Source organism: Chiloscyllium plagiosum, unplaced genomic scaffold, assembly GCF_037043375.1.
Source record: "Chiloscyllium plagiosum isolate Xiang-an unplaced genomic scaffold, Cpla_swu_hap1 HiC_scaffold_42, whole genome shotgun sequence".
Taxonomy (NCBI): Eukaryota; Metazoa; Chordata; class Chondrichthyes; order Orectolobiformes; family Hemiscylliidae; genus Chiloscyllium; species Chiloscyllium plagiosum.
The window spans coordinates 17,080,445-17,224,623 of NW_028270180.1; the positions used below are offsets into that span (position 1 = coordinate 17,080,445).

The window sequence follows — 144,179 nt, forward strand, 5'->3', positions numbered from 1 at the left end:
CACCACAAGATCATCAGCCAAAAAAGCTTCATATCCTCCACAGCCTTATAGGACTAAACCTGCTCAATACACTTGGCTTTAAACCTGAAGACTCTACTGTAACCCACATTAATAGGACAGAAGGCAAAAGTTTGCACAGTGACACCTTTGGCTACTTTAGATTGGTCATGGCTCTTGCATCCAAATGTCAATGGAGCCAGGTTTGCAATGTGGTAGCTTGTCATTGGTAATCTGCAAAGTGTCAGAGAAAGAATGATTAAGGTGCCCAACTGTTGAAGCAAATCCCACTCATTACTGTGAATGACATCTCTACATTCCAACGCCAAGATGGTAAGCAAAGTCATCAGCCTGCCATGTATTCACAACCTGATCCGAGAACCGAGTCTCTTCACAAAGCTCAGTGTGATGGAGAAATCTGCAGATACCACTCGCAGAGTCTACAGCTAGATTATACTTTGTCACTCATGAAGGTGCTTAAGTACCACAGAGGTCCAAGTTCACTTTCCATCGCATCCCAGAAGCCTATTATGTCAGTGCTGTTAGATACTAACTGCATCAAGCAGATGGACCATACTGCCCAAAAAGGACAAACCAGAACATGATCAGCAGTAAACAAAGAAAAATGCAGATGTTGGAAATCTGAAACAAGAACAAATTGCTGGAGAAACTCCAGTCTGGAAGTAAATTTCTGGAGAAAACTCTCCACACGTTCTGCTAAACTCAGTTTCTCCAGCATTTTTCTGTTGTTCTTGGATAAACAGCAAAAGTTAGTTGTACTCATTAGAGATCAACCTTCACCAATAACTCACTAATTATGCAGGAATTAGAGATGTGCTAAAGCTACTGAATAAAAATGGACAACTGCACAACAAAAGGGGTGTTTGGCATATTAGCTGCAGTGCTGATGTATTTTGACCCACATGTGGAAACGCCCATCACCGTATATGTTCAGGAAATACAACTGGATTGAAAGCAAAATACCCAATCGCTTGGATGTCACACTAAGTCTTCTGAACTGGAAGACTTGTTCCCCATGAGGAGACACCAGATTACATCAGCACTTAGCTGCAGAAGCACATGTACCTGCATCATTGCAAGTGGTGCTGAACTTTGTGCATTGAACACCTATGCTTCTGACTTCGTAACTGAAGGAAGGTCATTGATGATCAGGCAATGCCATGCAACAGTGGACCGTTCTCCTCAGTGTAAAGGGAGGATTTCATTTCTTCAATGACTTTGTGGTGGTCAGCCCAACTGACCAATAGATCCATCCAAACAGGATCAATTTTGAACAAAATCTGCCAAATGGAGACTGGCCATGAGGAACATCGGCAACAGCAGGAATGCATTAACCACCATCTGCAAATCACATGGCTCAATATATCCTCCACTCTACTATTACTGTCAGACCAGGAGATCAACCCTGGCTCAAAAGAATGCAGCAGACCATACTAGGAGCAGCATCCAGCATGCTCAGAACAAGGCATCAGTCTGGTGAGGTACACAGGAATACATGAATGAATAGGCAAAGGCCTAAATAGATCTAATTGGATGCTGCAATGGGATGACACTTGTATAAATAAAGGGGCACCTTTCTCACAGTGGATGGCACGCGTCAGAGGAAGTGGCAGAGGCTGGCACAATACAACATTTAAAAGGCATTGGATGGGTACACATAAATAGGAAGGGTCAACAGGGATATGGGCCAAATGCTGGCAAATGGGACTAGATTAGGTTCGGGTATCTGGTCAGCATGGACGAGTTGGACTGAAAGGTCTGTTTCTGTTCTCTACCTCTATGACTCGAACACTAAATAACAGATTAAATGCTCAACTTTATTAGTAAGAATTAGCTACCTACTAATAATGGATGGAGGCAAAATCTAAGTGCAAGTCCACACTCTTCCACCACCACCCAGGTGTAAAAGTATAGCCTCGCCACACTTTGAAAGACTACAATATAATATTTGCAAACATGGGTAGTTTCATGTGTAGTTTTCATTTGTCCCAACACAGATTATTGTAAAAATGCTTATTGTCTTTGCATTTATTGGTCTCATCTGGTAGTATTATGCTCCATCTAAAAAGTCAGCAATTTAATTCCCCGAAGTTGTTAACAGGAAATGTACATTTAGCTTCTTGCAATATCGAAATGACAACTTAGCCCAGAAACCAAGAATATAGTGTTTAGACAAATTTAAACAGTTCATATCAACTTCGAAATAATGTCCCAACAGTTGTATTAAATATTGCATTAGAAAGCATCAGCTTTCATCACTGACAGTTGAATTACCGCGCATTTAACAGGTTTTAAAAAGGACAATGCATGGTACACTGAGCATTTCAAATCCTTCACATCAACCCGAAGCCCATCGTCCTGCCCAGGATCGGTCATTACATATCAGCAAGAAAGGTGTTTGTGCAGAATGCACAACTGAAGGGGAGTGTGGATGGGTAGCAGAATTATAAGGTCTGGACACATGTGTACACACACAGTCAATCACCTCACAGCAAGTCAGAGCAAGACAGGAATGAATAGGAACCTTTGAAAATAAAAAGCAATGAGGAAAATTAACGCTAAACATTACAGGTCCAGGTTCTTGCTTTGGAGTATAAATTTATAGCATTTACAAAACCCAAAAGATACAAGAGCATAGTTCTTGCACCATCTTAGACTTGGAATTATAATGAGCAATGAACCCAGTGAATCAATTGCATTCATTCACTTCCTCTGGAGAGAGGAAATGTTACACAGCTGAGTGGATTATCAGAGGATCCCATACAAGTTTAAAATATTGCACACAATGTTTGCAACTGACTCATCCACAGGCATCAATGGACATGGTCCATTCTACCACACCAAAAAGTTACAGTAGCGTCACCAGTCAGTTTCCGTATTTAAAGTAGTTGATGATCACACCACATGAACAGCATGAGGATCGCAAAAATCAGGCTCTAAAAATTGTACAAGAAATCTGCAGCTTCACGGAACCTTGGAGAATCATACACAACTGCAAAAGCAAGCTATTGAACATTCTGTCTTTTATAATCCAGTTTCACATTCTAGAAGGATCAGCAACTTACATCTCAAATCTTGCAGTCCTTGTACAAGCAAAAACAACCACACTCTTAATACTTTAAGTACTTAACACCAAGCAAAGTAAGCAAAAAAAAAAATACAATTGCACCTTTTCTTAAACTACCATATGGGCTTATAATCAGCATTTCCAAAACACAACTGAACTAACATTAAGTTATAATACAGATTACAATTTTAATTGCACAAAAATCCTTGATGCATAAATATTCTTCATTACACCAGTACAAAAATACTTGTACTCAATATCGTTCAAAATACTTTTAACAGGAACAGCTGATATTTGGCAAGACTGGTTTTCTCCAGAAGAGACAAGTTAACAAGCCAAGGGCACTAAACAAAACCAAAAAAAAAAGGCTGTGGCAACTTCAAAAGTAAACTGGTGGACATCCTGAAACGGTCAGCTGGAAAATCCCTCCAAATGGCAAAAGGCTCTGGATGATGATAGCTTCCCCTCAAAACAGCACCTCCAGCTGGGAACTGTTATGTTTACTTTGCCGAACCATCCTCACAAAAAAGGCAACCCAGGTCTATAAGAGGGGGAAAGAAAAAAGGGGGAACGGGGCAAAACAAAACGATCAAATACAAAGACCCGATGCGTGCATTCACAAAATAAGATGTACAAAAAGAAAATACATTAGATGTGGTGTGCCATTGCCAATGTACTTCACAGTTCCAATGTCAACCTTTAACCTTGCAGCTTCAGAGCAGGGGTGCCATTTTCTTGTTGGTCCTTGCATCAGATGGATCTGACTGCCAGGTTATAGGTCCTCCCATGTGGGGGGGAGAAACAAAAGTGTTCACCAGTAAAGTTCTTAAATCCACAGTCCTTAGTGATCACGCCACCCCCTCCAAGTCGAGTGGAAATGAGCCAATTATCCAAAATACCCTTCAGTAAACTCCAACCTGAAAACAAAAATCCAGCCTGTTCTTGCGCATCACTCCATGGAGAAATCGGAATTGTTGGAGAAGGGCAGTCTGGAAAGAGGAAGACAAACCCATTTTAAAATCACTAGGCAACATGCTCAGCTCTGCAAAACATTTCCAAGCTAAATATTTGCCACACAGTTGTTGCGCATGTTTCTGGGGTCTACGACATGCCCCACAAGAATCAAAGAGTTGCAAATATATAGTCCCTGCCATCTCAGTCTTGGAAACCAGGGGGAGAAGCAAATTGTTGTCAGAGGTCATCACAGGTTTTTGCAATCCAAAGTCTCAGGCTGATGGACTTGAACTTGGGTGTCTAGAACAAGTCCAACCATGGCTGATGGTGGAATTTACACCAGTAAAACAAAAACAAACAATCTGGAGTCAAAAGCTAGCCTAAAATGGTGTAAAGACCCATCTGGTTTACTTATGTTCTTTAGCAAATTAAAAGCTGGTTTGGCCTATATGTAACTCCAGATCCACAGCAGTGTGTTGACTCCCCCCTATAGGCAATTAAGGGTGGACAGTAGATTAGATTAGATTACATTACAGTATGGAAACAGGCCCTTCGGCCCAACAAGTCCACACCAACCCGCCACCCACCCATACCCCTACATTTACCCCTTACCTAACACTACGGGCAATTTTAGCATGGCCAATTCACCTGACCTGCACATCTTGGACTGTGGGAGGAAACTGGAACACCCGGAGGAAACCCATGCAGACACAGGGTATCTGGTTGGCATGGATGAGTTGGGCAGAAGACTCATTCCATGCTGTATGAGTCACAATTAGAGTGGTGCTGGAAAAGCACACCTCATTCCTGATGAAGGGCTTTTGCCCAAAATGTTGATTTTCCTGCTCCTCAGATACTGCCTGACCTGCTGTGCTTTTCCAGCACCACTCTAATCTAGACTAATCTCCAGCATCCGCAGTACCCACTTCCACCTCCATGCTGTAGGACTCTAAATAGCAGCAAGAAATAAAATCCTGTTAAGCTACTGGCAAAGAGGAGGAGAAAGTGGGGACTGCAGATCAGAATCGAGATCAAAGCACAGTAGAGGTCAGGGAGCATCGGAGAAACAGGGGAAATCAGTGTTTCTGGCATAGTCCCTTCACCAGGAAACAGGAATGTCGATTCTCCTGCTCCTCGGATGCTGTCCAACCTGCTCTGCTTTTCCATCACCGCACAGCCAACTCTAAATTACCAGCAAGCTAAGTTACTGGCAACAGTATGATGAACTGAGGCACCACACTTTAGGAATTTTTTTTTTTAAAAAAAGTGGTGCAGTGGAGATTTATTGGGATAGCTCAAGAAATAAAAAACTTGGGATGCCTGGAACTAAAATCTGCCATTCCTCTACTGTTATCACTCTGAAACACCCTTCTGAACACCACAATGTATCTAAACAACAGACTGCTGGGGTTCAAAGGTAGCTGCTCATCTCTACTTTCCCCAGGGCAAGGATGAACAGCCAATCAATACTGGGCCTAGCCAGCAACACCCACATCCTGTGGATAGATAAATATTTATGTTGAGAGATCGGAGAAGCTGGGGCATGTCCTCCTCAGAGGAGTGAGATTTTCATCAGATATGCCAAAGCAATTTGCTAGAGTAGATAAGAAATTTCATGCTAGGAAGGTCAGTAACCATGGATTTAAAGTAACTGGCAGAACAACAGAAGTGAAATCTGAATTTTTTTTTTAAAAAGTGAAAAATAATGTTGGTGGTTACAATTCATTGCCTGTCAGGGTGCTTGAAGCAGATACAGTCAACTTTAAACTAAAATGGGGGGGGGGGGGGGGGGGACTGGATAGAGAAATACAGGACAATTAGGAAAGGGACTAAATTGAGCAGATTTTTCCAGAGTGTATAGGGATATTACTGGGCAAAATGGCCTGTGTATGAAATCACTATTAGCGCGGGGGGGGGGGGGGGGGGGGGGGGGTGAAGGAGGAGAGAATGTCTAGACTGCCTACTATTAGTACAGCATGAAATTTATTCCAGAGTACATAACATTACACAAAACATGACTTGGACAAATTTCAGGAGGACTTGGTTGAGAATTATTTCCGGAACCTTTTTGTACACAACTTCATTTTGCAATGTTGGAGGAACATTCTAGTTCCCAAATCATTGAGGCCAAATTTCTTCGTGATTTTTTTTTTTTTACAAAAACTATTGTTCCTGGGAGGTAGGTGTGACTGACAAGGTTAGCATTTATGCCCTTCCACTTATAGGGCTTGCTAGGTCATTCCAGGAGGGTCAGTAAGAGCCAAAGTAACACAAGCAACACTGAAGTGAAGGGGGGTGCCAGGGGGGTCAAGACAAAGGATATTGCTTAGGCCACTATTGGAATACTGCATTCAAGTCTGGTCTCCCTGCTTTAGGAAACATGTTGCAAAACTTTAAAAGATGCAGACAAGATTTACAATGATGTTGCTGGGGTTAGAGGGTTTGTGCTAGGGGGAAAAAAAGAGGCTGAATAGGCTGGGGCTGTTTTCCCTGGAGCAGAGGCTGAGGGGTGACCTTGCTCGTAACATCATGAGGGGCATGGATAGGGTAAATAGCCAAGCTCTTCCCCCCCCCCCCCTCCCAAGGATAGGGGAATCCAAAACCAGAGGTCATGGGTTGAAGATGAGAGGGGAAAGATTTAAAAAGGGACCCAAGGGGCAACTTTTTTTTACCCCACAGTGTGGTGCGTATGGAATGAGCTGCAAGAGGAAGTAGTGGAGGCTGGTACAATTACAACATGTAAAAGGCATTTGGATGGGTATATGATTGGTGGGGGGGGGGGGGGGGGGGGGGGGGGTTTAAAAGGGATATGGGCCAAGTGCTGGCAAAATCGACTAGATTAATATAGGATATCCAGTTGATATGGACGAGGTGGACAGAAGGATCTGTTTCTGTGCTGTATAACTATCACTCAATAAATGGACTTGATAAATTCAACTACAAATTAATGACCAAGAATGCAATGTGGAGTTTGAACTAGGATTGTCAATACCGAATAGGAAATTAAGACATTTCTACACAAACTTAAGTAAATTTTAATAATGAACAGAAAGAGAAAGACAAATAAGAGGGAAAGGCAAAATCAGCCCGAGCAGTGCTGATTACCATCCAAAAGGTACTTACTAAATACTTAACAAAACTGACGAGATTTCCATCCTTGTGGAGATGCTTCAGATGGAGGATACCAGCGCATCTGAGGTGAAGGACAAAAAAAATTCATTGTAATTACAAAGTCAAATTTGGAGTAGATGACAACTCCAGGAGGAAAGTTCTCCTTTCAACGCACAAATTAAAAGGCATTCTGTATTTCTGATCACAGCAATTCACGGCCATCTGAAGTCACCATTTTAACTTAAGGTTGAATCAAAGCATTGCTCAGATTTGGAATAGCAAGTCAGCTGTGGGTACCATAGGGTTATTCAAAGTCTACTGTATGCTGGTGCTAAAGTCAGCAAGACAGACACTTTATCTGCAGAACGTCAAGAGCCATCCTGGTGTGGAAAAAAAAACACAAGTTCGCTGGTTTGGCAACCAAGGCTCAGTTTAGTTTGCTTTTTTGACATCGTGGAAAACTTTAAATAACAAAACCACCAAGCCTCCAGCGGTAATGTTAAATAAATGGAGAGAAAGTTTGGGGGAAGATTGTTGTGGTTCTGTTCGCAGAGCTGGGAATTTGTGTTGCAGACGTTTCGTCCCCTGTCTAGGTGACATCCTCAGTGCTTGGGAGCCTCCTGTGAAGCTTCTGTGAGGTTTCCTCTGGCATTTATAGTGGCCTGTCCCTGCCGCTTCTGGTTGTCAGTTCCAGCTGTCCGCTGCAGTGGCCGGTATATTGGGTCCAGGTCGATGTGCTTATTGATTGAATTTGTGGATGAGTGCCATGCCTCTAGGAATTCCCTGGCTGTTCTCTGGCTTGTCCGATAATAGTAGTGTTGTCCTATAATAGAGAACACTGGCTGCTAACATCGCACACCTTAAAAGCTATTGCTAGATCCAGGTAACTGCTGCTGATTCAGATCTTGGAGGCATTGGTAAATCACTGGTTAACTTTAAAAAAGTCCCACAATACATAAAACTACAAGCATGTAGCTTTCTTCGGAAATAAGCTGATCAATGCATACTAGATCAGAGTGCCTATATAGCTTCCGCTGAAACTGTTGACATTTTATCCATCCCTATTACATTTGATCCACATTCAAAATTAACCAGCAATCTCTAGATTAGCACATAAATCATTGAACAGAATAGTTTAGATGTTGCAGCCAACTTGGCACTAGTTTTTTTTTTAAAAAAAAATGCTAAAGGGGAGGCCGGAGTGGGACTAATGCCTCAATGTGAGGGTGATCCCACAATTGCTCTTCTTGAATTCAAGTCAACTCTAAACTATAAAGCCACCCGCCTATACTGTAGGGCCAAGATCTGGTTTGCTACAGTCTCTACAATAAATTATGGGGTTTTTAAGCTTTAAAAAAACCCCAAGGGACAACAAATTCCTGTCCCTGGGACAAGTTGAAAGCAGCATGGGCTCTCAGTACACCAAAGTTGGATAAATATTTGAAACAAGTTGTACTCCAGCTGCCCACAAGTATGCAAGAGTGAGAGAAAACAGTCACGTTTAATGTAATCCAAACTCCACAGTTATGCATATTATACCACAAAGCCTTCACATTAACAACAAACAGGATGCTCGACACTTAAGACAACCTCAAAAGTTAGAGGGGGAAATTCCAAAAGAACCATGCTTTGGAATTTTGCTTTAGACGCCCAAAGTAACAAGCTGGAGTTCGTGCTGCAGGAGCTTTCTAGTTTGAACTTAGTCAAGAACATTCACTCAGCAGCAGGTTAGGTCTCCTGCTCCATACCAGCCCTCTAACCATGTGACCTGACCATGTGATCATGATGCAAACTCCTGATGCGAATCTCGTTACTCTACACCCAATACTGTACACCAGGTTCTGTATTGGGCCACATTGGGTCAAGTCAGTAACAGTGATAGATTCAGCATTAATTGCTATGGAGTAGCAGGGCTCAAACCATCAGTGATCAATCTAATGCTGCAGTGCTCAAGAACCCTACTGCTTCAAGTTCTGGGGAGAATATGGGATAATTTCTCACAAATTCCCAAATTTAAAAAACTTTCCAGAAGTACACAGAGGCCTCTGCTCAATTCATGAATAATAATGAATGACCATTTTGTCTTTAAAAGTTAAAAATTGATTGTTTTAACATGAAATTTGATCAATCTTTCAAAAAATCTGACTTTAAAATGAACATATAGACCACAATATTTCTAATGGAAATTGGACTTAATTTTTATAACCTTTCCTGGTTTGAGGCATACCAACTGGCAGCCCCGCGAATGGAATTTCCACTGCTTTTGCCCAATTTATGCCCTTGCCATAGGGAAACCACCCACAGGGCAGCATGGTGGCTCAGTGGTTAGCACTGCTGCCTCGGCATCAGGGTCCCAGGTTCAATTCCAGCCTCCAGCGACTGTCTGTGGAGTTTGCACATTCTCTGTCTGCTTGGGTTTCCTCTGGGTGCTCTGGTATCCTGCACCAGTTCAGACACGTACAGGTGAGGTGAATTGGCCATGCTAAACTGCCCATAATGTTAGGTGCATTAGTTAGGGGTAAATACAGGTTAGGAGAATGGGTGTGGGTGGGTTACTCTTTGGAGAGCTGGTGTGGACTTGTTGGGCCAAAAAGGGCCTGTTTCCATACTGTAGGAAATCTAACAACCTTGGCCATCAGAATTGAGACAGGTTAGCCCAGAGATCTGCCTGAAGTCAGTGGTGCTTGTTATATCCAGTATGCTGTCACGTTACAGTATATTAGACAATCAAGGGCAGCAGACAGAAAACAAAGTGGATTTGAAGCTGAAAATCAGCCAGAATTACATGGAAAGGCAGAGTGGGATCAAGGGGCCTTATAAATTACGGCAGCTTTTTTCCACCTGATGTTTCATGAAACAACAGGGAAGGTAATTGACTAAAATCTTTCCCCTCAACTTGGTGGAGCACCAAGGTGTTGAAATGCCGCAGGGAGGCAAAACTGGACAACATTGACTTTGGCAAACCACTGACATGAAAAGTATTGACGTTCATACGGTTAAAATATTCCAAGCTGATGGAAAAGTTGCCTTAAGGTAAACTAGCTTCAAACAAACATCCATGTTTTTCATTTTGATGTGGTAAATCAGAACTCAATGTATTAGGTCAGAAGATAGAGGAGACACCACAATACTCTCGGTAATCCCGAAAATCAACTTGTTCAGAGATGTCATTATACATCTGAAGAGCATGTGGGATGTGAATATTGATCTCCTGGCTCAGAGCTAGGGGCACTACCACTGCACTGCAGCCCAGGATGTGGATACAGTTAACCAGATGTCATGCCCACCTGTGCAGCAGGCAGGCAGTGAACACTGACCACCTAGCTCAAAGAGAAGGACACTACCATTTCGCCACAACAGCCCTCCATCCACTGTGTGATAGTGAGCTGCACTTAATGAGGATGTGAAAAACGATCAAATTCCCAGACCAGAAGAGCTCTGATGGCTATTGGAAATACAGGAATGTCACCAATTTGTCCAGACTCCAACCAAAATCCTGAATGTAAAAGGATATGGTGGGGCTGGGGTGGGAGAAATGTTTTGATGAATGGAAAATTCAAAATAAATCGAATGTGGAAATCACTTCTCCAAAATTTATTGCACCCATTTCAGGCTATTAGTTGCAAAAGGTGTTATTCTACAGTGACCTTAAATAATCACATGGGAGGCTTAATTGCTTTCCAAAATGACCAATGAGTTTAGCCTTACAAATGAAAGAGACAGCTGCGTTTGGAATGAAAAGTGGAAAAATTGGGGTGGGGTGGGGGAGAAAGAGGAGGAGAGAAGAGGGCGCAGCTTTGATTCAAAGCAATCAAATTTCAATATGTGCGACAGGCATCATCTGCATTTTGGCCATAAAATAGCAGGGATGTTAAACAAATTTTTAACATGTGTCAAGCTTTGATGACTGAACCTTTACTGGATATTCTTATATTGATTGCAGTGCTGTCACCCAGGCACTCACTCCACAATGATGGCTGCTCCCAAATTAACACGGTGGGAAGCTAGTGAAGTGATTGCTGGGCCCCTTGCTGAGATATTTGTATCACTGATAGTCACACTTGAGGTGCCGGAAGACTGGAGGTTGGCAAACATGGTGCCATTGTTTAAGAAAGGCAGTAAAGACAAGCCAGGGAACTATAGACCGGTGAGCCTGATGTCAGTGGTGGGCAAGTTGTTGGAGGGAGTCCTGAGGGACAGGATGTACATTTATTTGGAAAGGCAAGGACTGATTAGGGATAGTCAGCACAGCTTAGTGAGACATTATTTCCCATGCACAAACTTGATTGAGTTTTTTTTTTAAAAGTAACAAAGGAGCGATGAGGGCAGAGCAATGGATGTGATCTAGATGGACTTCAGTAAGGCATTCAACAAGGTTCCCCATGGGAGACTGATTAGCAAGGTTAGATCTCATGGAACACGGAGAAATAGCCATTTGGATACAGAACTGGCTCAAAGGTAGAAGACAGGGTGGTGGTGGAGGGTCATTTTTCAGACTGGAGGCCTGTGACCAGCAGAGTGCCACAAGGATCAGTGCGGGACCCTCTACTTTGTCATTTATATAAACGATTTGGATGTGAACACATGAGGTATGGATAGTAAGTTTGCTGATGACACCAAAATTGGAGGTATAGTGGACAGCAAAGGAGGTTACCTCAGATTACAACGGGATCTTGATCAGATGGGCCAATAGGCTGAGTGGCGGCAGACAAAGTTTAATTCAGATAAATGGGAGGTGCTGCATTTTGGGAAAGCAAATCTTAGCAGGACTCGTACACTTAAATGGTAAGGTCCAAGGGAGTGTTGCTGAACAAAGACCTTGGAGTGCATGTTCATAGCTCCTTGAAAGTGGAGTCGCAGGTAGATAAGATAGTGAATGAGTTTGGTATGCTTTCCTTTATTGGTCAGAGTACTGAGTACAGGAGTTGGGAGGTCATGTTGCAGCTGTATAGGACATGGGTTAGGCCACTGTTGGAATATTGCATGCAATTCTGGTCTCATTCCTATTGGAATGGTGTTGTTAAACTTGAAAAAATTCAGAAAAGATTTACAAGGATGTTGCCAGGGTTGGAGAATGAGCTATAGGGAGAGGTTGAACAGGCTAGGGCTGTTTTCCCTGGAGTGTCAGAGGCTGAGGGGTGACCTTAGAGATTTATAAAATCACGAGGGGAATGGATAGGCTAAATAGAGGAAGTCTTCTCCCTAGGGTAGGGAAGTCCAGAACTAGAGGTTTAAGGCGAGAAGGAAAAGATATAAAAGGGACTTACAGGGCAACTTTTTCACTTGGAGGGTGGTGAGTGTATGGAATGAGCTGCCAAAGGAAGTGGTGGAGGCTCGTACAATTATGGCATTCAAAAGGCATCTGGATGGGTATATGAATTGGAAGGCTTGAAGGATATGGGTCAAGCACTGGCAAATGGGGCTCGATGAGGTTTCAACATGTGGTCTGCATGGACGAGTTGGATCAAAGGGTCTGTTTCCGTGCTGTACATCTCTATGAGCAAACATTAAACATCTCCAGAGGGGAGATGCAAACTCGATTTAAGAATCTAGGTGTCTGAAACTAGAGGGCATAGTTTAAGACTGAGGGAAAGATTTGAAAGGGACCGGAGGGGCAACATTTTTATACAGAGTGGTGCATGTATGGAACAAGCTGCCTGAGAAATAGGAGGCTGATACAGTTACATCATTCAGAAGACATTTAGATATGTACATGGATAGGAAAGTTTTGAGATATGGCCAAACACAGGAACATGGGAGTAGTTCACTTTAGGAAACGTGGTCAGCATGGAAATGTTGGGCTGAAGGGCCTGTGTCCGTGCTACAGGACTCCATAACACTGCCTGAAAATGTGGAGGAAAGAATTAATAACTTTCTGAATGGCTCTGGATCTATTTTAAAAAAAGACACTATTCATAAAAGGCCAGGGGAACAGCCAGAGAATGGGTCTAATGAGTAGCTTACACAGCAGAGAGTTGATGGGCCAAACTCTCTCATTTCAGTGCTTCATGACTTAAATTTGGGATGGTTGCATATTTGAAAAACTGAACTAATGAAGGCAGTCACATTCCAAATTGAGAAGTATTGTGGCTTCTGACATCTGAAAACAGTCAAAGAATAAAACTATTTAGCCAAATCATTTTGACAAGTTGTTTCAAATGACAAGAACTGTATGTTCTGAGGCAGTTTTCCTTGGAAGCAAGTAAAGAGAATGAAAACATGGATGGACGGAGACAAAGTGCTGTACTGGAATCTGACTGCAGTTTTGGAAGGGAATTGTTGTCAGGGAGGAACCACTGATTTCACCCAAAAACCAGAGGAAACATTGCCCCTGGAGGAATTTCAGGAAGTCTGCTACTAGACACGTGTAGATGGAGGCAAAAGACAATTGAGATACTAATTGAACAACTTGGCAAACCTTGCAAATAGATTCCATTGTAAACAATGGGGGTTCAATAGTTTTGAACGGGGAAGAGGATAGATCAGAGTACTTTCTAAATGGTGGAAACAAATTCAGATCCAAAGCAGCTCCATCTGCATACATTAAATAATAATGGACAGGTGCAGAGAAAGGGGGAAAAGAAGCTAATGCAATGTTGGTACTCATGTCTAGAGGTCTAGAATTCTAGATATGGGAGTCATTCTTCCTCCGGGCAAAGTCCTCACAGGCCATATTTTGACTAGAGGGTTTAGTTCTGGTTATGGAACAGACCCTGGAGATAGCCTAGACCCTAATGTTTACCTTATTTAAAAGGCAAGTGTAAAGATGCTGTGTTCCATTAGTGATTCAATTAGACTAACTACTAGGCTTTAACCAAAACACTACTTAACCCACAGTTAAAAAATATTGGCACAACTTTAACTCCATTAAAATACCTAATTATTTAACTACTATTCATCAGCTGCTCCAATATAGCAGTCCATAAACACCCTTGGCAAATTCAGCAAAAATAAAAAAATGATTTTCCTCACTTGCTACCTTTTCCACCCCAGGAGAAAGGAAAAGCCAAAAGCATGGATCTCCCAGAGGAGAAAGAACCCCAACTTCAACTGAAAGCCAAACTACCCCCTCCCCCCCCAGAGGTCAGAGAGACTGACTCCACCCACTCATGCTTTTTTGTCAAAATTTTAAAGCACTCAAAAGCTATTTATTGTGCTTTCACTGGCACAGGCATCTCAGCACCAGGTCGAGATCAGTTTTCAAGCAGGACAGAACCAATCCCTCTTCAAAAGGCACCCCTCATTCCACCTTGGACACCCCCACATCTGAGAGAGAATGCCCTGGAGTTGGATAAAGTGCTGCATAGACTTAGCAGGACCAGAGGTGGTTCTCAGGTAAAACAGGGAGGTTTACTTAAACTAGTCTTTGCAGGAAGTTATGGAGTGAGTTGATAACGATATTTAAAAAAAAAAGGGAATTAATGCAATGACAAGAAGCAAAATACTTCAGACAATTTTACAGTCTACAACTAGGAGACAACCTTAATATAACCAGCACGACTTTCAGGAATGAATTTTGGAGATACACCATACCATGACTATTACAGAATCTGAGTCAGACCACGGAAACAGGTCCTTTGACCCAACTCTCCCATGCCAAACAGATTTCTTAAACTGAATTAATCCCATTTGCCTGCATTTGGCCCATATCCTTTTAAACTTTTCCTATCCATCAGCCTGTCCAAACATCTTCTAAATATTGCAATTGTACCCACCTCTACTACTTTCTCTGGCAGCTTGTTCCGTACATATACCTCCCTCTGCACACAAGGTACTCCTTAGGTTCTTTTTCAATCTTTCCCCTCTCACCTTAAACCTATACCCTCTAGTTTTGGGCTCTATCCTGGGGGCAGGAAAAAGGACATTGGCTATTCACCTTATCTATGACCCTCATGATTTTATCAAACTCTAAATGTCACTCCTCAACCTCATTCTCCAGGGGATAAAAAAGTCCCAGCTTATACAGCTTACAACTCAAACCTTCCTGTTCCAGTTACACCCTCAAATCGTTTTTGCACCCTCTCCAGTTTAACATCCTTCCAATAGCAGGGTTCCAAATTGGTTTTACCAATGTCTTTTACAACTGTACCATGTTGTCCCAAATCCTGTAACCTTTTAAAATTAGATTCCCTACAGTATGGAACAGACCCTTCGGCCCAACAAGTCCACACCCACTCTCCGAAGAGTAACCCACTCAGATTCATTCCCCTACCTTATATTTACCGCTGACTAATGCGCCTAACATTATGGGCAATTTAGCATGGCCAATTCACCTGACCTGCACATCTTTGGATTGTGGAAGGAAACCCACACAGACACTGGGAGAATGTGCAAACTCCACACAGACAGTCGCCCGAGGCAGGAATCAAACCCAGGTCCCTGGCGGTGAGGGAGCAGTGCTAACCATTGAGCCACCGTGCCACCCCAACTTAATGCTCTGACCAATGAAGGCAAGTGTGCCAAATGCCTTCCTGCCTACCTGTGATACCACTTTCAAGGAACTATACACTCTCATCCAGAGGGGTCTCTCTTCTGAGAACACTCCCCATGGCCCTATCATTACTTGCAAGTCCTGCCCTGTCTTGTTTTACCAAGATGCAACACTTCACATTTATCTGCATTAAACTCCATTTGCCATTCCTCAGCCCACTGCAAAGTTAATCAAGATCCCGTTATACTGTTGGATAGCAGTAGTTTATCCACTATACCACCAATTTTGGTGCCATCTGCAAACGTATACACCATGCCTCCTACAAATGAGGAGGCAAATTCTCATTCAAATGAGTTCAACAGTGGACCCAGCTTTGTGGCGCACTGCTGGTCACAGGCCTCTAGTCTGAAAAACAACTCTCCACCACATTCTAAACTGAAGGGATGGGTGATGTACGATTAGCATTTGAGTCGATGGGTCAGGCTGTCGTGGTACAAGCTTAAACAGACTAAATGGCCTGTTCATCTCCAGGTAAACCAGTCTACTGCATTTCTACATGCATGATATTTCAATGCAACAGAAAATGAAATGGAAGGGAAAGGTTGGTGCTGAAAAGATTAAAGATTAAAGATTATAATTAACTAGATAGCTTGAACAAGGATACAATCGCTCGACAGGAACACAAGGCACAGTGGAAACGATCAACAGTAGATCATACTGGCAACAGTATAGAAATCAGATATTCCATTTCCTTGTCCCTTTCATATTTGATTTGTGAATCAAAATGAACAACAAGAGAAATTCATTGTGGCATCACATCTGGTTTTGTACCTTGACTCTTTCAACTAGTTTCCACTGGCCACAGAAACTGCCTCATTCCTGTTCCAAAGGGGGAGGTTCTTTAGCAGTTTCAGTCATGGGAGGCCCATCGAAGATAGATGTTCTAGATTCAGGATCCCCCTAGAGCACAACATAAAAGAAAGCTAACACACTGGGTAGGGGGACTGCTGCACTGAGGGGTGCCATCTCACCAATGTGGCATTAAACACATTCACCACCTGCCCCCGAGTATAAAGGATCCCATGGCACCATTTTTATTAGTGAGGGACAGGATGTTATCCAGTCATTGCCGTATCCTCTAGTAAAAGTCTGAGATCAGTTCACTGATGGCTGCAGCATTCACTATTATTTACTCCAATAGTAAAGACCTCCTTCCCATGTATGGCAAGGACAAGACAACATTCAGGCTTGGGCTGATGGTCAGCACCAGCCACTTATCTCAGAAAATTATTGTTCCCACAGGCAGAGTCCTCACTAGGCCATATTCTGAATAAAGATCTAACCGCCTCCCTTTAACATTCACCACCCCCTATCAAAATCCTGGGAGTTACCACTGATCAGAAACTGAATTAGACCAGCCATATAAATACTGCGGTGACAAGCGTGGGTCAGAAGCTGGGAAGTCTGAGGAGTGTAACTGGGTCATCAAAACTTGTGCAACACCTACAAGGCTCATGTCAGGTGTGTGATAGATTACACCTTACTTATCTGGAAAGTGGCAACGCCAACAGTTCTAAAGAGGCTCAACACCATCCAGGACAAGGAGAAGGTACAGAAGCCTGAACACGCACCAGCCAGTTTTGAAACGGTTTCTACCCTACTGTGGTTAGAACAGATTAGATTACATTACAGCGTGAAAATAGGCCCTTCGGCCCAACAAGTCCACACCGACCCACCGAAGCGCAACCCACCCATACCCTTACATTTACCCCTTACCTAACACTACGGGCAATTTAGCATGGCCAATTCATCTAACCTGCACATCTTTAGACTATGGGAGGAAACCCACGCAGACACAGGCAGAATGTGCAAACTCCACACAGTCAGTCGCCTGAGGCAGGAATTGAACCCGGGTCTCTGGCGCTGTGAGGCAGCAGTGCTAACCACTGTGCCACCCAATACTGAATGAATGCACAAACTCAACATTTGCCTGTACATGTATTTTTGATTTTGTTGTTTCCCTATTATTTACTATCTGTGCTATTTAACTCTGAACTGCCTGTATTGCTTGTAAGACAAAGCTTTTCACTGTGCCTCGGTACACATGACAATAAATTCAATTGACACCACAAGCACCACTTTTAGCTTTCACTTCCTTCACCACTACAGGGGCAGCAATGTGAAACACTTACAACAGGATGCACTGCAGCAACTTTCTTCAACAGCACCTTCAAAATCCACTGCATCTACCAGACAAGCAGGAGAAATAGACACAGTGGGAAAACAGTACCAGCTGACTGTCGCCCATTCAACAATCCTAAAGTTCTTGCCAACAGCACTGAGTCTAACTACACCACATCGGCTGCAGGAGACACAAAACAGCTGACCACCAGCAATTACAGATGCTGGTTTTGCCAGTGACCCTCAGCCAAAGGGCCAAAAGCATTTCTGCTCGAGAGCGCTTGCTACAAAACCAATGGGGCTGCTGCTTTCTACATTACAGGTGACCACGTCAGCAATGGCTGTGCAGTACATTGGACACTGCAGTAGTCACCAAAAGCACCACACAAATCCTTTCTAGGCTTTACACAGTGACATGACATCTCTGGCATGACGTCCATGTTTGAGCTGTTAGAACAAAATTCCAATTAGGGATATGCTCAGGCAACCCCAAAAAAAAAACAAAACCAGGAAGTGCTGGTCTTTAGCAGAGGCATTAGAATTAATTTATGGAAGTTTACAGCTGGAGGGGTTCACAATAAATTGTCTGAAGTAGGTAGAATCGAACAGCTGAGGGGGTAATGCTGCTCGAGACTGCATATACTTTAGAAAGGATCTACTGACCCGCAAGGCAAAGTGCAATACAAGTTCACAAAAATAAAACTGGGATGCCAAACAAAGAAACTACACAAAACTAGCAGAGCATGCCCTGGAATTTAGGAGGGCGATTTTGTTTTGAAGTTTAGGATAACAAAGAAGAGTTGAAATGCTCTCTCTCCAGGACTAGGATTTCAGTAGGGAAATTGGTTAAGTGGAAATGCTTTCACTTCAGGAGCGGATGAGAAATAGCCCCGGGGCATTTCAGGATTGAAATTATGGAACAGTTTTACACAGACGGGAGAAATTGAGAATGGTGGTAAGGACCCATTGCCATTTAGACAATGCAGTTTAAACATCTCATGGCAATAACACCAGTTATCATCTGCAGCTGTAGATGTGCATTTACCGAGGTACATAGAACAATACAGCACAGTACAGGCCCTTCGGCCCTCAATGCTGCGCTGACCTGTGAACCAATCTAAGCCCATCCCCCTACACTGCCCCATCATTATCCATGTGCTTATCCAAGGATTGTTTAAATCTCCCTAGTGTGGCGGAGTTAACTATATTGGCAGACACGGCATTCCACATCCTTACCACTGAGTAAAGAACCTGCCTCTGACATCCGTCTCTAATCTATTACCCCTCAATTTGTAGTTATGCCCCCTCGTACAAGCTGACATCATCCTGGAAAAAAGACTCACTGTCCACCCTACCTAATCATTTTGTATGTCTCTATTAAATCCTCTCAGCCTTCTCTCCAAGGAGAGCAGACCCAAGTTGCTCAGCTGTTCCGAAAACCTATGCTCCATACCAGGCAACACCCTGGTAAATCTCCTTTTCCAATGCTTCCACATCCTTCTTGTAACGGGGCGACCAGAATTGTACACAATATTCCAACTGTGGCCGCACTAATATTTTGTATAGTTGCAGCATGACATCACTGATCCGGAACTCAATCCCTCTACCAATGAACCTAACACACCGTATGCCTTCTTAACAGCACTATCAACCTGGTGGCAACTTTCAGGGATCTGTGTGCACAGACACCCTCTGCACATCCACTCTACCAAGAATTTTTCCATTGACCCAGTATTCTGCCTTCCTGTTATTCGTCCCAAAGTGAATCACCTCACATTTATCTGCATGGAGCTCGTTTGCCACCTTTCAGCCCAATTCTGCAGTTTATCCAAGTCTCCCTCCAACATTCTTCCACACTGTCCCCACCACTCCACCGACTTTAGTATCATCTGCAAACTTACTAACCCATCCACCTGTGCCTGCGTCCAAGTAGTTTATAAAAATGACAAACAATAGTGGTCCCAAAACTCCTTGTGGCACACCACTAGTAAGGTGACTCCAGGCTGAATATTTTCCATCAATCACCACTCGTTGCCTTCTGACAGAAAGCCAGTTCCTAATCCAAACTACCAAATCACCTTCAATCCCATGCCTCTGCCTTTTCTCCAATAACCTACCTTGTGGAACCTTAAAGGCTTTACTGAAGTCCTTGTACACCACATTAACTGCCCTACCCTCATCCACAGGTTTCTTCAAACCAAGCAGCTCATTGCTTAGTTGGCAGGGATAAAGGAACAATTAGCAAGCAGGATGTGGAGATGGGAATAGTGGGCCATTTTCAGGTTGGCAACCCATAGTCAACCACAAGGACATTTCCTACACCCTCAACTTACCGCTATACTTGAAGGAAGGGGCAGGATATATGGTTGCCACGTTAGCCGATGACAGAGGCGGAGGTGGATGAAAACAATTTAGATCCTGTTGCAGAGTCCTTTAAGTGAGTGGGCAAAAAAATGAGGCAGTTACAGCTTAATGCAGGAAAGCATGAAATAATCCAATTTGGCAAAAATTAAGTAAAGGCAGAATGTTAAAGAGATTGCAAAATGCTGCAGAGGGATCTGGGTATCCTAACAAGTGAATCAAAGTCAGAATGCAAATGTAGAAAGTGCCTAAAACCACAAACTAAATTTTGGTATTTGTTAGGGAAAGTATGAAGATTGCAACAGACATTCAGGACCTTCAGTGAGACCACAGCTGGAGTACTGTGTACAACGCTGTCTCCTTAATTTCATTAGCAGCGCAGGGCTACCTTGATTATTTAAATAACACGGCCAAGGAGTATTACGTCAGGTAACTGAGGTGGCTCTGCATACAAAATGTTCATTCAACTAACCCCTGGGTTGAAGGGGTTAGGCTGTAGAAAGAGTCTAGACTACACATCATGCAACGAGTACAAGTAATGACCAAGGTGAAACCAACATTAGAAGGACTTGGCAGGGTGCATACAGAGAAGGCTACCCTGTGTGTTGGTTGGGCAGTGTTGGGCTACCCTGTGTGTTGAGATTCTCTACTCCTGAGGATTGTGGAGGATTCAGCGTTTATTATGTCTACAGTCTCAGGGAATTGAGGAACATGGGGATCAGATGGGAGTTGTGAAGCTGATGGCCAAGATCAGATCAACCATGATCATAGTCAATATCAAAGCAGATTTAACCAGAGTTGGAGACGGAATACAAGCACACAAACCGACCACTCAGCCCATTGAATAGTAGAGCAAACTCAACATGATCATGGTTGATCCTCCAACTCTGCACCCTGTCCCCACTTTCTCCTCAACAACACTATCTCCTTCCTGCAAACAAATGTTTTTGTTTCATCTGTGGTACAGAATTGCACCACACTCTGGTTTGGGGGTGGGGGAGGGATATTTTCAGTCCTAAAATGGCCTACCCCTTACCTTAGTTCTGAGTTCAGTCATTGGGAACAGCTTTTCTTGCATTTAGCCTATCTAGCCCTGTTAGAATTGTATAGATTTGAGTTTCCCTCCTCCATTCCACTGAACCTGTGAATATTGTCCAACTCAATCCAGTTTCTCTTCATACATCAGCCCTGCCATTCCAGGATCACCAGAATCATATGCACGGCTCCACATGTGGCTTTACCAAAGTCTTGTAATGAGATCCCAACTCCAGCACTCAATGCTCTGACCAAAAAAGGTAAATGTGCCAAATGCCTTCTTCACCACTCTACCCATGACATCACTTTCAAAGAACTGCATACCAGCACCCCTAGATCTCTACAATATTCGCCATGGCCCGAACATTACCTGTGCGAGTCCTGCCCTGGTTCGTCTTAGCAAAATGCAACACCTTACATTTATCTATATTGAAGTCCATCTGCCATACCTCGACCCAGTTTTGCTCTTAGATAACCTTAATTATCCACAAGACCACTTATTTTGTTGTCATCTGCCAACTTGCAAACCATGCCTCCTTTATTCTCATCCAAATTGTTCATATGACAGACAGTTAGCTTCCACTCCTTGTACCTCTGGCAGACCTGGCTATTGTCACATTTGCAATAAAGTTTCTCATTTGCTTCATGAAGAGCAACTCCTGAATTTGAAACTCTCAATTAACCCTTCTCTTCACTGCCTTTACTCATGAAAAGGAGACAGCTGCCAACTTCTCTTGGCTTATTCTAGGAAAGTTGCACTCAGCCCTCTGAAACCCTGATACTCTTCCTCAAAAAAGAAAACAGCCTCTAGAGGGGACCACTCATGTAAATATCTCCGCTTCTGCGATCTTGTGGGGTTTCTTTTAAACCAAAAAATAAAACCAGGGTTCCAGTCTGCATTTTTTCCCCTCTTAGGAAGGCTTCAACTTGGTCCAATACCTTCAAAGTTGTGTGTTGATAGAGGTTTCAGTTCTTTGGCCCTTGAAAATTTGGAACAATTTGGGGTAAAACATCTCCATATAAAGTCTAGATATGCAAAACATGGAAACAGACCCTTCGGTCCAACCCATCCACACCTGCCAGATATCCCAACCCAATCTAGTCTCACCTGCCAGCACCTGGCTCATATCCCTCCAAACCCTTCCTATTCATATACCCATCGAAATGCCTCTTAAATCTTGCAATTGTACCAGCCTCCACCACTTCCTCTGGTAGCTCATTCCATACACTTACCACCCTCTGCATGAAAACGTTGCCCCTTGGGTCTCTCATATCTTTCCCCTCACCCTAAACCTATGCCCTCTAGTTCTGGACTCCCTGACCCCAGGGAAAAGACTTTGCCTATTTATCCTATCCATGCCCCTCAATTTTGTAAACCTTTATAAGGTTACCCCTCAGCTTCTGACACTCCAGGGAAAACAGCCCCAGCCTGTTCAGCTTCTCCCTACAGCTCAAATCCTCCAACCCTGGCAACATCCTTGTAAATCTTTTCTGAACCCTTTCATGTTTCACAACATCTTTCCGATAGGAAGGAGACCAGAATTGTACACAATATTCCAAGTGGCCTAACCAATGTCCTGCACAGCCGCAACATGACCTCCTAACTCCTGTACTCAATACTCTGACCAATAAAGGAAAGCATACCAAACGCCTTCTTCACTAGCCTATCTACCTGCGACTCCACTTTCAAGGAGCTATGAACCTGCACTCCAAGGTCTCTTTGTTCAGCAACACTCCCAAGGACCTTACCATTAAGTGTATAAGTCCTGCTAAGATTTGCTTTCCCAAAATGCAGCACCTCGCATTTATTTGAATTAAACTCCATCTGCCACGATCCTGTTGTAATCTGAGGTAACCCTCTTCGCTGTCCACTACACCTCCAATTTTGGTGTCATCTGCAAACTTACTAACCTGTACCTCTTATGCCCGCATCCAAATAATTATGTAAATGTCAAAAAGTAGAGGACCCAGCACCAATCTTTGTAGCACTCCACTGGTCACAGGCCTCCAGTCTGAAAAACAACCCCATCACCACCACCCTCTGTCTTCTACCTTTGAGTCAGTTCTGTATCCAAATGGCTAGTTCTCAGTGTTCCATAAGATCTAACCTTGCGAATCAGTCTCCTATGGGGAACCTTGTCAAACGCCTTACTGAAGTCCATATAGTTCACATCTGCTGCTCTGCCCTCAATCTTTTGTTACTTCTTCAAAAAACTCAATCAAGTTTGAGAGACATGATTTCCCACGCACAAAGCCACGTTGACTATCCCGAATCAGTCCTTGCCTTTGCAAATATATATACATCCCTCAGGATTCCCTCCAACAACTTGCCCACCACCGACATCAGGCTCACTAGTCTATCGTTCCCTGGCTTGTCTTTACTGCCTTTCTTAAACAGTGGCACCATGTTTGCCAACCTCCAGAATTCCGATACCTCACCTGTGACTATCGATGATACAAATATCTCAGCAAGAGGCCCAGCAATCACTTCCCTAGCTTCCCACAGTTCTTTGGTACACCTGATCAGGTCCTGGGGATTTATCCACCGTTATCAGTTTCAAGACATCCAGCACTTACCCCTCAGTAATCAGGACATTTTGCAAGATGTCACCATCTATTTCCCTACAGTCTATATCTTCCATATCCTTTTCCACAGTAGATACTGATGCAAAATACTTATTTAGTATCTCCTCCATTTTCTGCAGCTCCACACAAAGGCTGCCTTGCTGATCTTTGAGGGGCCCTATTGTCTCCCTAGTTACCCTTTTGTCCTTAATGTATTTGTAAAAACCCTTTGGATTCTCCTTAATTCTATTTGCCAAAGCTATTTCATGTCCCTTTTTGCCCTCAAGTATACTCCTACTTTCTTTATACTCTAAGGATTCACTCGATCTATCCTGTCTATACCGGACATATGCTTCCTTCTTTTTCTTAACCAAACCCTCAATTTCTTTCGTCATCCAGCATTCTCTATACCTACCAGCCTTCCCTTTCACCCTGACAGGAATATACTTTTTCTGGATTCTCGCTCTCATTTCTGAAGGCTTCCCATTTTCCAGCCGTCCCTTTACCTGAGAACATCTGTCCCCAATCAGCTTTCAAAAGTTCTTGCCTAACACTGTCAAAATTGGCCTTTCTTCAATTTAGAACTTCAACTTATAGATGTGGTCTATCCTTTTCCGTCACTAATTTAAAACGAATAGAATTATGGTCGCTGGCCCCAAAGTGCTCCCCCACTGACACCTCAGTCACCTGCCCTGCCTTATTTCCCAAGAGGTCATGTTTTGCATCTTCTCTAGTAGGTACATCCACATACTGAATCAGAAAATTGTCTTGTAGCACTTAAATTCCTCTCCATTTAAAACCTTTAACACTATGGCAGTCCCAGTCGATGTTTGGAAAGTTAAAAATCCCCTACCATAACTACTCTATTATTCTTACAGATAGCTGAGATCTCCTTACAAGTTTCTCAATTTCCCTCTGACAATTAGGGGGTCTATAATACAATCCCAATAAGATGATCATCCCTTTCTTATTTCTCAGTTCCACCCAAATAACTTCCCTGGATGTATTTCCTGGAATATCCTCCCTCAGCACAGCTGTAATGCTATCCCTTATCAAAAAGGCCACTCCCTCTCCTCTCTTGCCTCCCTTTCTACCCTTCCTGTAGGATTTGTATCCTGGAACATTAAGCTGCCAGTCCTGCCCATCCCTGAGCCATGTTTCCGTAATTGCTATGATATCCCAGTCCCATGTTCCTGACCATACCCTGAATTCATCTGCCTTCCCTGTTAGGCCCCTTGCATTGAAATAAATGCAGTTTAGTTTTTCGTCCAACCTTGTCCCTGCCTGTTTGACTCCTTTCTGTTCTCAACTGTACCAGTCTCAGATTGATCTCTTTCCTCACTACTTTTGCCAATCGCAGTGAAACCTCCAAAAGCATTAGTTTATCAGCTTTCAGAGTCTCTTAATGAAGAGATCAAAAAACCAGATCAAAAAACTGCTGTCATTATTGCCTGAAGCCTTGAAACACTATCCTTTGGTCTGCTGCTTTTAATTACCATGACAACTGGTTTCAAATTTGTTTTGGAGTCTTACAGAAGTACACCTTACTTTTTTAAAAAGCTTAGGGATCACCTTGAAAGGACTTGGGTCTCTGGAAAGGGTCAAGATTTGAGATTATTTTTAGACAAAGGTCTGAAGAAAAAGGATACCACAAATTCATTTTCAGCAATGTCAGCGTGAGGAGGAGTTAGAGCGCTTTACAAATTTTACTCTAGCAAAACGCTTACACAAAATTTTCTATTTGAATTCGAGGTGTGCACTTTAATCCAGCAGGATTTTGGATCAGGCCATTCCTTCTGCTGGTGTAGGTAAATCTTTAAACAGATTTCATTTCATGAGCTTCTGCCATCTCTGGAAATTTGGCAGGTAGTGCAATATTTGGTTTCACGTATATTAAGAGCCTAACAAAATTTAATAGTTCAAGAGTCACTTTAACCCTGGAGGTCGTTCATGTGTCTAAACAAATTAGGGAATTGTATCTGCAAACATCAGCTCCAGAATTCACCAGGTGTTTATCCAACCACACTCCCAGCCAAGTAGGTCCTCAGCTAAAAAGACACCGTCTGGATCATTTCTATAGTGCTTCAAGCCAAACTGTGCCTTGAGCCACACAAGATTTATTCCAGACCATCAGGCATAGGGCAGTTAAATGAAAGTATATTGTAGTTATTTACTAACTGAGAGTCTGACTTCAAGGTGGAAAGTTGTTGGAAGTGATTCTGAAAGATGGATTTGTATGCCTTTCAGATTCCGTGTGGGGAAACAGGCCATTTGGCCCACAAGGCCCACACTGACCCTCAGAGCACCACACCACCCGGACCCATTCCCATCCATTATTACCCTACATTTCCCCTGATTAATGCGCCTAGCCTACACATCCCTGAACACTATGGGCAACTTAGCATGGCCAATTCACCTAACCTGCACATTTCTGGACTGTGGGAGGAAACCAGAGCATCCAGAAGAAACCCACGCAGACACAGGGAGAATGTCTGTGGTGGAGTTTCCAGTTGCCAGAGGCTGGAATTGAACCTGGGTTCCTGGTGCGGTGAGGAAAGGGATAATTAGAGAGTCAGCAGGATTTTGTGCAAGGGAAACAGTGTGTCTCAAATTGGAGTTATATTTTCAGGAAGCAAGCAAAATGATTGATGAGGGCAGAGTGGTCGACAGTTTACTTGGACTTGACTAAAGCTTTTGACAAGGTTCCACACGGTAGCTTAATTAGTAAAGTTAGATCACATGGGTTTCAGGATGAGCCAAACAATTGGATACAAAATTGGCTTAAAAACGAGGCAGCGATAGTAGAGGGTTGTTTTTCAGACTGGAGACCAGCGACCAACAGCATTCTGCAGGGATCAGTGCTGGGTCCCCGTTTGTCATGTACATAAATGATTGAGAGAAGATAGAAAACATGGTTAGTAAGTTTGCGGATGACACCAAGCTTGGTGGTATAGTAGACAGTGAAGGTTATTCAAGATTAAAAAGACCCGATCAATTGGGTCAATGGGCTGAGAAGTGGCAGATGGAGTTTAATTTGGCTAAACACAAGGTATTACATTTTGTTAAAACAAACAAGGGCAAGACTTGTACAATTAAAAGTAAAGCCTTTGATAGTGTTGTAAAACAGACCTAGGGGTTCAATTATTAATTCTTTAAAAGTTTGTATCACATATAGATCGGATGGTTAAGGTGTTTAGCACACTTGCCTTCATTGCTCAGGTCGGAGTAGAGGAGTTGGGATGTTACACTGAGGTTGCACAGGACTTTGGTGAGGCCTCTTCTGGAATACTGCATCCAGTTCCGGTCATCCTGTTGTAGGAAAGATATTAAAGCTGGATGGGATTTAGAAGAGGATTATCAGGATGTTGCCAGGAATGGAGGGTTTGGACCTTTTCACTTCAACGTAGGTTTAGGGGGTGTCCTCAGATTTGTATTCCTCACGATTTATATTAAAAAAAGGTGAATGATAGTTGTCTTTTCCCTAGTGTGAGGGATTTCAAGACTAGGGGGCATATTTTAAGGTAGAGAGATTTAAAAAAAAAGACATAAGAGCAATTTTTTTTTAAAAAAGGTGGTTTGTGTGTGGAATGAACTTCCAGAGGAAATGGTGGATGGGGGTATAATTACAGTTAAAAAGACATCTAGATACATTCATCAATAAAAAGTGTTGAGGGATATTGGCCAAGCACGGGCAGGTGAGACCAGTATAAATTCTGTGTCTTATGATTCTGCTCCACAACCACCTGATGAGGGAGCAGCACTTTGAAAGCTCGTGCTTCCAAATAAACCTGTTAGACTATAACTTGGTGTTGAGACTCTTAACTTTGTCCACCCCAGTTCAAATCGAGACTAGTTTAATTTGGGATAATGGACTGGTTGGACCGACGGGTCTGTTTCCATGCTGTATGACTATTATTAATCCATTAATACAGGAATGGATCACAGCACCAACTCAAAAATTCTCAAGGGAAAAAAAGAAAAATCAGCTTCAGATTTGTAGTTCAGGCGACACATTTTAATTTCTAAAGTTGGCAAAGTGCACTGCTCCAGCATAAGGAGGTAATTGGTTTTCAAAAGCATACCTTCTTGTTACCCATGGAGAAACACAAAGGCAATTCTTACTCCAATCCAACTCAAAGCACCCTTCTCAAAAATAAAATCTCCAAACAGCTCATCACAAACACAAACCATGGTGGTCTGACAATTCTGTAACCAGCAACTTCAAGCAGATTTCTCCAACTCCACAGAGATTCTCATCGTTAAAAAAAAAATCTCAACAGTGGAAGCTTTCAAATGACAGGGAACATTCCCAACAAGACCCTTCAATTGAACGGTTACTCAATCCAAAAGTATCTAGGAGTGCAAGCTGCTGAAGTCATTGAGATGAACTTCAGATAGTCACAGAAAATGAGCTATTTAACTCTGATCAGATGCAGATCCAAAACTAAATTAGCTTCAAAAAGACAGCACAGATTGAGGCAAAGAAAGAAACAGTTTAAAACAGAGAATGTCTTTTTAGGGGTGGGAAGGAGGAGGAAAAATGGCCCACTTCTTACTGCTACTGGAACTCTATCCCTCCTGGTTTTCTTTAGAGAACTCAAGTGTTCACCAGACTGATTCTCCGGATAGTAGAAAGACGGGGGGGGGGGGGGGGGGGGGGGGGGGGGGGGATGCAGCAGGGAGATCTGACAAAATCTGGACTGGAGAGGCTAGATGCGGATAGTATGTTGGGGAAGTCCAGAACTCAGGGGGGCACAGTCTAAGGATAAAGGGGTAAGGCAGTGATTTGAGGACGGAGATGAGGAAGAATATTTTCACTCAGGAAGCTCAACCTATGGAATTCTCTCCCACAGAAAGCTGCTGGGCCAGTTCATTACATAGGTTCAAGAGGGAGCTGGACATGGCCCTTGGGGCTAAAGGGATCCACGGGTATGGAGAGAAAGCAGGAGTGGGATATTGAGATTGCATGATCAGCCATGATATTGAATGATGGTCCAGGCTTAAAAAAGGAGCCTACTCTTGCACTGATTTTCTATGTTTCTGTACCCAATCTGTGTTGTGTTCTTAACTGCAGTAAAATAGACATGCTACCCAAGCATTTCAAAAGTTTGAAAAAACATTTTTTCAAAAAAAAAATTGAAAAAATACAGCAAGGAGACTTAACAGGCAAGGATTATGAAGTGCCTAGAAAGAAAGTGAGGGGTAAAGGGCAAATTTGAGCCTAGCACTTAGATAGCTGGAGGTAAAGCTGCCAATAGATTAAATTCAGGAACATGTAGATGGTTAGAATCAGGAGCTTAAAAATGTGTTGCTGGAAAAGCGCAGCAGGTCAGGCAGCAAAGGAACAGGAGAATCGACGTTGCTTATGCCCAAAACGTCGAATCTCCTGTTCCTTTGATGCTGCCTGACCTGCTGCGCTTTTCCAGCAACACATTGAGCTCTGACCTCCAGCATCTGCAGTCCTCACTTTCTCCTAGTTAGAATCGGGAGTACAATTCTGGAGTGTTGTAGGGCTGGAGGAAATAATATTGACGGAGGTTGGTTACTTTGGAGGGTTTTGGAAAAAAAAAAGTACAGAGGAATCCCAGTTTATCTGAACGTCAGATAACAGTTTAACCAAGCATCAGGCCTTTGCGATCAAATGCCACTGAGGATCCTCCATATTCAAACGGAGGTGTTGCTGAATTGGCAGTTAACGGAGACTCAACAGCAACAAGGTGAAGGCGACCTGGGTGAGCTATTACAAGGACACCAAAATTTAGAATGTGTTTGAAAGTAAGAGGTGGACTTAGCCAGTGCAGCTTCTGAAGAGCAGAATCCAGGTGTTGCAGACAAAACTTGCATTTCTCATAACAGCTGGATAAAAATCAGTGAAAGAACTAGCAGTTGAAACGGAGTTACCTCAAGCGACCCGGAGTTGAAAATGTTTTCCACAAATGAGCTGGGCTCAGGGTTAGTGAATGGGGCAGGTAAACATGGCCAGTATGAAGGTGGACTGCGAAAGCTCAAAAAAAAAAGCCAGGCAATGATTTGCAAGTTGCTCTACTATACATCCCAATTCGGATATGCAAGTTTCTGAGGCAAGGTTATATTCACAGAAGCATTAGTGCAGAAGGAGTCCACTCAAACCATTGTTCCAGCACCACTTCTAATACATACCATATATACTACAGTAATTGCTGAATGTTTTTGACTACTTTTTAAGGTTAAATTTATAGGGTCGACTATTGCATGGTTGCTATTTAAGGGGTCAAAACTCATGCTATCACAATTCATACCATACCAACTGATTTCTAAACAAATAGAGGGAAAAAATGAATTCTGGTAATTCTGAAAACGCAGAGTGGAACACAACAGCCAGCAGGTTGAACGGAGCAGAACCACCGACAGACTGGAAATCTGGAGTGGGATGTGACGGCCAGCACAATGACTCAAATGTTAATCAGTTACCTGTAAAGAACAAGGGTTGCCTTTTACATGAGATGTATGGAAAATTCCTGGTTATTTGGCCAAAAATAGGGGGCCGACTTTTCCATAAGATCAATTATTACTCGAGTAGTTCCAATCTTCGCCCCACTAGATGCCCTCCACCAATATCTCTGCACAACATGTCTATCCAAACTGGGAGTTTGAATATTCATTCTGTTCCTCTCTCCAGTCAAAAATAATTTTAAAATGTTCAAACTTCCAGAACCAAAGTATTTTGCTTGAATCAAGCATTCTCAAGTATTGCCATGAGCTACACAGACTCAATTCACTGTCATGTTGCCATAGTCTTTGTTTAAAAACTGAGGGATGCCTTGGTTAGCATTTATTGCCCAGAGGGCAGTTAAGAGTCAACCACATTGCTGAGAGTCTGTAGTCACACGTAGGCCAGACCAGATAAGTATGGCAGTTTCCTCCCTAAAAAGGGATATTAGTGAACCAGATTTTTTTTTTTATTTCCACTGACAATCCACAATGGATGCACAGGCACCTTAGACTCCATTCCAAATTTGGTTTCTATTGAATTTAGTTTCTACCATGGTAAGATTCAAACCCAGGCCCCCCAGAATATCACCACAACATAGGGCTGCTCTCTCTCATGGTAACCTCAGCCAGTGCAGGAAGTGAACCCATGCTATTGGCATCACACTGCTTCATAAACCAACTGTCTAGCCAACTGCAATATGCCAAGCATAATGCCAACTCCTAGCATTCTCTGCAGCTGTGCGCAGGTCTATTTTAGATGGACATTCAAGAGGAGCTTCAGTTGAGGCAAGTCAAAACAGCAATAAAACCTACTAATTTGTGAATATTTAGAAATAGATTTTTCTCTATTCTTGGATGTGTAAAAATATCAGCAGCCAGCATGCTCCCACCTCCATCCACCTATTCCTCCCCCCACCCCCCTCCCATTTATCCCTCCACCCCGAAGTTCCCAGCCTCATTCCTGAAGGAAACGTCGATTCTCCTGCTCCTCGGATACTGGCTGACCTGCTGTGCTTTTCCAGCACCACACTCTACACTAATCTGCAGTCCTCATTACCCTAGAGTGATTTTAGAATCCCAGGTAAATGAGGCTGAATTTGCATTCCAATTTTCCACAAGAGAAAAAGCACTTCCAAAGCAAAATACTGTTGGTCAACCACCAAGTAAACTGAATGTCAAGTGGCCATGAACAGCATCATCTCACCTCACATCTAGATTAGTCAATAAGGTGCACCTCTCAAAATCAGCACAAAAGACAAAGGGGGTAGCAGACATCTGAAGCAAGTTTGGGATAACCCAGCAAATGGTAAACCATAAAACAATTTTGCAACTTTAAATTTCATCAGCAACTTTAGTTCACAGTGCAGCCACGTTTAACACGTTTAGGCCAAACTGTGATCCATCTGACAACAGCAGCAGTTTGAGATTGAACAAAGAAACCCATCAAATCTGAAAGCATTACACTTGCTACGTGCAAAATAACCTTGCGTGGTCTGTAACAAAATTAGCTCAGGGCAGAGAGTGGACAAGAGCAATTCTAGCCCTCTTCAGGGTTCACTCTGCAACTGGCCCCTCCTTTAACAGGGAGAGTCCAAAGAGGCAGATTTGAGACTGTACCAGGAATGTTTTCTGCAGTTAGATCCAATGCTTCGGCCTTGCAGAGAGACCCTAGTCAACCAGGTCAGATGCACACACAATGCAACCTTGTAGTACTGAAAGCCAAGTGGATTTGAAATGTATCTTCTGGGCTCAAGGGCCAAAATTGAGGGAACAGATCAGATCAGTTTCCACATTGTTCCTAAAGCAGAGTCTCAAATTGAATAACATCATGAAGGATCGATCAGGAAGGGAATACTACACATGCTAGAGACAAAGCATCAAATATTGAAATTTACAGGATTAGTGGACTGGATCTTTTAGTTTATTTCCACTTCATTTCTTCTTCTAGGCCTCACTATTTGCCTTCTCTGCAGCTGTAATATTGTATTCCTCTCTTTGTCCCATTACCCTGATGCACTTTGTATGGTATGATCTGCCTGTACTGCACACAAAAAACTTCAGTGTCCCTTGGGACATGTGACAATCAAAAAGGCACTTCCACAACCAGGTGACAGGAACTGGAGTCTTTAAATTGCGAATAGTTTTTGAGCAAATTACTTTTGTTATGTGGGTGACACGGTGGCTCAGTGGTTAGCACTGCTACCTCAGCACCAGGGACCTGGGCTTGATTCCAGCCTCGGGCAACCATGTGGGGTTTGCACATTCTCCCAGTTTCTATGTGGGTTTCCTCCCACAGTCCAAAACCGTGCAGGTTAGGGTGGACTGGCCACGCTAAATTGCCCATAGTGTTCAGGGATGCGTAGGTTAGGTACATTAGTCATGGTAAAACTAAATGCCAATTTTCCTGCTCCTCTGATGCTGCCTGACCTGCTGTGCTTTTCCAGCACCACACTCTTGACTCTGATCTCTAGCATCTGCAGTCCTCACTTTCTCCTAGATGTAGAGAGTGATAGGTTCAGGGAGTGGGCCTGGTTGGGGCACTCAGGGTCAGTGTGGACTGGCTGGGCCGAAGGGCCTGTTTCCACATTGTGGGTATTCGATAACAAACAACTGACAGAAAGCTGGACTGCAGTCAGGCTCAAAATACACAAATCAATAAGAAACTGCTGTCTCTCCCCTCCACAGTCACCAACTGCATCAAATCAGAAGTACCAAATTGGAACTCAAGTTACACACCGCTTGGCTTTAAAGCCAAAAATCCAAGAAAAATGGTCATGGTTAAAATAGAATGTCAGATCATGAAGCAAATTATGGAAGTCGGAAAGTCTAGCTCAATTCTTCCCACTTGCTATAGCATCGTGGTCAGACATGAATAAAATCTAGTTGCAGCAGCAAATACTTCGTATGCTGCTGCCTTTTCAAAGGCAAAAGGAAAGAGGCTCAAACATGGAATGAAGGACCATCACAGAATCCTAGAACCCCTGCAATGTGGAAGCAGGCCAATTGACCCTAGTCTCCAAAGAGCAGCCTGGCCAAACTGAACCCCATACTGTATTCCTGAAACCCTACATTTCCCATGGCTAACTCAGCTAGTCTGCACATGCCTGGACAATTTAGCATGGCCAATTCACCTAGCCTGCAAACCTTTGGTCTGAGAAAGGAAACCAGAAAACCAGGAGGAAACCCACGCAGACACAGGGAGAACTTGCCAACGCCATACAGTCGGAGGGTGCAATCGGACCTCGGTCCACCAGAGACCAGTGTGGTGCTGGAAAAGCACAGCCGTTCAGGCAGCAGGAGAGTCCACGTTTCGAACATAAAGCTCTTCTTCATCAGGAACGAAGAGCTGAAGAAGAGCTGTGTGTTCTAAACAGAGATGGTCCTGTTCCTCTGCTGCCTGAACAGCTAAGCTTTCCCAGCTAGCATCATTCGTCTTTCAAATGGAGATCCATGTGCTCAGGGATTTGAACCTTTGCTGGGCTAGCCCTAGGCTTGTTTTCAGATTGTTGTGTGCAGACCAAAAATGAATGGCAGTGCAGTAGAATAATTCTTAGATGGCTGAAATTTAACATTCCAATAGGACAGGAAGTGTTTCCTGAAGAAGGGCTCATGCCTGAAACGTCGATTCTCCTGCTCCTTGGATGCTGCCTGACCTGCTGCGCTTTTCCAGCAGCACATTTTCAGCTCATTCCATAGGACATGCAGGTCCAGCAGACTTAAGAGCAGTTTTGGTGTCTAAAAGATTGCAGTCAATTCATTCCAATTTGACCAGTCGTCCAAACCATTGCGCTAAACTGCATCAACATTTCTACTTGAGGTATCTCTATCTTGGAGCTAATCAGAGAAGTTTTACAAAAGTACAGCTGTAAAATAAGAATGGTCTGTAACAAAACTGTATATATAGTTTTGCTTTTCCAAAGCAGGTGGGAAATTAGGGGTGCCACGGTGGCTCAGTGGTTAGCACTGCAGCCTTACAGCACCAGGGTCCCAGGTTCGATCCCAGTCTAGGGAGACTCTGTGGAGTTCGCAGTCTCCCAGTGTCTGCGTGGGTTTCCTCCGGGTGCTCTGGTTTCGTCCCATAGTCAAAGATGTGCAGGTCAGGTGAATTGGCCATGCTAAATTGCCCATACTGTTAGGTGCATTAGTCAGAGAGAAAGGAGTCTGTGTGGGGCACTCTTCGGAGGATTGGTGTGGACTCGTTGGGCCGAAGGGCCTGTTTCCACACTGTAGAGAATCTAATCTACAAAATGCAACTTGGAAATACTCTTTCCCTACTCTTATTCCTTAAGAGGAAAGGTATTGAGTTTTAATTGCAGTTCAACAAACCAGGACATTTCATCTGTTAGTTAACAAAACCTACCTCATCTTCCGTGCATCCAAACAGAGCAATTATTTCCCAGCATAAAAAGTAGAAAATGGGAATAATGTTTCTATTCTTATTGCTCAGAGATAGATGACTGCTATGTCTAGGTACAATATATACCTCTGTAGAAAGTTCAAATTGGTGAATTTTTGCCATAAATGAGCCATTTTTCATTAGGCTTTAATGAATAAAAAAAAAAAGGGTCTAAAATTAGCTCACCCCCTAGCCCATTTAAGAAACACCATCTTCAAGACAGCTCCCATTAAAGCAATGCACCACTGCACATAAAAGCAAACAATTAAATACAATGCATTAGTGTTTAAAGAAAATCTCGGTTTTACTTACTGAATTCGTCTAATAATCCATTCTTGCTTGAAGTTATCCTGCACAACCACAAGCCTTTGACCCCTGAAAACAAGGTGTGTCTAATTCATTCTAGACTAGTTACAGCACCATTTACTGTCCCCTAGATCCAAAATGAAAGTAGTGTGTGATCCATGCAAAATAATCTGTCTCAAGGCAGTAAGGATTGGCGATGCGGCAGTCGATTGGATTAGGGCCTGTGTATTAGTAAGAAAACCGTGGCTGCTCAGGTACAAAAACAAACAGAGGGGGAGGGGGAGGGAGAGAGAGAGAGAGGGGGGGGGAGAGGGAGAGAGAGAGAGGGAGAGGGAGGCAGAACAAAACAAAACTAAAAATCAGACTCCAAGGAAGAAATCAGGACCTGTGCAGAGAAGTGCTGGGAGTGCTCGGTTGCTGACACAGCTACCGTTAGTTACCTGAGCGTGAAGTGCGGCAGCTGCAGCTGCAGCAGCAGGGTAGGTGAACGCAGTATGTGGAATGGCAGGGGTCAGCTCTGTTGTGTACAGTGGATAGGGAGCCCAGGCCTCTGGAGATGCAGGGATCAGTGCTGTTCCTGCAAGGTCGTCTGAAACACAAGAACAGAGTCGCGGGTTTAGTCCAGTCGACCTCGGAAGGGAAGAAGGCCACAAACGTCAACAGTACATCGAGACTCCAGAGAGATGTAACACAGGGTTCAAGTCCAAACAGGTAACTTGACTTGGTCAGAGATTCACAGAGGGCGGCCCTTGAGTCAGTCAAAAACCACCACCTAACTCTTCTAAACCCATTTTGGGCCAGTGGTGGAGCCTTGACATTAATACTTTTTTTTTAAAAAAGTAGTTCATTCATGGGACAAGGGTGTCACTGGCTGGACCAGCATTTAGTGCCCATCCCCAACAGTCCTCTGGGCAATTAGGGATGGGCAATAAACACAGAAGAAATCTAAAGAATTCCTCAGTGTTGAGATTTTAGGCCTCTACCATCCTTACAGGCAGCGAGTTCCAGATTTCCACGACTCTCAACATTTGAAAAACATTTTGCTCTTGCATCCCCTCTTAATCTTTGCTTTTTACTTGATAACTTGTGGATTTATTCATTGACGTGTGGAAGTTTATAGCAAAACACTAAAGAAAGGTGACAAGAACACAACCTGTGCACACAAGTAAATGGAAACCAGGATTTAGGACATTTGTACACAAGTCTCTCCTCCCTAGAATATACCAAGATATAAACTGTGTTGCGACATGAGGAAAAAACCCCAATTGAAACCAGCAATAAATGTTTTAACCCGTGTTAAAATTTGAGGAAAAGAACTATCCCAAAAGGTCACTAAAGTAAAAAATTAATTTTTTTTAAAAACGTCTAATAATTAATCAACCACAATTTACAACTCCTTTCTGTAACCTCTCATTGTGCCTTCTATAATACTTGTCCAATAAAACCCCCAATTAAAGATTTACTAAAAAAATTCAAATTTCAAAACTGGCCAGCTGTCGAATCTTCTTTATACCTTCTTCTGTCAGCTTGTTGTCTTAGGGTTTCTGTTTCACAGGTCGTTGATAGATAAAGGTACCTTTGAGAGCTATTCTGCGGGCAGTCTGCAAGTGGTGGTGGCTTGGCAGTTCTCCTCCAACTGTTCAATTTGTTTAATATTTATACCCCAAAGCATCAGATCGTTCCACTGAATTTGGTATTTTGATCATATTAAAGCCAAACTTGATTGGAGTTTAGTATCTTGGGGCAGAATTTAAACTGATTGGCCAGATTTGAATGTGGTCTCATAGCAATCCAAGTACTGCTAGCTGCTCAACCAAATGATACACTGTAAATTCTCCAGCACTATGCTTGCAAAGTCATTCAACTCAAAAAGGTACAGGACACCTCCATAACTGTCTCAGCCTAAAGCCAACCAATAGAGTTTTGAGTTTCCACCAGATGGAACTCAGTGGCTTCCAGTATTTTGATGTCTGATGTTTTGTAACTAAACATGGAGAGACGATTATCTACAAGGGACAGCAAAAGCTTCAATACATCCAACAGCCATTTTTGTGTTGCTAGATGTTCAGGCTAATGCTCACAGGTGATTGGACCGTTGAAAAATGTAGGTTAATTCCAGTTTTCTTCAAAGTTCATCTTACCAATAACCATTCATAGAGATGTACAGCACGGAGACAAACCCTTCAGTCCAACTCATCCATGCTGACCAGATATCCTAAATTAGTCTAGTCCTTTTGCCAGTAATTAGCCCATATTCCTCTAAACCCTTCCTATTCATATACCCATCAGAGGTCTATGAAATACTGCAATTGTACCAGCCTCTACCACTTCCTCTGGCAGCTCATTCCATAACACACCACTGTGCGAAAAGTTGCAGCTTAGGTCCCCTTTTTAATCTTTCCCCCCTCACCCTCAACTCTTTAGCTTTGGACTCCCCCACCCCAGGGCAGAGACCTGTCTATTCACCCTATTCATGCCCCTCATTATTTTATAAATTTCTAAGGTCACCCCTCAATCTCAGACACTCCAGTGAAAAAACAGCCCCAGCCTATTCTGCCTCTCCCTTTTGCTCAAATCCTCCAAGCCTGGCAACATCCTATATCCTGAGGCCACTGTAGCCTCAAAACCAAAAGGCAGCCTGGACAGGAACTTTCTCCCTGTTCAACATTTGGTTCATAGTTAACCCCACGTTCAAAGCAAAAGCATTAGTGTCATTGCCAAGCTGATTAAAACAATAGATGAATTTGGAGTTCCGCAAGGATCGCCAGATTCAAAAATATTAACTTTCTCTCCACTGATGCTGCCAAACCTGCAGAGTTTTCACAGCAATCTTTTGTTTTCACAGATCATTCATTTTTCTGTTCATCTGTTAGAAAAACTGCTGGAAAATTTCTGAACATTTCCTATTCCAGATTGGAAACATTTAAAATTACCAGCTCATCTGTGTAACGTTACTCAGAACTGGCTTAACACAATGGGGATTTTGCAGATTAAAGAGACAGCAGGCAAATTTGTGCTCAATAACTAAGTCAGCATCAATTCAGAGTTTATGAAGCACAATCTTGGTGTCAGTTGCCTTCATTAACTACAACAGGTGGGAGACAGGAATATCAGGTTTGCAAATATTGAGTTTGTGCCAACAGTGCTAACTGGCTGTTAGCGTGCCAATTTAAAAAGTCGTTCCTTGGTTTGCAATTTCCTACATGCCCATAGCTCACCTAAAATGTCAGGAATTGTCGTCTAGTGTGTGCAACCAAAAATACAAGTGGTTTTTGTTCAGGAGTCAGGACCTGGACTGTTTGATGCATGTCAAGATCAGAGTCATAGAATCACAGATGATTCTTACAGTGCAGAAAGAGGCCGTTTGACTCCAAGTCTGCACTGACCCCTCAAAGAGCTCCCCAACCCAACACAGCCTGTGACCCAACCCTTGTAACCCTGTATTTTCTCATGGCTAGCCCACCTAACCTGCATATCCCTGGACACTATGGGCAATTTAGCATTGCTAATCCACCTAATCTGCATTTATTTGGATTATGGAAAAAAAACCAGAGCATCCAAAGGAAACCCATGCAGACACAGGGAGAATGTGTGTGGGGAGTTTGCAGAGTCACCAGAGGGTGATATTGAACCCAGGTCCCTGGCACCAAGAGGCTACGGTGCTAGCCACTGTGCTGCCAAAGTCTGGGGCTTGATGCAATTTTGATGAAGCCAAATTAGGGACTGGTTTCTAGGCAGAATAGCAATAGGCTCCCCATTGGTTGGGGGTGCCAGTCTCAGACGTGGCTTCTCCAGAAAAAGAGGTTCTCAGTCCTAAAGGCCCTTCAGAAGGGCAGCTGTGTCAATGGACAGCTATGGCTGGGACTACGATCGGTTTCCTGGCTTGATCAAGTACTACAGACCATCACCGGAAGGATGGCTAACACATCATCCTATAAGTGGGTATGTTGAGACTGAGAGATTGGTCATGGTCTAATGGAATGGCAGAATACACTGGGGGGACTGAACGGATTACTCATCCCTTCAGAGGGACTGCATTTGTTGCCACAAACTGCAGGAACGGCCTCATGGGTCACCGCCAACAATGTCACAGTCTTGCGTAATGGCTTCACCCTTAAAAAAAACTTCAATCACGCAGCCCAAAGTGAATCCATTGATTAAGCACCTCTGTAAGGCAGCCCTAGGTGTCTCACCCACTGAGTCACTGACAGTCCAATGCCTCTCTGTCAAGGGTCAGGCCATGAGGGATGTGGTCGGGGGGGGGGGGGGGGGGGGGGGGGCTGGGCAGCAAGGCGGAGAATCAGCAACTTGGCTGCACTACATTGAGATCTAGTACAATACGGGTGCAAAACAAATCACATTAACCGTACTGCCTTGATGTTCAAGTGCATCGGCAAAGATGCTTTGCCTCGGAAATCCAATACAAAGCAAAACTTGCTGCTTATAATCAGAATTAATAACCTATTGACGAATCCAAATCAAAAAAGGGTGACAAAGCTGGTCTTTGATTTCCTCCCAGCACTTCTAAAAATCAGACTGTTGGCTCAGTCAAGACTGCATTTGACTTCTCACGATTGGAGTGTAATCCAACAAACATTCTAAACAAATGCAAAATAGAATCCACATTTGAGGGACGATGGGGAGGAATGTGTTTTCCTATCAGGGATGCTGATTACCTCAAATCTAGGAAGTACAAGAGCAATCACACATTAGGCCTGGGGGGAGGAAAGAGAGCTCTTCCTGTTTGATAGATCAAGAGTCAGGTGACACTGCAGGTCATAAATGCTGACAATTATGGCCACCACAAAATGCAACTCCACTGGAACACTTCCCTCACAGAGGATCAGTTCCAGGGTGATTAGCCCCTGGTTCTTTGGCAGACAGCAGAAACATATAAAGTTATCCATATAAAGTGCAAAGTTGGATCTTTTTATTGATGGGTTAAAAACTCTTGAGTTTTAACATCAGTCTTGCTGCTTTAATCTAATGAGCAATTAGAGACTTACTCAAAAGAAAGCACAGAACTGCTGGAAGCACCCAAGATCACCAGTTAGCAATAATCCACATACCAAGAGGCCCTGGGATTGAAGTGCTGTTTGCATGGTTAAAAGCATCCTCTCCATGAGAAGTATTTTTCAGACAAAAATTCAAGCCTTTGGTCCTAATCACTTCAGAAAATCAAGTTGGTCGGGCACTTGGCACCGTGTACAATTCTCCCCCGTCATACTGTCAACATTGTTTGGGTTCAGCAACACTTTGGACAAGGTACGAGGGAATTGGTGACTAACGGCATGCTTTCTGGCAGAGGCTTGGGAAATAAATCATTATTGCATGTGATGATAGCAGTACAGTTTGCCATTCCTGTAATATGGATCATAAAACTAATGCTTCAACTATCCAAGAAACAATCTGTCAAGTAGAGATAGAGTTCACATGTTGCTAGTACTGAATGTTTGAAGTATAGTAGGTTTGCAGATGATACCAAAACTGAGAGGTGGAGAGGACAGCAAAGGAGGCTACCTCAAAATGCAACTGAATCTTGATCAGATGGGCCAATGGGCAGAGGAGTGGCAGATGGAGTTTAATTTAGATAAATGCATTTTAGGAAGGCAAAACAGGGTAGGACTTATACACTTCATGGTAAAGGTCCTGGGGAGTGCTGTCAAATAAAGACTTGGAGTGCAGGTTCATAATTCCTTGCAAGTAGAGTCACAGGCAGACAAGGTAGTGAAGACTGCATTTGGCAAACTTGCCTTTCTTGATCAGTGCATTGAGTATAGGAGCTGGGAGGTCATGTTGCAGCTGAACAGGACATTAGTTAGGCCACTGTTGGAATACTGCGTTCAATTCTGGCCTCCCTGCTATGGGAAAGATGTTGTGAAACTTGAAAAGGGGGCAGAAAAGATTTAAGGGTGCTGCCAGTGTTGGAGTGTTTGAACCATAGAGAGGGGCCAAATGGGCTGGGGCTATTTCCCTGGAATGTTGGAAGTTGAGGGGTGACCTTATAGAGGTTTATAAAATCATGAAGGGCACAGATAGGGTGAACAAGCAAGGTCTTTTTGCCCAGGGTAGGGGAGCCCAAAGCTAGAGGGGCAAGATTTAAAAAAGGACCTAAGGGACAACCTTTTCATGCAGAGGGTGGTGCTTGTATGGAATGGGCTGCCAGAGGAAGTGGTAGAGGCTGGTACAATTACAGCATTTAAAAGGCATCTGGATGGGTACATGAATAGGAAGGAATGAGGGGAGATATGCTGGCAAATAGGATTAGATCAGTTTAGGATATCTGGTTGGCAAAGAGGCGTTGGACCAATAGGTCTGTTTCCATACTGTACATTCAAGCGACATGGAATGAACAGGAATAATGCCTAAAAACGACATGTGCTGTAACAAAGAGGTTTCCATTCAAGGACTGGTTTGAGTTGGTCACTTGACCACTGGGAAATTTCAACACTTCAAGCTATTCTAGAGGATATAGAGTGTTCGAGCAAAGTGTGCCACCTTCAGACAGAATAGAGGTTTTGGCGAGGGTGAGGTGGGTGGGCCACGAGGGAATAGGGGTTGGAGGAGGGAGTTTTAAACTGATAGAGCACCCAGTCCACCACAACAGAAGCCCACCTCTCGGCCACATGTGGGGTGGTACTGACGGGCCTTGGAGAAATCCGTGATCAGCATCCCATCCTAGCGGCTGGAGGAAGCGTGGTGGAGGGACACAGCAGTGGGGACCTAAAAGGGTGGAAACAAAGATGAACGCTCCTTAAAATTTCCCCGCCATGACACAAATATCGATGCAACGCATTACTCCAATTAATGCCACACAAGTTGCTCTCTGTAATGCTGGAAGCAGTCCTCATGGTTTATGTCCTTGTTAAGATCAATGCAAGTATTTCAAACATAGCCTGAAGAGTCACCTTGAGGCAAGAATCAAAACAATGTACTTACAGGGGTCCCGTGCTATGAAGTGTGCTCCCAAGGCAGGGTGCATATTTGTGGGGTTAGGTGTCGCCATCAGTTTGCTTTTAGCCATCTTCGTGTTTGCCTTTGCAAATTCCAACCGGAGAGTTTGAGGATTTTCAGGATCAAACCGAATGCCCTACAGGAACGGGAACAAGCACAGCGTCTCAACTCATCAACTTCATTAAGCCTCCAAACCCAATAGCAACTTTGAACTTTTGGAGTTTGACAGTTCAAATCTATGATGTGGAGGTGCCGGTGTGGGACTGGGGTGGATCGAGTCAGAAGTCACAGGTTATAGTCAGGCAGGTTTATTTGAAATCTCAGGTTTCCAGAGCTGCGCATCTTCACCTGGTGAAGGAACTGTACTCAAAAAGCTTGAGAATTCAAATCCACATCAGGAGTTGTAAAATTAGACACGTGTGTCTGTCAAAGACAAAAGGGATTTTTTTCCCTCCAAGATCAAACATTACCATAGAACATTATTTTTTTTCAAAAAACATTGAATGTTACCCACAACATTTCAGACAGCACATTCTAAAAAAGGTATTAAAACAGGAGGTTAAATAGATTATGAGGAGGATTAGGAAGTTATGTACCACATTTGGTTCAGAGCTAAACCTCAAACCAGTGGGATATGCCAACAACTGAAGGCCAGTTTTATCAATATCAATAAAAGGGAGGTCCCACTCCATTTATACCAACAGCAGAGTTACATTAAGCAAAACCGATTTGCAACTGAGCACATTTTTAAAATGCTTCTGAAGGAAGACGTCAATCAAAAGCATCCAAAATGGACTATTCCTACAACTTAGGCGATATTCTCAAGTCAACATTCTGTAAAAAAAAAAAAAAAAGAAAATGGACAGAGCAAATTCAAATAAAACTTGTAATTCAAGCAAGCAAATTACCACCCTCTTGAAACAGAGTCTGGTCAAAGAATTGCCTTCTACCACCTAAAATACACTACAGGCTGCGATTGTAGATCCTAATAGGACAGGATGCTGGCTAAATTTCTTGCTTGTCCAGCCTTTCCTGGTGAAATGGTTTCGACATCGATGGTTGCAAGCAGTTTGTTCTTCATCCCCATCGTGCCTGGAGGCATTCAATCAGATGTGAAGATATCAAGATGACCACTTAGAAAGACCTATAATGCTGGTGGCATGAGATCAGAGATCACTTCTGATCTAAGTCAAAATATTGTAGCAATGTGTGCATGCAACCTTATAACATTATGGTGTGCAGAGACATACCAGGAAAACAAACTGATTTGAGAGGATGCCTAAAATGACAGCACACTGAAAAATGATTTGCTAGATGCATGTTGCACTAAACCCTTCACAGCTGACTGACTGCTTTGGGATTAGCGCAGAGAAAAGCAGCTCAAACAACCTACAACTCTGAAGTTTCAGGAAAGTTGGCCACAAGAACGATGCACATGATTCCTTTCATTAGCCTTTAGTTCCCATCCAGAGGTCAAAAATCAAAACAAACGTTGCATTCCAGTGAAGCACTCAAGTGAGGGGGAGGTTGGAATAGCAACCTGATATAGGTCAAGAGCCAAGCAAAGTAACAGGTTGATTCTTAGCAAATTGGCAATTGTATTCAGAAAGCCCTTGGCTGACATAATATCCAGATGTGCTCAGTAAACAAACAGGTACTCCTTCCAAAGGAAGTTAGAAAATGATTATATTGATGATTGTAACGCCACTTGAAAGCTGCGCACAGACTTAAAAAGTTTGAGTTGTGTTGTGTTAACAATTCCCACTTTGCATTGAATCCAATGGCAGAAGCTATATGTACATTGAACAGTAACAAATAGAACACTGGCAGTGCTCAGTGGTTAACACTGCTGCCAGGGACCTGGGTTCGATTCCAGCCTCAAGTGACTGCTTGTGCCTGCATGGGTTTCCTCTCACAATCTAAAGATGTACAGGTCAGGTATTGACCATGCTAAATTGCATGTAGTGTTCAGGGATGTGTAAGTTAGGTGCATTAGTCAGGGGTAAGTGTGGACAAGTAGGGGAATGGGTCTGACGGGATACTGAGGGTCAGTGTGGACTTGTTGGGTAAATGGCCTATTTCCACACTGTAGGGATTCAACGAACACTGCTTCTCATTTGAGTTTCCCACTTAGCCACACTGTTACATTGGTACTCCTTGTTCAGTTGTCAGTCTACATTTGCTTAGGGACTCTTGTGCAACACTTTGCACTATCAATACCCACTTCTGCAGCAACAAGGAGTCTTGAGAATACATTACAAGGTTCTGAAAACAACACCGGTAGACCCCAAGCACAACAGAGTTGTCTACCCATGTGGCAAATGAAAATAGTTGCTGGTCATGATCAAATGAGGGGTTCACCTACACTAAAGGCTGGACAAAAGATACATTCAAGAAAAATTCTGCATTGCCACAATTTAAAAAAATCAAGGAAAACAGATTTTTAAATAAAACACCCTAGGGCAAGGTAAGAAAATCTGTCAATATCTGTGGGGAAAGAAAATGGAGGGGCTAAGACTCTTCTCTGGAAAGGCCCAGGGAAAATTGAAACAGATGGAGGGCTCCCAAAGCAAAAGACAAAGTGAGTGCTAATGGTGGTAAAAGGACAGAGAGAGACTTAAAATAGGTGCAAATGCTAGGACATGGAAAAGGAGAAAATGTATCTGCTCTGCTGAGAGCAGGGTCAAAAAGACAAACAGGATAGCCAGGGTGAGAGTTCCAATGGAATATCAGAGGTAATGTCCTGAAGTTAAACTCCATATTGATTTCTGTAAAGTGCCAAGGCAAAAATGGCAAGCATCTCATACCAAGGATAGAGGCTAGATGCCAGTGATATGTTCAGACTCAGCCACAATTTAGCATGCAAGAACCTGAGCACTTTGTGCTTCATATTCTTTTTTAAAATGGGCCATAGGTTAACAGGTCGGAATCACTGACAATATCTAAAATGGTACTTCCTTCATTCAAAATCTGACCTCGTAGTTATGTAAAACACTTAACACAACAAAACATTCCAAGTTATGACAGGAGCAGAGAAGAATGGAACTGGACATGCCTATTATCAGTGTCTCTCCACAGGAACAAGATCAAAAGTCAATGTAAAGAGAATTGTGCTTTGTTCATTCCTGAGAGGGGAGGGGTAGGGTAGGGTAGGGTAGGGTAGGGAAGCAAGAAATCAGTTTGAAAGTCTAACTAAAGCAATGCCATCCCATTTCTAAAAAAGGGACTTGTACAATAATTGGCTTGGAGGAGCACCCAAAAGTAAGTAAGTATCTCTGGACCTGAAAGGAAACTGCGCAGATTTTTGAAGTGATAACAGAGGATTGAAGAAGTCAGAGCAGTGGAGGTGATCTATATGGACTTCAGTAAGGCATTTGACAAGGTTCCCCATGGGAGACTGGTTAGCAAGGTTAGGTCACATGGAATGGAGGGAGAACTAGCCACTTGGATACAGAACTGGCTTGAAAGTAGAAGATGGTGGTGGTGGAGTGTTGCTTTTCAGATTGGAGGCCTGTGACCAGCAGTATAGTCGACAAAGAAGATTACTTCAGAGTACAACAGGATCTTAATTAGATGGGCCAATGGACTGAGGAGTGGCAGATGGAGTTGAATTTAGGTAAATGGTGAGGTGCTGCATTTTGCAAAGGCAAATCAAGGCAGGACTGATGCACAATAGTAAGGTCCTAGGGGCGGTTGCTGAATAGAGACCTTGGAGTGCAGGCTCATAGCTCCTTGAAAGTGGACTAGCAGATAGATAGGATAGTGAAGGAGTTCGGGATGCTTGCCTTTATTGGTCAGTGCATTGAGTACAGGAGTTGGGAAGTCATGTTGCGGCTGTACAGGAAATTGGTTAGGCCACTTTTGGAATACTGTGTGCAATTCCGGTCTCCCTTCTATTGAAGAGATACCGTGAAACTTGAAAAGGGTTCAGAAAAGATTTACAAGGGTGTTGCCAGGGTCGGAGGGTCTGAGCTACAGGGAGAGGCTGAACAGGCTGGAATGTCGGAGGCAGAGGGATGGCCTTAGAGAGGTTTATAAAATCACGAGGGGCGTGGAAAGAGTTAACATACAAGGTCTTTGCCCCTGGTTTGTGGGAGTCCCAACCTAGAGAGGGCATAGGTTTAAGGTGAAGGGGAAAAGATTTAAAAGGAACCCAAAAGGGGCAATCTTTTCACACAGAGGGTGGTGTGCGTATGGAATGAGGTGCCGAGGATATTTAAAAAGGCATCTCAATGGGTACATGAATGAGGGGGGCTTCAAGGGATATGGCCCAAATGCTGGCAAATGGAACTAGGTTAATTTAGGATATCTGGTCACATGGTTGAGTTGGACTAAAGGGTCTGTTTCTACGCTGTACCTCTCTACGAATCTGTGTGCTGCCTGTCTTGCTGCAGAGGAAGATAAGTGAGTCTACCAGGTGATTTCCAGGATCCAGGAGGGCAGAGACAAGAACATGGGACATGGGGTCAAGACCAATAAAATGCTACAATAAGAATCGTCCCAGGTCTTTAAGCCTAAAAACTCAGTTGAGAACAAATGGCAACTACTGCTTGAAATAAATAGGACTCAAACAAAGGTGTCTCAAAACTCCCAGATCAAAAAGAATATCACAGTCTGGGGGAAGGTACAGAGGAGATTTACTAGAAATGATACCAGGTATGAAGAACTTCTGTCAATGTGGAAAAAATGATAGAAGTTGAAATCACTCATTAGAATGGTAGGTGTTCAAAAAGGTTACAAAGAATTTGGATAGCAAGAGTACGGCGTGGGCGGCACGGTGGCACAGCGCCAAGCACTGCAGCCTCACAGCGCCAGAGACCGGGGTTCAATTCCCGCCTCAGGTGACTGTGTGGAGTTTGCACATTCTCCCAGTGTCTGCGTGGGTTTCCTCCGGGTGCTCCGGTTTCCTCCCACAGTCCAAAAGTGTGCAGGTCAGGTGAATTGGCCATGGTAAATTGCCTGTAGTGTTAAGTGAAGGGATAAATGTGGGGGAATGGGTCTGGGTGGGTTGCGCTTTGGCGGGTCGGTGTGGACTTCTTGGGCCGAAGGGCCTGTTTCCACACTGTAATGTAATGTAATGTAATGTAAAAAAGTACAAGCTGTTTCCAGTGCATTGGATGGCAGCCCAGATGAATATAAATTTAAAGAATCAGAAATGACCAAATGAGAGAGAGAAAGAAAAAGATCAATGCTGCAAGTCATGGTCTGTACACGAACAGATCACCTAAAAAGGATCAAAACAGATTCAATAAAAGAAAATTGGATAAATATTTGTTGGGATTTGGGCTTTGTAAAAAGGATAGGAGGATAACTAATCTGAGAACTTGTCCATTAGCCTCTTGCGCTGTATGATCTTCCCACAAAGATCATCACATCAACTGGATATTTCGAAGTGCAAACACAGCAGTTAAATTTTCGACAAGTGACACTCACTGGGGAGATTGTTCCAGGGAAGTTACAGGGAAATTCAGCAACAGTCTGCACTGCAATCTATTCACCACACAGATCCTGGGCAGCAGCCAGGAGGGCCTGGAGGAAGTCATCCTTCAACTTCCACTGCCAATATGTCAGCCTCAGTCAAAAGACTAATGTGAGCAGGGGCCGAACACGACAATCTGCTCAATTCAACACCTGCTAGAGGCTACACCAAGTCCCTAGGCAACAGCACTTAGGTTTGCACTGGTCAGTCCGGATCACAACAAAACCGAACATTTACACTGAAGGAACAAAGACCTATGGGAAGCAGACAGGGGAGTGGAGTTCAGACCAGGATAAGATGTTAAATGAGGGAGTGGGCTCGAGAGACTGAAGTGCCTACACCCGCTTCCAATTCCTATGTAAACATCCCATCAGTATAGAGTACACTGCAACCTCGATTATCCAGTGAAATTTCAAGATCCGAATGTTTGACTAAACTATGTTATCCGACATTTGATTATCTGGAATTCGATTAATTGATCGAAATATTCCCTGCCCGTGTCCTTCACACAATAGGGATTCCTCTGTATGCCCTTAAGGAGTTGTACAGATATGGTCAAAGCCAGGGTTCAAGCCCCACCCCCTCCATGGGTGTTAGAACATCAAGACACTGATTGAAACAAAAAAGAAGTTTACTAAAAAAAAAGAGGATGGGAAGAAAAGAGAAATGAGATGTGCTGAATGGCCTGCATCTGCACCAACATCTTATAGCAGAAGATTTTAACAAAAACCTCAAGACATTCTAATAACACTGGAGGGAGGTTACCATTTTACTTCTTGTGAGAAGCCAGGCAAATTAATTTGTTTGCCAGCAGTACTCCAAAAAAAATGGAAAGCATGAAGAAATAAATTAGTCTTTTCCTTCTTGAATTGTGAATGCACCCATTAAAAGGGATGCAGTTACATGCTGTATAATACTTACATTTAATGCATTCTTCGCTGCTTCTGCTCCCACTCTGCAGTCAAATGTAACAAAGCCAACTGGCTGGAAATAAAAATGAGGAAACAAAGTGCGTCAGGTAACTTATGCTGGAAATTTAAAATGCAAATTACATGCAGATTAGTTTCGTGTGTTAAACGGCTTCTAGCTTTCAGTGAGTTGAAATCAAAAATCAACTGGTCTTTGCGCTCTGCTAGTTATAACCTGGCTTTCACATGGAACTGCAAAACCTGAAGACGAAAGTCAACCCTTTTCCTGATAGGTGCAATAATAGAGGTTTGAAGTCCCATCTGTCAAAGTTACATTTATTTAAAACCAGAAGTTGCAAGTAAAATAGGTTTTCCATGTAATTTTAGGAAGTGAAATTGCAGTTTGTGCAACCTCCCCCTGCTTACATACAATTATTCTTCCCACTCCCTCACCCTCTAGCTTTCTCTAAAGAACAGAAACGCTGAAGGAGACGGAAGAAAAACACTGTCAGACATGAGAAAATGAGAGTTTGCATCTGCAGACAGGGAGATATTTAACACTGATCCAATTAAAGCATATCCCAGGTCACTCACCCAAAGTATCCTCCACAGATACTATGGGACTAGAGAGAATCTGCAATGTGCCCCATTCACATTCAGTGGAGTACATTAAGCTGTACTGTTTGTGCATGTCAATGAAGATTTTCAAACCATTATATTTCTATAAGCTAGTAACTAAAAAGGGTTAGCTGACAAAATTATATCAGGCTAGAGGGATCTTTAAGACTATTCCTGGGAGGAGTTAGCTCCCAGTTGCAAGCACCAGTTATCTGCTAAGCTTAATGTCACTACTCTCAAGCAAGTCTAAAAATTTCTCAAGTCATTCATGTAACTAGCTATTAAATACTATGCAATAAACAGTTTAAGAGAAATCAGGTCTCTTCCCTATGTGACGTCAATAATGCAGACCAGGAACAATAATTTATGGCAGTGGAATTTATCCAAATCATCTGTGTGGTTGTCCATCAGAAACAGTACAGCAAGTTACAGTAACAGAAAACCACAGGTTGACAGCACCCTAATCTAGGTATAGGCAGGCTTCAACTGGCTTACCCTGAAAAATTATACCAGCAACCAGCTAACAAGTCAACTCCAGTTCACATCTTTGTCAGAGCAAATGACTTGCATCTTGCTCTCTCTCCCCAACTGGAGAAGTTAGTCCAGAATCATTACTTAACTTGATGTATTATTGTCACGCACTTAAGTGAAAAGGTGTGCAGTACAAACAGTTCATACCAAAGATCATAGGATGATTGAACAGTGCAAGGAAAAAGATACTGTTTTACATCCCATCTACAGATTATTTCATTGATGGGATGGAGAAAAGTGAAAAAAGAGCTAAGCCAGTGTAAGAGCTTTGCACATGGTTAGGATCTCAGGAAGTAATGTCCTAACACCAACCAGAACAGAAGAACCCATAGAGACATAAAACCAAAGATTACGGAGTTAAGGCAAGTCCTTTTAATATCTCCTGAAGTGAACAAATGTTCTTTAAGACAGGACAAACACCAGTTTGCTCAGTGGCCATTCACTTGTTCCAATTATTTGGCAAAATGAATCAAAACTTGACCAAAGTGATGGCTTCTCAAACTTCCTTTGGACAGCATTATAGGCATACCACATAATGGACTAAGACAGCAGCTCACAGTGACCTTTACAGAGCAAGACTTGAAAATCCAGCTGAATTTAAGCAGAAGGGAAGACCATGACTTTACCCCTAGGACCAGTGGACAGTCTCCTGCTGACAGGCTGAAGGCCTTGCTCAAACCATCCAGGAGCTCACATGGGTCAGCTCTTCCATTTTGATCAAACTCCCATTCCTTTTTCTAGGTGTGAGTGTGTGTGTGTAGGTACCCAAAGCTCAGACATGTGGCTTTAACTTTACTGTCAATAATATTCAGGATTAGGAAAACAGCATGTCAAAATGACATCAATCCCTGCTGACTGTTCTACTGGCAGTGACTCTTTCCCTATTGACTACATAGTCGGCTGATTGCTCCAAGCCCAGGAGATGCAAACCAAGCAAACACGGTCAGAATGCTACTGCCTTTGGTCAGCATACAGCCAAATGGTGCTAGCTGAATACAAACAAAAACAAGCATAAAACAAAACAAAAACTCCATGGGCATTGCTGATAAGAGCACCATTTCTTGTCCACCCTTAATAGCCCTCACAAAGTGGTGCAGTGAGCCTGCCTGAACTGAAGGCCCTGCATTAGGGACCCCATATTGCTATTAAGAGGGATTTCCAAAACTCTGACCGAGATACTGAAGAGGCCAATGTTGCTGCACCAAATCAGGACAGTGTGCAGCTTGCAGGCAAATCTACAGTTTATCTTTCATGGTGGTAGGGGGAAATCTGTTTATTTCCCATTATTTAGAACGGGCAATTTTGCAATATTAGATTCTAGCTATACTTGCCCAGCTTACTAGCACAGTTAGCTCTCGAGCGCAAGTCTTCAGCATTTCATTTAGGCATAACAAGGCTTTGAGGATCATGGGCTCAACCATATATGTCCTGAAAATCAAACACTAGCTAGAGAGAGACAGACTGAAGACAAATCATCCGAACCCCACACGGCACAAAATATTTATAAAGGCTTCAACCTCACCTTTTGCACTTGTAGTGGGCTGTACAGTAAGATGGTGAGGTTAATGACCCTCTTGGTCTGGTTTTTCAAAAGTATCCATCACCATTCGCAATTACAGAGCTCTAGTTTGATCTGTTGGTTGGGCACTCATCCAATTAGTCTTCCTGCACTTTTTGTCAAATCTTCCTTTACACCAATTAAAACAATTTTATGTAGATGAACAATTGTCAATGTTACTGCCAAATTCCATATTTCCAAAATAGTTATGCAGACAGTGACATGATCCAAGCAATCTTGTGGCTCAACATTCCCCATTCTAAATAATTAGACTTTGCTTTTTTTTGTAGCCATCTAGCTCCCCAAACAAATTGTCCTATGTTCAGTTGGGGGCTTACTTTAAGATACATGGTCAAGGCAAGCCAGGTCTTAAAAGGTATCTTGAAAGTTTAGGAGATCTCACCAAAAGAAAGGGATTTTACACAACCAAAGGATTCAAACCTGGAAAATTAGATAAAATAGAAGAACATTCTACCACTTGTGAGTACCAATTGTCTTATTGCCTAGGTGCCCAATATTTATTTGCTGTCACTTTAAGATGTTATTTTGCCCTTTGTTTTGGAGAGAGGTTGTAAGGCAGAGGCAGAGAGCTGTCTAAGTAAAGAAATTAAAAACCCCCAAAGCTTCTCTAATTTGGAACACTGGAAGCAGTCTGGGTGGGGCCAGCTCTCACCAGGCTTTCTAGTTTTTTAAAAACACTTTTTAGGTTAGGATTCAAACAGAAGACTTTGGGGTCTCAAAGATTTGGAAGCTTCAGCGAATGTTTCCTGACTGCTATGCTCTCGGAATGATTTTTCCCTCCTGAATTGGAAAACTATGAGAAAACCTGTGTCAGAGTTTGACTTTACCCCAAAGGGGAGTGTTTATGGGATGTTACTGTATTGGAACAGCTAATTAGTAACAGGTACTGTACTATTCTGTTTAGTTTTCCAATAGCTAGTTATTCTAAATTCTTTTGTTTTGGTTGCATTTTAACTACAGTTTTTACATAAATTGTGTTTGCTTAACATCAAGTAGTTTGACCAGTTGCATCACATCAGGAACAGGCACTTCACATTTCCCTTTAAAATAAGGTAACATTGGGTCTAGGCTACAGTAAAATATATTGAGGAGGGGTTGGTCCCAAACATCTATGGATCAAATCAGGTTTGTTTCTTAGTTCTTCTACTGGCTCTCTATTTAAGCAGAACTTCTCCTACTACCCAACTTTACTGTAGAAACACCCACAGGCCATCAAAAGCTTTACAAATAATTAAACACTGCTTCTTCACTCCTCTTAATGACGTCCCTTTCTGCAGACAAGGATTTCTATTAATACCACCATCCCCTTTAGTATTTTAGCAAGTGCGATGCTTTCAATATCGTCTATAAAGTGGGAATGGAAGGAGGATGTAGTCAATACAAAGGCTTGTGACATTTGGCAACATTAGCTGGTCAAGACGTGAGAAAATCTTTTCCAAATTCCCAGACTGCTCGAAACAGCCATTACACAATTAACAAATCAGACAACTGATGACTTCACTGGAGAGATTTGTGAACATTAATCATTGAAAGAATACTGCTGGATTGTTATTCTTTGGTGCTAATTGCTTTGTTGTGTGGTTTTAAAAATAAATGAATATTTGCACCGGGGTTTAGACCATTTTGTTCAATTGTATACTCGCCACTATGAATCAAACCAAGCCCAGTCATGGACTATGTTAACATGCAAGTGCTGGACATGGTTTACAAAGTTGCTGAACAGTATAATTTGGAAATTCTCACATTAATTTACTGGCAGTGTCAATTATTCTGGGTAGGGTACAAGCTAACTGCAGTCATAAGGATATGAAGCCAAAAAGGATCTGTATTTGTTTAGCAACCAAACCCCATAGAAGGAGATCATTATTTCAATGGTGACGTGCCTTTCAATCTGTACCTCCGATGTTTTGCACGGAAGATGTTAATTTAACTCACCAGTCTTCAAAAACTAGAGTGGTTAGATTTCCAACAAGCACTTCTGATGCCACCCTGAACAGTCACTTTAATTCCGTTAACATCCTGTTCAGAAATGCTGCAACTCACCTCTAGAGCGGGTAAGGTTTGATCCCAGCTCTTCTAGGCCAGCTAACCACTGCACTACAAGAGTCCCCAAACAGCCATTTTAAAGCAAGATCCTTTATGTGAATCAGATTTCAAAACAAGATAGCGCCAGACCTGCTGAGTTGCTGCAGCTATTTCTATTTGTTTATTGAAAGGATTACCCTGCGCCTCCTACCCAACATGCTTAAGACCTTGAAGGCAAACCTTCAAGAGTCTGCAGTAAAAAAAGTCCTTGAAAGAAATGCCTTATGGGTAGCAATGAAAGGTACATGTGACATTGAGAGCAAATACCCATAATACAAAAGCCACATACTGAAGGCACCAAAAATTGGCAATTCAAACCAGAAAGTACAAGTGTAACTGCATCTGCGGGGAGTGAACAGAGTTAAATATTTCTAGTCAAAGATGCCAAAAAGTGTGTTCTGGTGAAAGGTCAGCCAATTTAGAACAGAACAGTTTCTTTCTCCACCACCTCTTCCTTGACTCCAGCATTTCTACCACTTTGAAAACTTACCTATAATATTCTGTGGGATCTAGGTTCTAATATTTCCCATTTGAAGAAACGATAGCCCAATCAAATGTTGGCAAATAAAGCAGAGCCCATAAGAAAAATTTCCTAAGAACCAGGAGATGGAGGCCATTCAGCCCCACGATCCCATTCTGCCATGTGGTCAGATCCTGGTTGATCTCCCCCAGGCCTCAGCTCCTCTTTTGCAGCAGAAAGAGCAATTTCAGATCATAACAACAAGACAGGAATAAAAATAGGCCATTCAGCCCATTGAGTGTACTCCAATATTTGAACATGGCTGATATGCCTTGTCCCCATAACCCTTGATCCCCCTACTAATCAATAAGCTCAGTCTTAAATACACTCTGACTTGGCTCCACAGCTTGCTGCAGCAATGAGCTGTACAGACTAACCAGCTCCTCCCTCACTTTTTTTTTTTACACAACTGTAATACTGTTACACCTGAATCCAGCTTCTCCGTCAAACTGTGGAGCGAGTTATATGTTGGGGTCACTGCCCCCTTCGGGGTTCCTTCACTAAGCTCCATAAGTCTGCCTCATTGTTCTGGATTTGATGTGCATTCATTGCCTAGCTGGCTCAACCACAAAAACCTATCTTGATGACAAGCCAGAAATTCCTTGAGATACACTGGGGGAAAATCCAATGCGTAGTGTATCTAGGTATCGAAGACCCCCAGGATTATTGGAATAGTACCTTTCTTGGCATGCCTTTTCTAACTGATTTATTTTCTTTCCCACACCGTGATTACTGCTCAGAGGCATGTACAGAACACCCATCGGGGAGTTTTCCTCCCCGTCCCGTCCCCAGCCCACTCCACCCACACACAGCTTCTATGCCTTCCAACTCTACATCACTTCTCGATATGGATTTAATCCCACTACCTATAAATAAGGCAATCCTGGCCTCTCTACCCATCAGCCTACCCTTTTGATAGGACACGTATCCATGGATACCTAGTTCCCAGCCTTGATCCCTTTGCAGCCATATCTCTGATACCCACAACATCATATTTTCCAATTGAAATCTGTGCCACAAGCTCATTTACCTTGTTTCACATATTGCATGCATTTTAGGTACAACACCCTCAATCCTGCTTTGACTTCTCCCCTTCTCAGTTGTCCCTGAACTTAGACTATGGCAGAAGTTAAGAATCTGTCTTAACACTGGCTCAGTTTCAAGAGCTATCAAACTCGGTAACTTGTTCCCTGCACCTGAAGCCCCTCCCCCTATTATTTAGTTTAAAGCTCTACAGTTCACCGAACTCTGGCCCCAGCATAACTCAGGTGCAGCCCATCCCATCAGAACATCCCCCTCCTCCCCCAGTCCTAGTGGGAACGTCCCATGAACTTGAACCAGTTTCTCCTACACCAATCTTTGAACCACGATTACCTTTTATCTCATTGATCATGCTCAAGTTGTTCACTGCTCAGGTTGCAATTTAGAGCTCATTGTCACTTTTACCCTCAAAATAATGGAGCCTAAGCAAGGTGGTTAAGATGGACAAGGAGAGGAACTTTGCGAACCATAAGTTGGCACAGTACAGTACTCCAAGGAAGCCATCTTAACTTCAGCCCTTCCCAGATCACTGCTATGACAGTGGATCAGCATTGATTATCTGCACTGTTACACCCTACCTGGCATGAACAGCGTAGGGGCAAGACTTGGAGAACCACCATTGGAGTTTGATGACAGGTACAGGTCATTCTGCTATATAATGCACATTTTGTGAATGCAAATCCACTAAACTTTGACAAACTGGGGACGTGGTTCTCAACACGTGAACTTTAAAGCACGTACGTATTGGTTATAATGCAATTCTGGCCCCATTAGTTTACAATGTGCTGCCATTGCACAATTTTCTTATAACAGGATTGCATGAGAACACAACTGTGTTAGAGCAGAACAGACAGTTATAATGATATGAAGTCACAGTGGTCGGAGAGATTGACACTTCACAGGCACAACTTCAGCACGAATCCAAATTTGCCAGAAAAATACTGCAGGGTGAATAATCATCCAGAATCAAAGAGAGAAGATGACAGCACAACTTAAAAACCAATCCAACACTAGTTACTGAACATGTGCTAGTCAGTCAACTAAGTAATTAGTTAACAACCTTGCAGTAGAAACAGATTTGTGTTTGTAGATTGCTTGCCTGGCTCATTTGGTAACAGCAGTTCAGCTAAATCAATTCAACCTCAGGCATGTTACTATAGTTTAATCAACTACAAGTTGGCTTTTATGCTTCAATTTCAATTCAGTCCACCAATTTAAACAAGTGGTGGCCAGGAGGCACTTGGATCAATTCTAGTTCTAGCATTCCAGAGAGAAAAATACATTGATGCCCTGACAATAGCAAGCAATTTAAATGCATCAAGGCTGCAAGATTAGGTCCAGATTCAGAAGCGAATTGACTTAGCCACAGCAGTCATCTTGCCTGGGAGTTGTAAGGTTCAAAGGCCGGAATTTGAAGAACCTACTTTTACACTGAAGCATCACTGTAGGGCCAAGAGTAGTGTATAAATATTTTATAAGCAAAAAAAAAATCACTAAGAGCAGGAATGTCACAAACATACTGAAAAATGTTGACATTCTTGGCTCAGTGACGGACATCTGGGAGTACTGCGAACAGTTTTGGCCCTTTTTATTTTAAAATTTATGATATTATTCAATTGGAGGCAGGTCAGAGAAGGTTCACTAGGTATGGGAGAGACTATGAGCTAAAGCTAACATGTTCGGACTCTTCTGTGGAGTTTAGAATAGAATTCATGAGGCATTGACAGGGTAAATACTGAGAGGGTGTTTTCCTTCATGGGATAGAGTCCAGAACCAGAGGGTACAGTTTCAAAATTAAAGAGGAGCCAATTTAAGACAGAGATGGGAAGGAATTTCTTTGGAGAAGCGACTGCCTTTGAAACTTCTCTCTGCAGAAAGTGGTAGGGGCAGAGCCCTCATGTACATTTAGGGCTGAGATGGATAGATACTTGATCAGTCAGGGAACCAAGAATTCTAGGAAAAAGCTGGAAAGAGGGGACATGAGGAATAATCAGATCAGCCATAATCCTATTGACAGATGGAGCAGACTTGAGGGCCAAGGGCCTCCTCATTTCTAGAACTAAGAAGTTCCAATGTCCCTAAACTAGGAATGATTCAATTTTAAACACTTCATTTGGCAGCCAGGTTAAGCTTTTGTGTGCACATTAAAACCAGAAAAATTCATCAGCTGATGATATGTTCGCATTCACTTGAAGCCAGGCACGATTTCAAAAATGCAATTAAACAAATCAAAATAGAGCAAATCATTGACTAAGTTACAGTAGTGCTTGCGGTTTCTTCAAATGAAAAATCTATTATAGCAAATTATTCTTGATCAATATTTCCAAAAGACAGATGTACTTTTCCATTGAGAAATATTAAGTGAGATTCCATTTCTGGTACAAAACAATGGATTGTTTTCATGAATTAGAGATAGTGTTGTTGTAGCAAATCACAAAAAAGACCTTTTGCTGTTTATGGCCAGGACAAGGTTATTCCAGAAACTGAAGAATCGGGAAAATACTATGTTTTTAAAAGTGTTCAATGCAATGGAACTTAATTTAAATCAAGCAGCCTGATGTAGCTAGTTTGCAAGGCTAGGATTTTCACATTTCAAACTCAAAGGAAAAAATAGCTGCTCTTGCACATCTGATTAGGGAAGGATTCAGATGTAGAAATAGGAGGTCACTCAGACCTTCAAGCCTGCTCCACCTTGTGATATCATGCACCGAACATCCAGCTCAGAGCCCTGTTCCTGCTTTCACCCCATACCCATTAATCCCTTTAGCTCTGGAAAAACTATACCTCTCATTGAATTCTCTGTTTTGACCTCAACTGTTGGCTGATAATTCCAAAGGCTCTGGAAGAAGTTTCTCGACATCTGTTCAAAATTGTTGACATCCTTAGACTGCGATGCCTAGCTCCAGACTCTCCAGTCAATGAGAACCCCTGTCTAGTCCTGCTGGAACTTTACAGGTTTGAGATCCCCAACATTGTAAACGCCAGTGAACAGTCTTAACTGACTTAGTCTCTTCATAGCTCAGTCCTGCCATCTTGCGAATCAGTCTCGTAAAACATGGCTGCACTCCCTCCAAGAATCAGAATATCCTTCCTCAGATAAAAGACATCAAGACTGCACACCAGGTGTCATCTCAGAGGCCCCTTGAGGCAAGATGTCCCTGCTCTGGTATTTAAATCCTTCATTGTCAGTCATTTGGGTCACACAAGACCTTTATGCAAGTTGGCGCATTTATCAAAATGGAGGGGTTTTGACCCAGTATTTCTACCAGAATAAAACCAGCGCTTGGATACATCCCTTAGCTGCTTTACTGGCTCTGTACCTTAAAGGCTGTAAAGCAAGATTGTTAGCAATTTGTACCAACTCGATGCTTCCTCCTAATTAGGAGTAGTCCATCATAGGACACCAAGAGGGTGAAACAGGAGTCTTGTTTGGTTCAGAAAATAACTGCTCATTTAACAAGTTCCAATTTCTTGTACAGCCCCTTCAGTAGATTTTACGTCAATTTGACTGATCTTTTTTGCAATAGAAAGAATCCAGAAGGAAAGTGGACCATTACTTCAAAATTATAAATAAGCAATGTTTTAAGACTCGTGACAGACTTATACAAAGAAACAGTGTTTCACAGCAGCAAACAGGTGCTGTCCCAAACAGCAACTCCGTTCTCTGAACAAACCGGAGATTTCTGTTGGATAGAAAGTTAGCACCGGCCTGTGCAAAGAAATGATAACATCCTCTGTTGTTCGGAGATTGAGCAGTCTTACTCAGAATCAAGCACCACTTCTAGAAATTTAGAAAGAGCAAATTAGGTTTCAGAACACAATGCTGCAATTTGCTCAGTACACGTTTTGCCTCACTTACTGGATCCTAGCTACTTTAGCAATCAATCAGTTTGCAGAATTTGATATTGGAGTCAGATACTGGAGCAAGGAAGACTCAATTTAGACTGTCAATGTGAAACTTGCTGTCTTCAATAGAGCTTATCCTGGTCAGAAAATAAAATGAGCTAGTCACACTCTGTCCCATTAGATGGATGTTTAAAAAAAGACAAACCAAAACAATGCAGAAGCTTGAAGTCAGAAATTAAACGGAAAAGTTAGAACAGCGAGGTAGCTGACCTGAACACTGCCAACATTACTTCTGATTTGGAGACGCTGGTGTTGGACTGGGGTGTACAAAGTTAAAAATCACAAAACCAGGTTATAGTCCAACAGGTTTAATTGGAAGCACTAGCTTTCGGAGCATCACTCCATCAGATGACTTAGAAAATAAAGTCCCTTACTTCCTCCAGTTCAAAGCATTTTAAAAAAAACATTTCCACTTGCATAGGTGAAGGCAAAGTAACCAGCGTTTAAATGTGGATGAATCTCAACTTCTCCCTTCAGGGCAACAGTGTTTCCTGATGTTTTTTGTCAGTCTTTGTCCCTAGCAATTCTAAAGTGCTATAGAGCAGTGGCTGGTGGCACTAAAGGCAAAATAGGGCAAGGTTGGCACCAAAATCATTTGCACACAATCTTTGCCAATATTACAGTGCAAAACTGCCAGTGCACTACTTGGAAACATGAGCCCAAAAGGTCAGCCAGTAGATGTCTTTATTCACCCAAGGGGTGTGGATGTCACTGGCTGAACCAGTACTTATTGCTCTCCCCTAGTTGCCCTATAGAAGGGGAGCTGCCTTCCTGTACCACTGCAGTCCATACGAAATGCAATAGTTGCTTTGCATTCAACGTGGAAAAAGAATCAAATTCCTACAATAAAAAAAGTGCTTTCGAACTTCGAGATGGAGTGTATATTCCTTGCCATTGAAAACGACAGCCACAAATTTTATAATGTTGAGCAATCCAACATTGCTAATTGCTATTAAAATCGCCAAATGAAAGCCCCTCAAAACAAGGACATATTCCAAATTTTAATACATTATTCAGTCATTCTCTATAGAAACAGGTCAAAAGAACGATTTAAAGCATTGACTGTGTTAACTTACAGATTTCTACTCCTCACCTTCAGTGACGAGATGCAACTAGATTAAATCCAGAATGCAATTCAAGGGATTTTGAAGCAAAAATATTCCTAGGTATTATTTAAAAAGTGATTGCAGTGAAATACAGCTGAACGTGGGATTAACCCCCCCAAGTATTTTTAATTGGAGCTCTGGCCCAAGATGATTAGTTCACAAACATGGGGAGGCGATGGCCTAGTGGTATTATCGCTGGTTTGTTAATCCAGAGACTCAGATCATATTCTGGAGTCCCAGCTTCAAATCTCACCACAGCAGACGGTGGAACCGGAATTCAACAAAAATCTGGAATTAAGAGTCCAACAACCATAATCCATTGTCGATTGTTGGAAAAACCCCAACTGGGTTCACTAATGCCCGTTAGGGATGGAAACTGCCATCCTTTCCTGGTCTGGCCTATGTGACTCCAGACCCACAGCAATGTGGTTGACCTTTAACCACCCTCTGGCCAATTAGGGATGGGCAATAAATGCTAGCCTAGCCAGTGACTCCCTCATCCAATGAACGAAGAAAGCAAACAATAAGTGATCACCACAGAACTATTTGAACGTTACCTCTGTATATAGCAACTTTAACAGGTAAAAAGGTGCCTTGTGTATTGAAGTGTTATTTAGGTGTGTGTGAAGGCATCCCCTTCTGATCTAACAAGTAGTCTTGGCAAGTAAGCAGGATGCAGTTTATTGCATCTCTGCAACGACTTACAGGTTACAAAGGTCAGTCTTTACATTACAAACTGTTTGGAGGATCCAGATTCAGGAATGCCTCTCAATCTCACGCTTTTTTTTTTAAAAAAAGGGATGAGTTCATGGGACAGTGAAGTCATTGGCCAGCCCAGCATTCATTAGCCATGTGATTATCCCAAGGAGTCTCAATATTGCGGAGAATCTGGAGTCCCATGTAGACCAGACAGGCAAGGGTGGCAAATTTCCTTCCCTAAAGAGCATTAGTGAATCCAGGTGAGCTTTTCCCCCAGATACTTTGCTGAATTTAAATGCCACCATCTTGGCAAGATGGGATTTGAACTTGGGTATCTAGATTAATAGTCAAGCGATAACACCACTAGGCCATCACCTTCCCCAAATCCTACCACCACCTCAACACTAGTGAGTGATGCTCACTGCACTCAAAGGATTAACACTTCCAAAGCCCTAACAGTAGGCACTCTTGTACATATCAGTACCATCTGAGAAGCCTCAGGCAGATTCAAAGCTACCAATACTGTTTATCAGTATTTATCCAAGTTACTGATATCAAAAGGGGGAACGATAGTCACACAAACACAGAAGCAGGCCACGACGGTGTTAAACAAGAAAAGGTTCATGACAAGGTGCTGAACTGCTGCCTGAGATCCCAGGATAGACACTTACACTACACTTAATCCAGAAAATGTAGCTCCTCCCAAGAACTGCTCTTTACACCCTGATGGGTGGAGCTCATGATTCATTTAACCCTTTCAGGTACTAATACGATGTCCTGGCATCAGAAACTGCTTTTGCTTTTGAAAAGAGACTCCTTAAAAGATTCTCAAAACAGAGGAAACCTCAAATGATGGTTCAGTCTGGGGCTAGATCCCTTCCTCGGAGAGAGACCCCGGTTGGAAGTGGGCGCAAAAATCTTCCATCTTAGTGATTTTGCAGTAAGCTAGTTTACTGCAGGAACAGCAAATGGCTGAACCTGGTCAAAAGTTCTTAGATTTGCAAAGCTGTTCAAACACTGAACCACACATCTACCGCTTCTTCCCAAAAGTTCCCAACTTGTGGGATATTAACCCCTAAACTACAATGCCCTAATACACCTTTTAAAATCTACACTGGTGCCTCAAACTCAATAATCCTTGTCCATAAACCTCTGGGTGAACTTGCCCCACTTTATGTTACACCTCCTGTTGGCAGTCTGTTTTAAAAACATACCTTTATTCACACAGATGCTACATACAAGCTAGATCTACACAAGGTTAATGAGCCTCCATGTCTTATACCAGCTCTCTATTAACGATGCTATCTCAGACTGCACAATATTAGTGATATGTGCTCTGAAACCCCAGCTGGAGGCATGGGGGTGTGTGCGAGAGAGAGAGAGAGAGAGAGAGAGAGATTTTAATTATTTCTAGCAGTTTGAAGGCAGACTCATGCAAATGGCATTGAGAAACTAGACTTGCTCACTAATTCAACAGTCACTGACTTCCTCCCCTCCCCTCTCAGTTCTCCCCATCCCCCAAACCTTTGGTGCTGAGTTTGGTCAAACTGTGGCAAAAGAATTAGCAGAGTCTAGCAGAAACTCCAGGCCATTAACTCTACCTGCCCAGTTACACAACTGACTGGTTCAGTACACAGCTCTCTGCTGTAAACTAGTCAGTCAATGCCCAACATTCAAGAATGTAAACTCAAGAAATAATTTCCAGGTTCCTAAACGTGTGCAATTCTGTTGCCTAATTGCTCAATTCACCAGGATCGTAAATGAGTGGCAGAGACCCCCTGTGGATTTCTGGGGTCAAAGAAAGGTCACACATTCATTAACTTTTAAGTACCACACTACACCTAAGTGGAGTCCCAGTACAGTTAAAACCTAGAGTAATCACATCAAAAGAAATTGCTAAGATATGCTTTTAAAAAAGCGTTTAGCTTTAGATTTTTAAGATCAAAAGGGTAAACTACATTCAATGAACCATGTTAGATAAAAATACAATCCACTGGCTTATTGGTGCTGTCAAAAAGGTACAAACAGTTTATGACTGTTGAGAACGAGTGTAATTTTAGTTCGAATATTGTGAAATTCAACTTTAAGCAAATTTAAGAGATACTTAAATTGCTCTAATTCAGCTTAGTAGTAACGTTAAGGGCACTTTCAAGCATTTAATTGTCACATTGTTTTATTAGGGTATAAGATGTACATTATAGTGAAATATTCAGTGAAACAGCAAATGGCTGAACCTGGTGAAAAATTCTCTTACATTTGTAAGGCTGTCCAAACAATGAACCACACAGCTACAGTTCCTTCCCACAAATTGCCAGTTTGTGCAATATTAACCCACCAAACCACAATGTTCCAAAAAATATATCTTAAAATTTACACTGGCATCTCCAACTCAACAATGCTGGTCTATAAACAGATGAACTTGCCCCACCTTATGTTACACCTCCACTCATTTCTGTTGGCAGTCTCTATATTTGTTAACCCCTGGATGTGTTTTGGGATGAGTAAGTTTCCTGTATAAGCCATCCACTTACCAAAAAAAAAAATTTTAAAGAACAGCAGTTGATGGAAATCAGAAATGGCTGGAAAGGCTCAGCAGGTCTGGCAACATCTGCAGAGAGAAATCAACATTTTGGGTCTAGTGACCAGTTTTGAGGAAGGTTCACCAGACCCAAATATTAACGTTGCTTTCTCTCCACAGATGCTGCCAGACCTGCCGAGCTTTAATCAGCTACTTCTGTTTTTGTTGCTTACCAGAAATCTTTCATCCCTTTCCAAAAACTGGAAAGGGAGGGAAAACTTGGACTGGGGACAGTGGTGTAATGTGTTTTCCACAAACAAAATAGCCCCTTAAAATGCAATAAAGATTAACTTGGAATGATACATTACGCTACAATAAAGCATCCAGTCTCATTGAGGTTACTTCTCCTAGAGATTTAATACAAGATAGCGACAACTCATTCCAAAACATAATGATTCAATTCGGATTTAAAATGTATTTTCAAATCCTAAAAAGATATTGGGCATGCAAAACATTCCATATCTCGGTTGCTAATAGTAAAAAAAAAGGTTTACCTGTTTTGATGTTAGCTTGATCAGTGAACCTTCATATCCCTGTTCGGGGGGGGTTAAAAAGACATTAATGGAATTAAACAAGTCACAACAATGAGCGCTAGTACTTCTCAATAATAGAGTGAGGTAACCACCAGTTGAACACAACTTAAGTCAATGTTACAAAATAAAACAGTGCTACAGATGCTGGAAATCTGAAATAAAAACAGCAATTACTGAAGAAACAACTTCAGGAGGAGGGTCACTGGCCCTGAAACACAAACACTACTTTCTCTTCACAGGTGCTGCCAGACCCACTGAATTTCTCCAGCAATTAAGTGTCAGGAGGTTAAATAAAGAAACTCCAAAATCACGCAATAGCAGATTTCTGATGCCTAAAGAGACAAGGCTACTTCAGAAAGTAAGGATTTGGAGACGCCAGTGTTGGACTGGGATGGACAGTTAAATATCACAACACCAGGTTATAGTCCAACAGGTTTATTTGGAAGCACAAGCAGTTGGAGCATTGCTCCATCAGGTAGTTGTGGAGAAAGTAAGTAAGGGAAGGCAAAGGGAGGACAAACAGGAGTTTTCTTCTCTGGAGCAGCAGGGGCAGGGGGGAGACTTGGTAGACATCTGTAAAATGATACATAAAAAAGGTGCAGAGATACAGTTGATGGTCAGAATCTCTCCCCACCTCTCCCCACCCCCCACCAGAGTTGAAGTGTCTAATACTAGGAGGCATGTATTTAAGGTGAGAAGGGGAAGGTCAAAGGAGATGTTCATTTGATAAAGTGGAAATCAAGTTGGACAGTACAGCACAGTATAGGCCCTTTGGCCCTCTATGTTGTGCCAGCCTTTTATCCTAAGATCAGACTAACCAAAGGTACTGTTCATAGTACAATCTCCCATGTGCCTATCCAAAAGTAATTTAAATGTCTCCAAATGTATCTGACACTACCACCACTGCTGGTAGTACATTCCACATACCCACCACTGTGTAAAGAACCTACCTCTGACATCTCCCCATAACCTTCCTCCAATCACCTTAAAATTATGCCCCCTCATGATAGACATTTCCACCCTGAGAAAAAAAGTCTGAGTAGCCACTCTATCTATGCCTCTCATTACATTGTACAAATCACCTCTCATCCTTCTTCACTCCAATGAGAAAAGCTCTAGCTCTCTCAACCTTTAAGGCATGCTCTCCAGTCCAGGCAGCATCCTGGACAATTTCCTCTACACCCTCTCTAAAGCTTCCATATTATTCCTATAAGGAGACCAGAACGGAACAATATTCCAAGTATGGTCTGGCCAGGGCATTATAGAGCTGCAGCATAACCTTGCAGCCCTTAAAACTCAATTCCCTGCTAATGAAAGCCAATGTACCAAACACCTTAACAGCTCTATCAGCTTGAGTGACAACTTTGAGGGATCTATGGACGTGGACCCAAGAGCTCTCTGCTCCTCCACACGGTCAGAATCCTCCCTATAACCCTGTAATCTGCATTCAACTTCGATCTTCCAAAATGAATCACTCCACACTTTTCCAGGTTGAACTCTATCTGCCACTTCTCAACCCAGCTCTGCATCCTGTCAATGTCCTGTTGCAACTGAGAACAGCCCTCCACACTATCCAGAACTCCACCAACCTTCATGTCATCAGCAAACTTACTAACCCACACTTCCACTTCATCTAAGTCATTTATCAAAAATCACGAAGAGCGGAGGTCCCAGATATGATCCCTGTGGAACACCACGGGTCACCAAGCTTCAGGCTGGATACTTTCCATCAACTATTGCCCTGTCTATGGGCCAGCCAATTCTGTATCCAATGATGTTACCGCAATGCCACTGTTGCCCCTAAAGCAAGCAGATACAGAAGATCCCAAGTCACTGTTGGAAGAACAAGGGAGAGAGAATTCTGTCTGGCATCCTGGTCAAACATCTCAACAAATCACAAGCAGTATTGATCATACCACATTGCTATCAGGGTCAGTTGACTGGTTTGCAAGGTGGAGTGACACCTATAGCAGTGGGTTCGATTCCCACACTGAGGTCACCATGGAAACAGTGCCTTCTCAACCTCACTCATTGTCGGAGGTGTGGTGACCCTCACCAATAGCTGTCTCTCTAACGAGAGAGAAACACCCCTACAATCCACTGGGGCTATAGCAACTTTACCTCAAGTATTCACCCATTGACTGCCGTATGACAACAGAAACTAGTATTCGAGTGCTTTCAGAACGATGTAAAGTTCTGCGGCTGTGAAAGGCAACCAGGATCAGCTTAAAAACAGCATTTTACAGCAGAACACAAGAGATCCATTAGTAATGAAGATTACGCAAGTCAAGTATTAAATGCAATTTGAAGCAAAGCAGTTAATTTAACTGGAATGCTGTGTTGGGAGCAGTTATTGCTTTTACCTGCAAAGTTCACTTTCCTTAGAATGTTGCACGGAGCAGCACAAGCTTTCAATAGTGTACAGAAATATATTTGCTAAGCTATCCATTAAAGCTGTACTAAGCCCAATTCTGTACCAACGTACCTGAACCTGCATTGCTACTGCAGAAATACAACAGGTAATTGCAAGGGAAAATTACAGGGCTGTGTGTATTGTTTGTGCATTGGTAGCTTATTAATAAACTTGGTTGGCCTGGATTGTGCAGTTAGTAGAAAGGGTGTTTACCACACACCAGGACAACAGTTCTAGTGACTCACAGCAAAACCTTCAACTTTCAGTAAACAATTGATTGGAGAATTTTTTTTTTAAAAGAGAGAGATGCTTTGAGTCCTCAGGGGAAGGAGTTGAAAAGACATGGGGGGGGGGGGGGGGGGGGGGGGAAGAAGGGAGAAAAGAGATGAGGGGGAGGAGAGGTGGTGAACAGAGGCAGCAATGGTTCACCTTATGAAACTACTCCTGGGCATATAGAAACACTGTTGGGCTGGTATTTGCCTCACTTATCTTTGGGCCCAGGAAGTGTATGGAGGGGGGGTTGTTGGAGGCAGTCAATGGCAAACTTGCATCCCAACTGACACCAAGACTCATCTCCCACCCCTCCCCCCCTCCTCCCACGCACTCCTGAAACAAAGGGCTGCCTCATTCCCTCTCCCACCCTCCAATCATAGAAGCAGGCCATTGAGTTCACGCTGATCCACCAAAGACCACCCCACCCAGACCCACTCCCCTTACCCTATCCAGTTAACCCTGCATTTCCCACGACTTATCCACCTAATCTAGACTACCATGGACACAATGGGCAATACAGCATTGTCAATCCTCCTAACCTGCATCTCTTTGGAATGAGGGGGAAACTGGAGCACCTAGAGGAAACCCATGTGGACACATGGAGAACATGCAAACTTCACACACAGAGCAAGCTCAACATGAAATGTAAAACTTGAGGCTCTTTCAGAAGTCTCAACAGCAGGGAAGAAAAGGCTCTCAAATGTGTTGGTACTTTTAAGCTTTTGCATCTCCTGCCTGATGGAGGAGGGTGGAAGAGACTATAGCTGGGGTGGGAGGGGTCTTGGACAACGTTTGATGCCTTCCCAAGACAGTGAGAAGTCAATCGATGGAAGGCTGGTTTGTGTGGCACACTGCTGCACTGTAACCAGTGTGTGGTATTGGGTTTGAGGTCTTCGCAAAGACCTTGTGCCTCAGATGGTAGAAGGCTGAGCCAGCACTGCAGATGTTAGATTATGAAAATTATCCACCCACCGACAGGAGGCTCTCATGACTTTTGACTATCGAGATGCACCGGGAGCCCCTGGGCAGTGACGTGCAGCATCTGCAACATGTAGGAGCTTCTGGATTCCAGGGCAAACATGTTTGGCTTTAAATGCAGCTACACCAGAGGTTGAGCTGCAGAGTGAGGAAGTTGGCTGTCACAGCCCTTACAAAGTTAGGGGCTTCTCATTTGGAGAGAAAGAGTCAACCGAGGAGGAAGGTAAGTGGAGTGAACTTCAGCCTTTGACAGTGTCCAGTAAGTTCCAGGCTCTTGCAGTGTTTATAGCTCAAAAAAAAAAAGTGCGGATGATTGAACTGACTAAGGCATCAAGGTACAGGAGACCAATCAAGTTGGGGCTGTTAATGGGAATGTGGTGATAGGAGAGAACTGCACGGCGAGGGACAGGGGTACAAATCTCTGCAAAGAGCGAGAATGCAGATGGCTGCATTGTATGCCTGAGTTTGGAACACTATCTCTGGGTTGGAGAGGATTCAGTGTGGTCAGTGCAGGTACCATCAGCATAGAACTGGAAGGCAGGAAGTGCTGTGTTCTGAGCACCTACGGAGTCAATTAAAATTACAGAAGCACAAAGGCACTCACCTCTGGATTATGTCTCACAAGCAAACGTGCATAGGGTACATCAGATAGAGAGAGATAGGCTTGTGACTCAAACTGGCGAGGGGGGGGATATGGGCTTTCATTCCTGGGGCACAGAACACCAGTTACTGGTGTAAAGTTATGATTAGATTCCCTACAGTGTGATAACAGGCCATTTGGCCCAACAAGTCCACACTGACCCTCCAAAGAGTATCCCACCCAGACCCATTCCATTACATTTACCCTTGACTAATCACCTAAAACTATGGGCAATTTAGCATTGCCAATTCACCTGACCTGCACACCTTTGGATTATGGAAGGAAATCAGAGCACCAAGAGGAAACCCACGCAGACACGGAGAGCGTGCAAACTCCACACAGACAATCACCCGAGGCTGGAATTGAACTTGGGTGCCTGATGCTGAGAGACAGCAGTGCTAACCACTGAGCCACCATGCCATGGATCACAGGAATGGTCCATAGCTGAGCTGTACTGTTCTGGTGAATCCTGTAATTAGGGAATTAGAGAGAGAATTCAAATAAGAGAGCAGTGGGACATGGGGAAATTAGAGAGTCAAGTGAAGATAGATATGATATAGGGAGACAAAGCACAGCAAAGCAACAAGTTGGGGAATGATTAAGAATGTATGACATAAAAGGACAGAATATTCAAAAAAGGTTGGAATGCCTCAACAGATAAGGCCAGAGACTTTAATTTAAATGCATACATTTGCAACTAAAGGAATGTATTGTTAACGGAGATAAAATACAGCTGACATGTCAGACAGGACACAACTGAAGTGTGAAGAAGACTAGGACCTGAATGAAGGTTCTTTTTCAAATCAGAATGGAGTATCGGAGTTGGGACTTCATGTTGAGGCTTCTTCTGAAGTAGCATGTCAGTTCTACTAGTCACACCCTGTTCTAGGAAGGACATTATTAAGCTGGAGGGGGTTCAGAAGAGATTGTTAGGAATGTAAAGTTTGAGTCATAAGGAGAGGCTTACAGTATCCAAGGGACGATGCCATATTGGATTTGGTACTGGGGAAAATGAGCCCAGCTAGGTGTTAGATTTGGAGGTAGGTGAGCACTTTGGCAATAGTGACCACAATTCAGTTATGTTGACAATAGCAATTGACAGGGATAGGTATAAACGAGGTAAAAACAATGACTGCAGATGCTGGAAACCAGATTCTGGATTATTGGTGCTGGAAGAGCACAGCAGTTCAGGCAGCATCCAAGGAGCTTCTGCAGGGAAAGAGATATAACAGCAGGTGGGGGGGGGAGAAAGGCAATTATGATGCAGCTAGGCAAGACTTAGGATGCATAGGATGGGAAAGGAAACTGCAGGGGATGGACACTTGAAATGTGGAGCTCATTCAAGGATCAGCTACTGCGGGTCCTTGATAAGTATATATTCTCAGGCAGGGAGGGAGCCATAGGTTTACTAAAGAAGTTGTCAAAAGGAAAGAGGATTGAGAGATGATGAGACATGAAGGCTCAGATGGGGCCTTGAGAATTAAGTTAGCCAAAAATGTTCTAAAGAGAGAGGGCTAAGAGCCAGGACGGGACATGAGAATTTGTTGGCAGACAGGATCAAAGAAAACCTTAAGGCCTTCTATAAGTATAAATCAAGAATAAAAGAATGACTAGAATAAGATGAGGGCCAAAGATAGTAGTGGGAAGTTGTGTATGGAATCTGGGAACATAGGGGAAGTGCTTAATAAGTGCTTTTCATCAGTATTCACATTGGAAAAGGGCAATGTTAGTGAGATTACAGAGATACAGGCTACAAGGTTAGATAGGATTGAGGTTGACAAAAAGGTTTCAGAATTTGGAAAATCTGAAAATAGATAATGCCCCTGGGCTTGAGGGGATTTATCCTAATTCTCTGGGAAGCCAGGGAGGAGATTGCAGAGTCTTTGGCTTCTATCTTTACATCATCATTGTCTAAAGGAATTAGTGCCAGAAGACTGAAGGATAGTAAATATTGTTCCCTTGAGGGGAGCCAGGACAACCCTGGTAATTATAGGCCAATGAGGCTTACTTCAGTTCTGAGTAAGGCGCTGGAATAAGGTTATAAGTGATTGGATTTATAATCATCTGGAAAGGAATAAATTTGATTAGAATAGTCAACATGGTTTTGAGAAGGGTAGGTCGTGCCTCACCAACCTTAAAGTTCTTTGAAAAGGTGACAAACTAGGTAGATGAAGGTAAAGCAGTTGATGTGATGTATGTGGACTTCCGTAAGGCTTTTGATAAGGTTCCACATAGCACAAAATACAGTTTTGTGCTTGAAGGTGATTTAGCAGTTTGGATCAGAAACTGGCTAGCTGTAAGACGACAGGTTGGTGGTTGATGGGAAATGTTCATCCTGGTGCTCAGATACCAGTAGTGCGCCAAAGGGATCTGTTTTGGGACCACTACTGTTTGTCATTTTTATAAATGATCTGGATGTGGGCATAGAAGGATGGGTTAGTAAATTTGTGGATGACATTAAAAGGTAGGCAGAGTTGTGGATAGTGTTGAAGGATGTTGTGGGTTACAGAGGGACATAGATAAGATGCAGAGCTGGTCTGAGAAGTGGCAAATGGAGTTTAAGGGAAAAGGAAGTTCACTTTGGAAGTAGTAACAGGAATACAGAGTACTGGGCTAATGGTAACATTCTTGGCAGTGTAGATGAACAGAGATCTGTGTCCGGATGCATAAATCCCTGAAAGTTGCCACCCAGGTTGATAGGATTGTTACGGCAGCATATGGTGTGTTGATGTTTATTGGTGGGGGATTGAGTTTCGGAACCACGAGGTCAATGTTCAGCTGTACATGAGACTGGTGTGGCCGCACCTGGAGTATTGCGTGCAGTTTTAGTCACCACATTATAGGAAGGATGTGGAAGCTTTGGGAAGGGTTTAGAGGAGATTTACCAGGACATTGCCTAGTATGGAAGGAAGATTTTATGAGGAAAGGCTGAGGGAACAAAGGCTGCTTTTGTTGGAGAGAAGGTTGAAAGGTGACTTAAAAATCAAGACATACAAGATAATCAGAGGGTTAGATAGGGTGGACAACGAGAGCCTTTTTGCTAGGATGGTGAAGGCTAACACAAGGGGACATAGCTTTAAATTGAGGGGTAATAGATTTAGGACAGATATCAGGAGTAGGTTCTTCACTCAGTAGTAGGGGCATGGAATGGCCTGCCTGCAACAATAGTAGACTCACCAATATTAAGGACATTGGACATACATATAGATAATAATGGAACGGTAGGTTAGATGGGCAGATTATTTTCACAAGTCAGTGCAACACTGAGGGCCAAAGGGCCTGTACTGTGCTGTGATGTTGTGTTGTGTTTTAGGAGTCAATAGGCTCATGGTGAAGGGGGCCTCTAGGTGAACAATCGCAACATAAGAATTTCATGTTCAGTTTGAGGGAGAGAGAAATGTGAGTCCATCACTAGTGCTTTTAAACCTTAAGAAAGGATGTTGAGTTTGACCAAGGTGAACTGAAACTACGTTAAAAAAGGGTCAGATACAGTGGAGTTGCAACATGGTCTTTTAAAGACCATTCAAAACTACTCCCAATTGCTTTTCTCTCTGGGGTAGTGTGTCATCCTTTGTTAAATAAATGTGATTATGCACCAAATTAAATTGGAAGAAATGCATTTAGTGGGAGTGGAGGGGAATTGGTTATTCTTTATGGTTCTCAGGAGGCAGAAATAAAAAGGTAGCTGGTCTCCTTCCTATCAGAAAGATGTTGTGAAATCTGAAAGGGTTCAGAAAAAATATTGCAAAGATGTTGGCAGGGTTGGAGGATTTGAGCTATAGGGAGGCGCTGAACAGGCTGGGGTGGTTTTCCCTGGAGCGTCAGAGGCTGAGGGGTGACCTTAGAGGTTTACAAAATTATGAGGTGCATGGATAGGGTAAATAGGCAAAGTCTTTTCCGTTGGGGGGGGGGGGGGGTCCAGAACTAGAGGGCATAGGTTTAGGGTGAGGGGAAAAAAGATGAGACCCAACGAGCAACTTTTTGACAGAGGGTGGTAAGAGTATGGAATGAGTTGCCAGAGGATGTGGTGGAGGCTGGTACAATTGCAACATTTAACAGGCATTTGGATGGGTATATGAATAGGAAGGGTTTGGAGGGATATGGTTAGGGTGCTGGCAGGTGGGACTAGATTGGGTTGGGATATCTGGTCGGCATGGACGGTTTGGACCAAAGGGCCCGTTTCCATGCTGTACATCTCTATGACTCTAGTAATCTAAATCCAGCTGGAGAGACTTTCTGCAAGTTCAGGTTTCTATCAGGTTGGCAAGCTGTAACTTATGGAAATGACACAGAGATCATTGTTGGAGCCTCAACTATTCACATTCTAGGCATTTTCTAAGCAATTTGCTCAAATGTTTTTTGACCTTGAAGATTAGGCTCTTGGCCCAAAGTCAGTGACACTACCAGTGCACCAAACGATTTAAATGAGTGAATGACAAACTGGTCAGTCATTGGGGCAATGTACTGAGAGCTGGGAAGTGGGATTAGGCTGTGCACAGATATGATGGGCTGAATGGCCTAAATCAGTCACCTAAACATACACCACGAGCAATTAAATCACTAGAAACTTCAACAGCTCCATAAAGGGCAATAAAACTATCCAGGGTCTAGCTTGATTGCTCAGTGATGACCCCTTCCAGTGAGATGAATTTAAAATAGTTATCCCTCAATGAGTAAGGTTCAATTTTCAATGGGATTTCGAATACTGAGCAAAAGAGAGGGAGGTTGACTAGATGACTCGTGTGAAATGGATTCCAGCTTCAACAGCAAAGCCAGTGTTGCCCCCAGGCCCATCCAACTCTTTCTGCATTAATCTGTGCATCAGCTCAGCAGTCAGATGCGGAGGGATAATGCTAAATACTCTGGCCAAAATCTCCACAATTTCATTTAGGTAATGCATTTCGTTACAAGGTGGGGATTTGCTCCTGGCCAGGCCTGTGTTTGTGGCTCAAACCTAGTTGTCCTTGTGGCACTGTTGCTACTTGAACTGTTGCAGCCCGTGGACAAACAGCCACATGGCTGTAAGGACTAATCTTCAAAAAGAGATAGGTGCACTCAAAGCCACTAACCACACGCCTTTAAGATGGCACTGAGCCCACGGGCCAGATTTAAAATGACTTAAGCACTTGTCAGATACCCAAATTCAAGCAGCACCTAATTAGCACTCCATGTATTAAACATGCTCTTTATTACAAACCATGTCATGTTGCGAAATTGGCATTGCTTACCAAAAGCCATAAGTTCACCAATTTTTAAAGAAAATGGTTAGCACCTCTGGCTCAAACTTCAAATCTTATTTTAGCCAATCATAACCAATTGAGTGGTGGTCAGCCAGGATATTGAATTCCGAGTATGCCTTTCATAGAAGGACAGTGTCCAAGAGGCCTTTTGGCCTATCAAGTCTGCAGTGACACAAACACCTGATCTCCAACCTCATCCCATCAATCAGACTTGGCCCTCTGCCTTGAAATGTTATGGCGTGCCAAGTATTCATTCAGGGACTTTAATATAAAGTATTGAAGCAACTCTCTATCATGTGCTTGGGCAGCATATTCCAGAACATCACACTGGGTAAAAACACATCCTCCTTAAAACCTCCCACCTTGAACCTGTGTCCCTTCGTGACTAACCCTGCAACTATGAAGTTAAAAAGTGTAGTGCTGGAAAAGCACAGGTCAGGCAGGAGAGTTGACGTTTCGAGCATAAGCTTTTCATCAGGATGCCCACCAAGTTCGAAACCTCCTTCAATTAAGGGGGAGCAGCTGTTCCTTACCTAAGCAACACGCGGAGAAGTGTTTTTTTTAAAAACAGCAATATTCTGAAGGACAAAGGGCTCAAAAAAGGTTCCTGTTCCTTTGCGGGGAGTGCAGGAAACACCATTTAGCTGCTTTTTCAACTACATCTCTTCAAACTTTGGAGGAAGTTGCATCACCTGCAGGATTTCCTGCAACGTGTAGCCCTCGAGATTCCGGACAATTTTTAAAAATAAATTCACCTTGGTGTTCTGCAGACTTCCCATCAGCCATAAAGCAAAACATTCACTGACTAATTGCACAAAATAGGTAGCTGGTTATGGTTTTCAATGCGGTTCTATGACACTACACCTTCAATTACAAGGAATCATAGGATTCCCCCCTCAATTAAAAAAGGATGCCAACTTTGTTGGATGCAGTTCAAAGTTTTGTTCATTAGGAGGTCCTACAGTGGGTGGCAGCTGGCTCAAGTGGGTAACAGCACAGCACACATCTGATCCCAGATAGGTCAGATCAAGCAGTGACAGACATCAATACAAATTGGCAGCACAGTGGCTAGCAGTGCTGCCTCAACACCAGGATCTGGGTTCGACTTCATCCTCAGGTAACAGTGTAGAGTTTGCATGCTCTCAGTGTCTATACAGGTTTCCTCTGGGTGCTCCAGTTTCCTCCCACAGTCTAAAGATGTGGGGGTTTGGGTGGCTTGGCCATGCTAAACTGCCCCAGTACCCAGGGATGTGTAGGCTGGGTGGGTTAGCCATAGGGTGCACAGTGTTACACAAATAGGGTAATGGGAGTGGGATAATCAGAGGATCGGTATGGACTCTATGGGCCACGTGGCCTGCTACCACACAGTGCAGGGATTTTATGAATTCTTGAACTCAAGATAATAAAGTAGAACTGCAACTAAAATTAATCAATCTGCTGAGAAGTGTATTTCCTTCAGTCAGATTTGTGCATTTACGAAGCTTGACTTGAAAAAGAACCTGCATTTATATAGCAACTTTTATAACCACAGTACTTTGCAGCCAATGAAGTACTCAAAAAGTAACGATTGTAAGTCATGTAGTCATCATTGCAAAAAGGTTGTTGCTTTTTTGTTTTGCTGAGAGCAAGATGTTAAAAACCTTTTAGGGATAAACATCAACCAGGACACCAGAACACCCATTCCTCTTCAAAACAGATAGCATCCAGCCTTTTACCCGAAGGGCTCAATTTATCAACACATTTCAGAGACAGCATTTTAGCCAATGTAGCACTCCTGCACTGGAATGCTAGCATGAGTCCCAATCTGAAGCCTGGATTAATAATGAGAACATACAACCCCCTAGGAGGTTAGAGTGCAAGCAATGAGCCGCTGCTGACAAGGTCAGTGAGCAACGGCTTAAAACAGCTCCGAGGGAAAGGGGAAAAAAAAGTAGCAAGTTTTATTTCCATTGCATCAGGAACGCTGCCTCTGCTATCTTGTAATTCACTAAACCAAGAAAATGAGGTGGCATTTTAAAAAACATACATCAATAATTTTATGACCATCCCCCTTCAGTAAAACTTCAGCACGAGCTGGAAGATGGGGTTGAATACATGAGCCTTTAGTATACTGGTGTCTCACAGCAGAGAGAGACCATTGCACAAGATATAAAAAGGGTCAGGAATACAGAATGGCTTAGGCCACCTACACAGACCATCTAGCCCAGTGTTTTATACTGCGAACTGCCCAGGAGTCATGCAGAAGTGTAGGAAATAAATGAGACATCAAGTAGTCTAGGCTATTGGCAAGACTTCGAAAGTAATTATAGATAGTTTGTATTTGTGTATACGTATTCTTTCTGGTCTTCCACATGTGTAACTATGTCTGTTCTGTATTGGTTTATCCATTGCACATGATATGCAATCACATTAGAGTTTAGATTAGATTAGATTCCACATAGCATGGAAACAGGCCCTTCGGTCCATCAAGTCCACACCGACCCTCCGAAGACCAACCCACCCAGATCCATCTCCCTCTGACCAATGTACCTCTCACTACGGGCAATTGAGCACGGCCAATTCACCTAACCTGCACATCTTTGGATTGTGGGAGGAAACCAGAGCACCCGGAGGAAACCCACACAGACACAGGGAAAACGTGCAAACTCCACAAAGACAGACAGTCGCCCAAGGCTAGAATCGAACTTGGGACCCTGGTGCTGAGGCAGCAGTGCTAACTACTGAGCCACCGTGCCACCCACACAAAAAAATGCAGTTTAAAAAATGCAGAAGGGCATTTGAAAACGGCAATATACACGTGCTACCTTTTCTCATAGCGAGAGTATAAGATTAGTTATGCGCGCAAAGTGCAACCATAGACAAAATTGCTCATAACTTCTTACTAACTGCTAAAACACCACTAATCTCAAGTCACAGAAACAGTCTGCTCAAATTCAGAGTTAGAGGACGGATCTTGGATATCCCAAGTTAGAAAGCAACTTGCAATTATAATTATAATTGTAAGTTCTTACCTTGAATGGTCGAAAGAGAAGGTAAAGCTCACGTGGTTTAATATCCATAGGAAGGCCACTGACAAAAAGTGTACGGACCTAAAGAAAGAAAAAAAAAAGAGATGAGTAAAAATATGTTACTGCCTTCCTTGTTACAGACATCACCCAAGGTGAAGTACAACGATTTAAAAAGAGAACTGCAGATGCTGAAAATCAAACAAGTTGCTGGAAAAGCTCAGCCAGTCCAGCAGCATCTGTGGAGAGAACTTAGTTAAATGTTGTTTCAGCTCCACTGACCCTTCCTCAGAAGAAGCACAGGTTTATCTGCACAGCAAGCAAGCCTATATTCAAATTTACACATGCAATCAAATTCTGATTGCTATGACTTCTAACCAAAAAAGAAGATTTATTGTTTATGCACAGCTTGACATTGGATGTTAGAATCTGGTTAGAAAGAGGGGTTCAAGGGACAAGACCAAATAAGCTAGTAAAGGGCCTCTCTAATTACCCTGAAATTTATCATGCTCAAGATGCACAAAGGGCACAACTAGCTTATTGAACCCAGCTTGAAGGGCTTTTGCCCAAAACGTCGATTTTCCTGCTCCTTGGATGCTGCCTGACCTGCTGTGCTTTTCCAGCACCACTCAACTCTGGTTTCTGGCATCTGCAGCCCTCACTTTTGCCTTAATGAACCCAGTGCCAACTGGATCAAGTCAACACCATTGTATAAAACGCAAGCACAGAAAACCCTGACCAGTCGCAGTTCGAATGGGAAGAGTTAAATCAAGGAGCACAAACCTCCCCTACCCGTCTTGTATCCAAGTGTGGTTATTAGATTTCACCTCTGGTTTAGCAATTTAGGTTCTGATTAATAGCTCAACTCGCTGAGGAAAGTGAACAACAGTTAAACAGAGTGGAGCTATAGCATAAAGCAGCAGCTGGAAGTGCACAAGTCCCATATCGGATGTTGAGGCCACATGGTCACTGGTTGCACATGACCAGCTTAGAATGTGGTTTGGATTGAGGCTGCTCCCACCCACTCACCTCCGAGGTGAAATGAACTTTGTACTCATTTAAACGCCCAGTATTACACATTCACAGTATTTCCAAACAAAATATTTAACACCATTCCCAAACGTTTCCACCAATTTCCAAAACTGGTACAAATTGCATCCTCTTCCTGCTTTAAAAGAGTCATCGCAAAGGCAGCCTTATTTTCCCAGATGCAAACTTAAAACCTTCCAAGATAAGGCTGGATTGAATGTGCACTAAAAAAGTGTCACGTTTTGCATCGAATAGAAATTCGAATTACTTGCCCATCTGTTTAGTTGGATGGATTTTCCATTTTTTCCCTAAAAACACAATCATTTGGACAGCCAAATCATAAAACTCTTTCAGACTTTTACTATTAAAAAAACTAGTCCAACTGACCTTTACAGGCCAATAAAGAAAGCACAAGCAATTGAGGCCGGAATTTCAACATCGAAAGAAACAGGCCTAATATCAGAAGCCTGTGTTCAATTGAGACGGCAGAAAAGCACCAGGTTACACTGCCATATCACAATGACACAACGTGTTCTTGTAAAAGCACAGTTTGGATTCAGGAGATTGACTTTAAACATAGGATTTGTGGAAGAAAGTGGGGTTTGAAGAGTTTCAGACTGACCTAGAACTGCAGAAGGGAAAAAAACAGGGGTAGATCTCCTACAAGAAAGATTTGAAAGGCCTTTACAAATATCTTGGAGTTAAATTCTGACATCCCTGTGACAGGAAAGATCTGATTAAACACGGTGCAGAAAAGCTTTACAAGGACGTTGCCAGGGTTGGCAGGTTCTGAGCTGTAGGTAGAGGCTGAACAGGCTGGGGCTGTTTTCCCTGGAGTGTCAGAGGTTGAGGGGTGACCTTAGAGGCTTAAAATCGTGAAGGGACACCCAAAACTAGAGGGCAAAGGTTTAAGGAGAGGGGAAAGATTTAAAAAAAAAGACCAGAGTAACTTTTTCCACAGAGGGTGGTGCCTGTATGGAATGAGCTGCCAGAGGAAGTGAAGGTTGGTGCAATTACAACATTCAAAAGGCATCTGGATGGGCACATAAATAGGGAGAGTTTAGAGGGATATGGGTCAAGTGCTGGCAAATGGGACCAGATTAAATGTAGGATCTGGTCGGCATGGACAAGTTAGACTGAACGGTCTTGTTTCCATGATGTACAACAGAGATGGGATGTTTGTCGACAAAGGTCAAAACTGAGTCCTTGGGCAGGAATGTGCTACAGAGAGAGAAAAAGGGAGTTGAGGTGATGGAAATGATTACCAGCCATACTCAGAGGGGGGGTTATGGGCCTTTACTTCCACAAGACAGTTTGAGTGGCACATAATGTACGAGGCAAGAAAGCACTCCATCACCTACTATAGCTGGCATGGAAACTGAACAAATGGTCAATATTCGCCGCCACACGCCAGCGAGTTAACCAAACTGCTACAAATTACTCTATTCCAGATCGAAGAAAAAGACAGTTGGAAATTAAGGTTTGAAATATCCAGATGGAAAAAATCAGAAGCAAAAACAACATTGCTGGAAAAGCACAGCAGGTCTGACAGCATCTGTGGAGAGAAATCAAGAGTTAATGTTGCAGGTCCACCAAGCCTTCCTCAGAACATATCCATACACATGCACTTTGATATTGTCCTTTGAGCTGAAGAAATAATTTGCATTTCATGCCATACAACGCAAGTTACATTGCCACTGCGATGGAAGGGGACACCGGAAGTGTTAGCTTTATCATATCTCAGCTGTAATAGACGAAAGGCAAGAAAATCTGCCAGGATGAGGAACGGAGAGAATATCAGAAGCCAGAGATGTTTTTGATTTGCAGTCACGATACAGGATGGCCGTGAAATGTGTTAGAGGCACGCTGGAAGATTCACCTAACTAGATGCTGATGGGAGAGTTCCCAAGCAAGCCCAGGATATACAGGGAAACCAAGAGATGGGGGAGGGAAATCAGTGGATCCCTGGATTTTGTGACAACTCAAGTTTATAGTTCAAGGAGAACAGAATGAATCCTTAAGATCCAATAACAATGGAACTTGCAGTTCAAATTGACAATTTTATAGAGCACTTCCAAGTTTTTTTTGAAATAAAAAAAAGTTCAACGTTTATGAAAGAGCACGTTATTATGGGAGCACTGGATTGTGTCAGTAAAAATATTTTTCCTGAGACTTGACTGACACCCAACAAGTCTTTTCATTAGGGATTGGAGATTAATCATCTCTTGCTAAGTGAAAAAACAAAGCAATTCATTTTTCAGAGTCATTATAAATGAACAGTGGTGTGCCGATGGTCAACTTTATAACAGTCAAAAACGTTGGTTTGTGCAGTATATTACGAACACACTGACAATTTCATTTTATAAAAACAAAGTTAGCAGTTTTTAGAGGTTAAAACATACAATCCTAGTTGATGATTGGTGACTAAAAATTCCAGAATAAAGGCAAGCTTCAACAGATAGATCATAGAATCTCTAGTGTGGAACCAGGCCCACTGGCTCAACAGGGCAACAGTGAGGACTGCAGATGCTGGAAATCAGTCTAGATTAGAGTGGTGCTGGAAAAGCACAGCAGGTCAGGCAGCATCTGACAAGCAGGAAAAAAAAAATCGACAGCCCTTCGTCAGGAATGGAGACAGGCAGCCTCCAGGGCGGAGAGACAAGTGGTTGGGGGGGGGGGGGGGGGGGGGGGGGGGGGGGGGGGGGGGGGGAGAAGGTAGCAAAGGGTACAATAGGTGAATGGGGGTGGGGATGGAGGTGATAGGTCAGAGAGGTGGGTGCAGATATGTCGGAAGGAAGATTGGCAGGTAGGACCGGTCATGAGGATGGTGCAGAGCTGGAAGGTTGAACTGGGGTAAGGTGGGGGGGGGGTGGGGAAGAGAAAGAGGAGAAGAGGGGAATTGAGGAAACTGGTGAAGTCCACATTGATGCCTTGGGGTCAAAGCGTTCCAAGGCAGAAGATGAGGAGTTCTTCCTCCAGACGTCAGGTGGTGAGGGAGCAGCGAAGGAGGCCCAAGACCTGCATGTACTCAGCAGAGTGGGAGGGGGAGTTGAAATGTTCAGCCATGGGGCAGTGGGATTGGTTGGTGGTTGGTGTGGATGTCCCAGAGATGTTTCCTAAAGCGCTCTGCGAGAAGGTGTCCAGTCTCCCCAATGTAGAGGAGACCTCATCGGGAGAAAGAGCAACCCACTCAGACCCATTTCCCTATCCTATTGTCTTATATTTACCCTGACAAATACATCTAACCTACGCATCCATGAACATTATGGGCAATTTTCCATGGTCAATTCACCTCACCTGACTCTTTGGACTGTGGGAGGAAATCAGAGCAACCCCATGCAGACACAAGGAGAATGCGCAAACTCCACACAGACAGCCACCCAAGGCTGGAATCGAACACAGGTCGTTGGTACTCGAGGCAGCAGTGCTAACCACTAAGCCACCACGCTGCCCCCTGCTGCATTTTGAATTGTTGCATTCATCGGACATTTCAAAAGAACATAAGAGCAGGAGTAGGCCATTCAGCCACTTCAGCCCACCTTCTCACCATTACCCTTAATTCTTTTACTGTTCAAAAAAAAGTCTTAAAAACAATGAGGTAGCCTCAACTGCTTCACTGGGTGGGGGAATTCCACAGATTCAACCTTTTTGGTGAAGTTTCTCCTCAACTCAATCCTAAATCTGTTCCCCCTTATTTTGAGGCTTTGCCCCCTTGTTCTAGTTTCACCCACCAATGGGAACAACCTCCCTGCTTCTATCTTATACAAAGATATAAAATCATGAAGGGATTAGATAGGATACATCTTTCGTTCAAATTCCAACCTGTCTACTCATAAGCCAACCCTCTGAACTCTGGAAGCAACCTAGTGAACCTCATCTGCATCCCCTCCAGGGCCAGTAGGTGCTTTCTCAAGTAAAAAGGAGAACAAAAAAAAACTGCACAGTACTCCAGGTGTGACCTCACCAGCGCCCTGTACACCTGCAGCATCATTCTGTTTTTAAACTTCATCCCTCTAACAATTTTCATTGGACACTTGCTATGTTTCTCAGAAATCAATTTCTCTTCAGCTTTTCAGTGAAAGCTCCAAAGTTGGTGGCTTAAAAACCATACTACTCCAGTAAGAAAAGTCACTCAACGGAGCCAAACCCAAGCTTGGCACCAACATGCATCACGCTAATACAGAGAAACTCCAACAAATATACAGGAGAGTATGGTACTTTACAATTTGGGCAATTTCCCATGGCCAATTTACTTTACCTGCACATCTCTGGACTGTAGGAGGAAACCGGAGCATTGGTGCAAATCCACACAAACATGGGGAGAATATGTAAACTCTACACAGACTGGACAGGCAGGAGGTCATAGCACCCAAAATCAGTTGTTTTTTTAAAAAAAAAAACAAACATAGGCCCATCAAGATAGAAACCTAACTGGTTTGTTCACGCAATGTTACACCCTCTGAACAGACCTGGGTTATGCCACCTGATGCCCACAGGACAGCTAGATTAAGCCTGCCAGCCACCAGTGTGCAAGTCTAAACAGCTCAGCTAAAAATATAGTCTCATCAACTGGGAAGTCAAATGCTCAGAGCTGTTACCAGGGAGCTCAAAAAGCTTCACTCAATCACCACCTTCCAATTATAGATAATTACTCCTAAATCAGATTGCAAATTAATTGCAGAGAGAGAGTGTATTGAAGGTTATCAGAGTGTATTGCATTGTTGTAAATAAAACGAACATTTGCCAAAAATTGATTTGAATAATCCCTTTTCTATTAGCCATTTAAAAATACCATCTCCACGTGAGTAATAGTTGATCTGATGTAAAGTCAACCCCCTGTATTTAGCCAAATAACCTGGAATTTTCCATATATCCCGTAAAAGTTGACCCTAGTCCTTCACAGATAACAGATCAAAGTTTATGAGTCAGTGTGCCAGTTGTCACATCCTGCTCCAGATTCCCAGTCTGGAGTTGTTCCACTCTGCTCCCGGTCTTCCAGTCTGCTGGCTGTTGTGTTCTGCTCAGTGCCTTCAGAATTACCGCCGCTCATTTTTCCTCTATTTGTTTAGAGATTAATTAGACTTCTGTTAATGATATGGTATGCATTTTAACAGGTATGAATTTCAGCCCCTCAAACATAACATCCATGTAATACTGGACCCCATAAACTTAACTTTAAAAAGTAGTCAAAAAAATTAGGCTATTGCTTGAGTATACAGGTACATGGCAGTTAAAAAGTGTTTAATGATGGTACAGTAGTGCGTCTGAGGCAGGAGACCTTTATTCACATTCCATCTGCTCCAGAACAGGTTGATTACAACAAAAAATCTGGTACTGTTCACTCTGTATCCTGACCAGGATAATATTCTGCATTGTTTGGGTGTCTGAACAATGACATTAACAACAGTGAACAAATAGTTCCAACTTGGAAACAAACATTCGTCTCAAAATCTCAAACACGGGCTTTTTTCAGTTCATTCAGCGATGAGGGGAAATCGCTGTCTAGGCCAGTATTTATTACCCTTCTAATTACCCAGTTGGCAATTAAGAGTCAACCACATTGTTGTGGATCTGGAGTCACATGTAGGCCAGATCAAGTAAGAAAGGCAAATTTGCTTCCCTAAAAAAAGGAGAGTGAACCAAATAGGGTTTTCCTGACGATCGATTCATGCACAGATTCTTTGTTCCAGATTTTTATTGATTAAAATTCCACCAGCTGCCATGGCAGGATTCAAACCCAGGTTCATAGGGTATTACCCGAGTCTCTAGATTAACAGTCCAGAGATAATGCCATTAAGTCATCCTTCCCCTAATCTTTCCCAAAGAATACAATCACCTAGCTGGTGTGCAGATTGTCAAAGCAGACAAAAGCTACTGAACACACTGCCAAATTCACTTCATGGTGACGCATATACAGAGTATTGTGAACATGATCGGAATCAGACCCGATAGAAATGCAGTATAAACTGCTTTCACTCCCCAAAAACAGTTTGTTCTTTTCCTGGGTCTGTGTGGATACAGTTACAACATTTAAGAGACATTTGGAGAAGTACAATAGGAAGTGTTGAGGGGGAAACAGGCCATGCACAGGCAGGTGACTCTAGTTTAGGATTATGGTCAGCAAGGACTGGTTGGACTAAAGAGTCTGTTTCTGTGCTGTATAACTATTATACCATACTGAGGCAGTGCACTAGGACTATAGAATTGCATTTAAAACAAAGTAAACCCACCAAGCCAAGCTTTAATTAACTGAAGACAAAGGTTATAAACTGCAGCTCATTTGTAGTCTTTCCCTTCAAAATGGTGTGGGAAGGGGAAGGAGGAGAAATATTTCCGATCAAAATTATACTAGATGCTTTAAAAAAAAGTGTATTCAGCAGATATATGCTGGGTTAGGGTAGCCTTGACCAGGAAGGTAAGAAAATAGACACTGACAATTTACCACCCCGTCCTCTCTACAATTTCAGGTGCAAGGAGTGGAGGACAGAATCCAACATTTTCCAGAATGGACCTGCTTTTGGAGAGGCAAGTGACCAAGCAAGAGCCCAGAGTTCATCACATCAACCTGACTGGCAATGTGAAAAGCCAGCACTTTTTTAAAAAAAACTGCAGAGACAACATTATAATCTCGAGAGAAACACAGTGAGACAACGTGGTGCACCCAGAAGTGAAGACCTGAAAAGGCTTCGCAAGTGAGGCACTGACAGGAATACAGGCTATCCATAATACACATTTGTCAATCGTGTTATAGTCAATCAGGGACAGTTTCTACAATGCAAATTTTTATAGTATGTATTGGTCATAATGCAACTCTGGCCCAGTTAGATAACATGTTGCTACTGTTACACTACTTTCTCATAACAGGATTGCACGAGAACAGAACCACTGCACTACAGCAGAACCACTGCACTGAGGGCAGAGATGATTGCAAAGAGAACTAGAGGTGGCACAAGCAAGTGAAGGCGGAAACCACAAACTGAGGAAGAGAATAGAAGGGATTACAGGCAGTGTAAAAACTGGGGGAACGACAGAGGCAGCTTGGAAAACTGTTGTAGTATGTGAAGGGTCATGAGCAGCAAGATGATCCTGTTGCCCTTGAAGGGGGAAGGGCAAAGAAACCTAGTCAATGGAAAAACAAGTACTGTAGAAAGGGAGTAAAACTAACCTCGGCTCAAAAACGTTCAAGAACAGAACAAAAAGCAAAAAGGAATACAAAAAACAAGTGACTTCTAGAGAAATATTTCAAATAGTGGCCAATAATCTATGGAGGACTGGAAGCAAAAGGAGGACCAAAACAAAAACTTCAGAATTGCAGCTGCTAGGATGATGTTGCCCACATCTGTGTTAACCAACGTACAGTTACTGATGCAGACGGTACAAGAGTAAAATCAGAGGCAGGGCCAGCCTGTTCTCTTATAAAAGAAGCTTGTAACCAAAGTCCAAGATAAAGAACACATAAAAGCGGCTTCAAGTGAATTGTAGCTGGCGTCAATCTGGATCAAAATTAGAACAGCACTGAAGGGAATTAACAATAATGGCAAAGCAGTAGGACAGGAGATATTCTATACGTTAATATTTCTCAGTCAATTTCATTGTAGAGACTACAGTTAAGTGGAAATTTGCATCCATAATAGTACGAGTCATTCAACATAGAGGACATAAGCAAAAGCAGCATGACCCACCACTGCAGGAAGATGGACATTAATTTGATTTTAAAAAAAAAAAACTGATATCTAAACCACGGTGTGGATCAATGTATCGCAAATGCCCTCCAAGCCAACATGCACATATCCAGGGCAGGTTTATTACAATGCAAAACATTCTTCGCCAATTCTAAGTCAACATTCTGATTATCTACCCATTTTGGTATGTGGTATTTCTAACAAAGTTCACTAATATTCCAGCTAAGTCAAGCTTAATACATGATCAAAAACTTAACTTCAACTGATTAAAAGAAGTTTTTCTTCAACTGGGAAGATTCACATCAGTCATGCAGCTTCTGGGTTAGTGGTGCTGGAAAAGCACAGCAGTTCAGGCAGCATCCGAGGAGCACAGAAACAAGACCCTTCGGTCCAAGTGCTCCGTGCTGATCAGATATCCTAAATTAATCTAGTTCCATATCCTTCTAAACCCTTCCTATTCATATACCTATCCAGATGCTTTATAAAATGCTGTAGTTGTACTAGCCTCCACCACGTCTCGAGTTAGCGTACATTAATATTGAGGTGTAGGCCCTAACAGTCGGTGTTAAAAAAATCCAGAAGGCAAGCATATGGATGGCACGGTGGCTCAGTGGTTAGCACTGCTGCCTCTCAGCACCAGGGTCCCAGGTTCGATCCCAGCCTGTGTGGAGTTTGCACATTCTCCCCGTGTCTGCGTGGGTTTCCTCCGGGTGCTCCTGTTTCTCCCACAGTCCAAAGATGTGCAGGTTAGGTGAATTGGCCATGCTAAATTGCCCGTAGTGTTAGGTGCATTAGTCAGAGGGAAATGAGTCTGGGTGGGTTACTCTTCAGAGGGTCGGTGTAGACTTGTTGGGCCGAAGGGACTGTTTCCACACTGTAGGGAATCTAATCATACACAGGTCACATTAATTCCTTTTGCAATGCTGAAGTAAATTTGCTGAAGAAAAAAAAAGTGTTTCTTTTATTTTAGAGACAGAGTGCAAAACCTTTACTTGACACATTTGCAGTTTTATAGCCAGTTCAAATGCTACAAAGATGATGATCCAAGTTGATTGTGAGCAGATTAATGGCGAGCAATTAACTACAGCGTTACAAATTGCACCCTGAATCTGCTGGGCAGTCCTGGACTCAGCACAAATTCCATGGAAACTTCACCTCAGATCTACTCAAGCAAAGACTGGACGTATCACTTGCATAAGCAAGCAGCAAGAACACATTGTAAAGCAACTATATAGAAGCTCCTTGGATGCTGCCTGAACTGCTGTGCTCTTCCAGCACCACTAATCCAGAATTATAGAGAGATGTTCACTCACACAAGTGCAAAGGAAGATTGCAATGCCAATACTTGGATTCAGCATCAGGGGCTAAATAGGAAATTAACCCAATTGAGTGAACATACCAACACATGGCCTAAATGTGTGTTGCAGCACAGGCTTACCACACAAGTGAAGCTGTTCAAACTCACATGCATCATGGCCCCCGAGACCAATATTGGGTTGACAGGGGTCCCTCATGAGTCCCTCTCTGGGTCAGTAAATCAGAGACTTTTAGCTCATTTCAGCACACTGAACAGAGATGTGCCCCAAAAAACGTATGCTGAAGGTCGTAGACTTTTCATCTTTAAGAGGTCGAGCAAGTATTTCAGAATTCTATTCTCGATCATCTAGGAAAGAAAGGCAGGCCTCCAGGCTCTAATTCAACTGCACTCTGAAACAGCTACTCTATCAGTGATTCCAGATGAAAATAACTAAGGAATGAAGAAAGGCTGTTTATTTCACTGAAGTGCCGATACTTCTGGGAGTAGGCTAGATTAGTAATCAGGAAGGTGGAGGGGTCTTTTGGTCAATGGAATGCATCAAGGCTGACAGGGCTGCAACCTTTCACTTACAAGGTTTGACTTCATCAGTTCTTGGCATTGAAGCTGGAAACAGCCTAAAAGGGAAGCAACGGCCCGATGGTATTATCACTGGATCTTTAATCCAGAGAACTAGGCAATGCTTCAGGGACCCTTCGTTCAAATCTCACCATAGCAGATGGTAGGAACTTGATTTTGATAAGTATCTGGAATTAAGAGTCCAATGATGACGATGAATCCATTGTCAATTGTGGGAAAAACCCATTTGGTTTACTAATGGCCTTGAGGGAAGGAAACCGCTATCCTTACCTGGTCTGGCTGACATACAACTCCAGACCCACAGCAATGTGGCTAACTCTTAACTGCCCTCTGGGCAATTAGGGATGGGCAATATATGTTAAACTAGCCAGCAATGCTCTCATCCTGGGAGTGCATTTTAAAAATGTCATGTGTAATGGTGAAGGCATTAAAATTTGTAACTGTTGAGAGCAGGGCCTTAATTATTTCCAATGAATGGATGAAAGAATTTGTCCATTGCAATGGAATAGAAAAGTAGGATTTAAAAACAGACTGCAGAATGCGGAGGTAGAGGGTGTCCTTTCATATCAAATCACAAATTTGACATTCGAGCACAGCAAGTAATTAGAAAACAAAATGAAATGTTGGTGCTCATTAGAAAAAAAGGGAATGGTGTAGTGCAGGGAAGTCTTGTTACAACTGTACAGGCACACATTTGGACTCTAGGTAGAATACAGTGTTAGATGTGGTCTCCTAATAGGATAGAATTGCCTTGGGAGCACAGAAGGTTCATTAAGCTGATTGAGAGTCATGAGATTGTCTGATGGAGGAAAGGTCAAAGGGGTCCTTCCTAAAGCACAAGATCCTGAGTGAACTCAATAGTTGATGCCGAAGAGATGTTTCCCTTGCTGCAGAACCTATGACCATATCGATATATAAAACAGGCCTTTTTTCCCCCCCTCTTGGAAATTTAGCTCAGAGAATCTTTACTCTTAGGAAACAGCTTCAAAAAAAAAGTTAAAATCATTGAACATATTCAAGATTGAAGATAGATGATTTTTGATCAAGGGGAGCGAGGGTACAGCTGCTAGAATAGAAATTGGAGTTAGGGTACAATCAGGTAAGTCATGAAATGGCAGAAGAGACTGACTGCATGAGCTGAATGGCCGAATTCTAATCTAATTATATATTGCAGATCAGAGATCTGGAAGATCTCCAAATGTATCTTAGATATGCAGAATACACAAGCTTAAAACCAACATACCAACAGATTCAAGACCAGCTTTCTCCCTGTTGTTAGACTTCTGAATGGACTTCAATTTTAAACTTAATGCTGAACTCTTTGTACACCTTCTCTATAGCTGTAACATTGAACAGAGCGAGGAATGCAATCACCCTATGATCTTTGTGAGACGTGAGCTGCCTGTACTATATGCAAAACTTTGCACTGTGCCCAGGTACGTAGACCAATATATCAGCTCAGATTAAACTTCAGAGAACACAGTCTAGCAAACAAATTCACCAGACCTAGAGTGTCTAATGCACAAATTAAAATTTCCATTGTTCGGAAAGGCAAGGACTGATTAGTGATAGTCAACATGGCTCTGTGCATGGGAAGTCATGTCTCACAAACTTTATTTTTTTGACGTAGTAACAAAGAGGATCAATGAGGGCAGAGCAGTAGATGTGATATATCTGGACTTCAGCAAGGCATTTGAGAAGGTTCTGCATGGGAGACTGGTTAGCAAGATTAGAATTCATGGAATACAGGGAGAACTAGCCATCTGGATACAGAACTGGCTCAAAGGAGGAGACAGAGGGTGGAGGAGGAGGGTCGTTTTTCAGATTGGAGGCCTGTGACCAGTAGACTGTCACAAGGATTGGTGCAGGGTCCACTACTTGTCATTTAGACATGAGCATAAGAGGTATAGTTATTAAGTTTGCAAATGACACCAAAAGGGGAGGTGTAGTGGACAGCAAAGGTTATCTCAGATTACAACAGGATCTTGATCCGATGGGCTAATGGGCTGAGGAATGGCAGAGTGGAGTTTAATTTAGATAAATGAGAGGTGCTGCATTTTGAAAATGCAAACCTTACCATTAAGTGTACAAGTCCGGTTAAGGTCCTAGGGAGTGCTGCTGAACAAAGACCTTGGCGTGCGGGTTCATAGCTTCTTGGAAGTACAGTTGTGGGTAGATAGGATAGTAAAGGCAGTGTTTGGTAAGTTTTCCTTTATTGGTCAGAGTATTGAGTACAGGAGTTAGGAGGTCACGTTGCAGAGTGTACAGGACATTGGTTAGACCACTGATGGAATATTGCATGCAATTCTGGTCTCCTTCCTCACGGAAGGATGTTGTGAAATGTGAAAGGATTCAGAAAAAATTTACAAGGATGTTGCCAGGGTTGGAGAATTTGGGCTACAGGGAGAGGCTGAATAGGCTGGGGCTGTTTTCCCTGGAGTGTTTATGGGTTATAAAGGTTTATAAAAATCATGAAGAGCACGGATAGAGTAAATAGACAAAGTCTCTTCCCTGGGGTGCAGGAGTCCAGAACTAAAGGGCATAGGTTTAGGGTGAGAGGGGAAGATATAAAACAGACCTAAGGGGCAACTTTTTCCACACAGAGGGTGGTGAGTGCATGGAATGAGCTGCCAGAGAAGTGGTGGAAACTGGTACAACTGCAAAAGGCATCTGGATGGGTACATCAATAGAAAGGGTTTGGAGGAATATGGGCCAAGTGCTGGCAAGTGGAACCAGATTAGGTTGGGATATCTGGTCAGCATGGACGAGTTGGACCGAAGGGTCTGTTTTCGTGCTGTACACCTCTATGACTGTGGATAACATTCGTGCAAGTAATTCTGGAAATTATAAAAACAATTGACTTTTTAAAACGCAACCTTCTCCTTTCATGATGGGTTTGCATATCCCCAAAGTGCTTGGCAATTTTGTTCTTTCCTTTCACCAGAGGCAGCTATAACTGGAATATCCAGGGCTCCACATAATCCTTCCCGAAACTAACCCTTTGTCCCCCCAAGCTCTCATCGAGAATGGACGTATTAGGGTGAGCAGCATTAAAATTGCACAGCATAAATCAGCCGTGCCATTATTTTCCCTTTTATTGAAAAGGCATTTCTGAAATATCTCCTAATTATACCATCCACACATCTGAAAAAAAAAAATAGTATTGCTAAAAGAAAAAAAAAACTTAAATTTCTTCATCTTTGCCCATCAGGACAATTCACTAGAATACCAATGCATAGGGAGATTGCCAACATGCGAGGGGACAGTGCTAATCAGCTGGGAAGTTGACTGATTGGTGCACTGTTCAGAACAAAGCTTTTACTAGTTAGATGACTGACAGTAACTGCCAAACCTCAATGACATTTAAAGCCAACCAGGTTGCCTCTCTGATTGGTTAAGGTACTGCCAGTCAACAACTGGCTAGCGATAATTTTTCCAGGGTTGGAACAGGATGTGCATCTATTGTCCGCAAAAGTGAAAACACGCTCAAACCAGTCTGACTTTCTAGGAGGCTGAATTGTTCATTTTTGCTTTTCCCCTGGACAAGCCAACTCCAAAACAAAACTAAAATAGTTCAAAACAAATATGACAACATTATTAATGTAATTAAGGTTCCAGGTCACACTTTCACAAGTTTTATACGCTAAATATCTACCTACTAAGCAATTCTTTAAATTCAGGCGTTGGACCTTCCCTTCAGTTCTCCTTACCCATGTCAACTCACCGACTATTGAAACGTTATACTATCCCATCCAAAGCCAATTCAGACTTTGCACTATAAAATTTTATTTTTGTTACACTTCCTTGCACCAATGCCCTTGGCTGTTATGGCAAGCGACAAATGCAGATCATCCCCATCTAACAGGGTGGCCTGCCTGAAGAGAGCTGCCAGGTCTCTAGCACCACTGGGAAGACAGTGGTCACTGCTGGGACTGCAGACAATCCACCACAGAGAGACAGCATGCACGCCATATTGCAATGTGGGTTCACCTGGCTGTTTTTAAACCATGTGTCAAGTCAGCCACCTCCAGTTGGCAAAGGAGGGGCAATGCCATATCGTTATGTCATGCTCCCCTCAATTGCACTCTAAGTTGATTAAGGCAGGAGAAAGAAAAGGAGCACAGCTCTCTGGGTCACAAGGTGACAAAATTCAGAGGGGCTACCAAGGGACCCCAGTTTCTAATCAGTAATGACTTTGAGCAGGAGATGGTAAGCATGACAAGGTTACAGGGAGTGGATACAATATGCCTACTTAGTACACAATAAATAAACGTCTTCATTTGATAAACATGATACAAATCTAAGGGTGGAAAAAAACGAGACAATCAAGCTTAACACAAGCAAGGTTTAAAAATCTGAGATTACTTCTCTATTTAAAAAAAAATGGATTATGTAACATTTCCATTAGACTAGACATCTTGAATGCCCAATTGGATCACATCACGTTATGCATACTTAATATTCTCTAGATACATAGCCAGGGCTGTGACATTGCTACAATCATGCCCTTATTTGGGCAAAACAAGCATTGGGTGCAGAGTGATGCTTTGACAGTTACTTATTTCCACTGTCTGGAGGCAATGCACAGATTCTAGTATTTAACTCAACCAACCAGCCACCTTCAAGGCAGAAGTAGTATTATGTCACTGAAGGGCATCTGGTTCTTCCCTCTACAAGAGGAGGTGAGCGCAGATGCACAGGCTCCAGTCCTGCTGCCTTCCTCAAGGCAGCAGCAAAAGGAACGGTCACTATGCTTAGCTTCAACATAGAGACAATACACATCTAGAGAAATTGCTGGCCGCCTTCAGGCAAACCAGGGTCTAGTTCATACAAATACAATACGGTGGATGCTGAAAAAAATCAGAAATAAACAAAAAAAATGCTCGAGTTCCACAGTGTCACATCAGGTTTGGAACATTGCCTCCCCCCGGCAGATGCAGTCAGATTTGTTCAGTTTCTAACAGTGCTTTCATTCCAGTTTGTGCAAGTCAGTCCTAACTATAGGAGCCCCCCCCCAAATGTTCATAAATTGGATGTTTGGACACTTACTTGTAAACACTGTCCATACTTTGTGTTAATGTTAAAGATCTGACATTTCCTGTACTCAAGAACAGCTCCTTTATTTTGTCCAGCAACGTGTCCAGATACACTAACAAATCGGCGGCACGGTGGCACAGTGGTTAGCACTGCTGCCTCACAGCGCCAGAGACCCAGGTTCAATTCCTGCCTTAGGCGACTGACTGTGTGGAGTTTGCACATTCTCCCCGTGTCTGCGTGGGTTTCCTCCGGGTGCTCCGGTTTCCTCCCACAGTCCAAAGATGTGCAGGTCAGGTGAATTGGCCATGGTAAATTGCCCGTAGTGTTAGGTAAGGGGTAAATGTAGTGGTATGGGTGGGTTGCGCCTCGGCGGGTCGGTGTGGACTTGTTGGGCCGAAGGGCCTGTTTCCACGCTGTAATGTAATCTAATCTAAATCAACTTGCAACTGTCCCCAATATGGAACCTATTCGCAATCCAGGGATTGCCTGTACAGACAAAACCAACTCAAGCCTGAAATATCTTCCTGTTCAAGAGCCTGGTGAGCTAGTTTCAGAGTAATAGGGAACAGTTATCTACAAAATAAACATTGATTTACTGTCTCGCGTAGTCTTTGTCCAAAAAAGCTTCAGAACATCCATTAGTTTCAGCAAACCACATGTTAAGTTGCCTATCTACATCTTAATTTTCACTTTGGTTACAAGAATAGTTTAAGTCAGTACTCCAAAGCTCAATCTAGTACTTTCACCTTTTGTATAACTTGAAATCTCTCATAATTAAGGACCAAATTGCAAACAAGACCATCATCAAGCCAAAATATCTTACCTACAGCTAGGAGTGTTCAAATTAACAGCACTATCAACAAACCAAAATCCTAGAGGGACCTTGGCCTGTCCGCACATGGAGAGAATTTTAATCCCTGATCGTTAACCTTCAAATGGACATCTTTGCCATTAATTTCTCTCGCCCCCAACTTGCACACCCTTAAAAAGGCTGATAACATTTATTGGCCCATTCTCCCAACTGGTTTTAAAAGTTTACGATATTTGAATTTATTACGATGTTTAGTCAAAGTTACTCACGCCCCTTCGCTTCCAGCTCAATAAGCATCACAACATTCAAGCCCTCACTTGTCAGTTGACCACCATGTCTTCAAACAAATTCATGAACAGAATGGCATGCACCATTAAAACCAACTTTTCACGACTCAGCAATGTGAGGAATACCATGAGAATGTGCATCTCAATTTTAAATCAAGTACTTATTACAGGTTAAGTTTTACAACTAAGTTTTAAAACATTGCTAAAAAAGTTTAAGGGACGAGGATGCAAACAGACACGATTTGAACCTGCACGGCAAAGAGGGTGCTGATTGGTTGAATCGTCACTGGCACAGTGATACACCAAAACAGTTAACTGTCAACCAAACGGAGTAGATTCTGATTGATCGGTGTTGCCATGGGGATACACAAAAATATAAACAGCTACTTGTGATAAGTGAGAAAAAGGACCCTAGCAATCTGCTGTGTAAGCTTGATACACAAAATGGGGCATTTCAAAACTATCCTGCATGATAAATGGATAGCCTGATCAAATTGTCACTCACTGATGTATCCTAGCAACCAACACATTAAGCCCAATCAGTTTTGCTGTGAATGGCCAAACACCCAGTATCACAAGCCTCAATACATATATCCAACTTTAGCCATGATTCTGCTATTGGAAAGCATTGGCTAATTAATCCAGACTGTGCCAATGGTTACCCTGGAAATCAATTTAACACCACCAGCCAGGCCCACTGTGATATATTACTATGTGCTAGAAGCTGCATTTTCACATAACCCTGTTGAGTAGGCAAAAGCTTTGTACATACATTGCATCTTCTTCATACAGAAGGGTTATGAAGACTGTCAATTTCTGCTGCACCATGGCAACACCCTGACCAATCAAAAGCTACCCACCAGATGAGAATGAAGACTGATAGTTAACTGTTCTTGCTGCATCATGCCAATGATGCCCCAGCCAATCAGCACCTTCTTCCCATGTTACAAAAACATTTCCTTCAGGTTTGTTTCTATTGAGTTCAAGAGAAAAGGTTTTATTGTGGCAACATTTAAGTTCTGTACTTACAAGGAATTATTGATCATTGAACTCAAGGGTTTGATACAGTACTCTAATTAACTTATTGCACGTAGACATGACTGAATAGACCAGCATTTTATCATTTAATGTGGCCACAAGCAACCTTCTGAAAATACTGCAGCCTATTGTGGGTAGGTACACCCATTGTGCTTGTAGGGAGGGAGGTAAATACTGGGTGATCCGGTTTCATTCCTTTACAGCTCTGTAGTGGCTTGATAAATGATATACCAGCCAGTCCATTGTAAGAAGTCAGTTAAGAGTCGACTACACCATGCATCTAAAGTCACAAGTAGGCCAGGCCAAGTAAAGATTGCAGATTTCTCCTTTAGGAAAGCAGAGACAGTAACCAAATGGGTTTTTAATGACGAGTTGACAATTGTTTCATGATAATCAGTAGAGAATGCAGTGCTGGAAAAGCACAGGTCAGGTAGCATCTGAGCAGGAAAAATGGACATTTCCGGCAAAAAGCCCTTCAGAATTTCCTGACCTGCTGCCTGACCTGCTGTGCTTTTCCAGCACCACACTGTCCACTCTAATAACCAGCATCTGCAGTACTCACTTTTACCTAATTGTTTCACGGTCAGCAGTCTAGTGTTTAAACTTCCAGATTCATTGAATTTGAACCAGTGTCTCTGGATTTACTAGTAGAGTGACATTACCACCATATCACTGCCTCTCTAATATTGAATGGAATGAAATTAATTTTAAAAAGTTTAGATTAGATTCCCTACAGTATGGAAACAGGCCCTTCAGCCCAACAAGTCCACAAGTTATTTACAGCCAAGAGGATATTTATGGGTAGAATGCAAAAAAGACCTCCTTTTGGTAGGATCTAAGATATTTCACAATGCTTAAAATATACACATTTTAACAAGCAAATCTGAGGTCCATTTTGTATCAAATGTCACATGAGGCAATTAACAGGTTTGTTTAAACTACCATTGCACTACCCCAACTAAGATCACATTTGTCCAGTCATTAATCCCAGTTTACTGTTCCGAAATCAGGCCATTTCAGCTTGGTTGGCAGTTAGAATATGCATTTGCTTCAGCTCACTCACAGCAAACAGGAAAGGCGATTGATGCAAAACATCCTCAGGGGATCACGAACATTACCAAACCGGTCCCGCTGGAAAGTTATTCGAAGCTAGCTTAAAATGGGAAAGAGTTATTTGCATGAGAGGGAGACCAACCTAGAATTGGATCAACAAGAAATCACTTGGAGGGGCAGGGGGTGGCAGGGAGAAAGAGAGAAGGAAAATTGCTATATCAGCCTGTCCACTTACAAGAAAAGTCAAATTCTCAAGTAGACCAACTCAGGCTGTTACAATAATGGTATGAACTATCTAAAACTCCCACAAATTGATTTTAATACTGAAGACTCTCGTGGAACAAGTGATTGTTTTTTTAAAAAAAGACCAAAAAATGTTAAAAAGCTGAGCTTACCTAGCCATATAACAAGACTAGTGCAGGGAACTCAGAACATCCTAAACCGGCAGCACTGAAGTTACCATTTCACCCAACGACAATGAGACAAACTGTCACCATCATGAAGTGTACACATCTCCTATTTAGGAATCACACTTGCACGATAAAGTTGCATTTTGAGGGCGAAAGATAATCTTTCCAAAACGGCTATTCTTCAAGCAATGGAGCTGGTGTCAGGAATGCAGAAATTGAGCATATTTCAATAGCTTGCTTGACAGCAAAAAAGAGAAAGAGGGATTAACAAATATGAATAAAATCTGAAAGACTTGCACCTTCTTTCTACGTTTCACCTCTTGAAGGAAGCACATGAACAATCATTACAAAAAGGGGACGTTTCCTTAGATTTCTAGCGGCCACAGTATTTTGCTTTCACACGAAAAAGCAATTTGGGAAAGCAAATATTCAACAACTCAAGATTTAGCAAGTTAAAAAATTGCAACACCAGGTTATAGTCCAACAGGTTTATTTGGAAGCGCTAGCTTTCAGAGTGGTTCCTTCAACCACCTGAAGGTGCTCAGAAAGCTCTTGCTTCCAAATACACCTGTTGGACTATAACCTGATGTTGCAATTTTTAAACTTTGTTCATCCAAGTCCAACATTGGCACCACCAAATCAAGATTCAGGAAGCAAGACAACAGCTTAAACAGTGGCAGACACGTTTCATTCTCACAAAGACTCCAAGACTTGAAACCATTTCTGCTTTTACTTTCCTGTTTGTGCTAGACACCTTCCCCCTTCCTCTACCCCGCAAGCACTTCGTAAACTTATTACCCATTTTTAAAGTCTCAATTTATTCTTTTCTCTGGTTAATAAAAAGATTCCTTTCTTTCACTCATCAAAACCTTGAAACAGCTTCCTTCCCTTTGATCAAGTCAACTTAGTTTTAATTGAAGAACTGTAGCAGAGTGTTAAAAGATTTGTTGCCACAGGGGTTTACATCGAGGGGAGCCAATGCTCCTTCCTCACCTGCTGGTAACAAGAATAACCTGATAAAAGAATCGCAGCCAAATGTTGAGGTTATCAATCATTCCATCCAGTAATTTGAATGATCGGTCTAAGTAGCTGCATCAGAGCCAAGATTAGAGTGGTGCTGGAAACACACAGGTCAGGCAGCAGAGGAGCAGGAAAATTTATGTTTTGGACAAAAGCCCTTCATCAGGAATCATTCCAAAACGTTGATTTTCCTGCTCCTCGGATGCTGCCTGACCTGCTGTGCTTTTCCAGCACCACTCTAAACTTGACTCTGATCTCCATCATCTGCAGTACCCACTTTCGCCAAAGTAGCTGCATCAGTAACAATGGAATTAATGACGACTTAAAATCCAGATGATTCTCATTCCTTTTGAATTTGTTTATTTCTGCTGCTCCTTTTTTTATTCTGGTTTTGTAATCAAGAGGTCACCAGAGTCACAGAGCCATAGAGACGTACAGCGACTTTGTCCACTTTTCATTGCACTCCTATACTGGAGTATAGGTGACAGTAAAAACCTAATTCCTAAGTGCAGGCATTAAAGCTCATCCTAGATTTTCATAACATTAAAGATTCACCATTCAAATAAAGTCATGATTTGGTACAAATTGTAGAGGTCTACTTAAATAAGCTTCAGGGCACATAATGAGGGGGGTTGTGGCTCAGGCATTTCAGGTATAACCATATTAGATGTGATTTAACTTAGACTCTCATTTCTGTAGAAAACCATATGTTATTTCTAGGCCAATTATATAGTGCACAAAATCAGACATTAGAAGCTTCAGACTCCTTTAATCTCAATGACAAGAATGTCTACATCTGTTGACTGATAAGATTAGAAAAATTAGCTTTTGAGGCACAGGGTTGAATGCTTTCCCCCCCCCCCCCAAGCTAATTGCCATTTGAATTCAGCTCCACAAACTATTTTATGTACAGATTAAAATATCGCCTTAATGACCAAATTTAGCCAGGTTCACATGAAAGACTCCTTATTCTGGGAAAGGATCAAGTCAACCGAATTAGCTGAACAACTAAAGCACTTCTGCTTGAAACTCCCTTCAGTTTTAGTCAGCATTTGGTCCACCAACAGCACAACAGAATAGTGTCTGTCCAGAACAGTGCCAGATGTTGCAGTAAGGAAGTCATAGCAAAGTGAAGCATGTGGGCAACCAACTCATACCCATAAAGGCATGACTTTTGGCATACATACTAAGTTCCTTCAAATTATTACATAGGATTCACTATCTAAATAGGCCTAGGAATTATAATTCTGTGGAACAGAAGAATAAATACAGGGGCTGTTGTGGCATAGTAGTAGTGCCCCTACTCTGACCCAGGAGGCCTGGGTTCAAGTCCCAACTGCTCCAGAGATGATTAGATTAGATTCCCTACAGTGTGGAAACAGGCTTTTTGACCCAACCAATCCACATCGACCCTAACACTACGGGCAATTTAGCATGGCCAATTCACCTGACCTGCACATCTTTGGACTGTGGGAGGAAACCAGAGCACCCGGAGGAAACCCACGCAGACACGGGGAGAATATGCAAACTCCACAGAGAGTCGATAGAGGCTGGAATCAAATCTGGGACCCTGGTGCTGAGGCAGCAGTGCTAACCACAGCCCACCAACCTGTATCTCAACTCATCTGAACAGGTGGATTAAAAGAACTGCTTGAAAAATGATAACAGGGATGTATTTTCTTGACCTCCACAATCACAACACGATCAAATGAAGCAGAATATTCTAGGGATTCTTGCGGTCTTGGCAGTGACTGAACTAGCTGGGCTGAATAACAGTCTACAGATCAATAGTTCATGCTTTACACAACAAGCAGAGTAACTCAAGACTTTAAGGATCCTACAATTCCTGTTTTTGATAGAAATATTTATGTACAGTACAGGTAGTTCTTCTATAACCGATTGGTTGTGTTCTTGCGCAACCCCACATTATAGAAAAATCACGCTTTAGAAACACCACTTAAAAATATTGGCGATGTAATCGTGTTACATCCAACACGTGCTTTAAAAGTACATGGTTTAGAAACCGGGTCCTCAATTGGTCAATCCACATTACAGCAAATTCTGCATTTCGTTAATGCGAATGAGTTGGAAAATAATCGTCATGGTTTGTCAAACACATCATCCCATTTTCCCTTTTATGGCCATTCTTTGAAGTGGTTTACTGAGGAATTTTTCTCCCCAGCCCCCCACCAATCCAGGTGGTGTTGGGAATCACTGCCTGTAAGGATGGCACAGGCAGAAGCAGTCAGTCAGTCAGTCATTGTGGTAGTATTTAGGTATACACCCGAGATGCCAAGGTATATATATTTCTCTATAGGCGAGAAGTGGGATTAGAATATAACTTGGTGCTCATTTTTGATTGGTGTCGATTCAAAAAGTTGAATGGCCTTTCTCAGTGCTGTAGACCTCTATGTTAGAAACAAGATTATTCAAGAGGGAAGCAAAATTGGAATAGTTAGCCAACTAGTGGATACAGCACAGGGGTCTCAAGTGTTTGCAATCTGCCCTTAAACCTTACGTAAAGGAACCAATTTTACTGGTGACTCATTTGCTGGTGATACAAAAGTCTAGTTGGAAAATAGTTTGCAAGTTCAGAGCAAACAGTCTGCAAAAGGGATAGAGATGGTTTAAGAAAGTAGGGAAAGAAAAACAGCTTTGTAAATGGTGTACTGTGTGGATGAAAGACATTGCTGACTTTTTTTTTTAATACCAAAGAGAAAAGCAGATTCATTAAATGGAGAGGGGCGACAGATATAATGATAGAGTGCATCTAGATGGCATCAAGACTTGAATTACAGGAGGTTAGCAGTGCAGCCACAGCAACTAATTAGGAACACAAACAGAATACTGGAATTTATTGCAGGGAGTTGGGAGTATTAAAGTCAGGCAGTCTTGGTATGACTAAGGTGCATTCCCGAGTCCCGAACTGCTGTACTGACCGTTGGTCTCCAAAGTATATTTATTCATTGTGAACCTTCTCTGAAAGGCCTCTCGGCTGATGCCAGAAGAAGAGGTTGCCCTCTGAGGAACGTATAATTAGATTTCGTAAGGATGAGGGTGACCTTATGGAAGTATTCAGGTTTCTGATGAGGGACCTCACATGCTGAGAGAACGTTTCCCTCTGGAAGGGCCAGGAGCAACAAGGCACTGTTTCAAGATCTTAAAAAAAAAGCATCCCGATTAAGAGGGAGAGGAGGAGAATTGCTTCTCGGAAGATATCTGGCCAGCATGGACAAGTTAGGCCGAAGGGTCTGTTTCCATGCTGTGCATCTCTGACTCAAAGAGCTAGCTTTCTGCCTTTGCTATCCCAAAGGGCAGAGGAGGCTGGGTCACAATGTATAAGAATAGAGGTTGTGGGTGGACAAACAGGACCATCAAGAAATCAACTATCATCTTACTGAATGCAGAATTGATGGGCTGCATGGTGGCACAGTGGTTAGCACTGCTGCCTCAGCGCCAGAGACCAGGGTTCAATTCCCACCTCAGGCGACTGACTGTGTGGAGTTTGCACGTTCTCCCCGTGTCTGAGTGGGTTTCCTCCGAGTGCTCCGGTTTCCTCCCACAGTCCAAAAAAAGTGTGCAGGTTAGGTGAATTGGCCATGCTAAATTGCCCGTAGTGGTAGGTGAAGGGGTAAATGTAAGGGTCTGGGTGGGTTGCGCTTCAGTGGGTTGGTGTGGACTTGTTGGGCCGAAGGGCCTGTTTCCATACTAAGTAATCTAATCTATAACTGAGCCCGAATATATTTCCTTAAGATCTCACTGTGTAGATTTATTGTTGGAGCATTGTTTCCATTGAAGTTATAGCACTGAACTATTTGCTGCAACCACACTTCCTTGTCTCTTAACACATCCTTCTTCAACTAGCCACCCTTAAACACTTGAAAAATCATTTAACCACATTCACCTTTAAAATTCTCAATATGCTTGCTACACTTTAAGACCAAGACTGTAAAAGGTACCACAGAAATGAATAGTTTCCTTTCAAAACACCTCCACAAAGCTCTGCACATCCACCACAACCCCAACGCAAATCAGCCAGCCACTGGGAGACCAGTCCACAGTGGATTTCACCCAAAACAGAAATGTTATTTCATTGAGTGTACGAGTGTTTAGATTAACTCAACAGTCCAAAAAGCTGCTAAGACTTGCATGTCAATTTATGGAAGTTCTGATCCAAAAATAGTACTTTTGGCAGTGTAGCTTAAATCTCCTGTGAATCATCTGTACCAGCCTTGCGCTGCTCGATAAGCAGACAGCCCCATTCCAGCCAAGTTTACATGCACATAAGATGTAGCCATGTATGGATATTTCAGTTATACAAGGAGGTTTGGTAGATAAGACTTTAAAAAAAGATCCAAAACATTACCCATTATGGTAACACTAGCATCAAAATCAAGATCTTAAGTGCCAGTTTTATTTTAAAAATAAAGACAGACCAGTCTTCCATCTGTAATCTTCAATGGTTTATTGCATTTCTGGGCAACAGAAAAAGGGACAATCATTGGAATTCCATTATAGCCGATTAGCAATACATGATGAGGCCACTTGGCCCATTGTGAGCACAAGCTGCATGAATCCAGAACCTCCACCATCCTTTTGATGGTTAACCGCTTGGTACATGAAACAAGAACTCAGCTTCCACTCTGGAGAGCGGCTGCCACATGAACAGATGAAGGGCCTTTGCCCGAAACATCGATTTCCCTGCTCCTCAAATGCTGCCTGGCCTGCTGTACTTTTCCAGCACCACTCTCATCTTGACTCCATCTCCAGCACCTGCAGTACCCACTTCTGCATAGGTGCGTTAGGTTAAAGTGTCAGCTGGCTCTACAGCAACAGAACTCTCCTTCAGAAGTTACCCTCCAGTCCCCTGAAAGTCTCCGCTGCTCTTTTCTGTAGCGCGATCTAGCTATTGAAGTGGAAAAACTTACTGTAGTCAAGTGAACCAAGGACATAGTTCAATTCTGAATCAGTAAATTGCACATCGCCGATTTAGACAAAGACTGATTGTTAGAAAGTCTAATCGGGGAAAACAAGTTAACGTATTAACCTGAATCTGGCTACAATGGAGGAAGTTAACCAGCTAGCTGCTTATTAACAGAAGCTTCAGGAGGCACATTTTGAAAATGGAATATGTAGAAAAAGGCACCAAACAAACAGTGGAAGATTGATACTGACAGGAAAGAGTAAGAAATAATAAACTGGCTTGAGCAAGAGGCACAGGAGAGCTGACCACAAGCTCGATTCATAAAGCAACAGAAAACAGAAGCTCCGGGACAGAACAATACAGCCTGGGTTGCAGGCAGCTAAAGCTACAATCACTGAGAACAGACTAATAAATATGCAGAATGTTTAAAACGAATGGGGACTGGAGAGAGACAGAGGAGAAAAAAGGTGGGGGGGGGAAAACAAAAAAAAAAAAGATAAGAACAGGTGAGGCGATGAGGGATTTGAAAACCGTAAACTTTTCTGGAATGGAGGTGTCACCACACCAGGTCCCAGCACACAGGAGCAAGGGGAGTTGGCGCAGAATGGAATGAGGAATGCAAGGTTTGGATGAGTTTGAGGGGAATACGGAGGCTAAGCGAGATTACAACTTTCTCAATCGATATTTTGAAGAGGAGAATGAAACTCTTTGATGTGAATACTTCAAAAGACATTCAAGTGAACTGCTGGTGAAGCTTGTACAAAGTGATGGAGAGGTTTCAAGAATGGACCAAAATGTTGATTAATGGAAGTATTTTTCTTCACCAGTACTGACACTTCAGACGACAAAGCCGGTACAAATGAAGGCACAAAAACAAGTTACGTTCTCGAACTTGATATTAAATGCCAAATCAGTCAAAGGGGAGAGCTTTAACCCAACAGTTTTATTTTTAAAAACAGCAGGGGTGACAGGAGAGAGAAAGATGTGAAACCCACAATTGAGTGGAAAACCTTTTTGGACCAGCTGTTAAAAATTTACAACCACATACCCAAATCAGGTTGGTCAAAAGCTATTTTTGAGGTTCTCATGCTACAGTGGCAGTGTCCCTGTATCTGAGCCAGAAGGCCCGGATGTGTTCTAATTTACTCCAGAGTTGCGTAATCACATCTCAAGTCAGTTAAAAATCAATTAAAAGCACCGTACACTGGCTGGTCAGTCAGACTGGATTTAAAATTGCCTAGTGGATTAACTTTCTATGAGGGGACTCGGGCAGGAGGGCAGTTTTAAGCTAGAAAAACAATGTGCAAGTTATATGAAGGCAGGATCACTGGCAACATTCAGCTCAACCTCCCTGTGATGGTATCCATCCTCCCTTTCACTCTCCCCTTGAAAGTGAAAACTCCCTGACAGTAAAACTCCAATCATTGCTAAATTCCTGGCCAGACAGAGATTCTGCTGTTAACCGTTGGGTTTCCACAGTTACTCAGTGTCCTGCTAATAAACATGTACAGGTCTAACATAACAAGCGGCGAGTGTATTTGGCATCCATTCTAGGATTTAAGGGCCTTGCTGACCCAGGTTATATTTCAGTGGTTTAAACAAGAATGTTGTATTGTTAACTCGAACAATAGTTTCCGCCAGTGAACAGCTGAAAGCATAATAAGACACTACTAAGTTGCTGTAACAACGCAGCACGATTTTGCCATTTTATCTGGCTAGGAGGGAGCTGGACAGTTGTAAATTGAAAAAAGGCAAGTCTCTAAATGCTGTAACCCAAAAGCAAATTCCAAAGGAATCGCTGGACTTCAAGCTGCATGATGTCTAAGGGACAACTGTCCCATTAGTCCCTGGCTAAGAATAAAAATGTTATCAACATCTGGACATCAGGAATGATCTTTGCACGTACACACACATACCCACACTAAGTCAGGCTCTGACAGGGTAAACTATAGTGCACTCTAATCTGTCACATTGATAGTTGCCTTAAAATTTAAAATAAAATGTGATCCATTAAAAAAGGGACATGGAAAAGTTTCATGAATGCTCTACGAAACGATCTATTCCAAAAAGGTCCGAGCAGACTGAAAACATCAACTCTGTTCCTCTCTCCTCAGGCATTGCCAGTCCTTGCCGAGTTTCTGCAGCACTGGTGTTTATTTCAGGTTTCCAGCAGCTGCAGTACTTTGCTTGCACAGGAGCTGACTGGAAATGCTAGATGTAGTTACATTGCTATGAATACTCTAAAACGCCAAAAAGCAAGGTAGGGGAAAAAAAAACTTGTTATTTAGCCTGATTTGACTAGATGGGCAAAATAGTTAGTGGATTCACTCCATTACAGCGCAGCATTTCATTAACTTTCAATTATGCTACAGACAGAGTGGGTTAGTAGCAAATAGTTTGGTCACAGGTGTGGACACTGGAACACTTGCAGATATTTCCAGTAACCAACTGCAGAGAGACTGCAGGGAAAGACTCCTGAGAAACAGGAAGCAGAATAAACTTTCCCCACATGAACACCACCAATCCGGATTAGCTTCTACATCAGAGAACAAGCAACTGGCGTTAAATAGTTGATGTTGCAATAAAGTTTGGAACTCTTATAATCTTGTCACAACGTCTCGGAAGCGTGCCTGATGTTAGACTCGTATTTGTGTTAATCAGCAGGCACTGGGAGGTTATTTGCGCGTGTGCATGTATAGGAGAGCAAGAGCCCACATTAACCCTCTAGCTAACGATATAGAATCCCTATAGTGTGGAAACAGACCCTTTGGCCCAACAAGGCCACACTGACCCTCCAAAGAGGGACCCACACAGACCCATTCCTTACTGCTCTACATTCAGACCAGACTGATGCAACTAACCCACACATGCCTGAACACTATGGGCAATTTTAACATGACCAATTCACCTAACTGGCACATCTCTGGACTATGGGAGGGTACTGGGGCACCTGGAGGCAACCCAAACAGACACCAGAAGAATATGCAAACTTCAAACAGACAGTCACCTGGAGGCAGGAATCAAACCTGGGTCCCTGGCACTGTGAGGCAGCAGTGCTAACCACGAGCCGCTGTGCTGCCCACAATAATGCTTTGAACAAGTGGAAATAAAATAGGAAAAGTTCAAGGAAAGTGCGTGTGTTGGGATTTAAGGAGGTAGTGTTTAAGAAAAGTAGCTACCAGTCAGGTCTGGTGAACTTCATTATAGGCTAGCTTACTCTCGCAAAACCCCCTCGCCCAGATGTTAACATCAGGAACCATTGCCACTTGAACGGTTTACCATTTCTGATGCAGACTACTCTTGGGCAATCACTGTTTCCAACAGTAAGCAGCAACTTGGAATAGAATTAGGTGCGTGGGGTAAGGGGGTGCTGAGAATACAGTTACGAGGGGGAAACCTTCCCCTTCCCCCAACCCTCAACTGTTGGTTTGGATTCCATTGCAGGAAGTGGACTCAAGGTACCGATGATAGGAAAAGGAGGGTTTTATCCCCCTGTGGCTGAATTCAAAAGCTCTTCCCTGCTCAGACAGGGAGAATTGAACCCTCGAGGTTCTGCAACACCCCAAAAGGAATTCGGACTGCTGCAAAACTCTCAATCCCATGTCAGAGGGCTGATCCCCGCTGCCTCTTTTGACCGGCATCTGGGAGGACAAAGAATCACTGGAAAATAAAACATCTCTCCTTTCACATCCTGCCACTATCAACTTCGATCATCTTGCCAAGTCTTAAAAAGAAGATACAGAACAGGTCGCTTCAACCCTGAGTCACTGGGAAATTATGTTGCTAGTGAAGGTTTCCAACATTGCCAAAGCTCACTGACACTGCAAATAATTACGCTCTCCAAAATGACTGGATCTCTTACCCTACTGGAAGATGTTATGGCACCACTGGGACAGGTGGGACTTGAACTCAAGACCACCTGGCCCATAGCTGGAGACCATATCACAATGATCCTCACTGCGTGCATGTGGAAATGCTCACCAAATGCCATGAGGGAATTACCATCGGGGACACCAAGTATCACTATTCCAAGAGCTGTTGTAGTACAGTTGGTCATTTGGCCCTCAGGTCTGTGCCAATAGCACATCACCACACTGTTGATACCAACCTCTCTCCATCTCTTCCAACAACCTTGTACATTGATCCTCATAACTGTCCAATCCCATCCTCAACACCAATTGAATCTGTCCCCTCAGAACATTCCAGAGCCTACCCACTTGTAGCATGAACCAGTTGTGTCACCATTGCTTCTTTTGCTAAAAGCCATCCCAAAGTGCTCCCTCGCGATCCTTCTATCAAACAGCTCTTCCTCTTCTACCCACCAATGCCCGTCATGATTTTGAGCCTCTCCTGTCAATCTTCGCCAAAGGAAATTGCTCCAACTTAAGAGTCAGAGTCAGCCACACAGCACGGAAACAGACTCTTCGGTCTAACTAGCCCATGCCAACCTCAATTCCAAACTAAACTAACACCAACTGCCTGCTACTGGCTGATATTCCTCCACACTTTTCCTAGTCATCTTATCCAAAATACATTTTAAACATTGGATGTGCGCACATTAACACCATTTTCTCAGGAAGTTCATTCTGTGTGAACTACCATGTAAAAAAGTTGTCCTTTTTTTTTTTAAAAAATCTCTCATCTCACCTTAAAAATGTGCCCCCTCATCTTGAATCCCCCATCCTAAGGAATAAACAACTACTATTAACTCCATGCATACATCTCATTTTATAAACCGCTATAAAGTCTCTCCACAAAACTAAATGGAATCATTCTCTTGAATCTTTTCCAAACCCTCTCCTATAGTTTCACACCTTTCCTAAAGTGTGGCATTCTGCACTGTACACAATTCTTCAAATCAGGTTGAAGCAGTCTTCAACACAGGTTTAACATAAATTTTGTTTTCATTATTAGATTAGATTCTGTAGAGTGTGGAAATCAGTCCACACTGACCGTCCAAAGAGTAAACCACCCAGACCAGTTTCCCTCTGACTAATGCACCTAACACTCTGGACAATTTAGCATGGCCAATTCATCCGACCTGCACATCTTTGGACTGTGGGAGGAAACCGGAGTACCTGGAGGAAACCCCACGGACGGACGGACACCTGAGGCTGGAATCAAACCTGGGACCCAGGTGCTGAGAGGCAGTGCTAATCACTGAGCCACCATGCCACCCAATTAAAGGCTACAAGTATGTTTCATTAACAAGTCTCAGTCTGTCTTCAATGATTTATGTACATGGACCCAGGCACCCCTCCTACACTTCCTTCATTATTGCCTCCTTTATTATTATCTCCCCTCATTCATCTTGAAAGGAAGAATCATGCTGCACTAAACATTGCTTTAAACTTAAATCTGTCACTTGTCTGCTCAACCTACTGAAGTTCTGCAGCTTTGTACCACACTTACATTTTGAAACTGTTTTGTTCGGCACAATCCACATCTAAATATGTACGTCCAGAGCAGGTGTCCAAACACTGAACACTAGGAGACTATTTTTAAACCATCCATCCAAAACAGTAGGACATTTGCCATTCCCCAGTCCTCTGACACCACCTCAGTGGTGAGGGATACAGCCAAGTTATGGTCAGCACCTCTTCAAGATCCACCCTCACTTGCCTTAGCCTCCTCAGAGCAATCCAACCCTGTTCAATTCTAAAGAAACTATTCAAAAATCAATTTTAAACTCTTCAAAGAGCCCAAAATCTATTCACAATCGACATGACCCTGACTGCATCAGTCTTTACCCAGGATTGAGATGGTAGTTGTTCATTTAATACTCACTATGCCAATACCTCCATGATTAAATCCCATTTTGGTTCCTTAAATCAGTCAACTCTTTCTTTTACCATCCTTTTACTGTGCATATAGAATTCACTCGAATGCACCTTGCATGTTTGCTGCTAATCCCTTTGCGGCCTCTGCCTTTTGCTTCTCGTTTTGTTTCTCCATTCTGTTTGGAACCTTCCGAAATTCAGCCCAGTTCAGGGTTGCATTGGCCACCTGGCATTGGTCAAAAACTCCTCACAGCACCGGAGACTTGGGTTCAATTCCCACCTCCGGTGACTGTGCAAACTCCACACAATTCTCCCCATGTTGTGCGTGGGTTTCCTCCGGGTGCTCCAGTTTCCTCCCACAATGTGGGAGGCAGGTCAGGTGGATTGGCCACGTGAAATTGCCCATAGTGTTAGGTGCGTTAATCAGGGATAAATATGGGGAAATGGGTCTGGGTGGGTTGCTCTTTAGAGGGTCAGTTTGGACTTGTTGGGCCAAAGGGCCTGTTTCCATACTGTTCAGAATCTAGTCTAAATCTTAATCTCTTCCATCATTCACAGCACTCCGAATTTATCTGCCCTACCTTCCGACCTGAGGAATATACCTTTTCTGTATCTAACCACTCTTTACTTAAAGCAAGTCAGTTACAGTCAATTTTTTATTCAATTTTAGATCAAATCACTTATTCAGCGATTGACAAAGCTAGTTAATCACTTTTACTCAAGATTGCTCCTTAGCCTTTTCCATTGACGTTGAAACTTTATTGCTGGAACAGCACAGCAGGTCAGGCAGCATCCAGGGAACAGGAGATTCGACGTTTCGGGCACAGGCCCTTCTTCAGGAAAGAAGGGCCTGTGCCCGAAACGTCGAATCTCCTGTTCCCTGGATGCTGCCTGACCTGCTGTGCTGTTCCAGCAATAAAGTTTCAACTTTGATCTCCAGCATCTGCAGACCTCACTTTCTCCTTTTCCATTGACATCAAAAACAAACTTACAATAATTACTATCCCTCAATAATGGGCAGCACAGTGACAGAGTGGTTAGCACTGCTGCCTCAGCGCCAGGGACCCAGGTTTGATTGCACCTTTCGGTGACTGTCCATGTTGAGTTTGCACTTTCTTCCCATGTCTGTGTGGGTTTCCTTGCACAATCCAAAGATGTGCACGTTAGGTGGATTGGTCATGCAAAATTGCCCCATAGTGTCCAGGGACTTGCCGGTTTGGTGGATTAGCCATGGGAAATGCAGGGTTGTAGTGCAAGGGGGTGGGGATCAGGTGGGATGAGCTTTGGAGAGTCAGTGTGGACTCAATGGGCTGAATGGTTTGCTTTCACACTGTGGGGATTCTATGATTCTGTGAAGTGTTTCCCTATAGACATTATCCACTTGCGCAACTCAATTCACCTAGTAGTGAAGTCATTCTGGTTAGGTTGAAATGCATAGAAAAGTTTCCTGAAAACACTTACCCAGCCCTGTTCGTGCAACCCACTATTAGACAATTAAAATCCTCTAATACTTTCACCCATCATTTCCTTGCAAGTTTGTCCCTCTATATCTTTTTCCACTAACAGGTGGTCTATTGGCAGCACGCAATTGGTTTCTTAGTTCTCAAAGATTTGGTTCTTGACCTCTTGATGTTGTCCTCTTAGCATTGCAATGTTATCCTTAATCATTATGGCCACCTCCCTTCATTATTGAACACCTCATTCATGATTACTTGACTATTTCGGAGTCACATCATTTCCACAAAGCCATAACAGTAATATACGGCTGCAAATTTTGCAACTGTGCCCCTACACCGAGATCTAAATTCTTGAACCTCTAGCATTAAATAAAAAATGCTTGTATTACTCTCCTTCCCCATATAACTGGGCAGTAATTTCTTTTTTACTTCCTCCTGCATATTTAACCCACCTTAATTGCTCTTACTAACAGGAAACTATTCCCTTCCTAATTGTCTAACGTAATGAATTTAATTCCTCTATAATTCTTAGATGTTGGTCCCTAATCCCCAGAGAAAGGGAGGACTGCAGGTGCTGGAGGTCAGAGTTGAGAACATGGCGGTGGAAAAGCACAGCGGGTCAGGCAGCATCCGAGGAGCAGGAGAGTCAACGTTTCAGGCATAAGCTCTTCCATGAAGAGCAGATGGTGGGATGATGGGGTTATTAGGAGAAAGTGAGGACCGCAGATGCTGGAGAGGAGGAGAGGAGAGTGTGCTGACTCCTGATTAAGGGATTATGCAAAAAACTTCAACTCTCCTGCTCTTCGGATGCTGCCTGACCTGCTGTGCTTTCTCAGCACCATACTCTCGACTCGTAACCCCCCTGGAGAAGCTTTCTAAAAGGGCACTGGTCCTAGTTGAGGGACGACTCATCCATCCCGCTACAGGGACATCCCCAATGCTGCAAACAGCTGAAGCCCGGAGCCATGTTTCAAGTCACACGACACCAAATTACAGTCCATTATTTGAAATCACAAGCTTTTGGAGCGCTGCTCCTTGGTCAGGCTCCAAAAGCTTGTGATTTCAAGTAAACCTGTTGGGATCGTAACCCAATACCGTGCGGTTCCTGACTTTGTCCACCCCAGTACATCCACATCATTCTATTTCTACTCTCATCGGTGTGAACAATTCAGAGTTCTGAAGAGAAGACTACTCAAAAAGTCTAACTGCGGCCATCTCGCCACAAATGCTGTCGAGTTTCTCCAGTATTTTTCCTTTAAACTCAATTTTTCATTAGAAGTCCCACTTTTTAAAAACTTATGTTGATGCTTGCTAACAACATTCAGCACCGCACGTATTGCAGATTAGGAACATTAAACTTCGTTCTAGTGAGGCCTTCAGAGAAGTGGGGGTGGGGGGGTGGAGGAATAAGTGCACATGTTAGAGGGCCCATCTGTAGAGTCACCAATAGAGGCCCTCTAGGTACTGCAACTCTGGCAAACTCAAACAAAATTCCATCGGTTGTCAGTCCAATATCACTGTTACGACGCAGCTGCAGTTACATGAATTTATAAATTCCTGTGGAATCTTCTCAGATGCACAAGGTCCCAGGAGGATTTGTCCACAGGCAATTTTACTCCCAGATCTATTGAAGAACCAGCCAAGTTAGAGCATTTTTTTTGACCATCAAGTAACTCCAAATTTTTGGTGAGGGAGAGGTTTGCAGACAGGAAAGTGGCGACCACAAACAGAGTCAGAGACAGAAACAGACCCTTCAGCCCACACAGAACAGATATCCTAAATATATCTAGTCCTTTCTGCCAGCATTTGCCTATATCCCTCTAGACCTTTCCTATTCATAGGATCATAGAATCCCTACAGTGTGTAAACAGGCCATTTGACCCAAGTCCATATCGATCCTCCGAAGAGTAACCCACCCAGACACCATCCTATTACTCTACATTTACCACTAACCTACACACCCCTGAACACTATCAGCAATTTAGCAAGACCGATTCACCTAACCTGCACATCTTTGCAATGTTGGAAAAAACCATGCGGACACTGAGAACATGCAGACGGTCACCTAAGGCTGGAATCGAACCCAGGTGCTGTGAGGTAGCAGTGCTAACCAGAGTCACCATACACCCTCCGATTTTATTTGAATAGCCGAGAGTGGGTTTGAGGGGCTGAATGGCCCAGTTACTACTCCTCATTCCATACATTCTGGAAACCAAAGTTTGCTTGTGAACAGCTGCAGTTAAAATCAGCCTTAGTTATTGTAAAAGTCAGGATTAAGATATGGTCGAGTAAAGTTAGGAGATCTAGGTTTGCTCAATGCCCGCAGTCAGGTGATTCTTGGCCAGACACACTTGCACAAGATTACCAGAGTCATTAAGTTGTGGCAATAGAGTTAGAACTAGTGTTCATCTAGGAGGATACAGCAGGCACAACCTTTAAAGCAGCCACATGACTGTTAAGGAATTGGATTTAAACCTTCTCTAACCCAACCCTTGACGTGAACCAGAACTCTGAACTGTGCTGCTTGCTCACAATCCTGAAAGGCTCTCACCCCTCCACCCTCCCCTCAAAGCAAGGGAAGAGGAAGTTGTTTAAAGATTTCAATCTACATTTAATTCCCATCAATTCCAACAGACATTAGCAAGCTGTGATCAGCCTCAAACTAATTGGGCTAGTTTAGTTAGTCAACTGATGCAAGTTAGACTCAGGCCAGTGTCAACTGGAGAACAAAGGAATTTTGATCAAGTGAGGAATAATGGTTTCCTCAATGGTAGGGGGAAACTTAACCACGGGGCACATGAAGATAATCCAAAGACAGCCCAAGGATATAGGAGTATTTTAGCATAGCAAGTTACCTTGTGGTGGGGAAAAATTCATTAACAGGGAGTTAATCACACAAGGGAGACAAAGTAAGTGGCACGTTCCAGGAGAGAGTGGACATAATGGGCAGACTGATCATCAGTCGATAAATTGGAACATTGAGGATTTAACACTCCAACCTGTAACCATTTCTCTTTCCCACTCCATACACACAGGCAAGACATTAGTTGGGAATTTAAGTGAGATGAGGTCTTGAAGTGGTTACCCTACCTCTGGGCTAGGAGGTCCTGGTACAAATCTCACTGACCCCACAAGTGTCCCCGAATTTTTTTAAAAAAACACAGATAAACCAGTTCTTGTGGCGCAACGGCAGAGTCCCTACTTCTAAGCTCGAAGCTCCCTGGGTTCAAATCTCACCAGCCCCAGAGGTGTGGCATTACATCTTTGAATCAATCTGACCTTTTTTTTAAAAAATAGACATTTATTATAAATGAAGGGATGGCAGACTCGGAGTTAAAATGAGAACCGACTGCAGTCTGGTTACACCAGAAACTGCAAGAATTAACTGGGCGAGTGGTTGCAGAACACTTTAGAAGGAGTGAACTGATCCTAGTCGAGGTTTTTTTATATATAAAACAACAGAGTTGCTTCCAAGTTCAAACCAGATGACCTACTGAACTCTCAACCCTTCTCCCACACTGAAATATTCTTCCCCAGTTCTCAGAACTAAAAAAAAGTCATTAAAAATGGAATGACTGTTAGGTTTTGGCCCGGTTTCTGTGACTCCGAAATCTATTTCGGAAGTCCCCCAAAATTAAAGGCAGGAACTCTAAGCGTCTGTAAAGCACACAACTTGGCGTGTTTAAGATGCCGAGCTCCTCGTTGTTTTTCAGACAAATCTCCGAGGAAACAAAAACAAAAATACTGCAGAGAGAGAGAAAGAAAGAAAAAAGACCAGCGAGGTCTTGCTCTCTATAAAAGAGGCGCTGTCTATTAACCAGGCTTACGGTCTGAACTTCCCCTGGACAGTCCCGCTTTAAGACCTTATTAAACTAAACGGCAGAGGGAGAGAGAGGCAAGTCTAAGTCTGGAGAGAGGGTGACACCAACAGTCTTAAAACTGGAGGAGACTTAACAAAAAGCTTATTTTAAAAAAATACAACAATGCGAGATTTAGTGAAACCCTCACTTCTAAAGTGCAAACCTGCAAGAACACGACACAACGGTTCCATTCCTGAACGTGCCCTTTAAGCAAGCCACATCCCTCCACAACCAGTAAATACTATTATTAAACAGGAAACCAAACATTACTTTAAAAAAAATAGATTGCCGAGTGACCAACTAAAAATGAGATGAACAGGTGATTTTTTTAAAAAAAAAGTTGCACAGCAAAAACTTCTTAAAAGTCAGGATGAGAATGTGAGTAAGCACCACCCCCATATAAAAACTTTTGCTCAAAAAGTGTAACTTTTTTTAAAAGCAGGAAAGGGGGGGGGGGTAAGGAAAAAGCAGGATGAATGTGACAGGTGAAAGCCTGGGGGGGGGGGAAAGAGAAGAGAACGAGTGCAGTGTAGTGTCCCTTTCCCTCCCCTCTTGGACAAACCCAAACCTTACCTCCTCTTCACCGTTGTTAGCTTCATCACTTTTTGTGCTCATGACTGGGGAGCCGATTGAATCCGTTGTGTTCCCCCTACTCCGGGCAAGCGGTGCTGGTGCTGGGGCTGGGAGAGCAGGAGGGGGTGGGTGGGTGGGGGGGAGGGGGTGGACAGTGCTGGTAATTTTTACACTACCTACAGAAACACAAGAATTCAGCTCCTTGATGCCAAGACAAAAAAAAAGAGGGGGGGGGTGGCAGCTTTGAAATAAAAAGGGAAGGGAGGAAAGTGGAGGCTAAGGAAAGAAAGTGGATTGTTGTCCTTCCTTCTATTTAAAAAAAAAACGAGGAAAAAAAAAGTAAAGTAAAGGTGCTGGGAGTGAATGGAGAGGGTGCACAGTGAAGGTGAGACAAGCTGAAAGTGCTGCCTTTATTTTCTCGCTGCTCAATCGCGTTCACGTGTTTTTCGCTGAAGGAGGGAGGGGGGAGGAAAAAGCTGGAAAAGCCCCCCACCCCCCAGAGGAGGGAGGGCAGGAAGGGGTGGGGAGTGAGGGATGGAAGGAAGGAGGGGGCAGATAGCGAGACAGAGCGAGCTGCCCTCTCTCTCTGCTTAACAATGTCCAATCTGCTTAACAATGAGAGCGAGAGCTGTCTCTCAATGCACTGTCCCAAGGCATTCCAGCTGAGAGGTAATCCAAAACCGCCTGCGTCATCGTCTCCCATGGAAACCCGGCGCCAATCAGACCAAGGCCGACCCCTTTTCTGAGAGAGAAACAGAGAAAAGTTTACTTTGATGTGTTTTCGGCCCGAACTTCTATTTCCCACTCCCCTGTGGTCAATTCTCCCCAATTCCCACACCCCCAACTCCCAGACTCACCCCCCCCACCATCTCCTAAACTGTCCCCATCTCCCAGACTCACCCCCCCCATCTCCCAAACTCACCCCCCGATCTCCCAAACTATCCCCATCTCCCAGACTCACCCCCAATTCCCAGACTCACCCCCATCTCCCAGACTCACTCCCAACTCCCAGACTCCCCCCCCAACTCCCAGACTCGCCCCCATCTCCCAGACTTATCCCCAACTCCCAGACTCACCCCCCCATCTCCCAGACTCACCCCCATCTCCCAGACTCACCCCCCAACTCCCAGACTCACCCCCCAACTCCCAGACTCACCCCCCCAACTCCCAGACTCACCCCCCATCTCCCAGACTCACCCCCAATTCCCAGACTTACCCCCCCATCTCCCAAACTGTCCTCATCTCCCAGACTCATCCCCCATCTCCCAAACTGTCCCCATCTGCCAGACTCACCCCCAACTCCCAGACTCAACTCCCAGAGGGACAGTGAGCTCTGCAGATGCTGGAGATCAGAGTTGAGAGTGTGTTGCTGAAAACGCACAACAGGTCAGGCAGCATCCGAGGAGCAGGAAAATCGATTTCTAATGAAGGGCTCCAGCCCGAAATGTCAATTCTCCTGCTCCTTGGATGCTGCCTGACCTGCTGTGGTTTTCCAGCAACACACTTTCAACCCAACTCCCAGACTCATCCCCAAGTCCCAGATTCATTTCCTAACTCTCCGACTCAATGCCAATTCCCAGACTGTCCCCCAATTCCCAGACTCAACCCCAACTCCTAGACTTAACCCCACCTCCAAGACTCATCCCCAATTCCCAGACTGATCCCCAATTCCCAGACTCGAACCTAACTCCCAGACTCATCCCCAACTCCCAGATTCATTTTCTAACTCCCAGACTCAATGCCAATTCCCAGACTGTCCCCCAATTCCCAGACTCAACCCCAACTCCTAGACTTAACCCACCTCCAAGACTCATCCCCAATTCCCAGACTAATCCCCAATTTCCAGACTTGAACCCATCTCCCAGACTCAACCCCAACTCTCAGACTCATACCCAACTGCCAAACTCAATCCCTATTCCCAGACTGTCCCCCAATTCCCAGACCCAACCTCAACTCTGAGACTTAACCCCACCTCCCAGACTAATCCACAACTTCCAGACTCAATCCCATCTCTCAAACCTCCCCCCCCCCCCCCCCCCCCACACCCAGGTTCATCCCCTAACTCCCAGACCTAATCCCAATTCCCAGACTGTCTCCCAATTCCCAGACTCAACCCCAACTCCCAAACCCACCCCCAATTCCCAGACTAATTCTCAATTTCCAGACTCAATCCCATCTCCCGGACTGTCTCCCAATCCCAGACTCAATTCCCAACTCCCAGACTCAACCCCAACTCCCTAATTGTCTCCCAATTCCCAGGCTTGCCCCCAATTCCCAGACTCTTCCCCAACTCCCAGAATCATCTCCTACTCCCGGAGTCATACCTAACTCCCAGACTCAATCCCAACTGCTGGCATCAACAACAGACCAACGGGTAACTACTCACTGTGAACAGTGTGATTGGAGCTGCACGCACACAAATATACCCCTCAAACTGGGGGCATTGGGGGTGATAGAGTGTACCCCTGACTACAGGAGATTTCAGGGTGTCCTACTGCCTCTAAATACCCCCACATCCTCCATATCAAACCACATGAACACACCATCACTTTCCCTAGAAGTAAGCTTAGAGTTAGGAGGAGGAAGGGGAGGGTGGGAAAGGGAGGGTAGGAGGAGGAAGGGGAGTAGGGGGAAGGGAGGTGAGGAGGAGAAAGGGGAGTGCGGGAAGGGAGGTTAGGAGGAGGAGGGGCGGGAGAATAGAGGATGGGGAGAAAAGGGAGAGGGAGGTGTTTGGGAGGGAAGAGAAGGGGGAGGGAGTGGAGGATGGGGGGGAGGTGATAATGGAGAGGAGAGGATTGGGGAAAGGGAAAGAGACATTTGGGGGAGGGGATGATGGGGAGAGGCAGAAGAGGAGAGGATGGGGAAGGGGGAAGAAAGGATTGGGCGAGGGGAGGATGGGGCAAGGGGTGAAGAGGTTGGGAGGGAGGGGAGGATAGGGCAACCCAAAGGGGAGAATGGGGAGGGCAGGATGGGAGGGGGAGAGAATAGGGGAGGATAGGGAGAGGAGGATGGGGAGGGGAGGGCAGGATAGGGAAATGAGGGGAATACAGAAGGGGGAGGATGGGGAGAGGAGGAGGGAGGGTGGGGAGGAGAGGGGCAGGGGAGGATAGGATGGGAGAGGGTGGAGGGGAGAGGAGGGATGGTGAGAGGGGAGAGGGCAAGGAAGGTGAAAGGGAGAGGTGAGGAGTGGGCGGGAAGGGAATCTGGAAGAGGGGAAGCAGACAGAGGAGGGGAGGGAGACGAAAGGGAAGGGGAAAGAGTGGAGAAGACGAGGTAAAAGGGGGAAAGGTGGAAAAGGAGTAAAAGAGAAGTAGGGCAGGGTGGATAAAGGGTTGGAGGAAGGGGAGAGGAGAGGGAGGAGACATTCGAGGGTGGAGGAAAAAGGCAGCGGGGGAAGAAGAGAGGAGTTTAAATGGCGGAAAGGTTGAGGGAGGAGGGAGAATGGGGGAGGGGGAGGGAGGGAAGGGCAAATGGGGAGGGGGAAGGGAAAATGGAAAGGGGCTGAAAGAGCGAATGGGGGAAACGGAGCACAGGCGGAAGGTGAGGATGGGGATATTGAGGAGGTGGTTGAAAGCAGGGGAGGGGGAAAGGGGGAAGGTGAGGGGGAGGGAGAAGAGTGGTGGGGTTTAGGGAAAATGGAAAAGTGTTGGGGGGAAATACATTAGAGATGGAGGGGCAAGGGAAATCGAAGATAAGAGGAGGGGGTAAAAAGGGAGGGGTGTTTTGGAAAAGTGGGTGGGAAAGGAAAAAAGGGAGAGAAAGATGGGAAGAAGGGGATAAAGGTAAGCAGGAGAAAGGGGAGGGGGGAAGAAAGGGTGTGGGGAGAGGTAGGTGGGTGGCATGAGGGGATGCTGGGGTGACCTGAGGGGTGGTGGTGTTGGGAAATGGAGGGGTTACAGAGCGGAGAGGAGTGCAAATGGAAAGGTGAATGATTTGGAGGAACAAAGAGCGGGGAGAGAGATAGAGAAGGAGCCAGGGAAAAGGGAAAGCAGCGTGCTAGTAGAAAGGAAATGAGGAGAGGAAGGGGATGAAGGGAAGGGATAAAAACCTGGAGAGGGAGGGAGAAAGGGGAGGAGAAAGGAAAAGGGCAGTGGGAAAGGAAAGGGTTTAAAAGCAGAGCAGGAGTTGGGGAAGGGAGGTGAAGAGAATAGGGGGAATGGGAAGCGAAAGAGTGAGGGGAAAATGGGGTGAGGGAAAAGGAACAGGAGAGGTGGAGCAGAGAAGGAGAGAGGAGGAGAGGTGGATGGATAAAGGAAGGTGGGTAACAAGAGGGGGATAGGAGGGAAAGGTGAATTTGGTAAAAGTGGAGGAGGGGAAAGGACAAGGAGAAAGAAAACGTGGAAAGAGGAACATAACTTCAGAAATAGAAGCAATAGACCACTCAGCCCCTCAATAACCACCATTCAACAAGATCATAGCTGATCTTCCCCAAGCCTTGACTTCCCCCCATCGTGCCAGATCATCAAAGCCCTCCCCAATATTTCACAAATCTGTCTAAATCATTTTTACATACATTCTAGCCTCCACAGGTCTCTGGAGTAGAGAATTCCAGGTATTCACTACTCTCTGAGAGAACGAATTGCTTTGCGTCTCAGTGTTAAATGAGTGTGTCTTCTTATTCTGGAACAATACTAGTGATTGCTCCTCTCTTGAAAACATCTTCTCAGCATTGACCCTGTCAAGTTCCCTCACATTTTTTCCTCATTTCAAATGTTGTATACCTAGAGAACCAATGGGACTTGAACTGGAGCCTCCTAGCACAGAGTTTGGGATACCCATAAGAATTGTCCACCTTGTACGTTTCGCTAAGATCAGTCCATACTTATCAAAACTCTAATGAATAAAGGTTTACCCTGTTTAGCCATTCCTGATGAGTTAACTCCATCATCCCAGGAATCTGCTTCGTGAACCTCTTTTGAATCACCTCCAATGCCAAGGTTAGGCTGGTGCTGGAAAAGCACAGCAGGTCAGGCAGCATCCGAGGAGCAGGAGAATCGACGTTTCGGGCAGGAGCCCTTCATCAGGAATCAATGCCTCCAATGCCAGTTCAGCCTTTCCTAAATACAGGGACCAAAACTGTTGGCAGCACTCCAAGTGCAGCTTCACCAACACCCTGCACAGTTGTAACAAGACTTCCCTGTTTTAAAACTCCAACCCTCCAATAATAAAAAAAAATTCCATTTGCCTTCTTAATTACTTGCTGCACCTGAATGCTAGCATTTTGCATTTCATTCACCCACGTCTCCTTACTTCTTCTGCCAAGTTTCTCCCACTTATTCAACCTATCTACAACCCATTCTAGATTTTTTATATCCTCATCACAGTATGGTCTCCCACCTATTTTTGTATTGTCAGCAGATCTTTACTTGCTTCCAGTGGGTGGCACGGTGACTCACTGGTTAGTAGTGCTGCCTCACAATAGCGGGGAAGACAGGCAGGAGTGCAGCAAGCCAGGCAGCATCAGGGGATACCAGGGACCCAGGTTTGATTCCACTGACTGTGTGCTGTTTGCACATTCTCCCTGCTTCTGTGTGGTTTCCTCCCTGTCAAGACGTGCAAGTTAGATGGATTAACCAAGCTAAATTGCCCATAATGTTCGGAGATGTGTAGATAGGTGCATTAGCTATGGGAATTGCAGGGTTACAAAGATGGGGGAATGGGTCTGGGTGGGATGCTCTCTGGAGTGCTGGTGTTGACCCATTGAGCTGAATGGCCTGTTTCCATGTTACGGGGATTCTATGGTTTATACACTTTCCCCACTTCCAAGTCATTAACGTAGATCATAGATAATTGATGCCACCGAATCTTGTGCTACTCCATTAGTTATAACTTTCCAACCTGAAAAAGACCAATCAATCTTGATTCACAGTCTTCTGTGTGTTAGCCAATCCTCAGTCCATGCTGATACATTACCCTCAGTATCATGAGTTCCCACCTTATGCAAAAAAACCCCTTTATTTGGCACCTTATCAAATGCCTTCTGGAAACCCAACTACATTCCATTCACTGGTTCTTCCTTATCAACCCTACTTATTAAGAACGCTGGCAAATTTGTCATACATAATTTCACTTTCACAAAACCATCCTGACTCTTTTGGATTGTGTTAAACTTTTCTGAATGTCTTTCTACTTATAGCATCATAGAGCTATAAAGCACAGAAACAGACCCTTCGGTCCAACTCGTCCACGCCAACAGATATTCGAAATTAACCTAATCCCATTTGCCAGCATTTTCCCATATTCCACTAAACCCTTCCTATTCTGATACCCATCCAGATGTCTTTTAAATGCTGTAATTGTACCAGCCTCCATCATTTCCTCTGGTAGCCCCTTCCATACACACACCATCCTCTGTGTGAAAAAGTTACCCCTTAGGTCCCTTTTAAATCTTTCCCCCCTCACCTTACACCTATGCCCTCTAGTACTGGACTTCTCTAACCTGGGGAAAATACCTTAGCTATTTATGCTATCCATGCCCTTCATGATTGTATAAACCTCTATAAGGTCACCCTCAGCCTCCAGGGAAAACAGCCCCAGCCTATTCAGCCGCTCCCTATAGCTCAAACCCTCCAACATGCTTGGCAACATCCTTGTAAATCTTTCGAGTTTCACATCTTTCCTATAGCGGGGAGACCAGAACTGAATGCAGTATTCCAAAAGTGGCCGAACCAATGTCTTGTACAGCTCCTCCCGACTCTTATACTAATGCACTGACCAATAAAGGCATGCACAACATTTCGTTATTAATTTCAATGACAGAAATTAAGCTAACTGGCCTGTTGTTTGCTGCTTCTGTCTTCCTTCCGTTTTGAATAGGGATGTCACTTTGGCAGTTTTCCGATTTGATGGGAACTTTCCATAGTCTAGTGAGTTCTAGAATATTTCAACCAATGCCTCCACTATTTCTACAAGCATTTTCTTTCAAATCCTTGGACACAGGCCACTGGACCCTAATGCCTGGTCAGCTTTTAGTCCCATGAGTTTGTCAGGTAAAGATAGACACTGTCGCAAAATCTTTCATCCCATTAGCACTTTGTTTTTCTGGTGTCTTTATTGTGTTTTCCATGGTGTAGGCTGATGTAAAATATTGGTTTCAATTATCTGCAATTTCTCTGCTCCTCATTAGCAATTCCACAGTTGGAGCCTCCAAGGTCCCATACCTGCTTTAACTTCTCTCTTTTTACATCATAGAATAGAATCATAGAATCCTTCTGGTGTGGAAGCAGGCTAGTCAGCCCATCAAGTTCACACTGGCTCTCTGAAGAACATCCCATCACAAACCCTCCCCCCTCGCTGCCCCCACCCTATCCCTGTAACCCTGCATTTACTATGGATATTATGGGACAATTTAGCATGGCCAATCCACCTAACCTGCACATCTTTGGACTGTGGGAGGAAACCAGAGCACCCGGAGGAAACCCACTCAGACATGGGGAGAACGTGCAAACTCCACACAGAGAGTCGCCCGAGGGTGGAATATGTCCGTAGAGGCCCATGCTGTTTGTTTTTATATATCTTGCCAATCTACTCTCAGAATCAATTTTGTCCCCCTTTGTTAGATTTTGTTTAGTTGTCTACTGCTGGTCCCTAAAATGCCTAAGAATTTCAGATGGTGGGGGGGGGTGGGAGGGAAAAATGAAGGAATTGGGGAGGGGAAAATGGGAGTAGAAGTGAAGGGTAAATATGGAGAAGGACAGGGGGGAAATTGGGGAGAAGGGAAAGGGAAATGGGGAGAAACAGGAGGGGGAAGTAGGGGAGAAGGATGCAAAGAGGTTAGAGGGAGTTGGAGGGAAAGGAAGGGGCTAAAGAGAAGAGATAGTAGGGAAAAGGGAAGGGGGAGAAAGAAAGTGAGAAGGAAGGGGGAAAGGGGAGTGGAGAATGAGAGGGGAAAGGGGAGTGGAGAATGAGAGAGAAAAGGGGAAAGGGAAGGGTAGAAACAAGGAGAATGAGGAGAAGAACTGGAGAGGGGGGATGGGAAGAGGGGACAAGAAGGAGAGGAAAAGTAAAGGGGAGAGAAGATGGACAGGAATGAGAGGAGGAGAGAATGGAGAGACCAGAATAACTGCTGGTGTTGGAAGCGCATCATTGTTGGAGATAGTGAGGACTGCGGATGCTGGAGGGTCAGAGTGGATAAAGAATGGAGCTGGAAAAAGCACAGCAGGTCAGGCAGCATTCAAGGAGTAGGGGAATCAACGTTTCCGGAAGGCACATTATTATTGCCATGGAATTAATTTGGGTGAAAATGATCACTCGTGTCTGGGTGTGCAGCTCCTACCCTTCATCCCTGTCCATGTTGGCTGTACACAGACAGAGAGTGCTTTCCTCTCCTGAGATAGGCTGTTATGTTGTTTTTAAATCAATTCATTCAGAGTTACTATCATACACTTCTGGAGAAGGTGGGACTTGAACCCAGGCCTCTTGGTTCCGAGGTTGGGACACTACCACCACAGTCAAGCTGATGTTATATTGCAGTTTCACAAAGAATGTCCTTTGACCCTTATATTTACCAATCTGTCAATCAATGGCTGAACCAGTGCAAGATAAGTATTGTAATAAGAACTCTCGATACAGCCAAACTACCAGCTGTAAAGATGCAGTGTCCCCTGCATAAAGTACATGAAGCAAGGCACTAAGTGGCTTTATACTTTAAGTAACTGTCACCCTTTTTAAAAAAAAGTACCGCAAGTAAATATGGGCACTTTTTTTTCTGAGAAGTGATGGAAAGTGAGAACTCACTGCCAAACTAAAGGTCAAAAAACAAGATGAAGGTGTCATCTTTTACTGGAAGCCAGTTTTAAGTCAGTCCCATGCAGGTCAGGGGAGTTAAACAAGAAATTAGCTGTCACCTTTCAACCCTGAGCGATCTCTTCATTTTAACCTGAAGTGGCTAATGATTCACTGACAATGTCATTATTCCGCTCTGACCTACAGAAAGAAAAGGACTTTAGACGTTGCCAAAATCCTCCTGAATTTCTGTTTTAAATTGTCATCCCTTAGCAGGAAAGAACGTTCATTTAGAAGCTTTTGAAGAAAGTAATTTTGTTTTTTTTTTGGGAAAAGTTGGCTAGCCCTTGTTTGGGTAAAGGGTGATTGATTAATCTTTAAAATCCAGTCTGCAACTCCAAATATAGGTGCAATTAATCCCCTAATTCTGAAAACTCATTGCTCTGGACTGGATTACTCCCAGAAGAGTAAATCTAACAACATTGCAAGACAAATAAAGGCATTGAGAGGGAGCAGCAGAGAGACAGGGGGTGGAAAATTGAGAGATGTGCATTGTAGTGATACACCAACTATTTATGAAGCAAATTGGCGAGAGGAAATTTTTTTTAAAAGTGGAATCATTTAGAAATCTGAAATTTAAAAAAAAAGCGCTGATGGCATTTCATATTAAAAGCAATTTCCTGGTCGTTTCTATTTTTAGTCAGGCGCTGAGAAATACGTGTTGTACACTTCATGGGAACTTTTGAAAGATTTCTTTTAAGCCTTATGTAGCTCTCTGGCCAAACAAATAGGGGGAATGCTTACACTAACGCCAGTCTCAGGAAGTCTCGTGTTGGAGTCTCTCACAAGCAAGAACCGAAAATAACGCTGAGACTGTAAATTAATATCGATAACGGGTCGAGCACCACTCTAATCTAGACTCAGCAACTTATATACATACTGGTCGGTTAGTTCAATTGGCTGGACAGCTGGCTTACAATACAGAGCGATGCCTACAGAATGGGTTCAGTTTCCACACTGGCTAAAGTTACCACGAAGTACACCTTTTCTCAACCTGTTGTAGTTATCTTCAGGTTAAACTTCCACCAGTTATCTCTCTCTACTGAGAGAGCAGTCTGGTTAAAACTGAGGAAACGTCGCTGAAACATTAACTCCCGATTTCTCTCCAGAGCTTTTCCAGCAATTTCTGGTTAAAACTGTGGCGTCTTTACTGTACACGGGTAGTCATGGCAAAGGTAATTTTGTTCTTAATTTGTTCCTGCACTTTAATCGAACCAGGGGCGATAAGGATCAACGACCCGCTGGAAAATACAAACCAGAGATGTCACATTCTCCTATACAGCGCGGTTAAAATGGACTAACTATCAAGGATTGGAACAAAGCGTTTAAAGCTTTCGATTTCTTTCTAACCAGATATACCATCAGCACAGAGTGGGAGCCAGGTAGGAACTGGACAGGGAACAGACAATTTAGGGCTGAGTGTGAGGGAACAGTGCACACTTTTGTTACATTTTATCAAGAGCTGTCCTTTTTAAAATTGTCAATCGACAAATGACAAAGTTCTTGTGAACTGAAGCACATGGTCCAATTGTAACACACTTAACCTTCCTGTGCCAATGCAACCACAGAGGGCTAAGAAGGAGAGAAGTCATTATTAGGATTTTTGTTTTAGAAAAAGCATTCTCTAAACTCTTTCAATCTGTTGTTAACAGGACATTGACAAACTAGACTTGAGTAAATTCTTAACTATGTAAAGCTCCCGAACGAAATCATTATTTTTCCATTAATAATTGGCAAGTATCGAAAGTCGTCCCGTGGTATCTCCTTCCCTTTTGCAATGATGCAGCAATAATGTCAGTCTTGTTTCTCTGACATCCAGCCCACTGCACACAAATGAAAGAGAAAGTGTAAGTCCCCCTTTAACGTTTAAATATTTCATTGCGAGTAAAAACAGAGAGAGAGAGACACACAGAGTGAATGTCAGCTTTTCCTCCCCCAACCCTTTCCCCCAAGGAATTGTTCTCTATGGAATAAAAGCAGAAAGTGCTGGAGAAACTCAGCAGGTCTGGCAGTGAAGATGGAGAGATAAACCGAGTTAACAATTCCAGTCCAATGGCTCTTCTTCAGGAGGCAGCCAATCCCAGCTGAGTTGTGGAGGGGAGCCAGTCAGAGACAGTGTACTCCTGCTCTTCCATCTCCACTCTGAGCTTGGATCACTGCGCCTGAAACACTAACTCTGTTTGTCTCTCTCTCTCTCCACAGGGTGCTGCCAGACCTACTGAGTTTTCTCCAGCACTTTCCGTTTCGGTTTCAGACCTCCAGCAGTTCATAGAATCCCTGAGAGTGTGGAAGCAGGCCATTTGGCCCATCAGGTACCCTCCACACGGGATAGTACAGTGGTTAACACTGCTGTCTCACAGTGCCAGGGACCTGGATTCCGACCTCAGGTGACTGTCTGTGTGGAGTTGGCACATTCCCTCCATGGTTTCCCTCCGGATGCTCTGGTTTCCTCCCGCAATCACAAAGATGTGCAGGTTAGGGTGGATAGGCCGTGCTAAATTGCCCTATGGTGTTCAGGGATGTGTTGGTTAGGTGCATTAGTTAGTGGTAAATGTAGAGTAATAGGTTACTCTTCAGAGGGTCAGTGCAGACATGTTGGGCCGAATGGCCTGTTTCCACACTGTAAGGATTCTATGAAAAAGCATCCCACCACGATCCTGCAACCCCCAATGGCCAATCCATCTAACCTTCACATCTTTTGACTGTGGGAGGAAGCCCACACAGACACAGGGGGAACACACAAACTCAACACCGACTGTTGCCTGAGATTGGAATCAAACCCAGATCCCTGGTGCTGTAGGGTAGCAGTGCGAATCAATGAGCCACCGTGCCTCCTCCAGTTCTTTGCTTTATATAATGTGTTCTTTTCAATGAAAACCTGTTTTCATTGACTTTTTTCCAGATATCTCCTCTGGCAGGAATCATTAACCACCCCAGATTCTACATGGGATCCTGATTATGTATTCCTTTCTGCAATCACAAGGTTTTCAATCCAATTATAGAAGTTCTGATCATGTCCTTTCATTATAAAGAGGTATAGTGGTAGTGTTGAGGCCAGCAGGCCATAAGAAGTAGGACCAGGACTAGACCATTCGGCCCTTCAAGCCTGCTCCACCATCCAATAGGATCATGGCTGATCCAACATTCCTCATGTCCACTTTCCTGCCTTTTCCCTGTACCTCTTGATTCCCCGACTGATCAAAAATCTATCTACATGAGTCTTAAATATACACAAGGACTCTGCCCCCAGAGCTCTCTGTGGCAAGGAGTTCCAAAGATCCACAACCCTCTGAGAGTGGTTAAGAAGGCATTTGGCACGCTTGCCTTTATTGCTCAGGCCTTTGAGTATAGGAGTTGGGACGTTAGTGTTGAGGATGTACAGGATGTTAGTGAGGCCTCTTCTGGAGCACTCTGTGCAATTCCGGTTTACTGGGAAGGATTTTATTAAATTGGAGAGGGTTCGGAAAAGAATTGCCAGGATGTTGCAAGGTTTGAGTTAAAAGAAGAGGCTGAATCGGCTGGGACTTCAGTTTTTACTGGAGGGTAGGAGGTTGGGTGGGTGACCTTATAGAGGTTTATAAAATGATGAGTGGTGTAGATCAGGTGGATGGCAGGTGTCTTTTCCCTAGGGTGGGGGGATTTCAAGACAAAGGAGCATATTTTTAAGGTGAGAGGAGAAAGATTTTAAAAAGGACACGAGAGGTAATATTTTTACACAGAGGGTGATTCATCTGTGGAATTGGTAGGTGTGGGTACAGTTACAATGTTTAAAAGACATTTGGATAAGTACATGAATAAGAAATGTTTGGAGGGATATTGGCCAAGTGCAGGCAGGTGGGACTAGTTTGATTTGATTTGATTTATTTATCATCACGTGTACCTAAGTATAGTGGAAAAGCTTTGTTTACTAGCATTACAGGCTGATCATAGTAAGCAAGGATATATAGATCAAAAGGTGAAAAAAGAACTTAGACAGAGGCACACAGGGCATGGGCTAGGCAAAATCAACATTAATAAGATCAGCGTTATTTGAGGCTAGATAGCCCATCCATCAGTCTAATAACAGCTGAGAAGAAGCTGTTCCTGAACCTGCTGGTCTGTGTGTTTAGGTTTCTGTATCTTCTGTCTGACGGAAGAGGTTGTAAGCAATCATTACCGGAGTGGGAGAGGTTGATGTTGGCAGCCTTTCCGCGGTAGCGAGCTGTGTAAATGGAGCCAATGGATGGGAGGTTGGCTTCCTGATGGTCTGGGCTGTGCACATAACCTTCTGTAGTTTCTTAAGGTCCTGGGCAGAGTAGTTGTCAGGCCATTATACACCCGGACAGTATGCTGTCACTGGTGCATCTGTAGACATTGGTGAGGGTCCTTCGAGAGGTGCCGAATTTCCTGAGCTGCCTAAGGAACAAGAGGCATTGCTGTGTCTTCTTGACTGTCACATCTACATTGGAAAGTCCAGGATAGGTCGTCTGTTATCATCACTTTGAAGAACTTGACATTCTCAACCTCTGCTCCATTGCTGTAGGTAGGGGGTATTCTCCTCTTTTCCTACTGAAGTCAATGATCAGTTTAGTTTGGGATTAAGTTGGGATGGACTGGTTGGACCAAAGGGTCTGTTTCTGTACTCTATGATCCTGAGCGAAGAAATTTCTTCCTATCTCGCTCTTAAATTGATGTCTCTCCTCTCTAACTGTTGAATGTCCAGAATCACACTGGAGGTGTGCCAAGCACGGTTGGCTAAAGAAACTTATGAACAGGGTAGTGGTGGGCAAAAGGGAAGGGTCTTGTGATGCAATGGTACTGTCCCAAACATCTCCTGTCGATTGTTATCTGATCACCCTGTGAAGCCTCTCAAGATATGTCACTATACTATAGGTGCTATATAGATGCACATCATCATTACCTTTATGGACCAATGCTGTACTGGGAGTGCTAGTATTCACTTCTGACCTTGCCCAACCCAGTCCAATACCAACCAGCCCCTCCACATCTTTGTTAAAGGAACACAGCATTATCCTAAAGAAGGAATTTAAGACTGAATTAAAAATGTTGATGTTCCTAAATCTCTTCACAAGAATAAAATTACTTCTAGGCAAACATGGCAGATGGGTTGGACACAGGCTGTAAGCAGATCATTTAGGGACAGGATGTATTTGCATATTAACTTCATCTGTCTGGGATGAATTCAAAACATGATCTCAGTTCATCCCAAAGCAATTGGCAGTTAATAAAACCCTCCATAAATATAAATATCATTGTAATGAAACATGACGTTAATTTGAGCACAGCAAGCTCTTACACAACAATTTAAATAACCTTTTAGACGGGATTGTTTTTTCATATTCATTCATAGCATGTGTACTTTTCTGATTGGGAAAAGAACTTATTGCCTATCCGCAGTTGCACTTGTGAAAGTGATTGTGAGCTAATGTCTTGAAGTGACTGAAGACCATCTGATGCTGCTGGGAGGGTGTTCTGGGACTTTGACCCAACAACAACACTGAAGGAATGGCAATATCATTTCAAGTCAGGATGGTGAGTGACTTGGAGGGGAACTTGTAGGTGGTGGTTTACCTGCCCATGTCCTTCTAGATGGAAGGTGAACCTCTACAGAGCATTTTGTGATGGCACGCACTGCTGCTACTGAACATCGGTAGTGGAGGGAGTGGATGCTTTGGATGTGGTGCCACGTGTCCTGGATGGTGTCAAGCCACTTGAGTGTTCTTGGAGCTGCATTATTAAGCAAGTGAGTAATATTCCAACACATGCCTGGTTTGTGTCTTATAGATGGTGGACAGGCTTTGGAAAGTCAGGTCCTAAGTTACATTCTGCAGATTTCAGGTTTCTTGCTGCCACCCTCAGTGGGATGTGGCCTTGATGTCAAAGGCAGTTAGTCTGACCTCACGTCTGGAATTCAGCTCTTTTATCAATGCTTGACCTAAGGCTGTAGTGAGGACGGGAGCTAAACATCAGTGAACAGGTTTCAACAAATTGCTAAGCAAGTGCTGTTCTTGATGACCACTTCCGTCACTTTATTGATGACTGAGAGTAGACTGTGGGGGTGGTAACTGCGGGTTGTCTTGACTTTTCGTGTACAGGATATACTTTGTCAAATGTCAAGTGGATGCTAGGGTCTCAGTTATACTGGAATAGGTTGTGGCAAACTCTGGAACACAAGTCTTCAGTGCTACTCACAGAATATTGTCAGGGCCCATTGATTTTACAGTATCTATTGCCTTCAGTTATGTCTAAATATCACATGGAGTGAATCAGATGGTTTACGACTGACATCTGTGATACTGGATATCTGTAGAGGGGCAGAGATGGTCATTCACTTGGTAGTTTTGGCTGAAGATTATTGCGAATGCTTCAACCTGATGCTTTGCCTGATATGGTGGGCTCTCCCATCATTGAGGATGGGGATACTTGGGGAGCCTCCCCCTCCAGTGAGTTGTTTAATTGATGGCTACCATTGCTGACTGGTGTGATGGTGCTGTAGCTGTAAGAGGAGATTTTGTCCTGATCTCTTTTAAGAGAGGGATTGAACAAGATGTACTGAGCTGGCTGCTGAAGAGCACTTGAGTAAACAGCTTGCGAAGCCTCAGGGTTGTTTTTATTTTAAACAGCCTGAATGAGAGTGACCAGCTCTCACAGATCAGGAATACTGGGCTTTGGTTTTCACAGTAGCATCAGAAGCTGTTGGGGTCCCCACAGAGTTGGGCTCTTTAGTGAATGTCTCCTGGCTGCTACGTTCCCTGAATTTTCTCTTGATGGTTATTCCTCCTGGACTGGAGAACTGCGTGTGAGAACCTGTGTCTGAATTTGCCTTTTTTGCCACGGGCTGTGTTTATGGGATGCTACTATATTGGAACAGTTCATTAGTAATAGTTACCCTATTATTCTGTTAAGTTTTCCAATAGAGTTAAGATGTTCTAATAACTACTTTCTTTGGTTGCATTTTAACTACAGTGTTTCAATAAACTCTGTTTTGCTTAACATGGAATAGTTGGACCTGTCGCATTGTGTCTGGAACATGTTTGCTTTTAAATTAATAAAACATTCAGGTCTAGGCTACCTTCTGAAACTATTTTGAGGGGTTCTGGTCTGGTTCATAACAAATTAAGTGGCATGACTGCAGAGCTTAGATTTTGTTTGTTGCCGGTGGAATCACTTAGTCTCGTCACTTTTGCTGCTGATGTTGTTTTGCACACAAATAGTTTTGGGGTTGAATCTCTGCCAAATGACACTTCACTTTTAGAAATGCCTGGTGCTTCTCCTGGCATGCCTCCTTGCGCCAACAGAATCTCAGCTCAGGAACAATCCTGTGCTGGTACATATTTGATATGTGTTTACACTTAGTCCAACACTGAAAAGCGATTCGTTTTCACACAAAGTAACTTTCACACCCCCTCCCCAATCTTCAGTGAAAATCATTAAAGCCATGCTTCACAAACTGGAGTGACATATAGGACGGAGGAAGAAAGACTTTCATTTATATAGTGCCGTTCACCACCGTAGAAGGTCCCAAAGTGCTTTACATCGTAGTGTTGCAATGTAGAGAGTACAGTAGTCAATTTGTGGACGGTAAGGTCTGACAAACTGCAATGGAACCATGGCCAGCTACAGTTTTCGGAGATGGTTCTGAGGGAATAAATATTTTGTTTGAAATATTTATTTATTTTGTGGGATGTGGGTGTCACTGGCTGGGCCCAGCATTTATTGCCCGTCCCTCATTGCCCCTGGGACCATGGGGATGAGTTGCCTTCTTGAACCGTCGCAGTCCACCTGCTGTGGGTTGACCCACAATGCCCTTGGGGAGGGAATTCTAAGATTCTGACCCAACAACAGTGAAGGAATGGTGTTTCCAATTCAGCATTGTGAGTGACTTGGAGGGGAACTTGAAGGTGGTGTCCCCATATATCTGCCATCCTTGTCCCTGTCGTTCTAGATGGAAGTGGTCATGGATTTGGAAGGCGCTGTCGAAGGATCTTTGGTGAATTTCTGCATTGCATCTTGTAGAAAGTATGCACTGCTGCTCCTGAGCGTTGGTGGTTCAAGGAGTGTATTGCCATTCAAGTGGGCTGCTTTGTCCTGGGTGGTGTCAAGCTTCTTGAGTGTTGTTGGGGCTGCACTCACCCAGGCAAGAGGGGAGTGTTCCATCACAATTCTGACTTGTGCCTTGTAGCTGTGCTTTGGGGAGTCAGGAGATGAATTAGTCACTGGAGTATTCCTTGCTTCTGACCTGCTCTTGTAGCCACTGCATTTATGTGGTGAGTCCAAATGAGTTTCTGATCAATGGTAACCCCAAGGATGTTGATAGTAGAGGATTCAGTGACGGTAACACTGTTGGATGTCAAGGGGGTGGTGGTTAGATTGTCTCTTGTTGGTAATGGTCACAGCCTGGCATTTGTGTGGCACGAATGTTACTTGACACTTGTCAGCCCAAGCCTGGATATTCCCCAGGTCTTGTTGCATTTGGACATGGACTGCTTCAGTATCTGAGGAGTCATGAATGGTGCTGAACATTGACTAACCATTGGCGAACATCCCACTTCTGACCTTAGGATGGAGGGAAGGTCATTGATGAAGCAGCTGAAGATGGTTGGGCTGTGGACACTACCCTCAGGAACTCCTGCAGAGATGTCCTGGAGCTGAGATGACTGACATCCAACACCCACAACCATCTTCCTGTTGAATATTGACCAGATCTCTAAGAAAATCCCCCTGCTGTTCCCTGGATCATTTAATGAGGATTTCTATGACTGCCTGAGAATGTCTGGGTCTGACCTGAAAGGAGGAATCTCTGGCACTGCAGCACTCCCACTGACTACACTTAAGTTTCAGCCTGGATCATGTACCCAGTGCCTTACAGTATAGCTTCAGTCCCCAGCTTTGTCACTCGGATGCAGAATGCTGACACTGAGCTAACACCTTATGGCGAAAGTGAGGACTGCAGATGCTGGAGGTCAGAGTCAAGATTAGAGTGGTGCTGGAAAAGCTCAGCAGGTCAAGCAGCATCCGAGGAGCAGGAAAATCGACGTTTCGGGCAAAAGCCCTTCTTCAGGTTCCTGAAGTGTAACATTCTCCCATTTCCTCACTTGTTGCCTTTCCTGTCAGGACTTTAATTTAATGGCACTTTGTACCAACTCTGCTCCTGCGGTCGTACGCCTTCTGAACTCTTTTGACTTTGAAATGAGTTTCGTTTCAGAAGATCCAGCTTCTGCTGGACTGAAACCAAATATTCCTTGGTCAGCAAGGCATCCAAATTCACATTACCCTGCTGAAGAACATCCAGACTGAGTAGCTTGGAATTCATGGTTATTATTTAACTATAATGAGACAGTAATTCACCTAAAACTGGAGAGAAAGTAAAGCCTTAGGGATCATTAAGTGTGGTCAGGAAGTATAACTATTTAGCATTGTACAGCTTAGTACATAAAATATTAGTCTTTTTCATTAGTTGAAAGCCAAAACCAAGACATCAACCACATGTATAATAGGATTACAGGATACTGATAGGAGCAAGTTGCTGTAGATGCTGGAATCTACTGAAAACAACAAATGCTGGAGATCACAATGGGTAAGACAGCATCTATAGAGCAAGAGCAAACTAACGTTTTAAGTGTAGATGACAGGGTACTTATAATGCACAAGTCAGTGTTCAGTCTGAAAGAGGATTACAATTGATCGTTGATCTTTTTACCAAAGTTTATGACGGTAAAAGATTTCCCCTGATCACCCTATCGGAAAGAAGTTGTGAAACGTGAAAGGGTTCAGAAAAGATTTACAAGGATGTTGCCAGTGTTGGAGGACCTGAGCTACAGGGAGAGGCTGAACAGCCTGGGGCTGTTTTGCCTGGAGCGTCGGAGGCTGAGAGGTAACCTTATAGAGGTTTACAAAATTATGAGGGGCATGAATAGGATAAATAGACAAAGTCTTTTCCCTCGGGTCGGGGAGTCCAGAACTAGAGGGTATAGGTTTAGGGTGAGGGGAAAGATATAAGAGAGACCCAAGGGGCAACTTTTTCATGCAGAGGGTGGTACGTGTATGGAATGAACTGCCAGAAGATGTGGTGGAGGCTGGTACAATTGCAACAGTTAGAGGCATTTGGATGGGTATGAATAGGAAGGGTTACGAAGGATATGGGCCGGTGCTGGCAGGTTGGACTAGATTGGGTTGGGATATCTGGTCAGCATGGAAGAGTTGGACCGAAGGGTCTGTTTCCATGCTGTACATCTCTATGACTCTATGACCAGGAAACCAAAATCCTCTACCAGTCCCCCACCAAATAACATCTGCAGTTGAGATTCATTAAATGATGGGAAATCCCATATTTCAGAAACTATTCGAAAAGGCTGGTGTTGTTGAAGAGATGCATCACTGCTTCACCGTGTAGGGAGGTGGTGGTAATCAGACTGGACTAGCAATCCAGAACTCTAGGTTAGTAATCTCAGTTCATAGTCACATTGTGGCAGATGGTGAAAATCAAAATCAATTAAAAATGAGAATTAAGAATGAGCTTTATTGTCACATGTACTCAAATTAGTATCGTGAAAAGTGCTAAAGCCACCCTTTATGGCGTCATCTTAGGTACAAGGTCCCTACGTCTGGTTCTTAGAAAAATAGAGAAATAAGAAGTCTAGCATTGCAGATGTTAGGAATAATTTATATCATGGAGAGAAGAAAGTTCAGTACATGGTGTTCCAACCCAGTCCATGCAGGTATCTAACCTCCTGTCTGTGCTGGGCCTTGACTTTAGACTGCACTGGGCTTCACCTGGGGGTTCATGAGGCCGGGAAATCACCTTGAGACCGGGCATCCATGCTGAAGCCATACCAGGCCGAGAGATCGCCATGTCGATCTGAGAGGTCTCCATGCAAGGCCGAGAGAATGCCTCATCACGCCTGTGCAGAGACCAGGAGTTCCAAGGTCCTCCGGGTGCTCCGGTTTCCTCCCTGAGGTGAGCCTGGGTGGGATGCTCTTTGGGCAGTCGGTGTGGACTTGTTGGGCCAATGGTAGGGATTGTATGTTTCTATGTATGTTGTTGTCAGGGTCGGAGGCCACAAGAAAAGCTGACCTAATGGCAGCCAGAGTAGAGGAGTCGAAACGAGAGCACCCCACCAGGAACTTTGTCAACACACTTGAGGAATTCTGCTAGTGTTAGGGCACGAGTTCAATTAGCCACTGGACTAGTAACCCAGAACCCAGGCCATTGTTCGGGGGCATGGATTCAAATCCCATTATGGCAGCTGGCAAAATCTAAATTCACTAAGTCTCCAGTATAAGGTGGTAGCCCAATGGTGACCATCACCGATTGTTATGAAGATCCATCTGGTTCCCTAATGTCCTTTCGGGAAGGAAACTGCCATCCCTCCATGGGCTGGCCTACATCTGACCCCTTTACCAATAACAACGCGGTTGACTCTTAACTGCCATCTGGATAATTAGGAATGGACAATGACTGCTGGCCCAGCCAGTGATGCCCACATCCTGTGAATGAATAAGAAAAAAAAACTTTCAATGGCTCATTAAAAGAGCATGAGCTAATTGTTCATCAGATTTATCTGGTCCAGTTTATTGCACCACATTTTCCATTCACTTGGATCCGGCTTCCAATGAGTAATCATGGTCTTCTGTGATTTCATGAGCCTGTGACCATGAGGTTGCAAAATATCTTTCTCATGTCCAGAAGTAAGCAACATTTTTCAGATCGCTGGTCATTCACATTCCTAAGCTTGATGAATAATTACTATGCCATTGAACAAAGCACTTGGTATGAATCCAGTTGAGTTTCTCTGACAACAGCCTAAGCCACGGCAATTAATTCCCAGTGAGCTTTACCGGCATTAATACAGCCTGAAGTTTGAATGGCTGTCTGGATCCATTTTTCTCTGGTGAACCCAATCGGTCCTATCCCTGAACCACAACCTCTCTACATGCAAGTCTGGGTCTCAGAATTGAGCGTCAAGTGTCTCTCCTGCCTAGTGTGAGGAGCACATCACCTTATCTGTCTCTTTGTCTCTGCTGTTTGATGAAATATCAATCCTTACTATTGGTCATGACTCAGTGCCAGTTCAAGACCAAAAAGTTTCAGCAGATTTAAATCTTCAGAAATAAACAATAACGATTAAGGAAAGAAGCTAAACTATAGGGTGAGCAGACTCGATGGGCCAAATAGTCTAATTCTGCACTTATGTCTCACAGTGATATGGAATTACAAAGTAAAAAATCACACAACACCAGGTTATAGTCCAACAGGTTTAATTGGAAACACTAGCTTTCAGAGCGACGCTCCTTCATCAGGTAGTTTGTCACAATCACCTGATGAAGGAGCATCGCTCCGAAAGCTAGTGTGCTTCCAATTAAACCTGTTGGACTATAACCTGGTATTGTGTGATTTTTAACTTTGTACACCCCAGTCCAACACCGGCATCTCCAAATCCTGAAATGGAATTGTTTTTTCCCTGGGAAGAAGTTTGAGATTATATAAATGTCACGGCATGGTGGTTCAGTGGTTAGCACTGCTACTGCATAACACCAGGGACCTGGGTTTTATTCCAGCCTCAGTTGACTGTGTGGAGTTTGCACATTCTCCCTGTATCCGCGTGGGTTTCCTGTGGGAGCTCTGGTTTCCTCCCACAGTCCAAAGATGTGCAGGTCAGGTGAATTGGCCATGCTAAATTGCCCAGTCAGTGTAAATATAGGGTAGGGGAATGGGTCTGGGTAGGTTACTCTTTGGAGGGTCATTGTGGACTTGTTGGGCCAAAGGGCCTGTTTCCATACTGTAGGGAATCTAATTTTAAAAAATGTCACTTTGCTTTTCAGAGCTGGTGAGGGTTTTCAAGAGTACTTGTGAAATTATGAATACAAATTAGGAGCAGGAATAGCCATTCTGGCCACTGCTGTGCCTTTTGATAAGAGAACTGGGACTGTAACTGATGGAACTGTAACTGATGGAGAACCAATGCTTCAAAATGGACATGCCTTCCCTCTCCAATTTAAAATTTATGCTCAAAGGAAACAGCACTGTAGGGTGGGTTAAGAGGAAGATCCTTTTTACAAGGTGAAATGTAGGTGCAGTATTACCTCACCTTCTGGTGTGCCTCTGCTAACAATGCACTGCAGGAATTCACCAAGGCTAATTTAACAGCACCTTCTAAACCTGTGACCTGTACCAGGTAGACAGACAAGGGCTGCATATATGGGAACACCACCCTTTGCAAGTTCTCTTCCAAACCAATCACCATCCTGATGGAGAAATATATCACCGTTCCTTTAGTGGTGCTGGGTCAATATCCTGGAATTCCCTCCTAATGGCACTGTGGGTCTACCGATAACACACAAATAGAATAGAATCCCTACTGTGTGGAAACAGCCCAATAAATCCTCACCGACTCTCTGATGAGCATCCCCGTCTCCCATCTCTCTAACCTTGCATTTCCCATGGCTAACACACCTAACCTACGCATCCCTGAACACCATGGGGCAATTTAGCATGGCCAATTCACCTAACTTGCACAACTTTGGATGGTGGGAGGAAACCAGAGCACCCAGAGGAATCCCACGCAGACACGAGGAGAATGTGCAAACTCCACACAGACAGTCACAGTGTAATTGAACCCAGGACCCTAGCATTGTGAGGTACCACTGAGCCACTGTGCCACCCATGGACTGCAGTGGTTCAAACCACCTCCACCTCAAGGGCAATAATGGATGGGCAATAAGATGCTGCCTCAGCCTACAACACCCAGATCCCATGAATGAATCAAAAGACATTGAAAATGTTAGAATGTGTTGAGTATAATTTGACTTTTAGCGGTGGCTTAAACTTATAACAACTGTTGAAAATCTTCACTGATCCTGAAAACGCCAAATTTCAGTTGTGCAATTTCAAACTTGCCACAAAGAAGAAACAGTTCGCTTCCTTACACAATTATAATGGTTAACTTCATTGTCAGAAAATTTCAATTACCAGTGAAAGATATTAAGTGCTTTAAATTTCCAAGTTCAATGTGTGTGAATACTCCAATGTTATTGGGTGCCTTCTGTACAGTGGGGAGACAGACATAGACTGGGTGACTGCTTTGTGGAATACCAACGTTCTAAAACGACCCCAAGCTTCCATTTGCCTGCATTGTAAACACATCACCATGTTCCCTGGCTGACCCCCCCAGTCTCGGGCTTGCTGCAATGCCCCAGCCAAGTGCAGCACCTCATTTTCCACTTGGGAACCCTTTGAGACTCCCAAGTCCTTACCCCAAACCCCTACATACCAGGTCTTGTCATCTTATGGGCTGCTACCATAACCATCCCATTATCAGTCACTAATGGTCCCCATTAGTAGCTATTGGATTCCCCCAGGCTGATTTTTACCCATCCCTTTGTCTGCCCAATTGTTTTTCTCTACCTCTGGGCTCCATCTGCCCCTATAGTTTACCTCCCCTCGCCCCACCCCTTCTTCAGCATGTACACCAATCTTCACTGAGCTACAGTCTGTTCTGAAGGAGGGTCACTGGAACCAGGGGCTTTCTCTCCAATAGTAGCTGCCAGACCTGTTGAGTTTCCCAGCAATTTCTGTGTTTTGACTCTGATTTCCAGCATCGGTATTTTTTTTTTGCTTTGGTTGCCTGACTGGCTGCTGGCACGTTCTAATATCGTCCCTTGGCCAGGCTGAACCCGCCACTGAGAAAGGGGACAATCCAAGTCACAGAGATTGCTCGATCTTTGTGGGATAGCTTTCTGTGGGGACAGACAGAAAGGCACTGCTTCTCCACTGATGCCAAGTTCCGAGCTGTAATGTATTTATGGGCCAAAAGTGTATTTCAGAGCGATATCCTCACTAGGACCGACTCCCCAATGTTTATTTTTAAGAATTCTAGTTTGAGGAGTTTCTTTATAGACTGAGGATTATCTCCCGCCTTGTTTGAAACTTGTTGCAACATAGAGTCGCAATCGAACATCTCAGCCCCACATTAGCCACATGAACAGTCAACCCAAGTGGTGAGGTGAAGCTTATATTTATCTTGAAAACGTCTTGCAATTAACACATCTGAGATGTTTGGCAAGGTGTTGGAATTTACCTTCACAAATGCCTTTTGAAATTTCAATCAAATCCCTTTTGAGGAAGATCAAATAGCTCTACCTGTCAGTGTCGGAATTAATTCAAGAACTTTGCATAAGTAATGATTTGCTCAGCATTTCGAATCATGAAATCATCAGACAGTTCAGCACAGACCATTTTAGGTATTTTTCCTATAGGGGCTTTAAAAGGACTCTCCAATTAGTCCTATTCCTCCAACAATCTCAGCAAATTTCACCTCATCTGGTATTTATCTAAATTCTCTTTGAAGATTATTATGGACTATATTCTCAACACACAGGCAGTTCATTCATGTCATTACAGCTCACCATGCAATGCCACTTCAACACCCCATCATGTTCCCTGGCCAACATCTCTGTCTGCTGCAGTGCTCCAGTGAAGCTCAGCACAAGCTGGAAGGACAGCACCTCATTTTCCAATTGGGAATTCTATAGCCTTCTGGACTCAATATTGAGTTTGACAATATTAGGGCTTGAGGTACCTTCTCCCATGTCCTTACCCTAACCCCCACACACCAGGCCTTGTTATCACATGGTCTGCTATTACACGCCACCCATTGTTAGTCGTTAAATGTCCAAGGTCAGAAATCACACGACATGAGGTTAATGTCCAACAGGTTTATTTGAAATCACACACTTTCAGAGTACTGCTGCTTTGTCAGGTGAAGTGAAGGGAAGAGCACAGGCACAGAATTTATAGGCGGAGAGATCAAAAGATTATACAACTGGTATTTATAGAGTGTCAGCAGATGGAATAATAAGTCTCTGTAGGTGATCAAGAGTGTCAGATGGTGTGAGTAAAGTGTCAACAGCTGAATCACAAATCAACACACCTGGATGTCCCAAATATCAGGCAATGGGACCCTGCATGAGAAACTCTCTGGCTATGTCGAGGGCATCTTGAAACCCATTGTACAAGGAACCCCCAGCTTCTGTCGTGACACCACAGGTTTCTTAGAGAAACTCAGCACCCACAGACCAGTCGAATCAAGAACATTCCTCTTCACAATGGACGTTTCAGCACTCCACACCTATATCCCCCACAACAGCCTCAGTACTCATAAGACCACATGACACAGGAGCAGAAATTAGGCCATTCAGCTCATCGAGTCTGCTCCACTATTCAATCAACCCTATTCTCCCACTTTCTCCCCGTAACCCTCGATCTCCTTTACAATCAAGAACCTATCTATCTCTGTCTTAAATATACTCAACCACCTGACCTCCACAGCCTTCTGTGGCAATGAATTCCATAGATTCACCACTCTCTGGCTGAAGAAGTTTCTCCTTCTTGCCACTCTAAAAGGCTGTACCCTCGGGTCCCAGTCTCTCCGACCAATGGAAACATCTTCCCAACATCCACACTGTCCAGGCTATTCAGTGTTCTGTAAGTTTCAATTAGATCCCCCCTCATCCTTCTAAACTCCATTGAGTATAGGCCCAGAGTTGTCAAACATTCCTCATATGTTAAGCTTTTCACTCCTGGGACCATTCTCATGAACCTTCTCTGAACATGCCCCAGGGCCAGTACATCCTTCCTGAGATATGGGGCCCAAAACTGCTCACAATACTCCAAATATGGTCTGACCAGAGCCTTATGGAGCCTCAGAAGTACATCCCTGTTTTATATTCAAGTCCTTTCAAAATAAATGTCTCCATTGAGTTTGCCTTCCTAACTACTGACTTTATCTGCAAATTTACCTTGAAAGAATCCTGGACTAGAACTCCCAAATCTCTTTGCACTTTAGACTTCTGAATTTTCTCCTCATTTAGAAAATAGTCCATGCCTCTATTTTTCCTACCAAAGTACATGACCTCACACTTTCCCACATTGTACTCCCTTTGCCACTTCTTTGCCCACTCTCCTAACCTGTCCAAATCCTTCTGCAGCCTCCTCAATGCTACCAGTCCCTCTACCAATCTTTGTATCATCTGCAAACTTAGCCAGAATGCCCTCATTTCTTTCAGCTAAATCGTTAATGTATAAAGTGAAAAGTTGTGGTCGCAACACTGAGTCTTGCGGAACACCATCTGTCACCGGCTGCCATCCTGAGAAAGGACCCTTTTATCCCCACTCTCTGCTTTCTGCCAGACAGTCAAGCTTCTATCCATGCTAGCACCTTGCCTCTAACACCATGGGCTCTTATCTTAGTTAGTAGTCTCCTGTGTAGCACCTTGCCAAAGGCCTTCTTGAAGTCCAGATAGATAACATCCATTGGCTCTCCTTCGTCTAACCTGCTTGTTACTTTCTCAAAGAATTCTAGAAGATTTGTCACCCTTGATGAAACCATACTGACTTTGCCCTATTTTACCATATACTTTCAAGTATTCAGAAATCTCATCCTTCTCAATGGATTCCAGGATCAGACCCATGACTGAGGTTAGGCTAACCGATTCCATCTTTTACCTTACTCCCTTTTTAAACAGTGGTGTCACATTAGCAATTTTCCAGTCCTCTGGGAACCTCCCTAATTCTAGCAATTCCTGAAAGATCACCACTAATGCCTCCAGCTATTTGCCTTAGAATTCCGAGGTGTAGTCCATCTGGTCCAGGTGATTTATCCACCTTTAGGTCATTCAATTTTTTCAGCTCCTTATTCTTGGTGATGGCCACCATACTCAGCTCTACCCCCTCACTCTCCTGAAGTTTTGGGATATTACTCATGTGTTCCACTGTAAAGACTGACACAAAGTAATTATTCAGTTCCTCAGCAATTTCCTTATTCCCCACTACCATCTTTCCATTTTCCAGTGGCCTAAAGTCCACTTTTGCCTCTCTTTTGCCCTTTATATATCAAAAGAAACTCTGACAGCCTTCCTTTATATGACTGGCAAGCTTACCCTCATATTTAATCTTCTCCCTCCTTATTTCTTTTTTAGTTGCTATCTGTTGATCTTTGTAAGCTTCCCAATCCTTTCATTTCCCACTGTTCTTCGCTACTTTATATGCTTTCACTTTTGCTTTTATGCTTTCCCTGATTTCCCTAGTCAGCCATATTGCCTCATCCTCCCTGTGCCATGCTGTTTTTTTCCTCGGGATGAATCTCTGCTGTGTTTTCTGAATTACTCCTGCCATTGCTGTTCCACTGTCTTTTCCTGCTGGGCTCCTCTCCCAGTCAATTCTACCCAGCTCCTCCCTCAAGCCTCTGTAGTTGCCTATATTCAGCTGTAATACAGTTACCTCTGATTCTATCTTCTCCCTCTCAAATTGCAGAGTAAATTCAATCATATTATGATCACTGCCTCCTCAGGATTCCTTAAGTTACCTTCTCAAACCTGCCTCATTGCACCACACTAAATCCGGTATTGCCTGTTCCCTAGTGGGCTCCACCACAAGCGGCTCCAAAAAGCCGTCTCATACACATTCCACAAATTGTTTTTTTCTTGCGACCAACTACCAATGTGATTTTCATGGTCCACCTGAACATTGAAATCTCCCATGATCAATCCCAACAGCTGCCAATCTCCAGGCACGATCCATAACCCATCTGCTTCACCCTCGATCAGAACACCTTCACCTTCGACAACTGTCTCTTCAGCCAAACACACGAAACAGCCATGGGGACCACATTTGGACCAATGTGCCAACAGTGCCATGCACAAGTTTGAATAAGACTCCTGTGCTGCACAGGACCTCTGATCATGCACCAGGTACATTGATGACATTTTCTTCCTTTGGATTCATTGCAAACAATCACTGAAATGACTGCACAACAATATAACAAGTTTCATCCTACCATTTATCTCTCAGACCCCAGCCCACAAGCCTCATTCCTGATGAAGAGCTTATGCCTGAAACGTTGATTCTCCTGCTCCTTGGATGCTGCCTGACCGGCTGTCCTTTTCCAGCAACACACTCTTCCCATTCTCTTGACAATCACCTTGTATCTGTGCTCTCCGCTTTACAGACCCTCCGCCTCGACACACAGTTCCTCCATTTTTTTGCTCAGTTGAAAAGCCCCCGTTAATTTGACGGACATTAGCAGGGGTGATGTTAGGAGACTTTAGAGAAGTGGAAGAGAGGTAGCAAGGGGTGGGGGGGAGCAATAAAAAGGCAAGGCCCAGAATCCAGGAGGCGATAGTGTGAAGGCTCATTCATGGAGAGGGGAAGGGGAACATGCAACAAATCAATGGTGTAGACATAGAGTGTTACTACAGAAAGGTTTCCATCAGCCCATTGTGTCTAAGCTGCGCAAAAAGCATCTGTCCCACTCTAACCCATTCCCCGGCATTTGGTCTGTCACCCTGTGATTGGAACCAGGGCCAGGTCGATATCATTGACTAAGAGATCCTTGATTGGAGTTTGTTAACCTGGTCCAATCAGGGAGCCCTGGCTGACAGAGATAACCAAGAGATTCAGAGAGTCTCCTCAATCTAGTGACTGGCTCTCAGCTGGCTGGTCAGAGTCCATGTACTTGGATACTGCCTGACCTGCTGTGCTTTTCCAACACCACTTTAAGTCCAAGTAAATACAGGGTGATTTGCTGATGGGATACCTGCTTCTTTGGACTTATTTCATACATTATGCCATTACAGATGTTCATCTAAATATGCCTTAAATGTTTTGATGTCTCCTGCATCTTCCACCTTTTCAGACAGGGAGTTCCACTTACTGCCCTCTGGTCGAAACAAATACTCCTGAAAAGCTCTCCTACTCTCCTCCCCCTTACCTATGCCATCTGATTAATGAGCACTACATAAAGAGCACATCCTATCTACCTTGTCAACTCCTCCCGTAATTTGTAGTTCTCAATGAGTTTCACCCCACCCCTTTCTCTGCCCTACAGAAAGCAAGCCAGTCTATCTAGTCTCTCTTCATAGCTAATACAGTTGAGACAAGGTAACCACCTGATGAATTTCCTCTGAACCTCCTCCAGTGCAATCACATCCTTCCCACGTGTGGTGACCAGAACTCCACACCATCTTCTGCAGATCCATCAGAACCTCCCTGCTCTTGTATTCTACGTTAGAGACAGAAACAAACTGCAGAGGTTGGAATCTAAGGTAGACAAGCTGGAAGCACACAGCAAGCCAGGCAGCATCAGGAGGTGGAGAGGTCAACGTTTCGGGTATAACCCTTCGTCAGTCCTGAAATGTTGACATCTCCACCTCCTGATGCTGCCTGGCTTGCTGTGTGCTTCCAGCCTCCTGCTTGTCTACTTTGGATTCTATGCCACAGCTAATAGAGACAAGTATCTTGTGCCTTTTTAACTTGTCCTGGTACTTTCAAAGATCTATGTATAGACACTGACCCTCAGTGTTATCTAAGGTCCTCGTGTTAAGTTTGTATGGACATTGGTGAGGCCTCTTCTGGAATACTGTGTTCAGTTCTGGTCACCCTGTCATAGGAAGGATATTATTAAGCTGGAGAGGGTTCAGAAGAGATGCTAGATTTTCTTGCTCCTTGGATACTGCCTGACCTGCTGTGCTTTTCCAGCACCACTCTAATCTTTACCAGGATGTTGCCAAGTATGGAGGGTTTGAGTTATGAAAAAAGGCTGGATAGGCTGGAACTATTTACACTGGAGCATGGGAGGTTGAGAAGCGACCTGATAGAAATACATAAAATCATGAGGGGTATAGATAGGGTTAATGGTAGCTGCCTTTTCCCGAGGATGGGAGATTTTATGGCTAGGGGGACACTTTTTTTAAGATGAGAGGAGAAAGATTTAAAAAAGACACAAGGGGCAAATGTTTTTACACAGAGTGTGGTTTGTGTGTGGGATGAACTTTCTGAGGAAGTGGTGGATGTGGGTACTATTATAACTTTTAAAAGGCATTTGGATAAGTACAGGAATAGGAAAGGTTTGAAGGGATATGAACCAGGAGCAGGCAGGTGGGACTAGCTTAGTTTGGGATTGTGTGTGGCATGGACTGGTTGGACTGAAAGGGTTTGTTTCCGTGCTGTATGACTCTGTGACTGTATGCGCTTCTTGTCCTGAAGAAGGGAAGAAAGTGGAAGGATATTGTTTCAATGCAAGGTTAGAGAGAAAGAGTCAAAAAGACCTGCAAATATAAGGTGCCCTACATGATCTCAACCTGTCCCAAAACACTTTAAGCCACTTCAGTGGCATCCCTATTGTAATATGGATAATATGGTGGTCAATCTTCACTGAGTATCACAAACGGTGGTAACGATCAGATAATCTGCTTTAGTGATGTTAATTAAGTGATAAATATTGGTCAAGGCTTTGAGGAAAACTGTCCAGGTATTTTTCAAAATGGTATCAAGATCTTTAACATCCAAACAAGAAAACGGGTGGGGTAAAAGCAAAACATTGTGGATGCTGGAAATCCAAACTAACAGCCAGAATGCTGCAGAAACTCAGCAGGTCTGGCAGCATCTGTTGAGGAGAGAAACAGAGTTACCATTTCAAGTTTAGTATGACTGCTCTTCAGGACTGATGGGGCCTTGGTTTAACACTGCGTTTGAGGGGCAACTCCCTCACAGAGCTTCAGTCTTCCGTAACAGCACTGACACTTGAGTTAGGTTTCATTATCCACCCTCTGGAATGAGAACTGAATGCACAATCTCGGATTCAGGGCCAAGACTGATGGGAATGCGACAAAGACTCACACTGTGGAGAGTTTTGAATTTCTGGTTGCTGACTGGGGGAGTGGAGTCGAGATTGATGAGGAGGGATGATGGCACACTTACTACTCCAGTCGGAATCTGATGAGGCTATGACGAAAGGCTAAGCTGTAGACTGACTGGGAAATATTCCTCCCATTTCTCCACTTTCTTCCGAACAGAGGTGTTTTTTTTTGCCAACTGGGTGATAGCACTGATATAAATCACAAATGCATTTACATACGCCGGCCTGGATTTATGTTGGAACACACCCAAATTTGGCCAAACCAGTTTGAGACATTGCAAGTGCAAATTACCTTTAGCACAGAGAGATTTTTTTCTTTTTTTTTTATTTGCATTGATTTTAAAGTGTCAGGTTAGAAACCAGTCCTGTTCATAGCGTTACCCATATTGAACTAATCAGCACTGTGAGTATTGACTAATGGTGTGTGCATGACTTTCAGTAGGTTCTTAACATCAAATCGCTACTTTTTGATACAAGGACTCAATTTAAAAGCCTCATGAGTAACATTGCTCAATTTGCCTTGAAACTATTCACCGATACAACTAGCAAATAATTTTGTATATTCTTTTAAGCTCGTTCTCAATTATTTATTCAAGGTACTCTCTGATTAAACCCAATTTCAGCTTGATGAATAAATCTGCATCATGTTACCATTCTCAAACGGATCAAGAGATATTTTTTTGACCCATACGTTTTTGAAAAAGCACGTTATGTTTTAAAAAGCAATATGCCAGCAGATGCTGGAAATCTGAAAGAAAAACAGAAAGTACTGGAGAAACTCAGCAGGTCTGGAGTTTCAATGGGACATAATAATAATGGAGTTATTGCTTTGAGTACAGTTTGACTGTTCTGATGCCTTCAGGGAG

At 43.4% G+C, this 144,179-nt stretch overlaps 1 protein-coding gene across 7 annotated transcripts; it reads right to left on the reverse strand.

Annotated features, from left to right (window-relative positions):
- Positions 1-3,024: 3,024 nt before the first annotated feature.
- On the reverse strand, positions 3,025-113,452 carry LOC122542628 (RNA-binding protein with multiple splicing 2). Of its 7 annotated transcripts, none has more exons than XM_087982030.1 (9): positions 112,838-113,451; positions 75,989-76,066; positions 63,395-63,433; positions 48,251-48,313; positions 41,836-41,986; positions 35,337-35,485; positions 26,930-27,032; positions 7,163-7,232; positions 3,025-4,074 (listed from the first exon to the last, which is right to left on the reverse strand). In XM_087982030.1, exons 1-8 carry the CDS (start codon positions 112,877-112,879, stop codon positions 7,210-7,212), a joined length of 648 nt encoding a protein of 215 aa, XP_087838156.1. In that variant the 5' UTR covers positions 112,880-113,451; the 3' UTR covers positions 3,025-4,074; positions 7,163-7,209. The 7 variants fall into 7 exon arrangements, with proteins under 7 accessions (XP_087838156.1, XP_087838157.1, XP_087838154.1 ...); XM_087982031.1 differs by lacking the exon at positions 112,838-113,451 and adding an exon at positions 106,955-106,999; XM_087982028.1 differs by lacking the exon at positions 112,838-113,451 and adding an exon at positions 105,030-105,110.
- Positions 113,453-144,179: the final 30,727 nt, after the last annotated feature.

Excerpts from the sequence above, each read along its gene's own strand:
- LOC122542628 (XM_087982029.1), bottom strand. The coding sequence starts at position 105,224 with ATGACCAACTGTACTACAACAGCTCTTGGAATAGTGATACTTGGTGTC. Across the intron at positions 76,067-105,029 it reads CCATAACATCTTCCAGTAGG|GTCCGTACACTTTTTGTCAG; the intron begins GTAAGAGATCCA and ends TTCTTTCTTTAG. Across the intron at positions 27,033-35,336 it reads CTGCCGCACTTCACGCTCAG|GATGACCGGAACTGGATGCA; the intron begins GTAACTAACGGT and ends TTCCTACAACAG.